The 144179-nt window shown below is 46.6% G+C and overlaps 2 protein-coding genes across 3 annotated transcripts; one reads left to right on the top strand and one right to left on the bottom strand.

Annotated features, from left to right (window-relative positions):
• Positions 1-36629: 36629 nt before the first annotated feature.
• On the top strand, positions 36630-58483 carry LOC146185954 (uncharacterized). Its single transcript, XM_084606881.1, has 4 exons — positions 36630-36731; positions 55388-55579; positions 56523-56810; positions 58085-58483. Exons 2-4 carry the CDS (start codon positions 55427-55429, stop codon positions 58340-58342), a joined length of 699 nt encoding a protein of 232 aa, XP_084463007.1. The 5' UTR covers positions 36630-36731; positions 55388-55426; the 3' UTR covers positions 58343-58483.
• A 3107-nt stretch (positions 58484-61590) lies between these two features.
• edl (ETS-domain lacking) lies at positions 61591-74978 on the bottom strand. Of its 2 annotated transcripts, none has more exons than XM_084606877.1 (3): positions 68432-68843; positions 64691-64874; positions 61591-62771 (listed from the first exon to the last, which is right to left on the bottom strand). In XM_084606877.1, exons 1-3 carry the CDS (start codon positions 68468-68470, stop codon positions 62557-62559), a joined length of 438 nt encoding a protein of 145 aa, XP_084463003.1. In that variant the 5' UTR covers positions 68471-68843; the 3' UTR covers positions 61591-62556. The 2 variants fall into 2 exon arrangements, with proteins under 2 accessions (XP_084463003.1, XP_084463004.1); XM_084606878.1 differs by lacking the exon at positions 68432-68843 and adding an exon at positions 74748-74978 and having other exon boundaries at positions 61594-62771.
• Positions 74979-144179: the final 69201 nt, after the last annotated feature.

Below are 144179 nucleotides of genomic sequence, written 5' to 3'. Positions count from 1 at the left end.
GCGTGGTACACCAAAAAATGATGCGGTTTTAGTAAGAGACGATAAATTGTTTAGACATACGTACTGCTGGCGGTTTTTAAGTCAAGGATTCGTCATGTATTGAGCGCAATACCACCTATGACATATGATTCTAACATTTTTTTCCCCTTTTATTCTAACTTTGGGCGCTGAAAAATTCGCACCGAAATATTCGCACTGATAAGACGCCTAAATTACACGGTCAAGTGGCCTTAAGCGCACGATTAGTCCATGCATTGTGCAAGGGCCTCTTCACATGAAGCGCCCGCGACTTCCGCCATCGATCGCTATTATCATCTCGCGGGGAAAACCGCTAGAGGACGCTGAAGTTTCACTTTCGACGCTGCTCGCCTTTCGCATACTGCGGATTTTTTTTTTTTCTTCCTGCGGCTGCTATCTTGCAGCCGCTGCTTGAGCCAGCGTCGCCAGCCAAGTAAGGCGCAAGCACGCGGAATAGCACGTGAGTTGTGTGTTTGGCTGTGGAAGCGTGTCTGGTCGGCAGTTCGCGCGCTGATAGCGCCCCCCAGTGTCGTTGGCCGGCGTGGACCGGGCTTTGTTAGCACTCTGAGAGCCGTTTTAAAAATAGAGGTGCCCAGTGGTGACAATCATGGTATCTCTTGGGATACTTGCGGACAAGGCGAGCTGTCCGCTCGCTGTACTTCCTGTAAAAGAAAAAAAAAAAAAAAAGAAAGCACAGAGAGACGAAGCTGTGGCGAGAGAATAGGAGCTTGGATAAGTGGAACAGGAGTCACGCGACAGTTAACGGGCCCCGAGCAAGTCATTGTTTCATAGTAAACCTACTTATAAGCTTGTGAGGAGGCGCGCACTGCGGATACCTGGGTAGGCTCGCGTGCTTTTCGATGTGTAAGACGCAGGATCCATTTTTCGTAAGCCTAAGACGGAGTTGTGCCTCAGAAGCAGCAATAGCACACCTGGTTCAATATTTCGAGTTTCCGTCGTCTTCAGAATTGTTGTTCGTTTCCCTGACCTCGAGACATCTGGGGTGGAATAATATAGTGATTCCAAAGTCTATCCCATTCCCTCAGTGATGACGGCAAAATTGCGCATGAGGTGACGACTAACTTAATTATGGCATCGTGCGGCGTCCTGCAATGCAACCTTATTGTGCACAGATTCAAATTCTAAGCGGCCAACGACAGAGAAGGCGATGGATTGGAATAGTTTTCGGATGGAATATAATCATTATATTATTCCACCACTTATAGGTAGAAACACCAAACGGGGTGTAATTAGTTCGACTTCCGGTTCCGCGTTTCCATCAATCAGATGAGAGCGAACAAGGAAAAAATGACACTTCTGTAAACGACGCAAACTCGGATCCCGGCCTTCCTTAGGCTTCACCAGAGGAATGACATCCCAGATAAACGTTAACAAAATCCGGCTAAATCACGATGCTGACTGTCTGTGGCACTGCGCCATTTACAGACACACTTTCGAGAGGTGGGGCAGAGCGGGACCCCTCACGTTACCTGGATATCTGCTCATGTACGGGGAATGGCAGGTCTACGGGAAAAAAATATCTCGGCGTTGCAATACCCAATCAGATAGCGTTTCTGCAAGCAGAGCGAACATATTTTTACAGGACTGCGCGTTTTTCAGTAAAAGTGTTTACTTGGGTTAGAGGAGGACGATGATTGCGCAAAATATACATGTTTTCTAGAACTTGATCACATCCTATAAGCATTTTTTTTTATTTAAAAAATGATTAGGAGGGAGAAAACGCTACCAACAGCCAACCCGTGGCACGCGTTTTAGCTGCTACCTGCATTTCCGTCAAGATCCACAATTAACGGAGCGTCATGAAACACTGAAGATGTCCTAGATTACAAGCGAGGTCACACCTTCTTAGACCTGAAACAAATTAAATAATTGACTCCAGCATTACTTACAATTAGCGCGAAGTTTATGGTGTCTGAATGTAAAATCTCTGAAAATCAAGGCAGGGAAATAGGTACCTGTAAAATTAAGACAATGCGCAGCAAGTATAGATTGACTAAGCACTACTTAATGGTTAAGCAGTGCTTTCTGGTAGATTAACGAGCTGTGCGCGTTACATCTCATACCAACATAGTGAAGGTGTTCTTTCATCAAATGCACAACTTAAGCTAGACCTACCTTCTCTCTTTCTTCCCCTTTCATCACTTCCCCATCTCTGCCTAACGAACATGCATCCGCATCAAGTTGCTTCTTGGGCAATGAAAATCACGTAATTTCTTCGGTAGTCTACATTTTTATATAGACAAGCGGCTAACATTGCAGGAACCATTTTTAATGGCGTGCTAGAAAGGACCGCCTTACTCCATTAAGTTTGATACTACGATATATATTTTCTCACTTTATAGGTATGGTTACACTTTCCACTATTCTGGCGACATTTAATTGTTCCACCGTTAATTAAACGCAAGAATTTATGGAACAGCTCTGCGCCCTAGCAAGCAGATTTCTGCCACCACGCACGCAAGCACTCGCAATAGTCGTACAATCTACTCGCCAAAATTATTTCAGGGCACTGTAATGTCATCCTCAGCTTTGGAAGTCTTCCTAAGACTATATAGGTCTGCACGCCACTGAGGTTGAGTCTGGTTCGTAAGAGAAATAGAGGTTGTTAATACCACTTCCTCAGCTTAAAATAACACAAATGTCGAGATACTTCGGCTTTGCATAGGAAGTTATTATAAATGTACTGTAGTAGTAAATCAGTGCCGCTTAAAGAGGCCTATCTCTGTGAGTGACTGCTTGGAAACCTATTATTATTACAAGGTATGGCAGTGTTCGTCTCAACTGTTCTTTCTAGGGCACTGCACGGGCTTGGTTGGGCCAGCCCGATAGCTCAGGGCGGGACATGAGCTGCTTCGCCAGCCCTGGGCCGGGCCTCGGCCTGAAGTTGCGGGCCTGAGTTGCCTGAGCCGAATTAGGGCTTAAAGTTGAAGACCGGAGTCACCTTGGTTAGGCCTGTACATAGAGGGCCGATTGTCTGGCTTTTAATTCACTGAATGAAGTACACTTCGGGCCCTAGCAGCGACGTGGGTTAAATAAAACTATGGTGCCCGCTGAGTTCTTGTTTGTGTACCTATTTATTTAATTATTACCCCACCGCGGTGGTTCAGTAGTTAAGGCGTTCAACAACTGAGTCGGGATACCCGGGTTTGATCCTGGCCGCGGCTGCCGCGTTTCAATTGAAGCGGAGAGTGTGGCACACGTGTACTGTGCGGTATACTATGCGGTGTACTGACTATACTCACTACACTGATTTACTGACTATAGTATACTGACTTCATAGTCCAGTATCTCTCTTTTATCCTTCACTGTTATATCCACCCACCATTTTCCCCACTGCAGGGTAGCAAGCCGGTTTCTTCTTCCGGTTAACCTCCCTGCCTTTCTTCCCCATAAACCTTCTTCCTCCTCATTCGAAATTATCGAGTCTTCCACCACGACATCCCTCATAGCCTGAGTTGCCTTCGGACGCACGCGAGTCATATTGTTTTCATCTCTGTTTAAAGGCAACCAGTTCGGTCATGAAGCCTAGTCGTGAAATCGCGTTAATTAAAGAAAAATCTCATTGAACTTGATGTGAGGATGATTTAGTATTTGGATTTCATAGGCAGCAAAATATAGCTGTAAAAAATTATGAGGTACAGCGAAGTAGTTTATTATGCCCGTATGGAACCTTTCTCATTTATCTCGTGTAACCTTCCAGTCCCTTTATGTCACATCCGCGCATCTACGAAATCGCTCTTCAAAAAGTGGACCGGTCGAACACCCCTCATTATCACTTCCTTTTCAGTCAGTGAAAAATAAATAAATAAATAAATAAACTTATTCAAGCGTTAGTGCTATTTGAGTTTCTTTCTCGGCCAGTTCTTTACCTGTGTAATATAGGAGTCGACCTAAACACTGTGAGCTGTTTACCTCCTGCGTTACAGTGAGGACGGGACTGGAACAGACCTAAGCTGAGTCTCAATCCGAGCTATGCAGGCCGGGCCGGACCAGGCTCAAAGGCGAAAATTTAACGGGACTGGGGGGGGGGGGGGTGGGGGAGGGGGGGGTATATTGGTTGTTCCCGCTAAGTTTCGATTTTCATTGAGCACGTGTATTATTGTAATGGTGCAAGTTTGATTAATAAGCAGGATTTCATCACACCGACGAAATGTCGCGCTAGGCGTGCTATGTCTTGGTAGATGTGACAGTTTCCACATCCCGTGGAAAGTGTGATATTAGTGTCCCGTGGAAAGTGTCAATATTACACCAGTGACATCCGTGGATGTCACTGGTGTAATATTGTACATCAGTCTCTTTTGTAACTCAAATAAGCGTTTCCGAGGCACCGTAGTAAAAAGCCGCTCGCCAAAGCTGAATGAATGGACGTTTATCCGAGGGTTTTCCTCGCACGTGAGACAATCATACTAGTTGTTTCTTAAGGCGTTGAAATACCGCTCCCTCGCGTGTACTAGCGCGCATCCTCAGTGATGTGTCGAAATATGATGCAACTCTCGAAGAAGTCGCAACAGTTTCCGCCCTGCCCCAAGGCACGTGCTGATAACGTCATGAAGTAAACGCTATCTTGCCGAAAGCGTTGCCTGCGCAGCGACACGATATCGATTGCATGTGTCAGCTTTGAGTCAAACTAAACTAAGCGCATCTTGACTCTGTAGAACAGGATCTGCATCACCGATTTCGCCGAATCGCTCCCCTCTCATCCTAGCCTGGCCCGCAGATTGTAACGTGCTTCTTCAACGAGGGCAAGCGCCTCATCCTCACGTTACTTCCTTTTTGATAACAGCTGTTGCAATAGGCAACTTGACTTTTCATGCTACAGAGCGTTTTGAAAATGGACATCGGCTTTACAGTTAAAATTCTTCTTTTTTTTTTGTTCAGTTTTCCTCTGAGTGATTGACAAAAATATTCTGCAGTGGGGGAAAAAAAATGTATGAAGGCGAAATACGCACCGTGTCCAAGGAACTCATGGAGCTGTTTGTCGAGCATGCATATTGTTCATTGGAGCCTGCGTCGTCCTGCAGGACATTACAGCAGAAGGGGGGGCTATGTATGATAAGTGTGGCATCAAAATTGTTTTCAGTACAAACGCATCCTAAGCAAAAACATATGGCATTGTTACGACCGTGCATTATCCGCACTTGCGCGCTCTATTGTTCGCCTGTGGGCATGGATAAGTGTTGTGGATATGTGGTGATGGTCCAATGGCTCTAAGTGAGCCTGTTTCCAGGAATCCTGTTTTGTAAGCCTGTTTTGCTTTGTGGACACCCTGCAAATGCCAAATTGACCCTGTCAAGAGAACGTCTGGAAAAACACAAAGAAACGTCCCCCTGCGGGAAATGCAGGAAGTGCTTTCTTTCTTTTGTTCACCCTTCCAGTCGAGAAGCCCTATCGTCCAGTGAGGAATGCCTACTTTCCAAAGGAGACGACAGAGTGACATGTCCGCTGACGTGCAGGACAAGAAAGGAGCATGACGCATACAGCCATTAAGTGATTTCCCAGGAATGCAGGAAAGATTTGCAATTGTCGAAAACGGACAATGCTGGGAGCGTATGCGGCGCCCACGTGCACTTGGGTTTCTGAGAAGTAAACCCACTTGTCAGAACCAGCCTGTGGTTTCTTTGCTGAAGAATAGAAGTGTACCTCCTCTCCTCGCCGTTCCCAAGCTTTTCCCGCCAACAAGTGACCAGGCTCAACGAAACAATGCCGGGCCAGTCAGTGCTTCAGACCATCAGTGCAGTGATGTGTTCGATTGGATGCCGATATCTGAGGGGCGTGCCCTGGATTTGGTTGGTCAGCATCTTCAGAGAGGGGCTGGACATGGGGGGTTTTAAGGACAATGCAGAGCACGAAATGTCGCTCTGGGCCCTGGGTAAACGGCTCATCCAGTCGCTTCTCGCTATGAACTCTTAACGCTTGCCATTTTGCTGATGTACCCTTCTTTTTCATGTAAATAATCTTGTAAATAAGTTTCTCAAAGTGCCATTAAACCTGCTTGTACATATTTCACCAACTTCGAAGATTCAGTCCTTCTTCAACCCCGAGTCTCTGCACGCTACCAAGTGAAGGCCGGGTCGACATAGCCCCAGCGTCACGACAACTGGTGTCTAGCGTTGGGATCTGAATCTACAAGCCACAACATCTGATGACTGGAGGTGGGATCTGGATCTACAAGCTACAACATCTGGTGATTCGAGGTGGATCAGAATCTACAAGCCACATCTTGTGATCGGAGGTGGCATCTCAAGCAACAAGCAGGCGCAACAATCGGCCAATAAGAGAGCAGCTCGGAACATCGATCGCATGTGTGGGTGAGTGCTTGGCTTTTCTTCTGATGTGGACCAGGTTCTAGAACAGGGTTAGATTTTAGAACTGGTAAAAAGAGTGTGGAAACGCCTTTAGGTTTGGTAGTTTGCACAGTTGTTTTGGAAGTAGCCGACACTCGGAGCGATCATGGACCTACAAAAGCTGCAGAAACCGGAACTGTTGCAATTGTGTGAGGAATTGGGAATTGATACAAGTGGTTTGGCACGAAAACCTTTGATTATAAAGGCAATCACAGATTTGGGAGCCGATGATGAGGAGCTCAGTGAAGCATGGAACCTCATCGGTCAAAAAAAGGAACAGCTCAGACAGCAGAAAGAGCGGGAAAAAGAGGAAAAGGAGCGGGAAAAAGAGGAAAAGGAGCGCGAACGTGAGTGGGAAAAAGAGGAAAAGAAGCGTGAAAGAGAAGAAAAAAAAGCTGGACCAAGAAATTGAGCTCCGGAAATTAGAACTAGAGTTGAGCAAGAGGTCGGGCAATTGTCCCCAGCTAGCGGTACCTCTTCTCAACAAGGAGGCAGATTTCAAGATGTCAAAGTACATGCAGCCATATGTGATATCAGGGGATATCGGTCTGTATTTGGCTAACTTTGAGCGAACCTGCGAAAAACTGTCCTTCCAGCGAGACACGTGGTCTCAGAGATTATTGACGGTTCTGCCCTGCGAGGCAGCGGAGGTTGTCGCGCGGCTAAGCAAGGAGGACGCGGACAACTACGAGAAGGTCAAAGCTTGCCTTCTGAGAAAGTATAGGCTTAGCGCCGAGGCGTTCAGACAACGTTTTCGGAAAGCTACTAAGTCCAGGGACGAGAGTTACCCTGAATTCCTGTACAATTTAAGAGTTAATTTGGGCGAGTGGCTAAAGAGCACTGATTCCTACAGTGATAGGGACGCTGTAGTCGAGCGAATTCTTTTGGAGCAGTTTTATAACTGCCTCCCAGAAAAAGAAAGAAATTGGTTACAGGACCGAGGCGAAATTAAGTCGGCAACTGAAGCTGCCGAACTTATTGAGGAGTATGCTTCGCGCCGACAATTCAGCAACCCAGCAGTGGATAGGCCCCGCAATCCCAAGTTGAGAGTGAATAACCGTCAGGAAAGGCACTTTGCTAGAGTTGGAAACGAAGAAATGAAGGTTTCTTCAGGCAAATTCCCTAGAAAGGACGGCAGTGAGAAAAGTGAGGAAGTGACCAACGCGCAGAACACAAAGAATAAGTTTGAGGCTAGGAGGCCGCTCACATGCTTTAGGTGTAATGAGCAGGGTCACATTGCCGTCAACTGCCGGAAAGAAAAGATTGCTTTCTCGTACGTCAGTGACTGCGATGAAAATATGCACCTTTTGGAACCTTACATGCATGACCTAGTAGTCAACGGGAAGCCTTGCAAGGTACTGCGCGATTCGGCCGCAACGATGGATGTTGTCCATCCGGCGTATGTGTCGCCTTCCGACTATACAGGACAGTGTGCATGGATCCGCCAGGTAGTGGAGGAACAGAGTGTGTGCTTGCCAATCGCGAACGTGGTCATCGAGGGCCCTTTCGGCGAGTTAACAACCGAGGCTGCCGTTTCAGAAAAGCTGCCTAAGTGCTATCCGTATTTGTTTTCCAACAAATCGGACATGCTACTGCGAAAGAGGGGCATCCTTTTCGGAGACAGAGTTGTGCAAGCCTTAACACGTGCAAAGGCGCGAGAACTAGCTACACTGCTCATTCCAGAAAAAGCCACAGTGGAGGAAACGGCAGTTAAAACAGTGGTCGAAGCGGAAGATAGCAGGTCAGAAAACTTTGAGAGCGAGGCATCTCAGATAAGTCAACTAGAAAGTGAGCTTGATAAGACACGGAATGAGGACGTTCTAGAGAGTAACCTCTTGCCGCCGGTGTCTAGTAATCTCACGAGACTTCTAAGTGGAACCCGAGAGGACTTAGCTATGGAGCAAGCCGTGGTAAATCTAACGTTAAACCTTCCCGAGGAGATGGGGGACAACTTGATTTGCCTCAGCGGAAAAGGAAGCAACGCTCAGGAGCTTCTCAGAAAGACGGAGCAGAGAGGAGAACTAAAGAAATCCCAGCTGTCCGATCTGGGCGAAATAATAAGAGTTTGAGGCCTGCTTCGTGGACAGGCCAGGCAGAACTGATTTGACTGAGCACGATATTGAGCTGACTTCAGACGTGCCAGTGCGATCAAGGTGCTACCGATTTTCTCCAAGGCAAAGAGAAATTCTGGATAGGGAAGTAACTCGCATGCTGGAATTGGGAGTAATAAAACCCTCGGAAAGCGATTATGCTTCGCCTATGATCTTAGTAGAAGCTCCAGGTAAAGACCCTAGGCCTGTGGTAGACTACCGAAAGCTAAATTCCCTCACCAGGGATCAAGTGTATCCTATTCCGAATATTGAGGAGAGAGTAGAACAGGTCAGTAGAGCGGCATATGTGACTACGCTGGACCTTACTCGAGGATACTGGCTCACTGAACGCGCCAGCAGATACGCGGCTTTCGTCACTCCGACGGGCAGCTACCAGCCAACAATGATGAGTTTCGGGCTCAAAAATGCTCCATTTTGTTTTTCCCGACTCATGGATAGGGTTTTAAATGGGTGTGAAACATTCGCGGTGCCTTATTTAGATGACATTGCGGTTTTTTCCGACTCATGGGCGGACCATATGGTACATCTAAGAGCTGTACTGAGCCTTTTGCGTCAAGCTGGACTAACCGTAAAGGCCGAGAAATGTTGCCTGGCAAGGGCGACCGTGGACTACTTGGGTCACAATGTAGGTCAAGGTTTCAGGAAACCCAGCGAGATTAAGATTTCTGCGGTAGCAGACTACCCGCGGCCGAGCACGAAGACGGAAATTCGAGCATTCCTAGGTCTGACTGGATACTACAATCACTACATCCCTAACTATTCAGCTTTGGCCAGCCCTCTGACCGACGCTCTCCGCAGGACAGAACCGACAAATGTAGTCTGGGACGAACAAAAGGAAGCCTCCTTCGTAAACCTGAAGGCTGTGCTGATTAGCAGTCCGGTATTGCGAGCTCCAGACTATGACCGAGAATTCACTGTCCAGTGTGATGCCAGTGATCGAGGGCTAGGTGCTGTTCTCTGCCAGAGAGATGACGACGGTAATGAGCACCCCGTGCTCTACTTGAGCAGAAAACTGAGTTCTAGAGAGAGGGCTTATTGCGCGTCAGAGAAAGAGTGCGCTTGCATTGTATGGGCCATTCAAAAATTGAAGTGCTATCTTGGAGGGGCCAAATTCACCGTAGAGACGGACCATTGTCCCCTGGCTTGGCTGCAAACTGCGACATCGAAGAACAGTCGCCTTCTTAGGTGGAGCTTGATTTTACAGCAGTACAATTTTGAAATAAGATACAAAAAGGGGAAGTTAAATGGGAATGCGGACGCGCTTAGCCGCTGTTTCTAAGCAGTCCGAGATGTTCCTCACCATGTATCCAAATTGATAATCAGGTTTTATTTTTTTTTTCTCGTGCGCTTGTATATGTGTGACTATGTAAAGCAGCACGTTTGGTTTTCTAGGAATACGTGGGTCCTGAACGTCTTGAGAGTGGGCTTTTCTCGAACAACAATGGCAGTTTTCTTTTAACCTGGTCTCTTCAGACGGGGGCCAAGTGCTTGTTTAGACATGTGGTTGAGTTTCAGAGACAGCTCAAGCAATTTGGCCTACAACAATCAAGACAACGCGACAAGCAACAGCGAGCTTCAAGCGTTCACGTGCAGGCCATTAAGTCGTCTCTTCATGCAGCAGCTGCGACTGCTGCCCTCCGAGACTCTTCTGGCGGGGGAGGAGGCTGTTACGACCGTGCATTATCCGCACTTGCGCGCTCTATTGTTCGCCTGTGGGCATGGATAAGTGTTGTGGATATGTGGTGATGGTCCAATGGCTCTAAGTGAGCCTGTTTCCAGGAATCCTGTTTTGTAAGCCTGTTTTGCTTTGTGGACACCCTGCAAATGCCAAATTGACCCTGTCAAGAGAACGTCTGGAAAAACACAAAGAAACGTCCCCCTGCGGGAAATGCAGGAAGTGCTTTCTTTCTTTTGTTCACCCTTCCAGTCGAGAAGCCCTATCGTCCAGTGAGGAATGCCTACTTTCCAAAGGAGACGACAGAGTGACATGTCCGCTGACGTGCAGGACAAGAAAGGAGCATGACGCATACAGCCATTAAGTGATTTCCCAGGAATGCAGGAAAGATTTGCAATTGTCGAAAACGGACAATGCTGGGAGCGTATGCGGCGCCCACGTGCACTTGGGTTTCTGAGAAGTAAACCCACTTGTCAGAACCAGCCTGTGGTTTCTTTGCTGAAGAATAGAAATGTACCTCCTCTCCTCGCCGTTCCCAAGCTTTTCCCGCCAACAAGTGACCAGGCTCAACGAAACAATGCCGGGCCAGTCAGTGCTTCAGACCATCAGTGCAGTGATGTGTTCGATTGGATGCCGATATCTGAGGGGCGTGCCCTGGATTTGGTTGGTCAGCATCTTCAGAGAGGGGCTGGGCATAGGGGGTTTTAAGGACGATGCAGAACACGAAATGTCGCTCTGGGCCCTGGGTAAACGGCTCATCCAGTCGCTTCTCGCTATGAACTCTTAACGCTTGCCATTTTGCTGATGTACCCTTCTTTTTCATGTAAATAATCTTGTAAATAAGTTTCTCAAAGTGCCATTAAACCTGCTTGTACATATTTCACCAACTTCGAAGATTCAGTCCTTCTTCAACCCCGAGTCTCTGCACGCTACCAAGTGAAGGCCGGGTCGACATAGCCCCAGCGTCACGACAGCATCAAAAAGCTCAGTTACAATGTTCCACGCATTTTTTAAAGAGAGTTGTTACCTGAGAGAGTAAGGCGGTTACTTTCAGAAAATATGAAGCGAGAATCTCTGATGCAATTGACTTTTTCCTCCGACGTAGGTCGTCTGTGTAATATTCCTTGCCTCTAAGCACGGAAGGCGTACACGCCTGTTCGGTGCGTGCGTGTGCGTGCGTGCGCGAGCGCGCGCGCGTGTGTGTGTGTGTGTGTGTGTGTGTGTGTGTGTGTGTGTGTGTGTGTGTGTGTGTGTGTGTGTGTGTGTGTGTGTGTGTGTGTGTGTGTGTGTGTGTGTGTGTGTGTGTGTGTGTGTGTGTGTGTGTGTGTGTGTGTGTGTGTGTGTGTGTGTGTGTGTGTGTGTGTGTGTGTGCGTGCGCCTGCGCGAAGTGTCTAAACGTTATAAAGAAATATCCGCCATACACAGGCACCATGTGCTTCCTACGTGTTGTCACTTGATAAAGTAAACGACTTTTGTTTTTCTTTATTGTATCAACAGGGTTTTCTCGTTTACTTTTTGGTGCTGATAAGAACTGAGACAAATACAGCTTGAACCAGTGAGCGCAATTAGAAAACCCACTTCTACCTGCAGATTTTACTAATGCCTCGACTGGATATATTTTTGGTGGTTTTCCTGTTTACGAAATACGTAGTGAATGTTTTCCAAACAACGCCCCAACTTTACATAGGAAGAAAAGATCCACCAGATGAGGCACAGGAGCAGTACAAACATGGACCTGTACATTTCTGTTTCAGAGTGCGCGCGGATGACCCATTGACGAGCTATTAAATCTCCAGGTTACACATAGCAAAGGACCTAAATTCAGATACCGCTGCCACGCAAATTGGATATGAGACAATGGTTTGTTCTCAACTTTCATCAGACGTCTGAGTAACGCCACATGCCCTCCCACCTTTACAGTGACCGGCACTCACTTGGCCTCCGTTGGGGCTTAATCTTTATTTTCTTTTTCTGCTCTACTACTGGTTACAGATAGCTAGATGGGCAGTTCCAAGTTCCTTGGTAAGCGCACATGGCATATAGGTAGGTATAAGGCACCAACGGCCTGAAGGGGTGGTTGCGCAGAATGGTCTTGCTGCCTCCTTAGCTAAAAAATGTAATCTGTGTCACGTGTCGCCAAGTGTGCACACGAAAGTGCATGGGTTAGCCGGACAACGCCTAATCCCTGCAGTGAAGAAGTACCGGGGAGCTAAACACACTATTCAATCGTACGAGCGCACAAGTGACACAACGAAGCCGTGGTTGCATGCGGCGTTCTTGATCTCCCTAAGAGGTCATAAGGGCCAGCCAATGTCAGTTATGTTATTTGGACTCTCAATATGGTCCTAGATTCCGCAGAGGCACGCTTGAATGTTTTTTTTTTTTTTTTTTTTTTTTGTAGTGTGTTTCTCGCAAGCAAACGAGCGGTCTAGGTACAGTGAAGGCCGTAATGTTACTACGCGAAATCCGGCGATGAATCTCTTGCCAAGACTTGCGTAGAAAGGAATACGAAGCATTCCAAGATAGCACACGCCGAAAATGCGCTCTATGAATCAAGCAAGCATCGACGTGTTGTGTGTGGAACACGTGGCAAAGCTGAAAATTGCGAAGCTTGCTTCATAACAGTCTTCGCCGTACATGAGCGTACACGCCAGTTGGTAAAAGAAAATGACTCTATGACATCACTTTCAAAGCTGCTTGCAGACAGATTACAACAAAGCATGGGTTGCGCAGACTACAAGAGACGAGGTTTGCGCAACCTTAATAACTTGTTCAAGTAATAGCCATTGGAAACGATTTTATTCATTTTTGTATGTACAAATAAATAGTAGTAAATAGCTTGCCTTAACACGCTCAAAAAAATTAAATACAGCGCATGACACGACAACAATTTCACAGAGGACGGCTTGAACATTTCCTTGCTTAAAAAAAATGTCCCTTAAGAAACTATAGAAAACGGACTAATTGAACAGCAACCTCTGTGGCTGAAGTTAAAAGTTCGAGGTTGCCTAACTGTACAAACTCCAGGGTCGATTTGAAGCGTCCGCACAAGACGTAGATAAAAAGTCATAAACTTGCATATACACAACTGCGCATTTCCACCTTGTACAATGTCGTATAGCACTCAGATCTTGAACGGCATTTGGTGACTGTCTTCGGGCCGGTGATTTCTCACGTTCACCTACACTCGTCGACAGATCGATTGAAAGGAAATCCAGTCTGACGCGCCAGTGCTCTGCGTGGTCGCACGATGCGGATATACGAGACTTCTCTTTCTTGCTCTGGGAGCGACTTACAGCACCTTTCGTCAAACTTCAAGGCTGAGATGCAGAACACATCTCTGGCAGGAACATTCGTCAGCGGAATTAACGGCTCTCTTTAGTCGGTGTTATGGTGACGTGCAGGATCGGCATTACCTTGGCTTCTTTCCTTGTCCTGTTAATTTCTTCATGATGTCATCGTTCAACTTTGAGGAACTCTTGGTCGATGCCACCGAGTAACTGGACGCCGACGAGTCGCAGCGGCTCGCGGACGAATGCTTGCGGTCCTTGAATTTGTCGTCCATGTTAAAGCCGGGCGAACAGGAGAGGCTGCTGTTTCCGGAGCGGCTGTGGAGGCTTCCGCAAGGCGACGAGTTCTTGGGACTGCCCGATGCCTGGTACAGGTTGTAGTCCTTCTTAACGATGGGAATCATGAACGCCATCTCGCCTGGATGGTAGCCTTCAGCGACGGAGTACAGCTACGGTGCTCTGTTGTGCTCGCGGACAGTGCGACGAATCGACAATGAAGGATGCGTCGCCCGGACTCGCCCGTTATAAAGGCGCGAGATAGTCGGCTGGCTGACTGGTCGCGCGCGCTCGCCAACCCCGCGCGACACACGAAACCGGAGGCGTCGTTGGAGGAGACATCACGTGGTCCTCAGGGTCGGCCGCAGTCTGGTTGCGGGTCGTGTTACTTATCTCGTGCTGGTGTGTCGCGAATGAATTTCTTTCTTTTGGTGGTCTCTTGTTTCATGGGAGCAGGAAACCGCGTGTACGTTCTCGTCAAGATCGGTTTTTGCCGCGTGGCGCCGGAGGATGGGCTGCGGGCGTGGCAATGACGTTCGCCCCACCGGGCAACCGCCGGCAGGGCGTCGATCCGCGCCGCGTACACGCGTTCACTTGCTGCACTGGGCGCGGCATTGTTTGTAAACGGAGAGCCGCGGCATTCGGTGCGTTGTTGAGTGTTTCGAACGTCTTGCGCAAGCTCTTACGCACCGTTCAGGCGTGCATGCCTGCACACTACTCCTTGAAAAGTACCTACGATATTTCACAATTGGAGAGCCGCGATAGGCATCGCCGACGTTTTTTCGTCGAAGAACAACTTTGACTTTAGAACAACCTTTTCCGAAGCCAGTAGTGAAGCCGCATAAAAGGCGGCGCCAAATTATTCGCGCTCGCTGGCTGACTATTTCGAGCGCTTAACCACCTACTGCAAAAGGAATGGTTAAGGAAATAGGGGGAGATGAATACAGCATTGTAGGCTTTGGAAATTTGTTCCATGTATGCCCTGGTTAAGGGCGGCGAATATTCCAAAAACTTAATGAATAACAAATCAGATGTACGTCCTCCTGTGGTTTGTGCCACGCCAAATGACACACTTCCTTTTGACCATCTGAGGTTTCCTTGAAAAGCGGGGTCTGCTATGTCACTGCAGTAAATGCTGTCCTAGCTTATTTTGACGAAAAAAAAACAACTTATTACGTTGTGTCTGCCATCATGAGTTCGCGGGTGATACTACATCATAATGAGTTTGTTCAGACAACTGGGAGGCACTTCGGGTCCAGATATTAGCGACATGAGAGTTTTGTTTATAGAAATTAAATATAGAAGTTAGAATAAGTTCATAGGGTCTTTAATAGATTAGGGGATTATATTTTCCGACAAAGGGCATTACACATATTTGCCTATAGAAGGTACTCTCGTGACATCCGCAAAGGGCTACAGCGGCATGGCGCGGTATTCATTATTTACATTGGCCGCTCGCGCGAACGTCGCTGCTAGCCGCAGCGTTCAACTCTTGATCTGTGAACCCCGCGCGTCTTTCGAGTATCGTCGCAGCCAATTTCTGTCCGAATTATAAAGGCATATGGCTGAGTCGTGAACTGCGGGAAACAAAACGGCGGACGGTAAAAAGGTTCTACGTTTTCAATACTTGCAGCCTTACGACTGCGGATACGCCAGAGGGATGTGCGACGTGCAGAATTACTGCCGTGATTAGAATTCGCCAGTATCGATGCCTGTCTTACGCTTGGCCTAAGTTTTGCGAAGTTTGGAGACGCACACTAATCTATGAATGCGTGCAAATATCTGCCGACGGCCGATTCAGTTTTGGGCCGAGTGCCGTTTTGGGCGCGGTGAGTAATCCTTGGCGTGCCTGTAAGCTTGGCTATCTCAAATTCTCATCTCTGCCTATATACTTAGTGACGTGTTACTAATGGATCTTGTGGAACCGCTGCACATTACTTTGCTACAAGCCTGTACATTCCTGGGCATTTGCAATCGAAGCAGCGCCGTGGCAGCGCAAGCGCATGACTGCATTTTCCCGAATGTTATACTGCTAAAAAAAGCAGCTAAGACGCTTCACTTTCCCGCTGAAATTGTGTCTGTGAAGCTTCGGTAGTTCGCAGACGCCCTCAGCTGGGAATGTAAGAGCTACCGCGGCGCCAGTTCTTTTAGAACTGGGCGCAAATAATCAAGCGCGCTTTACTCCACGATGCATCTTGCGTCGTCAACTTGTATGGAACTATAAGTGCTATATTTGTTGCGTGCAAAGTGGCTGGCCAGTTTTTCTGTCGAGCTGCGGCTGAAGGGCCGCTGAAATACACCGCTGCGTAGGCTGCGTGATAGCGTTCCGCATAAAGTGAACGTTTACGCATTTAACAACACGCAAGAGTGTGACGTATCGCTAATATGTAGGGCTGCTTCTTTACGGCGAACTTGACGCTGCGCGAGCCGCGCAACGACGCCTAAACGTGGCACGTTAGCCGCGACGACACTCCCGCCATCTAGTATAACGCGCGCTCAGTGAATACCTCCTATTTTATTCAGAAGGTGCAGCAACCGATAAAAATGTTTCAGACCAATAAGTATGTCGAGGGCATCAAAAATAAAATTATTGCCTTTGAAAAAAAAAAATAAAAAGCATTTTGCGGTATACTAACCACAAAAGCGTGGAACATCGGCTTTCGAATTTTCTGTTAGACTTATTTATGGTGTGAGCAGTGAATTACTTTTCTTAAGTTGAGCATCTGCACCGTACTCCAATGCTGCTTAGTGCTATTATAGCTCTGGGCTACAATGCATGCTGCCGACTGTGTCAAGGAGAGACATGTACCACGCTGCGTTCCAAGTTGATTCGTCTGATGTTTGCGTGTTCGAAGGATTACTTGACTTGTTCATATATGTGTCTACTTTTGACATTTTTTGCTTAGCCGTGTAGGAAAAAGTCCAGAAGTCCAGCATGTGCACTTAGTTGTGGTGAACGCTTCTTTTTTAACAATTTCTTTTGGCATCTACAGACCACGACGGTCTAGATGATCATCGCAACGCATGCGCATGTGAATGGGTGATTTAGGCTGATATTTGGCTTTTGTATAGTCTCTAAATCCTCTTTGTTGTTTACGAGCACTTCACACTTGGCGCAGCGCTGCCGCATGCACTTTTGGCAGGTAAGGACGCATTGAAACTTCGTCCTGCCAAAGAATTTAAATCTATTTTGATGTCTCTCTGCCTACCCCTGCATTGCAGTGAATGGATCCGGCACGTGGTAGCTCTCAGTGATACATATGGATGCAAGTGTACCGTATTGGGAAATCATAAACGAAATATAGGAAGAGAAGAGAGCTGCCAAGACGAATCCTTAGCCTGACCAGAATTTCGACAACAAACAAGATGGCGGCGTGCAAAGGAGTTGCCTCTGGTCTGGTTCTATTGTTGCCCGTTTGAGTCGCTAGTATAATAAAGCAGTTTAAAAAAGGGCACTGTTACAGTAAGTCAAATACTGTTGTGAGTGTTTTTTTTTTATGCATATAAACTTTTTTGCCTTAAGTCAAACAAAGTTTGTACTTTTGTGTATATGAGCTTTTGTGCCTTTAGAATCTCTGTGGCGAGACTACACATTCAGCCAACATAAGCGTCTTCCGTGACCGCACTCCGACCTGAGCACGCACTTTGACAAGTCCGTTTAGCTGTGGTATATAGTGCCCTTTTCACAAGTGACACTCGCAGTGAATACCCTTATTTTTGCGCGCTTTACAGGGTATTAGAGAAAGTAGAAGCCTTTTTTTTTTTTTCGTATCGGTATTTATAAACATTGCCACGCGCGTTCAGCGTGGTCTCTTTATCGCAAGGGTGTTCTCCCCGGCAACAAAGTCCACGGAGATGCGTCGTGCATGCAGTGATAACCTGCATGCCGCAGTAGAAGCCACTGTGCACATAGCTAGGGAGGCTGCAAGGCCTGTCCTGAAGAGGCCGTATAACCCGATTACGGCATCCTTATAGCTCCTGGTTAGCGACTTGGCAGGCTCGCAGGGACAGCCACAAAATGTCGTGATATAATTATCAACCCGAGTCAACCGAGGTGAGTGGCGCGCGCCTCGCGTCCAGACGGCGTCGTGGGAAAGCTGTGCACCCTTTGCGATAAGACTTGGCATCGGAGAGCCGGATTGAAGCGGTTCCTTTACGGCGCTTCTGAAGGCTCAGTCCTTGCATGCAGCGAAGACTGATTTCGCGGCTGGAAGGAGTTGCGAAAGCATGGTGGCGCGCCTGCGAACTGCAAGCGCGGGAAAAACTGGCGTAGCCACGGTTCGTCCTGTTCTAAAGGGAACAAACTCAACGGAAGGGGTCACACAGGCCTTGGAGTGCCCTTCTAGAGTTTTCTTTCAAAAACGGCATTGAAGGCAAGATGGAGTTACTGCGTGTGGTATTGTCGTTAAAATAACGTTAATTTCTTCTGCATCATCAACTTAACAAACTACACAAATTGCATCTTAGTTGGTGCAGAAAAAAAAAGTAACCAACGCCATTCCCTCCCCCCCCCCTCTTGTTTTTGTTATTATTATTATTATTATTATTATTATTATTATTATTATTATTATTATTATTATTATTATTATTATTATTATTATTATTATTATTATTATTATTATTATTATTATTATTATTATTATTATTATTATTATTATATTGTGCAATGCGCAAAAGCCGACTCGATGAGCTTCCAGATGCGCGTTTTTTTTTAAAGCTCGGTATAGGGAGTCACATTGCCCGCTAAGTAAATTTAAAAGTTACTCCAATTGGGTTTTGACGGTCTTCAATATTGCAACAATTGCCTCAAAAACTTAAAAAAAGTTTAGTAGTTAATTTTAGGTAATTGTGTGATTATTAAGCTCCGTATGCAGCCATGACACGCACTTCCGTGCTTGTTGTGGCTGCAATGACTGCTTCTTCTGCAGCCATGTACCTCTTGTTTTACGGTCAGTTCAAAACATAAAACAATAATTATTAAAATCACGATCCTTCTACCCCCTCTGAAGCTCTTTTATAAAACTATAACCACAGTAATATACATCGACAACCAAACAGCCGTGTACATATCCACGGGTACTATTTCGACCAGCCATTTTCCATTTTAACAAATGGCCGGAAACAGTAAAATATACGTCCATTGTTTTACTTTTTAATGATGCTCAGAACATTGACTTCTATGTTTTATGGTCTTCTTTTTTCATTGCTTTCGAGAATAACAAGTATTTTGTTTTGAGTATCTCTTCCCCTGACCAACAGGATGTTTTATAGCACGTGCGTTTACACTAGTTCGAAAAGCGCCTGCAATGTTTAAATAACTAATAAATAAATAGATCGTGGTTTATAATATAGTACAAGACCATCAGCTGAGCGTGTGCTCTGTGTCAATGAAGTATGAAGGTGGCGGCCAGCTGGTTTTGCCTTTTGTCGAATGTTAAAGTACATTTTAAGCGGGAAAGTAATATCTGCCACAACTTCATGACATCATTGTTATCAATGAGGAGCAAATAAAGTCATCGCCGTGGATGTAAGCATGACTATATTTAGCCTTTGGGAGAGGATTAATGCACACACTGAAGAATAGAAAGGGACGGGGTATGCACTAGCTTTCATCTGTTCTATTGGCTGTCACGCCAACAAATATATACGAAAACGAAGGCATACGCATTAGCAAAATCACGTCAAACACAGCAGTAAATAACATAACACATTCAAAATACTTGATCTCTTCCAACTCACTTCTTCTCCCTTTTCCTAATATCAAATCACGTCCACTACATACTGTTTTTATCTCATTCGATCGCGGCTCGCACGCTGTGCAGCTTGCGCAATGTTCTGCTCATTCTTTCCCTTCATTTCTTAACGCCCGCAATGTTATCCCCTGCCCAGTCATTAACATAACGTCTAGACTGGGCAGTGTAGTACCTACCACGTTAGCGTTAAAGTTAGCGCACGTCCTGCGTGCGTGCGTGCGTGCGTGCGTGCGTGCGTGCGTGCGTGCGTGCGTGTGTGTGTGTGTGTGTGTGTGTGTGTGTGTGTGTGTGTGTGTGTGTGTGTGTGTGTGTGTGTGTGTGTGTGTGTGTGTGTGTGTGTGTGTGTGTGTGTGTGTGTGTGTGTGTGTGTGTGTGTGTGTGTGTGTGTGTGTGTGTGTGTGTGTGTGTGTGTGTGTGTGTGTGTGTGTGTGTGTGTGTGTGTGTGTGTGTGTGTGCGCGCGCGTGGCAAAAGCTATGCACCTTTTCGTCGCCCAAGTGCCAGTTTTATTTAAGGATATATCCTTTGTCAAAACCAGAAAGCGAGTTTGCGAGCTGCAACAGAGCTGTATTCATTCGTCACTCTGTCCTCGCGCGGCGGGTCCGCCTAATGCATTAACGTGTTCCCTACAGATATCTCACAACTTGAGTGACTTAACGAACGATATCGTTAAAGATCAACTGCAAATATTTTTTTCCGCTGTGTAAAAGGAGCGTTTTCTCGTAGTTTTCACCGACTGCCTCTCCCATGATTGAGAGGAAATGTAAGCTTGAAATAGTTAACGGCGTAGCACGTCGGCAGGTGCGATTACTCTTCAACTGTGACATATAACTCGCAAAGCGATTGCTTTCCACAAGACGCTTCCTAAGCTTCTACTTTCATCGGGCTCCATTACTCGGCTTAACCAGTTGTGACGGTGACGGCAGTGAAATGAAGAATGATGCAGAAGAGTACGCGCCCACGAAGAGACGCTGGCATGGCAAGAATGTAGGAGAAGCATTGCGTTCGAGTGCCCCTCGAGCGTGCATAAAACCGTTTACTAGAGAGGGGAGCCCCATGAGCTGGAGCCAAAACGCAATGACAGACTTGATTCAGAATTCCCGAATGCGCGCGCAGACTTCCACAATAGGCGACATTAAAAGCCGTACATTTGTAACCGGTGTTCTATGCGACAATGAGTGACACCCCACGGAAGCTTTAGAGAGCGTAGAATTTGACTTGTTAAATCTCTTTCGGGGCCCGGATGAAGGGAAATCGGTGCCCGGATGTTCGCTTTCGGTGTTGGTCCAACGCCCCTTTCAAGTCTCCGACAACGGGATCTAAAAACATTTCATGCTTAAAAGAAAATATAGCATTTGTAATTGAAACGAATGCTTCAGGCATCGTTCGCAAAAATTACATTTTTTCGAACCCGAAACTTAGAGCCGGAAATGATGTATAAAGGGGTGCAATCGGATCCTCGAGCGTTGCAGTTGTGGCATTCTGGATGCTTTCTGCTGCTTGTAAAAACGTCTTCGGGTAGGCACGCGCGTTATATTGCAGTATTTCAATCTAATTAATATATACATAACGCGCCGAATCGCCGACACGGACTGTAATTAGTTTTGCCTTTTGTTTTATATACTTCAGAAGCGCATGCGATACGTGCATTTGTACGCCGTGCGCGACCCTCGACTGCTGTATAGCATTTCGGCATGGTAATCGGCGAGGAAATGAAAGTTTTACCATTTTATAACAAACCTAGGACCTCCAAGCCATGTTTCAGCCTCCAGCTCAGTACTGCACGCAGTGCGAAATACGTTCACCTTCGAGGAGAGCTCGTGAATGCCCGTTTCTACATGATATCCGGCAATATTGCCCACTGCAGCTGTGAGACAGGCCGCCAGGTACCCGCGTCGTCTTCTACAGAGATTTTAAAATGGTTGTAAAAACAAAACTACGATTCTCGCTATCATAAAAAACTTGTTACGATTAGCTTTAGGACTCACCAATCTTACTAACAGGCGGTGTAGCCCAAAGGAAACTTTCATTGAAAGGCCTTTAAGTATGTCGCCAACCTAGCCATTTACTCCGTTTTACTTTGTGCTATGAAATTCAGCACACTGTATTTTTCTCAGCGGTACCTTTGTCGCCAAACGGACGCTAAATTTTCGTGAATCACCCAATGAATAAACCACAATAATATGCACTTGCCAGACTCACGCGCACGACCAAACAATGGGGTGGTTCTGGTCAGAAAACATTGCATGATACAGATGATTACTATATAAGCCTGTTAAGGCGAAGATCACAGAGAGGCTGTAATGCAGTCCGTCAGTACAATCGAACGCCCATGCACGACAGCAACAAAGCAATTCTTACGCTCTACGTAACGTTAGACGACGATGTAGACCTATAGTTGCGCTGTTGCATCAAGGGGCATTCTTATTGTTGAAACAGGTTTTCTTTTTTTCGTTGTAACATGCGCGGCTCATTGTTGCATGCCATCTGATTAAGCAAACATTGTCCCCTTCCTGTGTAAGGTGTCGCCCGCGGCGTTTCTGAATACTGAGCCAGTGGAGATGCCTGGCAACGTATTGTGGCCATAATCGTACTCGCTGCCAATGTACATGATGTGTGACCCAAATTCACAAACACTTTCCTGCCGATGGTTCTTATACGTACTGGTCTCAAGCCATTCTCAAGCCCTGTTCTCAAGCCATTCCCAATAGCCGGTGAAACGACAAGGAGGGCCTCATTCAATGACGAAGAGATCTTTCAGACGAAACCTTCGTTTATCGTGTCCCAATTTTACAAAGTCGTTCACACTGTGGTTGGTCCATCATACGATGAACTGGACATCTGTCGGTTAATGAAAGCACCGGCCAATCACGACCTATTCTTAGTTGCGTAATACTTTTTTACTCGACAGAGTATGTCGTTCGGTCACAAAGGCGTCACCGTCACCGCAACCCAAAATTGAAAAAAACTCCCAATAATAATAATAATAATAATATTATTATTATTATTATTATTATTATTATTATTATTATTATTATTATTATTATTATTATTATTAATAATAATAATAATAATAATAATAATAATAATAATAATAATAATAATAATAATAATAATAATAATAATAATAATCAATCAATCAATCAATCAATCAATCTTTATTTAATGTGCGCAGGAACAACCATGTGGTCTTTGTGCTGCAGCACAAAAAAAAAATGAAAAAGCACAAACATGTTTACACACACAGAGAGAACACAAAAAAAAAATAATAATACATGAAATGAAACTGAGACGAAAAGTATCACGGAAATTAAGCAAACAATGAGTATCATCACTTATATACACAGTGAGAGAATTTTTTAGCACACCAGGAAATAAAGACAAAAAAAAAAAAAAGAACGGTAGGTAGAAGAAGAAAAAAAAAAAAACAGATGACTGACATTGATTATAGTAATATAGAAATATACATAAAATAAACAACCATTCCAGGCGCGACAAGTGCATGGTACTTAAAACACAGGCTAGAAATACAGAATAATACAATAAAGAAGTAAAATTGAACAAGGGACAGTAAGATTCGAATATAAAGTTTAAAGTTGAAATATAAGCAAGAAACGGATAAAAAGTAGTTCAAGATACAGACAGCATTGAACAGGAGAAAAAGCAAAAAGTGAAGTAAATACAATTTAAGGCTAGAAAGTGGGAGTTATATGTGATAAAGTACTATTTAGAATACAACGCTACGAACATCCAATGTAAATGAACAGAGCGAGTTTTGGAAGATGTCAAGGTGAGGACAAAAAGAGTTAAATAACCACTGCATCCTGTCCAGAGGGGAGTGGGAATGAAGAGGAGAAACCTGAAATGGTCTGAATTCCCTCATGCTCTTTCGCGGAACGCGCAGTAGGATGTACTCTAAGAGCTGAGGGCACATAATGTGGCCATGAAGGAGTTTGTACAGAAATATGATATCAAGTCTGATACGACGGTAGTGAAGGGAAGGAAGATTCAGTTGGGCGCTCCTGGTGGAGCGAGAGGGGGAAGTTGCGAAAGGAAAGCGATAATGAAATATCCGTAAAAATTTTTTTTGTACTCTGTCAACCTTGTCCAAGTTCGATTTGCAAGTGCCATTCCAAACAACCGACGCATACTCCAAGACCGGGAGGCATATGGACAGGTACAGTTTTAGGAACGGAAGTGGAGTATGGAACTCTCTCGAAAGTCTGCAAACGAATCCGAGTGTGCGCATAGCCCGCTGAGCAATGCGTTTAGTGTGAGAGGAGAAGCTGATGGTGCGGTCAAAAAGTACACCAAGGTCATTAATTTCATCAACCCTATCCAACAGCACAGAATTGACAGAATAATGGTAGAGAAAGCTATGTGTTTTACGAGTAAAGGACACAACCCTAGTTTTGGAAGAATTGAGGGTAAGTCGATTCATCGCACACCAATCAGAAAAAGCAGATATGTCCGATTGCAACAACACGCAATCTTGAAAAGAATGTATTACCTTGAATATTTTTATATCATCAGCATAAAGAAGAAACGAGGAGTTCTTTATCGCCGAGGAAACATCATTAATAAAAACGGAGAAGAGAAGCGGGCCTAGTACTGAACCTTGAGGAACTCCACTCGTTGCAGGGTAAACGAAAGAAGTCTGTCCATTGACACTGACAAAGCAGAAGCGATCAAGGAGATAGTTGCGTAGGAGGGCTACGAGAGAGACTTCAACGCCAGAGAGTAGAAGTTTTTCAAGAAGTAGTGAGTGAGTAACAACGTCGAAAGCTTTGCTCATATCACAGTACACAGTGTCAACCTGACCCCTCTGAAGGACTGCTGCAGAGGCATACGTCATAAACGTGACTAGGTTGGTGGAAGTAGAGCGACCCGACATGAAGCCATGTTGATTCGGTACTATGATATGTTTGAGATGGAAGGAAAGTACGCTGTGCAAAGCTAATTCGAAAAGCTTAGAGGTTGCACATAGAAGAGAAATCGGACGATAATTGGAAACATCAGTTTTGTTTCCAGACTTGAAGACAGGAAACACGCGTGCCATTTTCCACACGCGAGGAAAGGCAGCATTTTTTAAACAGTTATTAAATATGGCAGTCAGTACTGGTACGAAGATATAACTGAAGGCTTTTATTATGGCAGCTGGAATGCCATCAGGTCCAGGAGACAAAGATGGTCTCAGACGCTTAAGACTCTCAGTTATCAACTCCTCGTCAAAGAGAATGGAATTAGATAGTGCACCAGATGGGAGGCAAACGGAATCACAATGTGGATGTTTGTAAACGGAGGAAAAATGTTGTGCAAAACTGTCGGCAACATCCCGAATTTCCGAACCCTGAGAGTCAACTAAGCTGATACTTAAATCTGATTTAATGGAACGCTTGCGAACGTAACGCCTGAACTGACTAGGACGATTTGAGGCATACCTCTCTAAAGACTCAAGATAGGAGTCGTAGTCCCGCTTGTATAAGCGTTTGCAAAGAGAACGCACACGGCGAAACTCATCTGCCCAATTGTGAAACCCAGGGCGTTTCGCTTTACGATGGGCCCGTTCCTTGAGCTTTAACGCCGTTATTAGTTCCCTTGAAAACCAGGAAGGGAACTTCCTACGCGTAGGAGTATGCAAAGGTATGTACCGACGCATACCATCAAGAACTATTTCTGTAAAGCGACTGACTTGTCCATCTGAATCATTAATGTCATTTAAAAGGGACCAGTCGACGGAAGAGAAGAAATTGAAAAGACCGACATAATCACCACGTGCATACGCGAAACGGGGCGAATTCCCCACCCGATCTGAGTTAGTAGAAGGTGAGGCAGAGACAGCAGTAGTAACTAGAAGCGGAGGGTGAAATTTGTCACAGCGAGTCAGCGGTATGTCCGAACTCGAGACTCGAACACTTTCAAAATTCGATAGACAGATGTCAAGAATATTACCGCAACAGTTTTCAATGAAATTGTGTTGCTGCAAAGAGTTAAAGGCTATGAAATCAAGTAGAGCGTTACACTTACTTAATATTTAATGATTGTTGTGAGAAGAAATAAGTGAGTTCCAGTTGATACCAGGAGTATTAAAATCACCTAAAATAAGAAGTTTGTGTTTGCTATGACGGGTTATAACATGTTCGATTGAGAGCAGAACATCATCATAGGCTGAAGGAGGTAGATTCGGAGGAATGTAGAAAGCTGCAAGTAAAAGTTTTTCATGTCGATTTAAAGTGAGCTCGAGCCACACACATTCTTCAACAGTTTCCAGATCGGAACGTCGAACACACTTCACAAAACTGTCAATAGCAATGAGCACTCCACCTCCTCTTGATTTGGGACCTGTTTCAGGGCGGTCGCTACGAAAAACAGAGTAATTATTTGGAAAGAAATCATTGGAAGGAATATCACTTGACAGCCAGGTTTCGGTAACCACAACAGCGGTATAACAAGAGGACAAGACGCTAGAAAAAAATTCTGATCCCTTAGTCCGAAGACCTCGGGCGTTTTGATAATAGATATCCAAATTAGGGGCCACTGCAATTTTGCGTCAGTTCAGAGGGATGAAGCATATCGTCGTAAAGCTTCCCACGAAAGTCCTTGTATATGCAACCCATCGGCCACATCGAAGGCTCAACAAGCTTACTGTAGGATTCTTCATCAACTTCAATATGGAAGGACGAGTAGGAGTCGTACCTTGTTTTCAGCTGCCGGCAGGAAATGGGAGTAATATTCACTGATTTTAGATGGTTGGTAAGGTCTACCGATGTAGTATCGGGACTGAGTTTAGAGACGAAAATAGTCTTCGGACGCTTCTTTTGGTAAATGGCAACGTTCAGGACAGATGAGCTCGATGCGCCAGTAATGGCTCGACTTCGGTGCTTCTTCATCTCACTGGGTAAGTCAACCGCACGGCGAGGAGCAGAGGCAGAAGATGAAGAGGGAATATCTCCAGGAGTCATCCCTCGGTGAAGAGCGGCGGAGTAGTCCACAGATGGCTGCTCCTCACGGGTAGGATTGCACACGGAGACAACGAGAGGACGCTCGACGAGAGGACGCTCACACTGCGAAGCAGCGCACCGCACAAGCTCCTGGCGTAGGCCGCGAACATCGGCACGTAAAGAGGCGATAACCTCGGCTTGTTGTACGAAAGCCCGCGAGTTCTCTACACGAAGGCGCTCGTTCTCTTCCCGTAGCTGGGCAACCTCATCGCTCAGAAAAGAGATTCCCTCAAGCGCGTCGAGGAGGAGAGCCCGTAGCGAGGCAAACTCACCGCCATGTTCGCCGGTCGCGGCTGAAGGGGGAAAACCGGTCGGGTGGCTGGGCAGGAGCGGGGCACCAGGGGCTCTAGCACCACCGTCGCTAAGACTAACACCGTCAGACGACGACGACGCACACAAATTACACAAGAATGGCCGAGAGCCGGACTTCAGAAGTTGCAGCTCGTCATCCGCCCAGGTGACGCACTTCGTGTGAACACGTTTCGCACAGTCGGCACATCGTAAAAACTGCTGCTTGCCAAAAAACGGGCGGGAGCACAGCGCACATGCGTCCTTACTGGGCGCCATCTTGGAAAATAATAATAATATATATAATATATTAATATATAATAATAATAATAATAATATATTATTATTATTATTATTATTATTATTATTATTATTATTATTATTATTATTATTATTATTATTATTATTATTATTATTATTATTATTATTATTATTATTATTATTATTATTATTATTATTATTATTATTATTAATCATCATCAGCCGGACTATACCCACTGCAGGGCGAAGGCCTCTTCCATATTCCTCCAATTATCCCGGTCTGTGCTAGCTGCATCCATTTGACCTCTGCGAACTTCTTAACCTCATCCGCCCACCTAACTTTCTGCCGCCCCTACTACGCTTTCCTTCCCTTGGAATCCAGTTTGTTACCATAAGCGACCATCAGTTATCCTCTCTTCGCACTACATGTCCTGCCCATGCCCACTTCTTGATTTCCACTAGAATCAGTACCTTGAATTATTTATCTGACGCACTCTGCACGCTTCCTATCTATCCTTCCATTTTTCGTTCCATAGCCCTCTGGCTGGTCCTCAACTTAAGTAGAACTCTCTTGGTTAGCCTCCACGTTTCAGCCCCATAGGTGAGTACAGGTAAGATGCAACTGTTGCATACCTTCCACTTGAGCGATACTGGTAAGCTGCTAGTCATAATTTGCGAGTGCTTGTCAAATTCCCTCCATCCCAATCTTATTCTCCTTGTTATTTCCTTTTCATGGTCTGGATCTGCGGTTACTACCTGTCCTAAATAGACATATTCGCCTACTACTTCCAGTGCTTCGCTACCTAACGTAAACTGCTGTTTCTTCCCAATCGAGGCTGTTGAACATTACCTTAGTCTTCTGCATATTGATTTTCAAGCCTACCTTTCTACTTTTCCGGTCTAGGTCATCAATCATTATTTGCGGTTTATCCTCTGAGTTACTTAGGAAGGCAATGTCATCACTAAATCGCAGATTACTGAGGTATTCTCCATCTACCCTTATCCCTAACTGCTCCCATTCCAAGTCTCTGAATACTTCCTCTAAGCAAGCTGTGAATAGTACTGGGGAGATCGTGTCTCCTTGCCTAACACCTGTCTTTGTAGAAATTTTATTTTCTTTGTGCAGAACTATGGTTGCTTGGCAGTCACTATACAGCTTTTGTCAAACGTGTAGAGCCTATGGGGTCTACTTCTGTGCCGTGTAGTGGGGCTGATTTATCATTATTGGAGGCCCTTCCCATTGGAGAGGGTTGTACAAAAAATATTCTTACTATCAAGAGATTAGGAACACCGGAAATGCATTACAGGCTTCACAAAGTGGGTCAGAAGCAAACCCCTTGGGCTCTACACTTTTGACAAAGACTGTAAATCTTCCATCACTTTCACGCACAGCTCGTCACCCTGATTTCGCAATGCCTTCATGACCACCGAGGTTTCCACTGAGTCAAATGCTTTTTTCGTAATCAATGAATGCCATGCTATGGAATGCTCCCAAAAATAGGCAATTCAAAAATAAATTGGTTGCCGTTGGAGCTCGAACACAGCCGCGTCTGAACGATAGGCGGACACGCACCGCATAAACCAAGAAGGGATTGTTTTCTTTATTGTCTGCTTAGACAATACCATACAAATACAAATCAGTATGTACAATGCACCGGCGCAACAAAATCATACATGGGTATATTAAAATTTCCTCAGGAGTGCCAGCTTATCAAGAAGGCTCTCCAACTCAGTGAGGTCACTGTGACCTCATTACATTTCACTAATGAATGAAACACTTTCAGTGAAGCCATCACGCGCCGACCGAACAGTGACATCTGCATGACCAACAACCATCCGCGTCTTCCACAAACTGTGAAGGTCCAGGAGCTACAAACCCATCAAATGGTATACCTTAATGACATTCAAATGAAAGGTTTCGAATCCTTCACTGGGTTGCGGGAAAGTATTTTTTTGAGACTACGCTGTAAAATATAAAAAAAAAAATTAGAGATAGCCTCCCAACAAGCAATGAAGGCATGTTCAACTGTACCGTGTTTTTTACACGACGAACAGTTAGTCACCCGCGGTACGAAGATTTCTGTTCAAGCCATTCGTTAAGAGGAAAGTGTTAGGATGTAGCTGTAAGAAATTTTTTTAACAGTAGACCTTACAGGCAGCTTTTTTGAATCATTGCACTGCATCATTTCTATGGGGCTCCGCACTGTCCCATCCTATACAAAGGTATAGGCATCATGTTGTCGACTATAAGTCTGCGTAGAAGGTTTTCTGTGCTACAGAGACCAAATTCTGCAATAAAAAAAAAAATACATTAGCACAACATTCTTAAAGACGCAATTTCTCAATAATATCCAGTCATTTTCAACTCCTAACACTGAATCTAGATATGACCAATTCCGGGAGTGCTTTTTCCACTCTTGCCTTAATCTCGGCACGCAGAAATTCATTCGTTTTATCACGCAGGAAGAAAAAGAGCGATGCGATCTGCCTTATAAACAAATGATATAACCAAAGCTCACCGTCTCGAAATCAGCGAAACAAATTTTTGCGACTACTTCATTCCCGACTGGAAATCCAGATAAAGACAGCGAACACAGGATGCATCTCTTTGACGTTTACATGAGACATGGGCATGACTTCTGAAATATACCAAACTTTGGCGTTAACAAAACATTGTAGGCAGCATCTTGCGCGATCCGTTGACACAATACGGATTTGCCACGCCTTCATTTTATTTTTCATCGCCTCAGTCTGTTCGTTTCAAAGGTGCTTCGAAATTAATCGCGATAGTGCTGAATTGACAGATAGAGTGCAGATACTGTAGTCCACTGCATACCAGCGAAATTTGCGATTGTCATGACCCAGCCTCCATGCCATATGCACTTACTTCTTTTCAAATTTTATCTGAGCTCCCGTGTACTTTACAATAAGTTTTACCAAGGTGAACAGCCTCGAGAACGCTTTCCCTGTGATCACAAAAGATCGCGATGTCGTCTATATCAACCACCATTTTAACTTTTGCGGCATGCAGCTTAAAACCACACATGTTTGCATCTCGAATGACTACCATACGAAAAGGTACAAGATATAAGGAGAAAAAGCAGCGGAGACGTCGGACACCCTTGACTTAAAGATGAATGAACTGGTACTTTGTAGCTAAGAGATTTGTTAATGACGATCTGCACTGAACACTCTTCATACGTCATTTTAACACGCTCTAAAATAATGTTCCTAACATTGTAGTATTACATTACATAGGAAAGCACCTCATGAAGAACCCTGTCAAATGCCTTCGCAAGTTCGTGTTGCATGTCCACCAGACCTTAGGGGCATCCCAGCATTCTAGTACGTTCCTTACAATGCAGGTATTCGTAAATACTGTGCGACCATTAATGCCGCGCGTTTGAAGCGGCCAACTAGCTCCTTATATAAAGCTTTGTAATATTCCAGTTAGGACTTTCATCTATATGAGCCAACTGACTAGCTTATCCCATTCCTCTGGTTTAGGAATCAAGACTGTGTGCGACGTGCTAAGTGAAGGCGGTACCTTCTTTATTTCGTACATTTCAGCCAGTATTTTTTGGAGTATACAGGCAAGCTGTCAACCGAATTTTTTGTAAAAAGCAACACCTAGATAGTCCGGCCATGGCGAATTGCCTGATGGCAGCTCTTCTATCGCCCTTTTAACCTTGTACACTTATTGGTGTCTGAAAGCATTTATGACGTTGTCATCCAGTCTGCTGTCCAGAGAATTCATTGCCAAAACCAAGCCTCAAGTGTGTTATATTGTCGAACAATTCACTATAGTGCTCAACAAATGCACTATCGATCAAGAAATTCATGTAACTTCGTTTTGAAAATGCGTCGGCCTAATTTAATTACTTGAAACAAGCCGCTTTTCATCGCTAATTTTCCTAAACTTGGCACCTGCACCCATTCATAAGCGCTCACATCAGGCGTGTATAACGGCAGCTTTGTATCTCTTAATCTCAATTAGTTCAATTTTATTTTTATTTTTTTTTTATTAACGTATTCAACCGATTCGTCAAGACCAGAGCTTGACACCGTACGCGTAGCAATAATTCTAGTCTACGTTTTAGCATTCTCTGTTTTCACTGCTCGTCATGCTGTCGAGTACTGCCCCTTTCAACTGTGAGCAGGTTTACCTGGGTCCTAAATCTCTCACAAACGGCCATATAATTCTCATGTTTATTGGTCCGGAACTCTGTTATATTTAGCTTAACACTTGCTACAAAGAGCTTGTTATTAAGAAGTTTTTCATTGATTCAATTTGAAACGCGTTTCTTTAAGTTCGTTACCCAGAGTGAAGATAATCAATTCTATGACCTAAAAATGATATAGGTGCCATAGGTCACGGAGGTTCGTTGGTGCCAAAAACGTTAGATGGGCATCTAGTGAGCGCGTTGTGGTCAGTGTAACGTACTGACGTGTGTCTGTTTGGGATGTGCACCGATGTTACAGTAATAATAAGTTTAACAATGTAAATAATTTAAGCGATGAGATCAAAAGAAGAACTCGAGGAATTAAACGGCTGTGTTAAAGGCGTTATCACATCTACTTTTAAGGCGGTACTTAAATGTTCCTTTTTTTGTTTTGTTGTTCTCGGTTGCGTAGCGCACCTACAACTGTCGTTGCGAAGTCCTGCAAGCGTGTTCGTAGGCAGCGACGAACACCGCACTTTTGGCAACGTTCCTTACAAGAGAAAGCGAGTCTTCGACGCGCACGATAAGCGAAGCAAAGTTCCGAGAAAGCACTGCGCGCGTCCCCAACGTCGCTTCCTTATCAGTTAATGAAACGTTACCCGAGCCGCCGCAGCGGTCGTCGTCCGGCGCAGTACTTTTCCACTGGTGAGAGGAGGATATTGCCAAAGGCCGTTTAGGTGCAATTGCGCCATATCTACAACTCCAGGTCGAAGTGCAAGCTGATGAAATGGGGATTGTATTTCGGGGAGGAAATCAAGGACTTGTCTTGTGCAATGTGATACCAGCAGAAGCTTACCGGATTTCTCTTCGAAGGACACGTAGAAGGAACGGGACAGTGTTATAATCGTTTGCTCGGCGACCCCAGTAAAATGATGTGCTTCGATTAAAGGAAGTGCATAAATGCCAATTGGAAATACGCCGGTCGCTTAGCATTTTACATGTGAGAAACAGCGGAAGGCACAAACAACTAAACCACCTTTTTCGGTGGCGCACCGCACACGGTAGAAACTTCAGGAGTGGTGGTTTATTAAACGGAAGCGCAGTGACTGCTTCACTCACCTCCGACACCGCGCCACAACGCAAAAGGTGATGGAGAGGCCAGCAACATCCACAGGTGGTGTTACACATGGTGCTGAGCGTAGGTCAGTTAGTCTCGCACTCCTTTTCACAAATAACGCGCTAGTAGTTCCGAGTTCATGATAGACCCTATAATAGGACGATAAACTTTCAGGCGAAGCTTGCAAGGCTGTCCGACGCGAGATATTTTTCCATCAGACCAGCAGACATGCGGGATGACAGCGACGTGGTTTTCAGCAGTAGGATTTGCTACTTGTTGGCAGGCTATTTCGGGGCCCTTACACTATATCACGTAAAAGGAGTTGCCGGCTCAGAAAGACCCCGTCTCACTGGGTCAAAGTTATTGCGTTGCTCTCGATTTGTGGATGATTTTCTTCTCCTGGTGTCCAAAAACTTGATGGAGTTATGCCGCAGGTCCAATATATTTTTATTCAAGGCGATCGTTTCCTGGTGTTAACTAGTGAAGTGTCTTAAAAAAACTATCAGATTTCTAGACCTCAGACTCACGTCTATGGTAACTCACACTTGCTTGGCGTACTAGCCACTTCCGTTCACGTCAAAACATTCTAATCTGCTCGAACGTGCCGTAGGCACGTCGTGCCACACCAACGTATTAAACAAATCTCATCACTCTTAGCTAGAAAGTTTCAACAACCAAATTCACCGTCTCGTAAAGGCTAGTTACACCAAGCCGCTGCTTGTCACTGTCGCAGACTCCGGTATAGGTCGCCGCACACTTCTAATTGTGGCAGAAAAAAAAAAGAAAAAAAAAAGAAGAAAATTAAGTGGGGATTAGCTTTAGCTAATTCCGGTAGGCTGCGAAAGCAATAATAGCATGGCTACGCTATAGTTCAGCTCGTAGTGTAGCCAATTGTGGTGTACCATGTTGACCGTACGATTAACGCAGGACACACATTGGAGTCTAGTATTGTTTAGATTTATTGTTTATACCTATGAAGACACCTCGGTGATCACTGAGGTAGTGAGACTTTGTCTCCACACGAGTATAGTCACATAGCCATCAGACTGTAGAGGGAGACCTTCTGGTCTTTAAGGCTCGCTCGACACGTTCTACACACCACAGCACTTCTCGTAGTCTCCTCGTGCCATTCTGGATAAGCTAGGTGAATAGTAGGATACATGAGCTCGCTTGCCGGAGTCAAGGAGTCTTTATGCCATAGGCGATCACACACTGAGCACACACTTCCGAAGGGGTTATCGGTGAATCATCAATGAAATTCATGCGTAGCCGAGTCAAATTCACTAACTCTTCTCGCATACTCTGAACGTCGTTGCTCTTCCATGTCCCCCGCTGACACAGTGAAACCAGCCTTCACAAGTGACGTTTCCCGTCTCTTTTCAAACGTACAGCTCGTTATTGCGACGTCTCCTCTGCACGCCGTTTCCTCCGGGTCTCGTTATACTTAACGCCCACAACTCGTTATACTCGCCCACAACTTGAATACGCATCTTCCATTTGGTCACCCCACCAACATTACTTAATTCATTCCCTAGAGCGCGTACAAAATCGTGCCGCTCGTTTCATTTCTCGCAACTATTGCCGACATTCCAGTATAACTAACATTAAGGCGTCGTTATCCCTTCCATCCTTAGAATCTCGCAGAACAATAGCACTTATCTGTCTCTTCCATAAAATTGTTTATAGCCATCATTCCTTCACACTACCTCTCACAAAACCGGCCCGCACATCTCACCGATTGCATAATCACCTCAGTTTTAAACGCCTTTCGGGAAGAACCACTGCATTCAACTCATCAGCCCTGCCCCGTGCCATCATTTATTGGAATAGTCTTCCTGATAACATTGTTCACATTTCAGATTATGTTATTTTCAAAGAAAAAATAAGCAACATTTTGTTCTGAAGTGTGCTGTTACTGAAGTGTGTTCTATAGTGTGCTTTTCAAATTTTGTTCTCTTTTCTTGTGTTTGCCATTGTATAATGTTAACGTTTTGAACATAACGATGTTAAAATAACCATCTCCTACATGCTTCTGTTTCGCACCCCAGTTATGTACCCCCCCCCCCCCCTCACATAATACTCCAATCGGAGCCCGTGAGGTATTTGAATAAATAAATAAAATAACTTGTCGAGCAGCACAACCAACACGCTCCTTTTCAAGCCGTTGTTGCCGTTCTTATTCTTTTTCCTGAATGCGTCGTTGCCGCCTTGTTGCGTTCCAACGTTCGTGACTGCTGCGTGAACACGTCGACAAAGTGTGTTCACTGTTCAAAGCGCACATTACAGTGTCGTTTTCCTCCTCTTCCTCTCACAGCAGGACCTCCACTCGGTAGCAGCGCGGCTACAGCTGCAGCGCGCAGTGCCTGCCGACCTCCACCACCACCCAAGACTCGACTTGGTAGCCCATCTCTCGCAACTGGTATGACGTCACAGTGACGTCATCATCTCATTCGCGGCTCGCCGTGCCTACCCACCGCCGCCGCCATCCGACGACTCGACTTGGTAGCCCATCTCTCGCAGCTGGTATGACGTTACAGCCATCACGAGCCTTCCGACCGTGGCTACGCGAAGGGCTGAAAATGAGAGTAGTATTGCTTTCGCAATAAAAAAGAAACAAATTGGTGCTGGCGCCAGCATCCGATACGTCTGTCTGGCAAAGAAATCGTTTACCTTTGTTACCACCAAAGTAGACCGATCTGATCTGAAGTTCCGGGCAGTGGAGCAAGCAACGGAACCTGCACGTTTTGAAAATCAAGTTGTTGGGAGTTGGCTATGTGGGCGTCAAACTCGGTCTTCTATACAAGCTTTGAAAGAGCGCTTCAAAATCTGTCAGAAGGGCTGTTTTTAGATAGGCGTTGATTTTATGTCTGTGCACCAATATACTGCTAAAACCGTGATCTCTATAACCCTGTCTTCTAAATCGGCCCAATGCATCTCACAGATACTTACTCATCAATACTCATATTGAATACTCGCGGTTGCTGCATTAATGGCAGGGGTCGGATAAAAAAACGTGTAGATCGAGGTTGCCCAACCTGCATCGGCGACGCGTCTATACATGAGTACGCACAAAGACAAGATATGTCCGTCTCGGGCGAGAAGGGCGACGTAGTCTTGAGGACGTCTTTGACGCGACGGTTCGGCAAAGACTTCAGCTTCTGTGTTTCGTTCTTGTTCTTTTCTGTCACGTACGTGTCGCGACAGCCGATGTCTGTGCTTCAGTACAAAAAAAAAAGAAAAGTCGTGCTCTTTTCTCTTTTTTACGATGTGTTCACAATAGCTGATCAGTTGTGCCATCTGGCATATCAATCTTAGAATTAAATCTGGAACTAAATACTTAAATTTCGGAGAAGAACAATTCTTTAGGAGTCACCGAAATATATTATTCTCTAGTTCCTGGCTGTTACGAAATGCTCATATGCTACTGGAATATTGTTTACATCTGTGATTATATTACCACTCCGTGCATCGCAATGGGCTTTCGTTGGTGGTATTTTTTTTTTCACTTTGAATTAATGCAGATACCTGCAAAGAATCACGGGCAACGGGCTGATCAGCAACGCTGGGACCCTCAATGAACGTACATGTATTCGTTTTTTTGTTTGTTTGTTTTTTTAACCCAGGAAATAAATAACGGAGAGGTGATTGCATTCTTTACGTGACAGGACAAGAAATATATAAAATTGGAATCTGGCGTATCTGCAGTTTGCTCTTTTTGAGGATTCTCCCATTTCTTCTACCTTGTGTAAGAAGAAGATATAGGCACGTACTGACCATTGGCAGTATCCGCCCACATTCGCCTCACAAGTACCGCGAGCATTTCCCGCTACCGGCAGGAGTTACTAACCGGCTGTGCAAATAGGCTATCATCACGAAGTTATTGCAACAAGAGTTGCATTTACTACTACGCACGCTAAGGGGAAGTACGGGCCCGTCCCTTTTCTCAATGAACAGAAGGGGCGCGGCACTTCTAGATAGCGCGCGTTTCTCCACCGTGTGGAAATCGCGGCGCCGGTCATCTCCTACATGCTTCTGTTTCGCACCCCAGTTATGTACCCCCCCCCCTCACATAATACTCCAATCGGAGCCCGTGAGGTATTTGAATAAATAAATAAAATAACTTGTCGAGCAGCACAACCAACACGCTCCTTTTCAAGCCGTTGTTGCCGTTCTTATTCTTTTTCCTGAATGCGTCGTTGCCGCCTTGTTGCGTTCCAACGTTCGTGACTGCTGCGTGAACACGTCGACAAAGTGTGTTCACTGTTCAAAGCGCACATTACAGTGTCGTTTTCCTCCTCTTCCTCTCACAGCAGGACCTCCACTCGGTAGCAGCGCGGCTACAGCTGCAGCGCGCAGTGCCTGCCGACCTCCACCACCACCCAAGACTCGACTTGGTAGCCCATCTCTCGCAACTGGTATGACGTCACAGTGACGTCATCATCTCATTCGCGGCTCGCCGTGCCTACCCACCGCCGCCGCCATCCGACGACTCGACTTGGTAGCCCATCTCTCGCAGCTGGTATGACGTTACAGCCATCACGAGCCTTCCGACCGTGGCTACGCGAAGGGCTGAAAATGAGAGTAGTATTGCTTTCGCAATAAAAAAGAAACAAATTGGTGCTGGCGCCAGCATCCGATACGTCTGTCTGGCAAAGAAATCGTTTACCTTTGTTACCACCAAAGTAGACCGATCTGATCTGAAGTTCCGGGCAGTGGAGCAAGCAACGGAACCTGCACGTTTTGAAAATCAAGTTGTTGGGAGTTGGCTATGTGGGCGTCAAACTCGGTCTTCTATACAAGCTTTGAAAGAGCGCTTCAAAATCTGTCAGAAGGGCTGTTTTTAGATAGGCGTTGATTTTATGTCTGTGCACCAATATACTGCTAAAACCGTGATCTCTATAACCCTGTCTTCTAAATCGGCCCAATGCATCTCACAGATACTTACTCATCAATACTCATATTGAATACTCGCGGTTGCTGCATTAATGGCAGGGGTCGGATAAAAAAACGTGTAGATCGAGGTTGCCCAACCTGCATCGGCGACGCGTCTATACATGAGTACGCACAAAGACAAGATATGTCCGTCTCGGGCGAGAAGGGCGACGTAGTCTTGAGGACGTCTTTGACGCGACGGTTCGGCAAAGACTTCAGCTTCTGTGTTTCGTTCTTGTTCTTTTCTGTCACGTACGTGTCGCGACAGCCGATGTCTGTGCTTCAGTACAAAAAAAAAAGAAAAGTCGTGCTCTTTTCTCTTTTTTACGATGTGTTCACAATAGCTGATCAGTTGTGCCATCTGGCATATCAATCTTAGAATTAAATCTGGAACTAAATACTTAAATTTCGGAGAAGAACAATTCTTTAGGAGTCACCGAAATATATTATTCTCTAGTTCCTGGCTGTTACGAAATGCTCATATGCTACTGGAATATTGTTTACATCTGTGATTATATTACCACTCCGTGCATCGCAATGGGCTTTCGTTGGTGGTATTTTTTTTTTCACTTTGAATTAATGCAGATACCTGCAAAGAATCACGGGCAACGGGCTGATCAGCAACGCTGGGACCCTCAATGAACGTACATGTATTCGTTTTTTTGTTTGTTTGTTTTTTTAACCCAGGAAATAAATAACGGAGAGGTGATTGCATTCTTTACGTGACAGGACAAGAAATATATAAAATTGGAATCTGGCGTATCTGCAGTTTGCTCTTTTTGAGGATTCTCCCATTTCTTCTACCTTGTGTAAGAAGAAGATATAGGCACGTACTGACCATTGGCAGTATCCGCCCACATTCGCCTCACAAGTACCGCGAGCATTTCCCGCTACCGGCAGGAGTTACTAACCGGCTGTGCAAATAGGCTATCATCACGAAGTTATTGCAACAAGAGTTGCATTTACTACTACGCACGCTAAGGGGAAGTACGGGCCCGTCCCTTTTCTCAATGAACAGAAGGGGCGCGGCACTTCTAGATAGCGCGCGTTTCTCCACCGTGTGGAAATCGCGGCGCCGGTCGCCACTAGCTGAACGAAATAAATAATGCAAAAATAAAACAGAGCTCGGCGTCCTTGTCCGACTGTCGCGCCACTGACTTCCGCGCTAGTCCGTCGGCCCCCATTATCATGTCGCGCAATGAGCGTACGCATATGGATCTAGTCGTGGATGACCTTGTCTACAGTCTGCAGTCGTACTGATACGGGAGTCGTTATCGGTTTAGAAGGGGAGGGGGCTCGCTTTTTTAGACTGCCGACGTATTCCTCTACCACCCTAGTGCATTCATTTTTCTATTTTTTTTTCTTCTCCGCAATCGTCAGTCGTCCGGTTCAAAACGGTGTAGGCGCAGATATAGAGCAGCCGAGGCAACCATAATATCTGTTCCTTAAACGACGACCTAGTCATCGATTCGAAGCTCTCACTACAAGAATATCTCTTATGTCAGCTGCTATAGGAACCTGGTCTGGTATTATTAATGCAGACGTCGGTGCGAATAAGGGAGATGACGTCCTCATTAGAAGGCAAGTAAAATAATTGCGATGTATAGAATAAAATAGGGAGGGGGACCAATTACTTTAGTAGTCACTAATTTTTTTTTTTTTCCGCTGCTGAAAGAAAGAACGAGGACATTGGAGTCGTTCGAGCTCAGGGTAGGCAAAACGATTTGCTGGATTGGGAAAGTTGAGAACGTTGTTCGCAGTGATGGAGAGTGCAGTTCTTTTTGTGTTACAGCAAGGGCGCATGGTTCATAACTTATGCGGGACTAAATATGACACAGAATCAAATTCAACACAAAAATATGCAGCACAAGATATCAAAATTAATGCTCTCGTTGGCTGCAGAGGTTTTAATCATTGTGTTTATATATTTATATATATATATATATATATATATATATATATATATATATATATATATATATATATATATATATATATATATATATATATATATATATATATATATATATATATATATAACACAATGATTAAAACCTCTGCAGCCAACGAGAGCATTAATATATATATATATATATATATATATATAGCATAAAACGCTAGTGCAATGTAGGCAGAGCTAGGACACTAAAGAACGAGAATATGCATGGAGCATCGCTTTTGGGCACGCCAGAGAATGGCACAGCGTAGCATAACGTGGCATAGCATAGCATAACGTAACAAAGGAAAGCATAACCCAGCGCAGTATAGCATATATATAGTATACACAATTATGGTAAGCTGTTGTAGTTGTTCCACGATGTCATTTCTCGATGTGAACCGAGTCTCGCTCATGGAATGAATTGAGCTAAAATAGCTGTTCGTGGGCTGCGCCTCTCTCATTCAAATGATGACTACATTAGAAGCTTCATTATTCCTCTCATCGATACGCAGAGAGAGAGAGAGAAAACTTTATTTCAAAAAGAAAAAGAAAAGAGAAAGAAAAAAAATGCACCGAGACCAAGCGAATGGAAATTCACTCGGCGACGCGCTGACAGAAATGGTGCACTTACGTACGTGCGTCATGAAGCGATAAGGAAGAGGCGACGTGCAGTCGCAGGCATGCTGGGCTCGCAGGAAGTTTTTCTTGGCAAAATGCAAAAAGAAAAGCGTTTGGTGCGCTTTGTCAGGGCGGAGACGTCTGCTTGCTTTTCATTGTTCTAAACACGACAGGGATATGTTTTGAATTCGTCATTACCTTTAAAACCGATATAGTCAGCAAATGTATATCAACAGTGTCAGCTTTCGGTTCGTAACTTCGCATACCACTCGTAATATCGTCCGGGATGTTACGTGCTGTAGCCGCAAGTTTCTTCAAATAGACCCGAAATTCCTACTTCTGGCCTTCCTGCCCTCAACAGCTTTAGTCCTCCGTTAATTAAAAAAAAAAATAAGAACAAGAGCGGAGGTTGATTATTAAACGTTCCTTGAGAACAGGTAAAAATTCTGCTTTCGCCAAATTCGCCCTTAAAATTATCCCAGAAAGTGAGTGCACCTATTATTATTATTATTATTATTATTATTATTATTATTATTATTATTATTATTATTATTATTATTATTATTATTATTATTATTATTATTATTATTATTATTATTATTATTATTATTATTATTATTATTTGTGTAATTTGTGTGCGTCGTCGTCGTCTGACGGTGTTAGTCTTAGCGACGGTGGTGCTAGAGTCCCTGGTGCCCCGCTCCTGCCCAGCCACCCGACCGGTTTTCCCCCTTCAGCCGCGACCGGCGAACATGGCGGTAAGTTTGCCTCGCTACGGGCTCTCCTCCTCGACGCGCTTGAGGGAATCTCTTTTCTGAGCGATGAGGTTGCCCAGCTACGGGAAGAGAACGAGCGCCTTCGTGTAGAAAACTCGCGGGCTTTCGTACAACAAGCCGAGGTTATCGCCTCTTTACGTGCCAATGTTCGCGGCCTACGCCAGGAGCTTGTGCGGTGCGCTGCTTCGCAGTGTGAGCGTCCTCTCGTCGAGCGTCCTCTCGTTGTCTCCGTGGGCAATCCTACCCGTGAGGAGCAGCCATCTGTGGACTACTCCGCCGCTCTTCATCGAGGGATGACTCCTGGAGATATTCCCTGTTCATCTTCTGCCTCTGCTCCTCGCCGTGCGGTTGACTTACCCAGTGAGATGAAGAAGCACCGAAGTCGAGCCATTACTGGCGCATCGAGCTCATCTGTCCTGAACGTTGCCATTTACCAAAAGAAGCGTCCGAAGACTATTTTCGTCTCTAAACTCAGTCCCGATACTACATCGGTAGACCTTACCAACCATCTAAAATCAGTGAATATTACTCCCATTTCCTGCCGGCAGCTGAAAACAAGGTACGACTCCTACTCGTCCTTCCATATTGAAGTTGATGAAGAATCCTACAGTAAGCTTGTTGAGCCTTCGATGTGGCCGATGGGTTGCATATACAAGGACTTTCGTGGGAAGCTTTACGACGATATGCTTCATCTCTCTGAACTGACGCAAAATTGCAGTGGCCCCTAATTTGGATATCTATTATCAAAACGCCCGAGGTCTTCGGACTAAGGGATCAGAATTTTTTTCTAGCGTCTTGTCCTCTTGTTATACCGCTGTTGTGGTTACCGAAACCTGGCTGTCAAGTGATATTCCTTCCAATGATTTCTTTCCAAATAATTACTCTGTTTTTCGTAGCGACCGCCCTGAAACAGGTCCCAAATCAAGAGGAGGTGGAGTGCTCATTGCTATTGACAGTTTTGTGAAGTGTGTTCGACGTTCCGATCTGGAAACTGTTGAAGAATGTGTGTGGCTCGAGCTCACTTTAAATCGACATGAAAAACTTTTACTTGCAGCTTTCTACATTCCTCCGAATCTACCTCCTTCAGCCTATTGATGTTCTGCTCTCAATCGAACATGTTATAACCCGTCATAGCAAACACAAACTTCTTATTTTAGGTGATTTTAATACTCCTGGTATCAACTGGAACTCACTTATTTCTTCTCACAACAATCATTACATATTAAGTAAGTGTAACTCTCTACTTGATTTCATAGCCTTTAACTCTTTGCAGCAACACAATTTCATTGAAAACTGTTGCGGTAATATTCTTGACATCTGTCTATCGAATTTTGAAAGTGTTCGAGTCTCGAGTTCGGACATACCGCTGACTCGCTGTGACAAATTTCACCCCCCGCTTCTAGTTACTACTGCTGTCTCTGCCTCACCTTCTACTAACTCAGATCGGGTGGGGAATTCGCCCCGTTTCGCGTATGCACGTGGTGATTATGTCGGTCTTTTCAATTTCTTCTCTTCCGTCGACTGGTCCCTTTTAAATGACATTAATGATTCAGATGGACAAGTCAGTCGCTTTACAGAAATAGTTCTTGATGGTATGCGTCGGTACATACCTTTGCATACTCCTACGCGTAGGAAGTTCCCTTCCTGGTTTTCAAGGGAACTAATAACGGCGTTAAAGCTCAAGGAACGGGCCCATCGTAAAGCGAAACGCCCTGGGTTTCACAATTGGGCAGATGAGTTTCGCCGTGTGCGTTCTCTTTGCAAACGCTTATACAAGCGGGACTACGACTCCTATCTTGAGTCTTTAGAGAGGTATGCCTCAAATCGTCCTAGTCAGTTCTGGCGTTACGTTCGCAAGCGTTCCATTAAATCAGATTTAAGTATCAGCTTAGTTGACTCTCAGGGTTCGGAAATTCGGGATGTTGCCGACAGTTTTGCACAACATTTTTCCTCCGTTTACAAACATCCACATTGTGATTCCGTTTGCCTCCCACCTGGTGCACTATCTAATTCCATTCTCTTTGACGAGGAGTTGATAACTGAGAGTCTTAAGCGTCTGAGACCATCTTTGTCTCCTGGACCTGATGGCGTTCCAGCTGCCATAATAAAAGCCTTCAGTTATATCTTCGTACCAGTACTGACTGCCATATTTAATAACTGTTTAAAAAATGCTGCCTTTCCTCGCGTGTGGAAAATGGCACGCGTGTTTCCTGTCTTCAAGTCTGGAAACAAAACTGATGTTTCCAATTATCGTCCGATTTCTCTTCTATGTGCAACCTCTAAGCTTTTCGAATTAGCTTTGCACAGCGTACTTTCCTTCCATCTCAAACATATCATAGTACCGAATCAACATGGCTTCATGTCGGGTCGCTCTACTTCCACCAACCTAGTCACGTTTATGACGTATGCCTCTGCAGCAGTCCTTCAGAGGGGTCAGGTTGACACTGTGTACTGTGATATGAGCAAAGCTTTCGACGTTGTTACTCACTCACTACTTCTTGAAAAACTTCTACTCTCTGGCGTTGAAGTCTCTCTCGTAGCCCTCCTACGCAACTATCTCCTTGATCGCTTCTGCTTTGTCAGTGTCAATGGACAGACTTCTTTCGTTTACCCTGCAACGAGTGGAGTTCCTCAAGGTTCAGTACTAGGCCCGCTTCTCTTCTCCGTTTTTATTAATGATGTTTTCTCGGCGATAAAGAACTCCTCGTTTCTTCTTTATGCTGATGATATAAAAATATTCAAGGTAATACATTCTTTTCAAGATTGCGTGTTGTTGCAATCGGACATATCTGCTTTTTCTGATTGGTGTGCGATGAATCGACTTACCCTCAATTCTTCCAAAACTAGGGTTGTGTCCTTTACTCGTAAAACACATAGCTTTCTCTACCATTATTCTGTCAATTCTGTGCTGTTGGATAGGGTTGATGAAATTAATGACCTTGGTGTACTTTTTGACCGCACCCTCAGCTTCTCCTCTCACACTAAACGCATTGCTCAGCGGGCTATGCGCACACTCGGATTCGTTTGCAGACTTTCGAGAGAGTTCCATACTCCACTTCCGTTCCTAAAACTGTACCTGTCCATATGCCTCCCGGTCTTGGAGTATGCGTCGGTTGTTTGGAATGGCACTTGCAAATCGAACTTGGACAAGGTTGACAGAGTACAAAAAAAATTTTTACGGATATTTCATTATCGCTTTCCTTTTGCAACTTCCCCCTCTCGCTCCACCAGGAGCGCCCAACTGAATCTTCCTTCCCTTCACTGCCGTCGTATCAGACTTGATATCATATTTCTGTACAAACTCCTTCATGGCCACATTATGTGCCCTCAGCTCTTAGAGTACATCCTACTGCGCGTTCCGCGAAAGAGCATGAGGGAATTCAGACCATTTCAGGTTTCTCCTCTTCATTCCCACTCCCCTCTGGACAGGATGCAGTGGTTATTTAACTCTTTTTGTCCTCACCTTGACATCTTCCAAAACTCGCTCTGTTCATTTACATTGGATGTTCGTAGCGTTGTATTCTAAATAGTACTTTATCACATATAACTCCCACTTTCTAGCCTTAATTTGTATTTACTTCACTTTTTGCTTTTTCTCCTGTTCAATGCTGTCTGTATCTTGAACTACTTTTTATCCGTTTCTTGCTTATATTTCAACTTTAAACTTTATATTCGAATCTTACTGTCCCTTGTTCAATTTTACTTCTTTATTGTATTATTCTGTATTTCTAGCCTGTGTTTTAAGTACCATGCACTTGTTGCGCCTGGAATGGTTGTTTATTTTATGTATATTTCTATATTACTATAATCAATGTCAGTCATCTGTTTTTTTTTTTTTCCTCTCTACCTACCGTTCTTTTTTTTTTTTTCTTTATTTCCTGGTGTGCTAAAAAATTCTCTCACTGTGTATATAAGTGATGATACTCATTGTTTGCTTAATTTCCGTGATACTTTTCGTCTCAGTTTCATTTCATGTATTATTTATTTCTTTTTTTTTTGTGTTCTCTCTGTGTGTGTAAACATGTTTGTGCTTTTTCATTTTTTTTTTTGTGCTGCAGCACAAAGACCACATGGTTGTTCCTGCGCACATTAAATAAAGATTGATTGATTGATTGATTTATTATTATTATTATTATTATTATTATTATTATTATTATTATTATTATTATTATTATTATTATTATTATTATTATTATTATTATTATTATTATTATTATTATTATTATTATTATTATTATTATTATTATTATTATTATTATTATTATTATTATTTTATACTCAAGGTAATACATTCTTTCAAGATCGCTTGTCTTTGCAATCGGACATATCTGCTTTCTCTAATTGGTGCACGAAGAATGGGCTTACTTTGAATTCTTAAAAAACTAGGGTTCTCTCATTTACTCGTAAAATGCGAAGCTTTCTCTACCCTTATTTTGTGCATTCTGTGCTACAGGGTTGATGCAATTATTGGCTTTGGTGTATTTTTTGGGCGTACCCTCAGCTTCTCCCCTCCTACTAAACGCTTTGCTCTGCGGTCCGTGCGCCCTCGGTTTCATCTGCAGGCTTTCGAGAGAATTCCGCGCCCCATGCACTTCAGGTCTTAAAGCCGTAAATATCCATATATATGCTTGCCGCTTTTGGCGTAAGCGACTGTTATTTGGAATGACACTTGCCAATCGAACTCGTACAAGGTTGACAAAGTACAGCAAACGTTTTCACGGATATTTCAATATCGCTTTCCTTGCGCAACTCCTGCTCTCGCTCCACAGAGAGTACCCCACCGCATCTTCTTCTCTTAACTGCCGTCGCGTCAGGGAAGATTGACATATTCTGTGCCCTCAACTCATAGAGTACATTCCACTGCACGTTCTGCGAAAGAGAATAATAGAATTCAGACTGTTTCAAACTTCTACGTTTCTGCATTGCCACGCCCCATCTGGACAGAATACAGAGGTTGTTAAATTCTTTTTGTCCTCACATTGACATATTTCGAAACTCACTCTCTTCATTTATGTTGGATGTTCGTGGCGTTGCTAGCGTTGTATTCTAAACATTATTTTATCCCATATAACTTCCACTTTCTAGCATATTGACACACCGCTGCCCATCTTCTAGTGCCACCAAGTGGCCGAATGTCGGCGCGTGGCTGTGCGTCGTCCTCGTCTGTCTCGAGTTTCGCTTGATTAAAAAAGAAGGCAGCTCGGTTGTTCTTCTGTTTGCTGCGTGTGTTGGTGACAATATATATTGTATTTACTTCAATTTTGCTCTCCTGTTCAATGCTGTCTGTACCTTTAACTGCCTTTATCCGTTTCGTACTTATATTTTAACTTTGAAATTTTATATTTTAATCTGTCTGTCTCGCGTTCAATCGTATTTCTTTATTCTATTTCACTGTATTTTTAGCTTGTGCTTTCAGTACCATGCATTTGCTGCGACTGTTCTTTGTTCTTTTTCTCTATCGTTGTGTGCGTGCGTGTGTGTGTGTGTGTGTGTGTGTGTGTGTGTGTGTGTGTGTGTGTGTGTGTGTGTGTGTGTGTGTGTGTGTGTGTGTGTGTGTGTGTGTGTGTGTGTGTGTGTGTGTGTGTGTGTGTGTTTGTGTGCGTGCGTGCGTGCGTGCGTGCGTGCGTGCGTGCGTGCGTGTGTGTGTGTGTGTGTGTGTGTGTGTGTGTGTGTGTGTGTGTGTGTGTGTGTGTGTGTGTGTGTGTGTGTGTGTGTGTGTGTGTGTGTGTGTGTGTGTGTGTGTGTGTGTGTGTGTGTGTGTGTGTGTGTGTGTGTGTGTGTGTGTGTGTGTGTCCTACAAGACATGCTATTCACTGATTTCATTCTCTCCGTGCCTCATTCACTCATATAACTTCATTTCATGTGTTATTTGTTTCTTCTTTTGTCTTCTATCTTTGTGTATGTAAATCTTGCATGTGCATTTTGTGTTGTTATTTCTGCTGCAGCGCAAATACCATATAGTTGTTGCTGCGCACATTAAATAAAAATTGATTGATTGATTATTATTATTATCATTATTACTATTATAATTTATTAATATTTATAAATTCCCTCTTTCTTAGATATGTTGATAATAATTTTATTCACTTCGTCTTTCATAGCGTGAAAGCAGCAAAAGGATGCTGATTGTTTGATTATCTTACGAGGCGTTTGATGAAACTAATTTAGGGATGGTTTTATTTTTTCGTTATTTAGTCGGGCAGCAAAGCAAGACTTGCCTGCATTAAAAAAATAATGGCGGCAAAGGTGTGGATTTAAACACCGCTCACTCTGAGCAGAAGTAGCTGAAAAAAATTCGAGAACGGTACATTGGACCATTTAAGTGCAATGAGGTGAAAGCATAGCTTTCACTTTGTCGTTCCTCGGCGCGCTTTCGTTGTAGTGCTCATTCAAGTGTGGGGTCGCTCCTATCACGCGGCGTTTTCATAGCCACGTGACCTTTCGACACAAGCCGGAAGCGCCAGAAGGGCCTGAAGCGGATTCGACGCCCACAAACTTTTATAGGTTTTTTTTTTTTTTTTTTTTTTTTTTTTTTTTCAACGCGCCACCGCTCTCTCCTCTCGACATTATCGCTCCGCTACAGTAGTTCACTGTAGCTCTGCCGCCCTTTCCCATGACATCATGTGGTTGCTAGGAGGCTCCATGACGTCAGCGGCGGCGGTCTCCATGACAACCTCGTTGGCATGACGCGTGGCTTAGAACGCGCTCGACTGGTGACCGGAGGGGTAAGAGTTGATTCCCGATGAAGGATGATTCTTTTCTTAAAGGTTAAACATAACCCCGCTGTCATTTGATTGACAGTCTGTGTGTGAAACTCTCTGCAGATGGATGCACTCATGGATGCACACTCATGAGCCTATGGAAATATTTACCTTAAAAATTGCGCCGGACATTCACCTGTGCGTGATCTCATGGTAATGAAACGCAGGCTGGAGAACATTTTATCGCAATGAGTGTTTTAAACAAGCGTTTTTATTTGCTTATTTATGCATGTTAATAGCCCTAACGACACTAATGACTGCGGATATCTAGTCTTTGTCAAAGTTTAGCGACCAGGGGCTCTGCTTCTAGGTCGTGTATACTGGTGCTCCTTTTCGTGGAAGTCCTCCCCATTGGAGAGGGTAGGACAAATATTCTTGTCACCTTCACGGAATTTGGAACACTGAGAATACAATACTGGCCACATGGTGTGGGTCAGAATCAAACCCCCTAGGCTGTAAACTTTTGACAAAGACCGTACATGGAGGGGGGTTATGAATGACTTTATTTGTCTTGGTGCCCTAAACTTGGGGGATCAGTTTAGTTGACGCGCGTACTTCGGCATAACTAAGTATTTGACTTTCATCGCTCCCGCATCTTCCCTCTGAGAGGAAAGGAAAGGTACTCCTTTTTTCCATTTTGCCATCTATCAAGCGTGCCAGGTGGCTCTTGGCATCGGTGGCAGGTAGTAGAGGGCTAGAGGCTACAGAACGACGACACGCATCCACAGTGGCAGGTTGCTTTTCTTTTGTAAGTGACAGGTGGTAAAAGCTTCAGAATCGGGACTTTTTTTTTTTTTTTTATCGGTGAGCTTCTTATCTCTAACGCAAAGAAAACGAAAACACATTGGATCCAGGCCGCTGTCTTACGCCTTCTAAAACAGGAACGATAATCAAGCACAGCATCAAAGGAAAACGCGCCTTTTTAGTGCACTCCTTCCTCGCGGGAATTATCTATAGCCGAAAGTAATTGAGGGATTGCCTCGTGCTTTGTCACTCCTCTGACAGTACGCTAGACCGCCTAGTGGTGGATATGTGCCACGTATGTGAAGGCACAAAAGAGTCTAAAAATCTGAAGGCCGCCTGGAAAGAACATGGTCCCCTGTCGTAGTTAGACGCCATTTGAGCAGAGGTGAACAATCACAGCCACGATTCATGAGCAACGTTAAAGAAAGAAATACAGAATCGGCGCTCAGCGATGGCAAGAAACGAGACGAGGAAGAAGAACAAGAAGAGGTTATGTTCGCCTTGATGGTGGCTGCATACGCCTTTTCTTCCGGTGCTATCGCCGGCGTTCCGTACAGTCATCTGAACTACATAGACGAACAGTGGCTGCTCGATCCAGCAAGCGTGTTGGTTCCTGACTTTCGGCTGCGTGCCCTGCGTCCCGCCAGTGCTGACGGCCGACCTATGCTCTTCAGCTGCTCAGCGGCTACGGCTATCGGCGACACGGCGGAGAACATTTCCTGGGACGCCTCATCGGTCAGGGGCAGCGGAGTGGTCTCGGTCGACTCGCGAACGGGTTTCTTCGGTACCGTGGTGGTTTCAGATTCCCTGCTCGCCATAGTTACGCCCCCGGGAGCTCGAAACGCGAGCATCGCCTGTACCATCAGTCTGCCCAGTGGACCACAGGTTGTGCTCAAGGTACTCAATCGTTTTATTCATCCCCAAAGGAGTGAGACGTCGCTCTGCTGAATATTAGACCGCGTCGCCACGGGCAACTCGCATGCGCATTAAAATGCCTTTAGCATTTCATTCAAGCTAAAGAAAATAATGATATCAAAAATATTAATGACTGATAATGAGGATTTGTGAATTTTTAGGTTCCCGGGCAGCAGTGTGGATAGTGAGGCACACCGTGTAGGGTTAAGCTCCACGGTAGTTAATTTTGTGCCTCATACCCCGTCTTGCCTCCAGGTTATTCGGTTATTCTCGTCGCACGTGTTCTGAATTACGTTTATCGATACGCTGTTGTCATGTTTGTAGCTACGACGGCGGGCTCAGCAGCTGATCGCAGTAGTCGCGACGGGCGCCAGCTTGAAGGAATGTCCGTTTGAAGTGACAAGCGCTGACTTCATGACATAAGCGAAGTACCCTCCTGCGAATTCTCGCGAATGTACAGCCCATTCACTTCAACGAAGCTTTCACCTTTGAACAGCTACGCTATCCTCAATGGGACGAAATTTCGTCCGCATGCTGCTCGGACTGCGTATGCAACGCGGTTACATGATGGCGACCAAGTGTATACGTTGTCCTTCAGTGTAAATCTACCTGGCTAACTAAAATACAAGAGCGACAGCGACCATAGCCAACAGCTTCGAGAGTACCGGCAACGGCAAGGTATCTACATTTTGGAGCCGGTTGCTCTCGTTTTTGAGAGCATCTGGAATAGCACGTCGGCGAATTGATGAGGTTGGTCACTTGGCGTACATAGTCCGCGGACGTACGCACTTCGCGGGACCCACTGTGACATGACGAGAGTGTAACGTGTGGTTTGAATGTTTACGTATCGGAGGAAAGCCACTTTGATGCTTTAGCTTCACTGTCAGTTACCGTCAGTTGTCGAAATGTCTCCATTATTCGTGTTATTTAGTTATTTACCGTGTTTTCGCAAGAGCTGTCCGTTCAATTTCGCATTTTAAGAGCTCATTCTATTTACTGTGTTAAAACAAAATGTAGAAATAAGTTTTGATAGTTACACACCGGGAGGAAGATTGTATGGTTGTAAAAAAAGGAAGCTGTTTTCAGATATAATTGCGTAACAGACATTAAATTGAATGTTCAAACTTTTCTCCCTTAAATTTTGGAAGTACCCAAACGATGTCGCTTGTGTACATGTTGGCACGGAGTTAAACAACATGTTTAAGCGCAAAATGGAGCGCACTACTTTTTGCTCTTCTGAAAGTTCTTTGTCGAGCAGCCGACGGGCAAAGAAACAAAACTCCCGCGCTTCGAGTCGGCCGTTGCGGAAAGGAATCGCGTGGTGGCGCCACTGAACCAGCGAGGACCGCTGACGCTGATCAGCTTCGCCTGAAAATGCACCTTTGCTGCAATGCACGCGTGAGCAGCAGTGAAAAACAATTGTAGGCAAGCGCGTAGAGACCGCGCGAATCGTTGCGGTTACCGTTCACGCGCATAGAAAGCTCACCTGACGGAAGTGCACGGGTGAGCATGCAAGCACGTTGGGCGGAGCAGCCTATTCATTTTTGGAAAATAGTGGCTGAACCGCCAGGAAGCACTGGCATGCAGTTCTGCCTATTGCCGTGGTCTCTCAACTTTTGCACACGACTTAAGAGACGAACACAGATTGAAGAAAAGTCGAAGATTGTTTCAGTCCGCCTATCATAGTGCACTGTTTTTTTTTTTTTTTGCTTTTTTTTTTTTTTGTATTGAACAACTGGTCGTTTCTCTTTGTCGGCGAAATTCAAAAAGTGCTGGCGTGTCATGCGGTGCCAGTGCTATAGGTAAAGGAACCCCAGGGTGGTCGAAATTAACCCGAAGCCTCCACTGCGGCTTCCGTCAGCCCGTGTGGAGCCTGGAAGCTTTAAAGTGCGCTCGTAAAAAAAAACATTATAGGTGTTCAACGCTGCTGAACCGAACGTGGAGCGAAAGCTTTGGCTGCGGGCTACCGAGCGTTGCATCGACGACAACCAGCGTTCCGTTGAACGCGTCAAAGTTCAGCGGCGTTCTATGTAGAACCCACTTTCGTGCTGTTATGAACGCGTCTGCGGGGAATAGGGGTAACGTGAATTCAAATAGCATGGCAGGCTGATTCTGATGTCACCCTCCCACATTACAGGAGGGCCCCGAGTTGGAACTCTTTCACGCACCCAGGCACTGGCGAAATGCTCAAGGTTAACTTAGTGTATATATAGCTTTCGCTACAAAATAGAAGTTGACCTTTAAAGTTACAGTAGACTGTTGCAAGCACACACAGAGGTCGTTCTCTACAGAACAATTAAAGCTAAGCAAAAAGTACCGAAATGCGCGTGCGTTGCCCCCATCAAACGATTTCGCGGGTCGAATGCGTGACGGTCCATAAAGAGTTCAGCTTCCGAGACTACGTGGCACTGCCATTCATTCCAAACGGTAACAGTCCGTCATTTGAAAGCCAGGACTTTCTTCGCCCATTAGTGATGTGAGCAGAGGCTGTGCAGTATTAACTTTAAACGAGCACGCATTTGCCATAGACGCACAAAACCCGAGGAAATGGTGTTGCAGCCATTCCGAACAAAATGATTATAGGCGCGCGCACATTGTGCTATTCGATGCCACTGCGCGTAAAGAACCTATACATTATTCTGGGTTATTCCACTATGGCGTCTCTCTTAGCCCGCGCGTGCTTTGAGACGTAAAAGCTAATTACAAATGTACAAATTACTAATTTACTAGGCTCGCGCTATACCGCGCAACTCGCCAGATGCAGCAAGAAGAAGCGAAAAAGCCGTTTTTTAAACATTTACCCTTCACCCTCACATATAAAGCAAGACTGTAACGTCATCACCCAGGGGACCAATCAGAAACGGGCGCCAAACTCCACGTGGCCTCATAAAAAATAAAAAAAAATCAATAATTTGCACGGTGCATTGCACGAGATAAGGGACGACTCTTGTGGATTAATAATGCGTTACGGAGGATTAGGTTAGATTACGGTGGGTTTATATTGATCAAGATGAATTAAGGGTGTTTTCTGGTCGACTGCGTCGAATTAAGAGTGAATTGAGTCGGATTACGTTTGATTAGTGGGATAGTGGTGAAGAGTATATTATGTTGGGTTAAGCTGGATTGCGATGGGTTTAAGGTGGATTGCAGTATATCATTTCGGATTGGGGTGAACAAGCTGAATTATGGTGGGTCGTGATTACTGGGGGTAGACGGTTATGGATTGGTGGGTGGATTAGAAAGCTTAATGTCTTCACGTCCACATCGTGCAAATCATATGACCCTTCGTAGCTTCTGCCTTCCCCGTCCGGCGTAACAGCGGTTGGTGCTCCCCAGTTGTTATTTAAAAAATGGACGCTGCTTGTTCGACTGCGGGTCACTGTGGTTCAGGCTGTTGAATTGATATCTAAGCAAACGGCAGTCGAAAGTTAAAACATCGAGAGCCATTTTACTTCATTTAACGATATTTATTGCTTTAGGGCATCAAGGGAGTATGTAATGTCTGACAAGATGATTAAATTAATGAAAAAAATATATTTCCTGGTTTTATGAAGTCAAGGAGGGAGCTATGATGTGGTTCCTGCGTCCAGGCAATGTATGTAGCAGGATTTGTCGCTGAAAGACCTGCTTCCGCCAGGTGTCGGATTCTCTTAGGTTTCAGTGCTGGGCAATGCCACAGCAAGAGGTGAATTTCAGCTTCACTATTTTCGGGCTTGCATATCAGACACTCGGGGGGTCCGAGTGACGGCAGTAGTAAGGCCAACCCCGACCAAGATCCTCCGAAGGGCAACCTCCTCTGCACAGGTGAGACAGTAGGGAGGAAGAGGGCTACCTCACATGGAGGGATAAGAAGACGTGTGCGGCACCGGAGGTGTTCCTTTAAAATGAGAGTATAGTATCATCCAAATTAAGAAGACGAGGCAATGATGAGCCTCGGGTCATTTGCCGGGTCGCTAAATCTGCATAGCTTTGAGAAGGCAGTATGTCCCATTGGAGCGACTTAATACGTTTAGACTGCGGGGTGCTTGCCGCGAGCTGGTGGATGTCCTGACATAGAAGAAGCTGACACGTCGGAGCAACCGTACTGCTTGAAGGATGTCAGTACGGATGAGAATATGCATGGGCCGCAGGAGACACAGTTGTGATGGCCACAGAGCATAGTGGCTCTTGAACTGCAACGAGATCAACACAAAATTATATAAGTTGTTCCGTAAATTGAAACGTGGAGGTGTTTTTAAGGCCAGGTCTGCACGGATAGTAGACTGCTGTTCTTGTTTCGCTATCTTGGGTGCTTGCATTCAAGTAAACAACAATGGACCCTTGAGGCAGGTGAGCCTCTTGCTCTTCAAATTTCTGGCGACGCGACGATGCCGAGTTGGCAAACGTTTGTCTAATTATCTGTTGGCTTGGTTTCGCTGAGCTGTACAAATTTCCAGGGAGAGAGAGTAGTAATTTGTTCACAGGAAGGAAAAGGCGCAGTATCTGTCACACTTGCTCTGTGGACACCTGAACCGCGCCGTAAGGGAAGGGATGACGGTGGGAGTGAAAGTAGAAAGAAAGAAAGGGGAGCCGTAGTGGATGTTGCAGATGACATTTTCCAAAAAACAGGCACCAGAAGCAGAGCTGTCATTGGCGGCTGAAGAATGGAGTGTGAAGTTGCATAAGCCTCCAATGTTCGCGTGAAGTGCGATAGCCTGGCCATTTCGTACTCTTGCATGCTGACGCCTTTCTGAATTCCCGGCGGGCTTTTTTTCCCTTCATAAGTTTTATCTCGCCTCAGAAACGTTGTGATTATGCTGGTATAGACACTGCTAGAGAAGTCCTGGAGTTGGACGACGATCATGTACGGTTCTGCTTGCACGGCTGGCGTGTGCAGACACAGCCTAGGTCGGTTCTTCGAATGAAAAGAAGTGTTCGGCAAACTACGCGCTCACCTTCGATGAAGCAACGCGATGCAATCACGCAGTCAAGGAAACATGTTGGCTCCCAAACTGATTTTAGGAGGAGTGCATGCTCCTTGCGGTTGCTGTTGGCTCATGTGCGGCGGTGCCGGTAGTTTATGAAATTCGGCAGTTCGTCAGTTTTTCACGCACATAAGCCTACTCGTAAGCATAATCACATAATGCTGACTTATCTGATAGTCGGCGGATACATACAAGGCACAATAATTCACAAAGCAATAAATTTCAGATAACAGGAGTTCATCCTGTTGTCTGATATGGAAGAGAAGAATGTGCTGACAGCTGGAATGTAATCGTCGCACTCCTGGCGAGCTACAGGTGCCGACAGTGAGTAAAATTGGAGGACAAACATGAAAAGGGCGGGGAGCAGATGAGAAAAATTGTCCATTTACTGTCGGGAGCGAGAGTGGTGCATGAGTGTACCACTCAAGTTTGGGCTAGACTTCAATGGAACTCTGGAAGTGCATGATGTCAGGATAACCAAGGAGGTGACCGCTGAAATTTGGACTCTTTTTTATCCTTTTAGGAGCAATACATGCTACAGGCAGCATGCCTAAAAAATAAATTACCCCTCTCCTCCGCGACTACCTGGAGTCTGCCTCTGATGTCACACACACACACACACACACACACACACACACACACACACACACACACACACACACACACACACACACACACACACACACACACACACACACACACACACACACACACACACACACACACACACACACACACACACACACACACACACACACACACACACACACACACACACACACACACACACACACACACACACACACACACACACACACACACACACACACACACACACACACACACACACACACACACACACACACACACACACACACACACACACACACACACACACACACACACACACACACACACACACACACACACACACACACACGCACGCACGCACGCACGCACACGCACGCACGCACGCACACACACGCGCACACACACACACACACACACACACACACACTGTGCGTTGATTTGTTGGTTTGTGGGGTTTAACGTCCCAAAGCGACTCAAGCTATGAGAAACGCCGTAGTGGAGAACTTCGGAAATTTCGACCACCTAGGGTTCTTTAACGTGCACTGACATCGCACAGCACACGGGCGCCTTGCTTTTAGCCTCCATCGAAAAGCGGCCGCCGAGGCCGATATTCGATCCCGTGTCCTTGGGAACAGTATACTCGAGCGCCGTAACCGCTGCGCCACCCCGGCGGGGCGTGTGTGTGTGTGATATATATAAATGTGAAATATGGCGCCCGTCACTTTCATGTGCTTTCTTCACGTGTTGCGCCATTTTACTTCAGCGAGATATATGAGTGCCCCATCACTGAACCGAGGTTATAGTGCTCTATATACCGAGGTCGCCGCGCAGTCCGCCTTGGCCTACCCTCAACTGGAGGTGCATGCCGAGATGGATCGAGAGTGCCGCCAGCGCCACTGCCAGACCCAAGGGGCCGCCTGCAGGTTCTCTTACCAGAGCCAGGCCTCTCTGTGCTCGTGCCCAGACGGCAAGGCTGCCTACGACCGCTTCTACGACATCTGCCACAAGGGGAAAACACTGCATGTGCGTCGACGGGGATTTCGCTCTTTTCCGAGTCTCGCTACAGACAAGTTCCTGTTCATTCGCTGAACATAGTTGCACTTTATTGGCACCTATACTTTCCTCGGAAATTAATAGCTCGCTATGCATTGGAACAGACGCTTAATGATAACTGTCTGATAAAGAAAAAGAAAAAAAAAAACGGGCCCTCATCTGTGCATAAACACAGGCGCCGAACTTCGTGTATGTCTAAATCAGCGATATTATTTGGTGGTTGCGCTGTCGGGAGCGTCCATAGTGTAAAGAATTTCGCCACCTCTATTGGTTGGCGCATACAGCGTCATGTGTTTGGTGCAGCATCGTGTGTTAATTGCAGATAGGTTTTCACATGCCAAAGACTATGTATGCATAGTAGGTCATGAGGGGCACCAGAGTGGTCACATTTTCATTAATTCATTTCGTTTCTATCGCGTGGGTGTCTTTATGCTGCAACAAATTTTATATTTCTTGCAAGCTCGACGCTGGCGGTCGTATTCGTCTCATATATTTTCACTGAGTCTTCGCAGTGGATAACTGAGTCGATACATGGGCATGTTAAGGAGTGCGCGAAGGTACGAATCGGGGTATGCGCCTTCAGGCCTTCGGTCCCTCCAAAACTTGGAGAAGACGTATACGACTTCAGAAAGCGTCGCGAGCTCAACATCTCACCTTTAAACGTAAACTAAGCGCACAGTGGCATCTTAACATGGTGGGGGTGGCAGATGAGGAATAGAGTTCTGAGCAATAAGAAATGTAGCCGAGCGTGGCAAGGATTTGAATGGAAATGTGATGGGAAATTCGCTGGCATAGGGTGGACACAGAGTAATTCAGGAAAGCTCGTGTCTGGGAGTCGTCCCAGCTGGGCTAAAACTGTAACGCATGTGCCCGCCTCCGAAGACCGCGCCCGCATCGTTGTCCCGCTGTGCAGGAGCGCTGCCTTTTCTCGGAGCTGTGCTCAACGACGGACGCCAATTCGCGGTGTGTGAACGGCACGTGCCAGTGTCCCGAGGGAATGCAGTCCCTTGGTCTGGGCCCCTGCCAGCGATGGGGCTCGTACGGCGAGTCATGCGACGCGATGGTTGGCTGCGCTGGGCCCGGCCTCGTGTGCGGCCCCGAAGCGGTGTGCGACTGCGACCAGGGTCGCGTCCGCGTCAACGACTCCTGTCTCGTCGGCCCCGAAGAGGAGGAGGGCGACGTCCCGCTAAGTGCGGTACAGGTAGGCGTGCACCGCCGACGCGGCGGCGTTTATCTGACGCTGGCCATGGCGCTCCTCCTGGGGAATCTAGGCCGACTTTACCGAACGGGCTAGGATGTCTAGGTTCCCTGCTATACGATAAGCAGCACTCAGGGAGGGTTAGCCTTGACGCCAAGATTATGAGATGGTGCGAGAGGGACAAAAGTAATGATTTAAACAGGCCGCCCACTAGCCCTCAACTCGACAGCTGCGTCGTGTGCATAAACTATTTCACCCTATCTGTACGCTTTGATCCCTATTTTACCACTTCGGAGGACGCAGGATGGCATGCTGCTGTCATCCTGCGTCATACGCACAAGCCAGTGTCTTTACTCTCTTCCCGCGTGCCTGAACTCGTGTACTTTGGCTGGCTTGGCTTGTGGGTTTAACATCCCAAAGCTACTCAGGCTATGAGAGAAGACCAACTGGTGTTCCTTAACGTGCACTGACATTACACAGCACACGGGAGCCTTGCTTTTCGCCTCCATCGAAAAGCGGCCGCCGCGACCTGGATTCGATCCCGCATTCTTGGGCATAGTAGTCGGGCATCTTAACCACTGCACTACCGCTCATGTACTTTACGTTACGTAACCAGTGGACGCCCGCCTGAGTGACTATAACTTTGCCATGTTAAGACAACCCCGGGTATTCATCAAGCTCACGTACAACTGTGGGCGATTTATTACTTCCTTACCCTTGTCCTTTCTCCCTATCACTTTCCCCTTTGATTTCCTCTAGCTCTTAATTAGCTGCCCTTCTCCTCCGGCTGGTCTCAGTTCAGGTTTCAGGATACAATAGCAGGTGCCGTAAATTGCAAAAACCTTTTCCATTCTATTTATTTATTTATTTATTTATTTATTTATTTATTTATTTATTTATTTATTTATTAAATAACCGCTAACTACTACTAGGTTCGTTTCGTTTTCCGGAGGAGAAAGAATGGTAACAATGTGGGAAAAAGGGCATGTAGTAAGCGACAACCTTGAAGCTTTGGTCAGTAAAAGAATGAAAAACCCTTTCATGCAAGCACGCGACTGTGCCGATAGCGAGTGCGTTAAGACTGGTGCAGGTCACGGAAAGGATTTAGCATTTGCTAAGTTGCCATACTATTAATTGGCAGGACCATGTGATCAGTTGCTGCGCCCATCCGTATGCATGCCTGGGTAGCAGCTGCGCGACTGCGAATTCTCTTCCCTCCTCCAGGCCTGACGGGGGTCCCCGCTGCTTGCATGCATGTGTTCTATTTCCTCGCGCAGAGAATGAACGTCGTATCTGTGGTGGTGATCGTGGTCGCGAGCGTACTGCTAGCGCTGATCACCCTGTGCGGCTCGCTTCGCCAGCGGCCTGCCGAAGGCTCCGAGGGAAGCGTCGCCGCGTCAGTCGCCTCCTACAAGTTTCCAGCATCGGCAGACGCCGGGAGCGAGAACATGTCCACCAGATACTGTGTCATTGAACAGCCCTGCTTGTCGAAGGCCCGCAAAAGCTCCGAACACGAGACGAGTTTCGCTTGGTAACCGTGGGTTCAATCCCTCACGCACGATGATTGTGTCATGTACTGTCGTTCTCGCGATTTTCACTTGCGAGAACGTAATAAAATGTGTTATTGATTTGTCTCCCATGTTTTCCTTCACTCAGCGGCACTTTGTCATTCATAGAAATGTACGCAGGCTTCATGCTCTGCGTACTGCGTAATTATGTGTATCCAATTATTTGACATAGGCTTAAATTGCAAGCTTGTCAAAAGCGCAATTAATGAATTCTACTTTTTTTTAATATCTACTTAAACCCCAGGTTTAATGTTAGGCGAAATGTTATTTCTGGTTATCGTGTTATCGGTGGCGACACTGACGAGTAATATTCTCGAAATGACTTCATTTGCCTCAAACAGGCAGAACAAAATTAAACCAAACAGCGCTATAGAACCGTTTTACAGAAATAAAAGTGGCTAAATTTTGTAACGTAGAAACTGCTCTCCTTTCAACGCTTATTCGTTTGTGATAGGCATGGATAATAGCCCTGCATGGGCAACTTGCGGGTGCGAGAGACTATAGGCCACATTCTTTGTGAGTGCCCCATATACTGTGCGGAAAATCAGTGTCTCTGCCGTGCGGTGGAGCGTGTAGATGGATGCCCACTGATTGAAATCACAATTCTAGGTCACTGGCCGCGGCGATCGTCGGCGGTGAAGGCCTAGCTCCCAGGCACTGCTCCGCTTCATGAAAACCGCGGGCCTGATCGATAGGCTGTGATTTCGCTCTGATGTTACGTTGTATGACTGTGACGTGCTGTGACGTGATATTGCTGTGATGCGATGTCACATGATATGACTGTGATGTGACTATACTGACTTTACCCATCCCTCTCTTACCCATCACTTTTATATCTCCTCACCCCCGTCCCTCAGTGCAAGGTAGCAAACCGGTTCCTTCTTCCGGTTAACCTCCCTGCCTTTCCTCCTGCTCTTCTCCTTCATTTTCTATAGGCATTCTCATGCTCGGAGGCACACTCTCCTTTTAACATTCAGCTACTGGCTGTGCAGCTAACGTCGATTTCCGCCTTATTAAAATGATCATAGGAATTAGGCTAACGTGTAACTGAAAGAGTTCAAGGCGCACCACATCAGCTTTAGAAGGCTGAAGCGGCGAAAATATTTCCTCCTGTTCTGGGTCCTTCATTGGCGCTTACGTGAGCTACTCCTACGACGCAACTCCTTCAACTTCACACAACTTCAGCTTCACAAAACGCACTAGCTATACTTCGTGTCACAAGATTTTTGCAGCACTAGGAAAGGATCAGGATAACGCGCACTACAATAGGCAACTGTGTTCCTACGCCTCTATAGGGGAGAAAACCTGGGCCAGGGGGCGCTGCGCCGCTCTGTGCGTCAGCGCCCTCCATGGAGACCCCGTCAAAATCTACGCGCAGCCCGGCCGCGTCGTCTGCTAGCCGCCGCATAGAAAAGCATGTTGTCGTCTGCTCCGCGCTGCTCTCCAGCACGTGTTTGCGCGCGCGCGCTCGGTTGTTTCTCTCCTCCTCCGGCCGCATTGTGGCCACCGTCGCGCTCTAACAATGAGGGGGGAAGAAGAAAGAAAGAAAAGAACTAGAAGGAAAATAATGACGGCGCACTTTTTTCGCGAAGCTTGTGTGGAAACGGTAATGGGATGGTTGTGGGCCTTTCTTTCTTTTTTTTTTTTTTGGGGGGGGGGGGGGGGGGCGGGGGATATCTCGTACCGTTCGTGTGTCGTACTTCTCTAACTGGCGGTGCTGAAGCAGCCATCGTGGAACCGGGTCAGCCTCAAGAAACAGATATTCGTCATTAATGCGATCACTTTACGTCAATCATCCTATCCTCATACGCGATCCTGCTTCGGGAGCTCAAAACTGCGCGTTCGCTATAGGAGATAACTGAACTAGGAATTGCGCAGCGTAGCAGTGGAATTAAGAAGACAAAGATTTCCGTGGAGAGTTGTCCCCGTCTGCATGGAAAGTCGTCAGACATTTCCTCGCTGTTCGTTTCGTGGAGAGGAAACTGCCGCAAAAATGGCATGCCTCGGCTTCTGGGGAATGACCCAGGTCGTTAAGAAACCCCTCATCGTTAACGGTAGCTAGGTCATTGATTTCGGATGGCAGCGCCGCAGCAGTGAACTTCCCCTGGCCGGTGTCGGCAGGAACCAAAGGGTAAGGCGGCATGCTTTGTGCCTTTGTAGGGAACGCATCCTAAACGCGCCGAAAACAGGCCCCACGGCGCCGGCAGCACTGCCTAAAACGTTTGTCCCCAAAGAGCTGAATAGGCCCCTTTCAAGTGACCAGTTACAAAGGGAAAGGAAGGAGCACTCGAAGGCTGGACCCTTCATTCTGTGAACATGGACAGAGGCATCAAGAGGTGCCGCCTCAAGTCCTTCAAGATACCTGTCGTTTGCCTCCCGCCTTCAAGCAGCGAATTCGCGTTCTTTTTTTTTTATGTATGTCTGAGCCTGCCAACAAGCGCTCTTTGAAAACAATGTCTGGCGATCAATTAATCATAATTTCTTGCTTTCAAAAGCACCGATAAAAAACATGCCTCCAGCCAGCCTCTATGTCAGCCGGGGCACAGAAAAAAGCAAAATTAAGAAATCCCACTGGCAAAGAGCGCCGGCTTTGCGCGCGAGAACGCGCCACCAACCCCCCTCGTCCTCACTCTCCTTCTCCCGCTCCGCGTGCACGCGCGGCTGAACGTAGCACGCGCTCCCGAGCGAGCGGGCTGCGCAGACTCCGCAGAAAGCCACGCGCAGCGCGGGCGCGGATGCGCGTAGGTTTTGTAGTTCCTCTCCGCTCCGCTGGAAACCAAGCGCTGGCGTCGCGGAGCAAACTCCAGCTTTGGTTCCCTATGGCCCCCCAAATTGGCGGGGTGTCAGTAGGAGCACAGCGAGAGGTACTTAGGAGCACAATTGCAAGAGCTCCTCTGCCTTTCGCAGTGCTGCAGATATCTTGCGAGATGAACTATAGTGCTTGAGGACCAAAGGATTTGTCGTCATTCTTGTCGGTGCTGTAATCGAATCAGGCAAGTAGTATGTATGTAACGCAGTATGTAACGGCCAGAAATCGCCTACTAGGCTATCTATATAGTACCGTAAGATGTCTCCCCTCGGCCTGAGAACGCACTTGAGGATGTGCTCTCGTAACGCAGTTACACCAACTAAATGAAAGTGATGCGGGGAGATTAAGGGCTAGAGTTTTTTTGGGGGGAAAAATATAGAGTTCATGCTCAAAATACCATGAAAAACATATATTGTTCTCCAGCGGCAGCTCTTCCGTTCGCTCCCAACTGAGATTATAACTGCATTGCGCTTCTAGCGGTTATTGGTCGGTGCCTGTTAATACAAACCACGGAAGCTGTTGATGTTGGCCAGTGCTCGTACGCTTCTGTTCATATGAGGAACTCAACGCTCTCTCCAGGCTTTGGAAAACTTTTACTGCGATTAATGAGGCACTGTGTTGTCGTGCAACACCACAGATAGCAGCGTAGTGAGGAGCGACCACAATATTTTAAGTGTACAGATATGTCAACTACGAAGAGTCACTTGTGAACTAATAGCGAGGCTTTCATCCGTTCATCAAAAAAAAAAAAAAAAGAAAGAAAACGTATTTCGAACTATTTACATGGTTCCCGCGCAGGCATCAAATTTCACCTTCGTTAAGGCCCATCGCTTTAGTGGTCACAGTTTCTCATATTCGATAACACAAAGTGATCGCAAGCATGGTGAACGACGCAATTCGCCGCAATGTTATCCTCGATTAAACTAAAATGTGATGATGAGCAAAGATGCTGGCACCGCGCAGTCATTTGCGAACATGCGTATGCATTTTTTTGTTTCTATTTACACGCACTTCCACAAGCTCCGATGCACCACGGTCGCAGTAGCGCCGCTGGGAAGTAATGACTAGGAGTCTTCAAGAGGGTCACGGGGCATTACAAAGGCCCCGTCACAAAAGTGTCAATTCACATGATGATTTGGCAATGACGTCACTCGTTTGGAAAGCGAAGCGAGTAGAAAGCCAGTGCTGCGGTCCTCTTTCTCCGGCCGCTCATTTTCTTGGCTGTGTACATCTGCGCTTAAGACATACGAAGCCAACGCCGAGTCCACGGTAGAACAGTGTCCCAGCTGGCGTCGGGCACAGATTTGTGCCGCGGGCGACAGCAATTGCGGTTAGCGGCCTGGGTCAGACGCATAGGCGAGTCAGGAGCACTTCAGTTGTAGAGCACATTACTGAGCCTAAGCTGGAAGTCCTTGTAGAGCAGTTTTCCCCCGAGGGGCACACGCTGCACAAACATCTCCATGCTCATTAGGCACAGCGCCTTGCCGTTCATGAGGAAGCGGTCGGTGGAGACGGCGGGCAGCCGGTGCTGATTCATCACATGCACGAGCCACACGGCCACGTCATCCCGGCTCCATTGGCGAGGATCTGTAAAGCGGCAGAACAATATCAGGAATAATTAACGGCGTCCTGCTACAACACTGACCTCAAAGAAAAATAAAGGACAGTTTTATAAATCTTGTTTCCATCGTTAAAATCAGTTCTGATTACGATGTCTCTCTGAATGTGTCGACAACAAACGAATTTATTGCAGATAAGATCGTATTTCCAACCTTTCCTTTCCCTCCTTATAAATTCATCATGTCACGAATGAAGAGTACTCAGCGTTTACCCCTCGGAAGTGAGCAGCGGTGTGTGCCTCGGATCCAGGAAAAAATAAATTGAAGCCTGAGGAGTGAAGAAACCGGTTTGACTGGACTGTTAAGGGGGGAAGTCGTCAACACTTTCCTGTGCTATGATAACAGCCCAGCTCACCAATATGGCAGCACCCTTCAACCCTTTGTAAAATCATGTATACATTGAGGTAATACACTGTGATTGGCTAGTTGGTTCATAATGAGCGAATGAGTAAAACTGCGCGAAAAAAAAAAAAAAAAACGGAACGTAAGAAACACACAGGCAGAAACACACAGGTTTGTGCCTGTGTGTTTCTTACGTCCCATTTTTTGTCGCGCAGTTTTGCTCGTTCGCTTATACATTGAGGGTCGGCCTTTAATGATATGACACAATAGCATTAACTCTGGCGGATACTCGTTCGCTCTTATCAATTTTGCTACTCGCTGAATCATTAACCCCTTAACGTGTCCATCTTTTATCTCACACATATCCATTAGCCCAGTATTAAGCTGCCCAACTTTGTTTTGAAAACTGCGCTAGCCGGTTCTTCCGCTCTTCCGATACTCGTCTCGCCATCTGCCGTCTCAAAGTGGAACGCGGCTAGCGGCGCTAAAAATATGAAGGATGGTTCGCAAGAAGGAGCTGTTTTCAGCAACAGATAGAGGGCGCCACCAAGTGGATAACTGTTATCGTGACCAGCTTAAGTTGGTCAGTGAAGTTGTCTCCAACTCCTGACCAATTTTAGGCTGTTCCCTGTGGTCGGCTTATGAATACATCATCGCTACAACGGTACAGTGCTCTGGAGCTTTAGATCCTTCGATGACGGATAATATGCGGCGTACGGCTCCAAACGAAAGTACGAAAGTACAACCACGCCCGCGCGTCATCGTCAGCAGTATAAATCTAATGCATCAGTTTAAAGGGAAACTCCGGAGGTTTTTCGACATTCGCATATTCTGATAAAAATTTTACTATAGGTTTTCTCTCCGCCTTGATGCATTCTACCAAATTTGGGCGCCGTGCGATAATTCATTCGCATGCAACGTGATTTTGAAATGGGCAGTTTTCGCGGCCTCAGTTCAGATAATTTCTGCGGGCAACACTGCGTTTGTGACGTCACAAACATTATATTCGCATTGCTGCCCACTCCCAGCGCGATCGTGACATATTGAGGCCTGTATTAGGCTGTCTCCGGCATTTTATATACTGAGTCATGGCTTCCAGCCTTTCTTTCCACCATCTAACGCGCGTGCTGGTGTTTTTCCAACACTCTATGCGGCGTCATCGTTTCTTCAACTGATACGTCATTTCTGGCCATGGAACCAGTTCCCGTTTCGCTTTGCTGTTCTTTTATTTTAAAAATAGTTCTACTTGCAATTCGGAAAAACGGTTTTTTGTGTCGGGGTCAGGACACCCATTTTCCCACTCCCAACCCATTTTTCAAACATACGACATTCTACAGCGTCGAACAAAATGTGGGTACTAGCTCAAATGCGTCTGTCATGGTAGCTTCTTACCTCGATGCTTACATGTTACACATTACATAATCGCATAACTTGTTTAAAGCATTACGCCAAATTAATTAGAACAAGGGTCTCGGAAAAATAGCAATAAAACAGGTACGATCACAATCAGTGCCCTGCATAGAAAGCACAGTGCGAGCGGCTCACCTTTGGGCAGTGCCCCGGTGTCCTTTCGGTTGTGGGGCGCCTCGTTGCGAAGAATGGGTGGTTGCCAGCGGACGGTGAGCGCGTACAGGCCTCGGTAGGCGGACGCCGGCAGAGACGACTGCTCGGGGGAGCTGCACCCGGCCGGCCCAAACCATGTGTTGGGACTCATCCCCTGGTACGACTCCTGCGCAAAGGCGAAAAATGACGGTGAAAAGTGAGATCTGCCCTCGTTGTGTTTTGTATATCGGGCAAATCGGGTATCACATTCAAGAGAGTCCCCCCCACCTCTCCATCCAACTGTTGCTCAATAGCAGCAACAACGAAAAATCAATCGTACGACATTACGACCTTGTTTCTCTTCATACAGCAACAAAACGCGAATTTATAGCGATAAGAATTGAACCTTAAGAATGTTACCTTCACTCGATCCAAATTCGAAACATCAGGACAGGTCTCCGAGACCGTCGTTTGTAAGGGAATTGCGGAGCTGCTTCACCTCAGGAATCCGGGGAAAAAAAAAAAAAAAATCTTGTCTGCCAATTATGGCCACACTTGCTTCATTTTTTTTTTTTTTTTTTTTTTACATTTTCTTGCTCGTAAGGACTGAGTGTTCCGTGAAAGTAGCGTCTTAGCAGTTGGAACGCGGTGCAGTATTGATATAGGCTAACGTCACATCCTCCTCAGTGATCCTCTAATGTTGAAGTGTTTTCAGTCGAGTTCATTTTTTTCTTTTGTTATGTCAGAACAGCAGCTAATTGATGTGTGAAGGGGTTGCTGAATCGTGAAGGGACGACTGTGCATTTACAGGGTAGCAAATTCCTTCTTTTAAAAATGTATCCGATATGTACAATGACCGTCGTTAGCGAAGAGCTCCACATTAATTTCACAATCTGGGGGCGTTTGGCGCTCAACGCAATAAACATATTTTAAGGTCAAAGCCTTTATGCCTCATCGTTGTCGTGGACAAAATATGTCCCGCTTTATTGGTCGAGACGGGATGACGCCATGGAGGTTTCGACCAATCACAGAGCACCACCACAGTATGCGCGAATGCGTGCCTTATATGGACATATGCCAATCAAACATCGATTACTAATTAATGACTATTTAATTAATGATAGTAATTCATGACTAATTAATGAGAATATTTAATAACTAATTAATGATCTACACTTAGACGTTTCTAGACGTTGTGTAGACAGTGTTTTCGCCTTTCACTGCTTTGGTCGCTAAAGTCCGTCGTAAATTTTCTCTCTGTCTCTCACCGCAGAGATTCTAAGTACTGCCTGCCATTACTGTCACTGCGTTTCCTTAAAGACCGAGCTCCCCAAGTTTTAATATCTTGCTGGTAGTATAATCATCCCATGCCCCCGAGCTCGGCAACGGAATACCACTTCTCATCAGTTATACAGTGGCCGATCCAAGCGCTGACTCTGAAATTCCTTTATTTGCCAACCCTCATAAGTCGGCAGGCTTCGTGCACCACAGGCAGCGACGTTTAAAAATATCGGCAGCACCTTATACGACAGGTATTGGTGTCGCATTTGTCATGTTATATTATAGTTTGACGTCCTAAAGTGGCATCCAAAGGAGCGCCCTAGTCGACGGGCCCGGTAATCTAGACCACCTGGAGTTCTATAACATGCACTGACATGATATAGTACACGGGAGTTTTATTTTGCGTCTACTAAAACATGGCCGTCGCGGCCGGAATCAGCTCCGATTTTTCTGGCGCAGCCACAGTGGCGAGATGTCGGCTATTCCGCTAGTAGGGGGATACGGAAGTTAGACTCAAAGTGCGTAGGTTTCTCGAGTACAGCGCTTTCCCAACTGGGTGCCTCAAATCTGAGGAAAAGTCCAGGAAACAGTTCAAAATACAAAAAGGGCTTGCAACTTCCAAGGGATCCGACTCATGTAGGAAATGAATACCCAGCAGTTCCAGCAAAACTGATCAAACATGTGCGATTGGCGGGTATCCTCTATCATGCGGTTGTTTCCGCGTTTGCCAGAAAGGCTATATGAGTATATAGATATCGGCAGTACGCCCGCTGCACCTTTTGACGCATCCTTGGTTGTAGGGTTCGCGACAGATCACATTTAAATTTAACTAATAATAATAATAAACAAACATCACAGAGTCTGTTTTGCATGCACGAGTCTTCACATGTGGGATTGGCGTGGGAGAATTATTCAGTAGTGTCCACCAAAAATCTTCTTTGCACTTATCTCTTCCTCTTAGTCTCCTTGCGCGTTTCACGTATCGACAAGTCCTATGCGTCCTCATTAACGAGTGGCAGTTTCTGCACTATTTTTTATCTTGACCTAGAGCCACTCGCTACTGTGATGACGTTTGAAGCTATCACGTCTTTCGTTAGAGAACCTGTAGCAACTGTTTGTGTCAGTGTGTGCACAAAGCCTGTAGCGCGTAGGTGCACAGACCGCGTGCTTATCGGCGATGGAATTGGCGAACCAAGGCAATCGTGTCTCAGTATCGTTCGCTACAACTGTGGTGCTTCCGGGGATAAGAACAAAGAGAGCACTTTCAACAGCGATTAGATTTTCACTTAGTAGGTATGCCATGCAGGGCAGAGGGCAAAAACGGAGTTAGGGCGCGAATAGCCGCTTGCTTTCAACATTTGTACGCTGCTAATTGCTGATGTTAATTAAAGTAACCTTCCATCAGTTTATGCATTTCTTTTTCTGCGGAAGAAATTTATAGCCTTTGCTTGGTGTTATCGTGCTTGCTCAATGACAAGTATTATATACACTAGTCAGCCCCTAATTGGCTGCGCCGGTGATAAGTGATGGAATCCACAATTGTGCGTAGGCACGAGAGAGGTAGGGGAGACTAGATAGTTTTCCTGCCTTGTAGGCTACTCAAGTTGTCACACTGGTTATCTCGTAAACTCGAGCCTTTTGATAATAAGTCATGTCGCCCAACGTCGTGCCAAGACAACGAACTCCATCGACAACGAGTGTTCGCGCGGTACGCCGAACGTTTCTGGTCATTAAACAAAACAACAAGCTCTAGTGTTCTGAGGGAACTCGAATCATTGATGCAGTGGCAACGAAGGCAGCAAAGGCCCTCTAGGCTCTGGGTACAAATATTTGGTGGGTACTAAGGGAAGCCCGTTACCATCAAAGCCTTTTGCCCTGCTTGATTGAGTTCCGGCTGTGATCAGTTTGTGACTGTGATCAGGCTGTGATCAGCTACTATTTACAAAAATACAAAGAGAAGAAAAGAATGCTGCAAATATAGGGTAGCACAAATGAGTCTCCCGTACAGAGGGCAAGCAGAGGCGCGCGCTTCTTGTCAGCTCCGGCAGTTATCGCTTGGCGCGTGATGAATGACTTCCGGCGGCAGGGGTGTTTATGCGGAAGCTGATAGAGGTAGCATGTAATAATAATATCGGTCGTCTTTTTCCTGCGCTCTTGGGTGCACGCTTCCCGTGGCCGCTGCTCGTCGATACGATACCTCAGCAGTTCCGTCCTTCTCCGGAGTGCGGTTATAAACGAAGCATTTATCACTGATGCGGGCTTATTGCGCCCTGTAGATCATTGCGTGATGCGAGGTTTCCGCTGTTTTTCGCACGTCTGTCTCAATTATGACTATCGAAACGAGGGAAGCGCCACACTTTGTGTTTATCGCGACGAGCTCCAACTCTAGTCACTTCGTATACGGTTAGATCTTGAAAAGAGAAGGCGGTGTGGCAGAATGCAGGTTGCAGTGAATTCACTTACCGGCATCGCGCACTGCTTGTGAACTTGAACGTCATACATCCTCACAGAGTTTTTGATGGTTGTCCCCGGACCGTTGGTTCGGGAAGAACAGACAGGATAGATGGAACGGACTTTCTTGCAGGTGATCTATTTGAACGGGCCGCTATCTTCGCCGTAAGCAAAGGTTTGTCTCGATCCGACGCATCCAGGATGGTACCGGGCTGTCCGAGGATGCGCGGTGATCCACTGAATAAAGGGGTGGAAAATGGGCCGTCGCCGTCCTCCTCGCGAGCACCGATGCACCAGTAACCGCTTTCGCGTGTCGCCGACCCCGTATCGCGGAGCTCCAAGCGACTGCTCCTCAGCCAACCACGGGTCCAAAGACTACTGCCGGTCTGCGATGTTGCCGTTGAGGGCTGCTGCCATGCTTCACCCGTCTTTCCTCCTCCTCCTCCTCGTCGCATTTCCTTCCCCCCTGACTGCCCTGTTTCCTCCTTGGCTCGTTTCATTTCTTCTCTTTCGTCCTGGCGCCCCTCTCTCCACACCACCACCATAGGTGCGCACTTCCTTTTTTCTGCTCCCCCCCCCCCCCCCCCCCCCTTTTTTTTTTTATTCGCGGGCTCTCGCAGTCTAGAGCCGCGGGGCCGCGGTCGGTTTCCGCCCGGGGCAGCTGGCGCGTCGCCGCTCCTGGCAGCAGAGGCGGCAGCCTGCGTCCGGGCCACCTGTCCACGTCACGTGGCTTCAGCAGCCGCCGCCACAGCGAGGAACAGCTGTCGCCGGAGACGCGCGCGCTCTTCTCGCCGGCAGGACACGAGGGAAGGGAAGAGGGGGATGCCGTGCGAGCCGCATCCTCCTCTTCTGGTGTTCTCTACAGTGTTGCTGCACCACTTCCGTCTTCGTCCCCCGCCATTTCTTTTGTTGTCTGTGCGCGCGCTCCTCGAACAGCTCCGCACGCGCCGACCTCTTTCTTCTTGAGATGGGCCTCTCCTCGTCTCGCGGGTAGATTCGGTCGAGTCGACTGTTTCTTTTGCTCCTGAGACGTCTCTTCTTTTTCTCTCTGCGCCACCTTCCGTCCAATTCTTGCGGCCGCGACGGCCCGCCTCGTTTCATCCCTGGATGGCTGCAGGGTTCTCTTCCTGCTTCCTTGGTGGCCGGTTTTCCGCGACCGAATGTGGAACGGCCGGCGACCCACATTTGTGGGCCACACTTGGCTGCGTATAATAGCTGCTCCGGCCGTAGTGGCGTCTGTGAGCAGGTTTGGTGCCTTTCTGCCACGCGTTGCATACGAAAGCAAGCTACAGTGCTGCGTTCTTTTGCTCAGTGAGGCAAACTCTAGTCCCGATCGCTCAGTGAACTGCGTAACGAGCTGCGTTTCTGTCCTGTACCATTCAGGAGGTGTCAGCCCCGAAGTAACTGCGCATTTTTTATTATAAAAAAAAAGGGGAGGGGGGGAGGGGGGGGGGGGACCACAATCTCTCCCTAAGCGTGCGACAATCAAACTCAGCAAGTGCACTCACTCGATCGCTTTCCTATTAGCGTTTACGTCCGAATCGCTCCAAAATATTACCATTGCACTCTAGTAATGTGGAGGAGGACGAAGAAAATCAATGAATCACTAATTTAGATCTTCTTCGAGTCAGACCACCTTCCCTCAAACTTCCACCGATTCCACTGCAACCAGCAGATGCTCGTTTCCATTCCCGCAGTTTCCTTTCTGCACAGCATCCGCTGTTCCGACGATAAACGATGTCGACTCCACCGGGACAGTCGGCACAACTGCTACAGCGACTTATCTATGACGCGGAACAAATGTAAACTGAACTTGGAGCCGTTGTCGCATCCTATGACAATCGCTGAGATCGTTGCAATAGAGAGTTTATCGTTTTCGGAAAGCTTGACGGCAAACTGACGATGGATCCGAGTCATTCGGCAATTCGCCTGAAGAGGCTGGGTAGCCACCATAGCTGTGGTGTATAGGGAGCTTGCATGAAGCGATGCAAGCTGGGTAATCCGCCATATTGTTGTTGACAGCGGACAGCGCAGCCGCGCTGAACTGACCGAGTGCCTTGTCGTTTCTCGCGGTCCACCGAGCAAGAAGAGGGCTTTGTCGGGCTGGTTGGTTCATGTTGAACGAAAGGAAGAAACAGCTCAAACAGACGGTACGTGTAGAAAGGCGAGACAGACACATGAGTTCATGTGTCTGTCTCGCCTTTCTACACATCCGGTCTGTTTGAGCTGTTTCTTCCTTTCGTCCACCGAGCAAACACGAGGCTGTTCGTGCGCTGCCCTACTTGCGTGCAAGCCGTCGGCAGATTCCCGAGGAACTTATGCGTCGACGCTGTGCCCGAAAAATCGGACGGGCTATGAAGAAATGCAAAGCAATGCGGCGTGGACCTCTTCAAGCTACGCGCAGACGACTGACTGCAATGGGCGCCGATGTCGCGTCTGTTGGCCCGTGCGAGCTATTCGCGTCAACGTCGCTAGAGGGATCCTTTGCCTTCTCGCACTCGTGCAGACGTACGCGCAGATCCCATCGCATCAGTCACCCTCTTCAAGTTTTGCGCCCACGTGCCCGTACCACTGTTTTCTCTAATTCATTTTTTTGCCGAGTAGCAGCTGACTGGAACGGCCTTCCCCACGATATCGCTGCCATCACCTGCCCTGAAACATTCATGGCTGCATTGAACACCTGTACTTCATAAAAACCCACCCCTTATGTAACACCCCGCAAGGGGCCTTTAGGGAAATAAAGTGATGTGATGTGATGTGAACCGTGAAGAACCTGCAGTCTCCTGTCCGATCGCGCCAGCATCGTCTGCGCGCATTACGCGACCATGTAGACGAGGCTGTGTGGCAGTGCCGAACTGAGTCGTCGGTTGCCAACGGCAACAACTTGTGGATTACCCAGACGGCATCGCTTCATGCAAGCTCCTTATACTACCAATGAGCTCAATTAATAGAGCTGCGGCTTTGCTCAGAAGAAGAATCTAACTCTTACGACTGTACGCCTGCCTTTTCAAAGTGTAGGATCGAGTCCGGCAGAGTGGGGAGATGTAATCATGGCACCCTTGTCCATGTTATTTTACTTCACAATCGTTCATGGCTGTGTTATTCGTTTCTCTCTCCACGTATGTTATCTGGTGCTATGTCGTTATTTCACTAAGGTTCTGGGGAATACAACGCATTCGAAATCGGCCTTCACCGTCCTGTTCATCGTTAAAATAAAGCGCTAGTAGATTCGTTTGTTTACATGACTGACCTCTTAACTCTCGCCGACTTTTTGTAATGCTAAAATAGGTAAAAAAGATTGTGTGGTATACTTAGAATCCGCCTATCACAACATAGCTTAGGCTACCCCCAACGTACAAAGCCCCGCTTTATCCAACCTGTATCAACGTCCCTGTATGGCCTAGGTGTAGCGTGGCTGACTCGGCATGCATGAACACTGGAAAGACGATACTTCTTCCACCTTTCAACGTAAAAGGAGCAACCCGGCTCCTCGAAATTTTCTGTTATCATCTGGTTTCGTTAAAGCGCGCAAACTATCGAAGAGTCAGTGATCGGCCATGTCAGCTGCCAGCTACCACTTGCCAGCACCATGCCCGTGATTTTTCTCTCAACGACGACTACGTCGTCGATGTCAGATTTTCTGAGCAACATTACCGTTCACGTAATCGCATTAAAATTCACACATTCATCGATTGTACATTCTCCCTTTATAAGACGTTTGCCTCGTTACGTTTTATCGGCGTAAATTTTAGGTCAGAAATACGCGTGGTGATACTGAAACGCCTCGTAAAAACATCGCATCGCAGTAAACAAGCGTTTCCAGCTTCCGGTCGTACACTCTAAAATGTTCGTTTTCTCCACAGGCTGCTTCCGCGCGCGTACAAGGCCCACTGCGCAAGCAGCCGGTGCCGTTGTAACGGATGCAGCTTGCTAGCGCGGAGGAACGTTACACCAACGCTTCGGAGATCGGAAAGGAAATAACAAAACAGTGAACAAACGCGGCTTTCCCGGCGTCGCGACAGCGCGTCGCCATGGCCAAACAGTTATGAGCGGAAAGCGAAACCGAAGAGGAGGGCAGGGGAGAGGAGGGGACACCCCACTGGGCCCGCATGCAGTGCCTGCTGAGCGAATTGGACAAACTGCCAGCGGTAATGTCGCGCGCATTTATCGGCCGTTGCATGGTGCGCTGGAGGAAAAGAGAAAGAAAACAAGTACAAAGAAAAAAGGAGACACGGTGGAAGTCCGAACGGAAGCATCATCTCCGGCGCTTCATTTCCGGCGATCAAAAGGGCTCTTCCGGTGGGCTGCGGCGTGTCCGCCGCGTTTGTGTTATACCGCGGTGACGGTTACACAGCGCGTGTACACGCTAACGATGCATATAGCGGCTTCTGGTGAAGCTCCTCGTTCGATGTGGTCGGCCTCTGCAGTGCAGCTTGCGTTTCCGTTTAACGGCTTGCATTTTCTGTGAGGACCCACACCCGTCCGTGTAAAGAGTGCAGGCCGTTTTAGTTACTACCCACGAGTAGAGTCCCCTCAAAAGCCTCATTAGCGTTATTTCATCGGCTGTTTCAAAAGTAAGCAGATTTCATTTGAAATATTTTGATGGATTACAGGTTTGAGTGTTTAATTGCCAACGTCACGCTACGACTGGAGGCCAGGAGTTCGGCAATATACATTGAAGTGTCCGGCTGGCATTTTCTCTACTGAGGTCCGGCCACGGTCGCAAAAGGCCGTCGCCTGATACGGCGTACCGGGTCGTGTTAAACATAAGAGAGAAGGGGGGTGGGGCTGAAAGGTTGCCTGCTTACTTTGCATCATTACGTTAAGCAACAGCAATAGCTACACCTAGAGCACCTACCCCCCCCCCCCCCCCCCCAGCCTAAAATCCACCTGGACACCAGGTTAAAAGTTGCGGTGTAGAAACAGATGTGGGAGTTTCTAGTGAAAAAAGCTAAACTTCGTCTCACAAGATGTTTGCAGCACTGCGAAAGGCAGAGGCACTCCGGTCCAATCAGAATCACGCGCACTACAATAGGCAATTGTGCTCCTACGGGCCTCCCCCCCCCCCCCCCCCCTTCCGATATGCAAGGGTGAGAGCAGGAGCACAATTCTCTATTATAGTGCGCAGGGGCGAGAGGCACTTAGGAGCACAATTGCAAGGGCTCCTTGCCTTTCGCAGTGCTGCAGATATCTTATGAGACGAAATATAGTAGTCGGGACCCACATTGTTCAGGTAGCTGTGGTTCTGCGTTAACGGGAGCTTTTGGTGTGCCATCAAATAAAATTGCAACCATTCGAGACCCATAAAAACGATAAAAAATCCTCTGTTCGCGGAATGCAAACTAAACCCGTGGTTCGCAATCGCGGTGTTGATGGAACACAATTAAGTCACACTAGTTTCTCTTTCGAAAGTATCAAGTACCAATCATCCGCTGCACTCCTGAACAAGATTTTCCAACTTGTGGTTAAACCAGATCGTATTATTAACCAAGCGTCCTGTGTGACCGATTAGGCTGAGGAGGCGCCTGGCCAAGCCCACCATATAACAGTTATTTTAGCCTGTTCATGCTGATCAAACAAACGTGCATGTTTCGCGGCAATGACGAATTATTTCCTTGAAATTTCTATTTTGGCTGCTGTTTCCGCTGACAATGGTCCATAGCCAAAGGGATTTCGTGACAGGCTGGTTTTCATCGCTGATCCTTTATTCATTCCTAAAATCGCGAAAACCTGTTCCGTGCAGGCTTCAAGCAAATAAGGCAGCGATACGAAATGCTTTGTGCGGCGCTTGTCTGACTGTATTTAATTATGCTAATGAACAGTAACCCGACAAGCTGGCCACTACTGATCAGCGAGATTTAAAGCAATGCTGTGGCCGGTTTGTACCGATTTCTCTGTAGTTATGCGCTGTACCCCTTTCGAACGCGAGTTTTGCGCAGCGGAGTTCCGGTAAAGTACAGTCTTGATCAAAAGTCTTCGTTCTAAATAGTCTGCTTTTGAGTCATACAGTGCATTACCTGTTTAAACCTGAAAAACGGGGGGCCTTGTAGACGAACCTTTGGACAAAGGTTCTTCTCGTCTTGCGGAAGTTTGGATTTTGACTCGTGCCTTAATGCTCCATTACACGGCCAAAAGGCGGGGCTTGTGGCTTGATAAGTTTTGACCGGGGTGTGCATACTGCGTGTTCGACAAGCTGGAAGCATGCCTGTATCATTTCTTTTGGCACGTCAAGAGTGCATTCCTCTCAGCTCACGGTAGCGCGAAGATAGATAACTCCCGTTCACGTTAAAACCACACTGGCAGTCCTCCCAAACTGGTAATTACTTACGTTATGGACCATGTCCGTGCGTGCGCAGTCAGCAGCCGGCGCTTGGAGAACTTGCTCCAGCTTGACTATGGAAGAAGCTGGGAAGTCAATTAGGAATTTCGACTTGGGTTGAATACGCGTCTGCCCTCAAAGGACGGCGAGTCGAGCAGCAGCTGTCACTCCGGCCTCAAGGGGAAATCTCAGCGATTTCCGCCGAGAAAGAAAAGGCCTGCGTCGCGGTCTCCTTTCTCGAAATCACGTGACAGTCACTTCCTATAAGCCGCAGCGCAGTTCTTGCACAATGCGGCCGTGGCAATGCAGCAGTACGTCAGGGGGGCAGAGGAAAGCGCTCGCTTGTCCTTTACGTTCACAGCTCGTTCTCTGTTGGTCGTCTCCCGCGCCTCTACCCTTAACAGCGGGGAGTTTGCTTAGATGCACGGTGCGGAACGCGTTCCTCGGTCGAGGTCTTGCGCCCTTCGTTGCTAACGAGGTCAGGCAGGGTAGACGTCGAGTGCGGCTGCAAACTCCGTCCAGAGGATCCGGACGACCGGAACTTGGCTGGTATCCGCTGTACGACGCCGTCACGCTGACACGAAGAGAACTGGAGGTGTATCAGTCTTCAGGGGACGGATATCTATCGTAATCAACGTGCGCGATGGAACACCACGGGGAGAGGTGCGGTGTACGTCTCGATCCTCGGAGCGCCCGACGGGCTTCAGCCGGGATCGTATAAGCAACACCGTGGCCCCGGGGAGGAGAGCGGATGGGCGGAGAAGGACGGGCCAGGGGGCCGTGGCCTAGGAGCCAAGCCCGTGCGAAGCCATGGGACAAGTTCGTCCGTGCGTGCGTCTGTAGAGCATCCGGGGCTGGAGAAAAAGTAAAAAGATGATTTTTGTCACGGGGGGATGGCGAGCCTGCGGGGGAGCTAGTTTGAGAGGTATAGGTGATGCCTCAGAATAGTCCGGGGGCGAAGCCGGTGCTGCGCGCAGAAAGGAAAAGTGCTTCCTCGGTGCTACGAAAGAGAAGATAAAAAGAGGGGAAGAGTACATGAGGGGGAAAGGGGAGAACCGCTCATACGTGTGAGCGAAATGGCAGGAATGGTACAAAAGTGCGCCAAAAATATGAGGGAGAGGCGGAAAAGGCTGCAAGAAGAGGAAGAAGACGTGAAGGGAGGGGTCCTCCCCACATCCGGTGCATGCGCCTTCCGTCAGCTTTGTTCGCCAGAGGGTGCACGGTGGGGCCACGCGTCCTCATCCAGGTGCGTTTGTGCTCGCAAAGCAAGAATTGCCAAATTTTTGGGAGGGGAAGCTCCGCGAGGCGGTGCTACCGGCGACCGCCCTCCTTCTTTTCCGGCTCGTCTTCTACTGCAGCGAAAAAGAGGAGGCTTGCAGGAGGGGGCCCGTTTATTCCCTGTATATCCCTCGCGCCGTTCCTGATGCCCCCTCTGGCGTGTTTTATTCCCGCTTTGTGTTCGCACCCCGGTCCCTTTTTCTGTGCAGGTAGTGTCCCATTCGGCCTGTTTTCTGTTGTATGTGAGTGTGTGTACGAAAAAGAAAATGCTTTGGAGGGAGGAAGACGTTGTTGAGCGTCGGCATGCACCACCCTTACTTCTAGTTCTAGTTCAATGGCGACTTCCCATTGCGTTGGCTCGCTGGAGATAGTCTACAAGGCCTGAACGTTAAGTTTTCAGTACAGTTGCGTGTTAAATGACTGCCGTGCTGTTTATCACAGGCAAAAGTACCAGCTTCCTAAGCGCGTTCTGCAGGAGCGGGCAAGTTAGAGGGGTTATAATTTTGAACCATGTAATCACTAGCGTCACAATAGTAGTTGCCTCATTTCCGCACCCTATTGCCTCGTTTACAGAAACCCGCCAGGAGCGGGCTGTGGTGACCAAAGCTACTCCTACTCAAAGATTGCATGTGTACATGAATTCGATCTTGCCGGAGCTGCGGTGCAGAAAGTACTCGTCAGATCAAACATGCGCTCCTTAGTACAGTGCGCGCCGCGGCGTGTTCACGATTGTGTTTATGCGGAAGCGTCAAGTCGGCGCCGAAGGTCATGCGCCCGCGAGCGCAGGTATGCGAGCATTTGTATACACGTGCTTGTACCTTGGCTGAGAATAAACTTCGTTGGGGGTTTCAAAAGCTCATGTACCGAATATTTCTTGTCTCCTGCTGGTAGGCGGATAACAAAGGCGACGATTCACGATTCGACTCATTGAAACCATCAGTCACAGCTGCCATGACTTACCAAGCTCCGCATTTCGACGCTGTAAATGTTAAGTGGTCTTCATACATATATATGGATCGAATCCTATATTGAAGGGAACAGTGTCTAAAATGTCGAAAACAGCCAAACTGCGACGAAAAGAGCAAAACTGTGAAAGCATTGGTAGGTGCATAAGCCAGCCGAATATTTCGTTTTTGCGGCAGAAACTGCGGTGTAAGGAGTGAAGCTCGTGAGGCCTTCTACGTTTTGAAGATACAGCTGACAGCGTGCTATCAATGCTGAAGCCAGCAACACAGCCAATCATCCTGCCCCTTCAAAAATGCTAAAACCTTCCAGCGTGACAGAAAAGGGCACCTTACGGCTGTCTCTCGTTCGAAGAGCAAATATAAGCGAAACACTTTTGTATTAACCGGGTGCTCTATAAAATATGGTAACGAAGATCAAGCTTGCACGTTGAATTGCACATACCGAAGCAGCAGTGCGCCACAAGTTCGGTGCAACTTCTGAGCCGGTCACGAAAATCGACCTTGGGTAACCTGTTCGCGTGAACCTTGGGGAAATTTACCGCAAGACTCGTTAAATGCGACCAGCACCGGAATAGTTCAACAAAGCTACGGTGCTATATACCTGAAACCACTATATGCCATTTCCGGCAAGCTCATGTTTTCAGCCCGCTGTGCTGGCAAGACCATTGCCGCTTCACCAATTTTAGTTCGCCGAAGCATGGGCCTGTCTTTGTGGCAGGAACCTCCTTCGATCTCTAAACAGTCCTGATACCGACGTTCTCAGCTGCTCAAATTCATGGCAGCAGGTAGGAGAGCACATGCAATCTGTACAGCATTATTTCCGAGCATAGAGACGTATTCATGCCGCAGGTAGGATTTTTCAAGATTCCGCCCGCTCACCTGTACATGAAGCAGGGAGCGATTCCCAAGTTTTTCAAGTCCATACCTCTTTCGTAAGCGATGAAAGACAAAGTCGCGGATGCGATGAAAAATCATCGTGCTGCCACCTGCGATCAAATTGTGCGAAGCCGATTACTTCAGTCATGAAAAAGAATATTAGACGGATCGGCCAGGATCTGCAGCGATTACAAGCTATAAATGTCAAAGCAGCGTGCGTAATGGAACAGTATCCGCTGCACACAACACAAGGTCGCTGCACAAGGTCGACAACGTTTCATGCTGCGTTGCACGAAGTATACGGGCTCACCACTCTACACGTTCGTTGCGCCCTTACAGTCATATTCCGTTGGACGAATATGCAAGAAACTGGCAGTCATTAACATTTTCTGCGATACGGGAGGGGTGCAAGGAGGCCAATCTTCTCTTTAGTCCCAGACCCCCAGTGTACCTTCAGTTATTAACACACATCGGGGACTGTTTTGCTACAACTGTCAGCCGTTCGAAGTTTTGTCAATTCAGCGCAAAGTGATGAAGATTCTAAGGGCCTTACCAGGCGTCAAGATTTCTCTTTATAATTTGCCCAACGAAATTGCAGTGGCCATGGTGAATGCCACTCACTGCACACCGAGACTGCTCATTGTGCCTCTGCATCGTGCTACCCCATTCGTAAGTTTGTGACGTGGTTTCAGTGGGAGTGGTGGCGAAAAATATTTATCAGGCTGTACAAGGAACAGGAGGTATGTTTGGATCAGCTCGTAAGAGAGCAGCTTAACTAGAATAGCTAAGCAGGCGCGTTGGTGATATATAGTTATAAATAAAATAGCGCGAAACACGCAGACGAAAGAATAGAAAAGCATCTTTCGTCTGCGTGTTTCGTGCTGTTTTATTTATATCTACCACTTTCATTGCTGAGAAGAGTGTCTCACAGCAGGTGCATCGTAACGCAAATAACATGGAAAGAACACAAAGGAAGCTGTGCGTCTCTCATAGCCTGAGTTGCTTTGGGACGTTAAACCCCACAAACCAACCAACAAAGGAAGCTGTCTTTAGAGATATGAGGAAGGGGATACGGATGCCTAACAGCCGCGAGCCGCACTTTGGCCACTCCTGATCACAACATTTAACGCGATCTCATTAAACATGATTTTACGCCGAAAATCCGGCGTTTACTTCGGCATTGTGAGCGAAGAATCCCGGGCATGGAGCTGGCGGGCAGTAGCTGGCTGCTAACATGACCGAGAACTGATTATTCGGTGGTTTATGCTACTTAACGAGACCACATGATATCAGAAAGTTGGGAGGCGCTGCCAACTCTGGCTACGCGTTTAAAGATGATATAGCAATCAACCTTCCCATGCTCATCTGGCATGCCGAGTCCGACATGCCACGCCTAAGCCACACAGGCATGCTTGCTTAAAAAGCGTGGCTTTATATTTCGTGTGGTGTAGGCTATGCTATCGCGTCATACCCGTACTAAGGCAGAGCTTAACTGTCCCTCATAATTTTGCTCTCGAAGAGATAACGTATATCCTGCATTCATTCTGTTCGTTTTCATTTTATACTGCGGCCGTATGCTCACCTGCATTATAGTTACACGCACACTTGAGTTTCTGGAAAGAGGTAATTGCCGTCTGGCTGCAGGTCTGCGCTTCCGGCATTCGCACGCAGCTTATCCATTTGCTATATAGGCGTGAACCCGGTTGTGCCGCTGCTGGCTTTGATATTGCGGCACGGAATACCACGCGAACTGTCCCGTTGCAATGAGCTCGCCGTGTAGAGCCACTCTCCAGGCTCCCGATTTAGGTGCTTCATAAAATCGTTAAAGGGGTCGAATGTTCACAAAAATGTTCACAAAGGAAGTAAAAGCACACACAGAAAGAGCGCATGGCGATTCCGTCATATGCGCGGCGCGTGCACCCGTGGCGCAAACAGCCGAGGATGCTGCTCACATGCACCTGCCGGAAGCTCACCATTTGCTGGGGCCTTCCTGCCAGCAACGGCGTCGAGTTTGCCTAACTTGTTTCAGACACGTACTCCGCCATGCCAGGCGCGCATGTTTTGCACATTCGTCATGCCTCTGTTTCTGTCGCTGGTTGTTTTCTTCGGTGAGAACAGAAATGCGTGTGCGTGGCAGTGGGTAAAAAGATTCACGGTGGTATTTCTGGACTCGATTTCGTTTTGAATGAGATCTCTGGGTGTAGCCACAATGGTGGCTGTTACTCGACTGCGGGCGCCGCAGCAGAAAAGAACACAAAATCACGAGCACGAAAGTACAAAGCACCTCCTATTCGATGCTATCCTGCGCTGCACATACGGCGTTGAAATTGCTTCCCTGTGCTACCAAAAACTGTTGCCGTCAGCATCTTGAGCCGCTATGAACGCGAGACCGCATCCTGAACCATATTACAGGCTTGCGTTTGGCTGATAGCCCTTTGCCTATATATAGCTGCTCTCGACGTAATTCAGTCAACTTAACCACTTCACATGGGGGTTCGTCATAGTTCGCAAGCTCATGTCTGTAAGCTGAGGCATGTGGCACGAAAAAGCACTGCATTCGAGGCAAGAACTGCTCGTTCCTCCCGTGTGTTAGGGCGCTGCGGTCGACACAGCAAACTTTACCGCGGGTTTCCTATAGGAACAACATGCTTGCGGTGGTGTCACGAGAGGCAGAATTCGTTCCTTACCAGAGCATCCTTTCGTCTCTTTAGGATCAAGTTACGCGCGAACCTCTGTCGGAGACCGGTAGCGCAAGTGTCAGATCACCGGGGCGGCGCCCGGTTGCCACATGCCAGAGATAAGTAAGATGCGATCGGCATTTTCGCGGTTCCGATGATTTTTGCCACTGGAACCGCAGTGCGCGCCATCTTTCCGAGTCGTTTGGTTTCACTTAACCTAGCGAGTAGACTTCACGAAGTGTGTATCATTAGCAAGTCAGCACTATCTTTTTCATATATAGCCAAATGCTAGAGCTTGAGGTAATTTCATAAGTCCTGCACCAACGCAAAACTCGGTGAGGTATATTTACAGTCATTTATGTTCGGCTTCAAGTCAGTCCTATTTTTTTCTATTGTTTTTGGCAAAAATTGATGGGCTGCGCGCTGTCATCGCTTTCTCGAGGACAGAAAACTTGAACCAGGGCTTTAATGACAGCAAGAACGGCAGAAATGTGGAAAGTGTCGATTGTGGTGTCGATATACATTGTCGATATCCATGAGTCAGGTTTTAAGCTGGGCAACATGAACTATTTTGATAGGCACTGTCACTTTCAGAGACACGGAGAATTGCTGCTACAGACAAACCAATTTCCGCGCGATTCACGTCAACGTGCAAGCGCTAGCAACCTTTCATCTGTCCTCTCCGTTTGTAGTTAGAATCGCTCTTACCTCCTACGTCTGTTTAACATTCGTACGGCAATGGCAGCTTTGCTCAAAGAGCAATTTAAAGCCCTTCTTCCTCGCCTTTCTTTTTCTCAGGGGGGTCAAAGGACCACGCTCGTAAGTCAAGCAGGCGTTCGTAAGGCCTGCAGCGCGCTTACCATCTGCCACCTTGTGACCCCCCGTCGGCGGTGCGGGTCAGGAAGGCCCCTCGCGAGCAAAACGTGCCGCTCCTCGCAACGAAGGCAGTCGCGAGAGATGCTCCCAGGACCCCAGGGGTAATTACTTAGCGCGGTCGACACACAACAGCTCGCGAATTGCTGGTGACCCGTTGTTACAGGTCGCTTCTTTGTGGACCGGCGACCCTTTCTCACTCTTTCTATCCCCTCCCCTCCTTCTACTTCAACGGATTGTATTTGCATGCCATACTCATAAGATGCGCTGGCACCGCATTGAAAGCTACCCCCATAAAAAGGCGTTTGTTTGGTGTTCCCCCCGTCATTTTATTGGTTTTCTTTCCCGCATCCCCGTCGCATTGAGAAGTGCACGGGAGCCCGAAGCTGCGTCACACGTGTGCATTCGGTCGCGGAGTCCACAGCGAAGGGCGCAGGGTTAAACGACGGCAAAGCGGTGTCACGCGGTGCGTTGAACCCGGGAGCCCCAATCGAACCCTTTTGCGGCGATGGGAGAGATGGTGTGCCCCCTTATGTCCTACGCCTTTTTCCTGATCCTTAAAGGTCGTACCTGGAAGGAGCTGAAAGAGCTTGGGAGAAGGAAGAGAAGCCGCTAGACAAAACAACGCCATACTTCCTCCTCGCATCGACCTGGTTCTCATGGGAGCAGAAGTTGTGTTGACCTTTCTGTGTCATCTGCGCACTTGCGCCACGGGCAACACATATGTTGGGGCGATGCCTGCGCGGAAAGGGTACGACCTTTAAATGTTGCCGACGTGTAGGGCACTGACACCTGATTCCCGCCCCGAGAAGGGACCTCTTTGAAACTCCCCATAACTTAGCCTTACAGTTCTTGCACTTTATGGAGCCTAGCATAATGATATTTATCTCTCCGTTGATCTGAAATTTATTCCTGTCACTTGATACCTTGAGTCTCCTTCAAAAAAGAAAAAAAAAGCGTGCAGCAAGTATGACGGCTGAGTTGCCTTTCCACGCCACTCCAGAGCTCTAAATTTGCATATCTAATCTGCACACATACTCATTCAGTGGCGTCTTATTACAGGTGTATTGAAGGAAAACGATAGGGAATGATGCCGCACGCGTGCACGTCCGCTGGTACTAAATTTTATTTCATTATTTTCAGGCTACACAAGCACGCACACTGATTTGTGGGCTCGCTTGTCTCCGATTTGATCGCCTACTATGCAAGATAAAAGAGTTGGCGATAATTTCAACAGTGAATTGAGTTGCTCTTCCCACCACGTTGAACAAGTTTTGGGAATATTGTCATGAAGATCAACCCAGTAGAAAGGTACATTAATTTTCTAGTTGAAACTTCGCGCCGCCTGCATTTTACGCTGGAAATCCAAAGGTTCGGTGAAATCGTAGTTTAATGACATTTTACCGCCTCGTTGTACACGCACATCTCAGGGATTCGGAGCAAGATTCCGTGGCCTGGGGATGAGCGACGGCACCATCAGACTCTTTCGCTTGCAACCGTGAACGAGCCATCACATTGCCGTTGCCTCGCATTTTTTTTTAACGATATTTATTGCCTCAGGACATCAGTAGGGTATGAGGCGAAGGATGAGTAAATGAATAAATGAATTCTTTTCTCTTCTTCTTTTTTTTTTTTCTGTTCCTCGCATGTTTGCCTTCTGTCACAGGCGGGCGTACCGAAGGAGGGTTCAACGGCAGCAATGTGGTACCGGGAGGGCCACTGAAGGGTGCCTCGACCCCGGCCGAGAGCTCCGTTACCCCTCCGGGTCGTTAGCTCCTTCTTTCTCGAACCTTTTGCATTACCGGGATGTCGTATCTGGAAGGAGCTGAACTATACTGGGAGCGAGGTGAAAGAAACGCCAGACAGAACAATGTCATTCTTCTGTCCCTCCCGTAACCATGTTCTCGTGGGAGCTGAAGTTTCGCTGTCCTCTGGACGTCATTTGTGCGTGCCTTTCCGGTGTAAGGAGTGGCGATTCGTATGCAAAGATATGCATGTACGCTGCATCTCTTAAAAACGTTTGCAGGAGCCGAACACTACTGTCGTCGGTGTCCTGGCGCGCTCAGCAATGCTTTTTAAACTTATTTAATTTAGTTTATTTTGTTATTGTCGTTAACCCTCGTTTGAGGGTCGTCACTGGGAAGATATATAATACAACAGACAAAACTTATAATTTGTAATTTAAAGTTATGACAAGTTATGTAATCTGAAGTCAATGACAATATATCAATGGAGAGTTCGAATTTATGCGCATACGGTTGTTCGACAACTTTAACTGGCAAATAATTCCAAATTTCAATCACATCAGGGTTAAAAAGTAATAATGAAAAACATCGACCTACATATGTCATAAGGCTTGATCTATCTGGTGTGGTTTGCTCTCGAGCTCTGTTTTCCCGGAAACTGAGCATATATATCTTTTTATTTTTGTCTTTAAATACACTTGAAGTATCTGAACGAAAAACTGCAATCTGCATCTGAATTTTGCCTTAGATTTACGAGTAACTCGAGTCCACACGAATTTAGTACTAATTTCCTTCACTGACTCCATTCTTCTGCACCTTGACGAAATAGAACGAGCGGGCATTTTTTGAATTTGTTTTAATTTATCTTTTGAAACATTTTTTTTTTTTTTTTTTTTTTTTTTTTTGTGGTGGGGTGGGGGTTCCATATCTTGGAGTACGCCTGTGTTCTCGACATGTATGCCTGTCTTGGAGTCACAAGTAAAGTCCAGCCCATGGCCTGCTTCGAGTTTGTTCATTGTATAAACCAACCTAACCAATATGTTGAAGGCTAATAGTTTATTTTTATAAAGGAATAGCCTGGAGACGTCGTCTGATTAACGCGAGCTCATTTAGAGCCGTTGAGGTGATTTCATCCATTTGTGCACTCCATCTGAGGTCATGGCTAGTTAGTAAACCAAGACGTTTATGTTGAGTCACTACAGGGAGCAGTACATTGTCGTTAAAGTATTGGAAGGTCTATTTATTCTTCTTTCTGGTTATTGTAATTACAGCAGATGGCTTGTGTTCTGCCTGATAAGCAGTTGTTAATCCACTTAACTATTAGTCCGTGACCTAATGTTAGTTCAAGCGTATTAATTAGTTTTCGTGCGTAACCCGGTCAAATGTCTTCAAAAAGTCTACTAGGATTAGATATGTTTGTTTCTTACTGTCTATGCTTTGGGATAAGTTGTGTGTACTAATTCTAGCAGCTGTGTTACCGCTGAAAGGGCCTGGCGGAAGCCATGTTGAAGTGGGGATAATATGTTGTCGGTTTGGTTTGTCTTAGGATTCAACGTCCCAAAGCGACACAGGCTTTGAGAGACGCCGTAGTGAAGGGCTCAGATAATTTCGTCCACCAGCTGGTGTTTAACATGCATTGACATCGCACAGTACAGGGGCGCCTTGATTTTCGCCCCCATCGGAAAGCGGCTGACGCGGCTGGGATTCAATATATTGCGTCCTTGGGTTCAGTCGGTAGCCGGTAAAAACGGAGGCAACAATTATTGAGTGAATTCGATACCTTAAAACTCTCTTCTTTTGATGCTGGATCATCATCATGTCTTTGGTGATTGAGGCAGTTCCAAATTTTTCTAGGGTGTTTCTTATGACATTATTGAGGGTTTTAATGATGTAGCGCTGTTTGACAGCCTTCATTTTGGTATTTCATATTTTATGTTTTGCATTGCTGTAAGTTTGTTCCTGGCTTGCGCGCCAAATTTTATCTTCAGTGTTTTATTGTGGAGTGATTAACATTGCGCTTAGCATGTATGATATCACGGGTAATCCAAGGGTTGCGTCTTTTTGGTTTTTCTTTTTATATGAAGAAATTTGTGAATATAATGTGACACGATTGCTTTAAAGGTGTTCTATAATGAATCTATCGTGAAAGTTCGCTGAATGAGTCGTACTTGGAGAGAAGATGATCCAGGATAGCAGCGTCATCAGGTTTAGTGAAATCTTGGATAGGATAGATCTTTCTGAGTTTTATTAAGAGGAAAGCAGTCGCTCAGAAATATCAGGTCAAGTATGCCATGTGAAAATCTTAGTACACGTGCTGGTTGGTTAACAGTGTGAGTGAGATTAAACTGTAGCATAATATCTAAAAGAGTATCTGAAGAAAGGGAGCGATGCTGCAATTTCTGTGGCCCACTTGATATCTGGAAGGTTAAATTCATGGAGCAAGATTAATCTAGCTCTCCTGGAAGATGATGTTGCATGTAACTATGTAATGATGCATGAAATTCTGCTGCGAAGGGTGATAACACAGATATTTAATTCCAACCTTGACCTAGGTTGGGCTTTGTTTCCGTTGGAGTCAATCCGTTGGAGTCAATCCAACACAGCCTATATTACAACAAAACACGAAATAAATATCAGTTTGGAAAAGACTGCCTTCACGCATTCAATATTAGGAAGTATAGTGAATGGTATTTTGTTCTTCTTAAATATGGCTACCCCGCACCACCACGAGTTTTTCTGTCTTTACGAAATATATATATACAGCGCTATTCAGGGGTGCAACCTCAACGTCCATGATATCGGACGTGAGCCTCGTTTCGGTCAAGACCATAAGATCTGGTTTGATCCCAATCAACAAGCATTCTACTCAATCATATTTCTTTGGGATGCTACATGCATTCTAGTTAGCAAATGTTATTTCGTTTTTTTTTTTTTTCTGATGACGGCGTGAGCGTAATGTTATTGTTTCGGTTTGCCTGATTTTTTTGGTGAGTCAATAAGACTGAGTTTGGTTTCCATTGGCCTTATGAAGTTCTTTTTCTTATTGCAAACAAAATTTAGCCTATGGCGTTCAGCTCATTGAACACAAGAGCAACTTTGTCTCCGTTGTCTTGTACTCCTTCGAAAATTCCCTCAATTTGTTCCTAATTTCAGATGCGTGGACAGAATTATCTTCACTGACAGAATATTTTGATCCATTTATCTTGAAAAAGTTTCTTGGTATTCTTTATTTGTCACGATAGTTAAGCGATTTCAGAATAACCGGTAGTGTACCATCTACTGATGTTCAGATTCAGAAGTGGTAGCGATCTACCTTGTACCAATCTTGGCGACTGTCAATCGGTATACTTATGGGTGTTGACGGTTGTAGAGGATTATGTTGAGGTAACGGCGTCAGTACTAAGTAGCGCAGTGACGATCACCAAAGACGCGTGGGTTGGCGAACTGCGCGCATGCTTGAAGTGTTACATCACGAGTATATTATTTAGCGCAAAACGAGAAGGACCATGAAAAGCGTTTTGTGCAGTGCGCTATGAATGTCGTCTACTAGATTATTCAGTCTTGTGGCAAAGTACATCGGCCAGCCTGGGCGTTGCGTGAACTACTGTCTCAGGGAGCATGCAAAAGATGTGGAAAATAAGGAGTCGTTTTGTATAATGCTGAGATGGACTTCCTATTGCGTCTACTCTGATTGTATGCGCCAATCCAAGTTCCTTGATAGGTTGCACCTGCGCAGGCTTGATATATATTTATATGCCTCCCTCTCATTCAATAAATCAGTTGTCAGTAGCGCCCGTGTTCGTCCTCTCTTTCTGTCGTTTTGCGCTAAATATTATACTCTTGATGTCAGAACACCAACTAGCCAGCATTTAACTCTTTTGAAGTATTTTTTGAACGTGCACGCAGCATTTCACTGCTTATATAGGAGCGCCTGCAACGCGTCCGTGTTTACGTCTGTAATATATGTGATGGGGCATCTTCCGTCAACACTCTTTAGTCGATAACTTAATTTGGGAGAGACGTGCACTGCGCTAAACAGTCTTCTGGCGTTTTGCAGCGCTAACCGGAAAAACCGCGATTAGGCTTGATTTTAAGTAGCGTTCTGCACATGCATAATTTAAAGAAAGCGATCCCATATGCCCATATGTCCGATATTGTACGGGCAATATATCCCGCAGCGTCCGAATGTCACCTCCGCTATCATCACAGCTTCGGTAGAACTGCAATGGACTGTTGAAATACAGAATATATAGTTTTTTTTTTCTTCTTCTTTCTATGTAGTCAGGAATGGGCCGCATTGCCGTGTGCTATTGTAAGCATACTGTAAGTGTCATACAGAAGTTACAACGACTGGGTTGCCACTATGCCTTACCTGTGTAGCTCCGTGCTCCTTATCGTAGGAGATAAAACGCGTTGTAAAAGTCAAACTCAAATTCGTCGCAATCTGCAACCACAGCTACCGGGCACTCTCCTCTTTACTTCCAATAACCTTTCCTGCACGAACTGCGGCCACCCGCTAAACGCAAGCTATCAGGGGGGGAGGGGGGGGGGGGCATGAAGTCTGTTCGTTACTGCGCGTTTGGTTTATCCCTGATGTTGATCTACAACTAAATGACCCTTGATGTTGAACTATGTGAAACGCAAAGCTGGAAGATACACACAAAAAACAAACAAAAGAAAATGAACACGGCGTCTAGATTTCCGTCTTCGCTTCCTCGGAAGAACAAGGGCTGGCTATTGTTCGCACACCTGCGCCGCAACATTTGCGTCAGCGGCGCTTGCCCCCGGCGACATTTGGGATGATTTCCATCTGCACCGTCGGCTCCGAAAAGGAAACCGGGAGCAGCGATGCACGCGTGCAGGACCGACTGCCCTTTGCCACGCGGGAGCAGCGCCGTTTCCGTTTTATTAAAATAGCCCCGAGGCGAAGACGGCTGAGACGACGGAAGCGGAAACAGAGAGAAGAACCCGGCCGCCCCGTTTCCGGCCTGTTCCTCCACTTCTCTTTTGCGCTCCTCTGTTCGCCTATTCTTGCTTCGCTGGTACACTCGATTTGATATTAGCAGAGTCTACTCTCAGTTCTCTTTCTACAGTGATTATAGTGAGTTATAGCTAGCTCTAGCTTTTACGAGGTGTACGTTGTGCTGCTGTTCGTTGATCGAAGCGCAGCTGTCTTTGCGGCATTTTTAGCTCCTAATCGCGATGTGATAATCGAAAAGCGATATATCAACGATTCCTTGCTTGGAACCCCGTCGAATTATTGCGCAAAACGTCCTTGCGTATTGCCTGGCGTTCAGTACGTAAATTCATTCCCTCTTAGTCTTTTCTTCTTGGCATCGTGTCAGCGTAGCTGATACCGGCACCGTGGTCGAGCCTGTTGCGAACGGCGTCGCTGAGTTGACGTAGGGATTGTAGTCTAAGCCTCATATGCGTGAGGAGCAGCGTTTGATTCCAAGTGCTACCTGGTGTCTACTCGTTTTATGATATGCACACGTACTACCCTGCGTGGTGCCCGGATTACGCAGGATGAAATGCCTAGAGAAACTGTCAGTCTTCGAACTCACCTTGCCTAGACGACACTGCTCCTTGGGCAAGAATGACCTTATGCCATTAAGGTACATCACGTTATTCATCATCATCGCCGTTGGTAAAGAAAAAATAATTGAATTATACAACAAAGGCTCGATCAGGTTTCATGTCACAGTGGCCGTGGCAAATGAATTCGGTATGCAGTGAGGTGTCTTGCGCGCTTCCAATGAATAATGAAAACATATGCATAAGAGCTGCACGTTTTCGATCAAAACAGTGCGAAACAGGTGCTGTGATCTAGTTCTTAATCTATGCTGCTTAATTTCTTGCTTTTTGTAAAGTTTCCAGTAATAAAATTGCCTGTATCTTCAGGTCGGCTCGATTGGCGATAAGGATAAAATAAGAGAAAAAAAAATACGGGGGTAGCTTAGAACTTTCTAAGAATGGGAAGGCGAAAGCCCCCTCCGCCATGGCGTAGTTCCTCGGTCGTCTCCGCCTAATTTAGGGACTGGTGCGTCGTCACACATAACAATATAAAATGAAGCTCTGCGACTATACGCGGCGAAGTATGCATGCGGGCAAGCGCGCTACGAGTGTGCTACCGCCGTTTCCACAACATTCTGTTTGCGATGACGTTGATATTTCCCTCTATGGTGTAGCTTCCCATCCCCCCGCCTCCCGCGTTTCAGTGACGTTTCTCTCTTCTTCTCCTGCGTCTACCCTGCACTTTCTCTCGGCACCCTCCGGTGTCGTCACTGACATTTCCCTGCGTTCACTCAAAATGAGGGGGAAAAGAATAGGAAAGTAACTATTAAGTATGCAGGGCGCAAGAGCGGAGAAATAGAGCGTTAAATAACGGGTAGAAAACACAGAAGGCAAACAATTAGAGGGTCTCTGAGATTCCTTTTAAGATAACAATGGTGAAAGTCTACACTTCCTCTGCTACCATTTGCCTCTCATCGTTAGCCTCAGTTGCGGTCATTTCAAGCCGTCGTTTGAAATATCGGTCATTCCGTAGTCATGGTGAGTCATGCCTAGTCATTGTTATGATTATCACTTATCGCTAAGCATTTTTACTCGTGTCCGATCAGTTGCGGTCATTTTAGGTCGTAGTTTGACATATTGGCCATTTTAGTCACTCCTCGTAGTCTCAAGTTGTCGCGTTTTGGGAATGCGACTTCATTTGCACAAAAATGTGCAGGCTCTGAACCAAGCATTTTCTGCAAGTTACACGGTCACCCATCTTGTTCGCCGTGTAGTCAGACGGCACTGCGGCCTCCATGATGTTCAGGCCGGTCGTTTGTTCAAGCCCTCGCACTCAATAAAATCCTTTATTGTGTTCCATGTCTCCCTCTTACGCAAACCGATATAGACAAATTGGAATATGCTCGACACACCCTCTACAAAGTGGCTCTCCAACTCCCAATACAAACTTCTATACAGCATCTCTACGATATCGGCTTATTTCTCCCTATACGCTCGCTCCTTAATCTTCACCGTGATCGTCAACTTGCTCGCCTATCCTCCACACAGCAAGGCAGGTGTATCCTTTCCTAGGCTCAAATCAATCTCATGCCCATTGCACTTCATGTCCCTGGTCACCAATACGTCTCCAACCTTCGTATGGCACCAATTCCTCGCAATATGTTCCCAATCCTTCACTCTGGGCGAAGGCAGGCCTAGGCTGCCCTACACATTCCGCCCCTGTAGTCACAAGCGTTCATCGACGCCTCCATACGCGGGTCTCTTGGTGCTGCAGCCCAAATTATACATTCCCATTTTTCACCCAACCCTCTCCATTCTACCAGTGGTCCATACTTAGACCCACCAGACAGTACTACCTTGGAGGTTCTCTAGATTGTGCATGTTGTCCAGGAATTCACTCTTCTCCCGACCCAACAATACTTTGTGTTACACTGACTGCCAAGCCGTCATCCTTGCCTTTCGAAAGAGAGCCGCAATTGTACGCTCTGGCCTAGATATTGCGCTTTTTGATGTGAAACCTCGTACAGCCACAGTAAGGTGGGTACCTGGGCATTTAGGGACTGCTGTAAATGATCTGCGTAATCAGCTCGTCCTCTAAACTATTTAGCGGGCTCCAGCGAGCCTCGATCCAGTCCATCGTTGTGTGACGAGGGTCTTCTGATTGGGAAAGACATATCGCAATCCTACCTGGAATTCAAGCAGGAGCTCGCCATTCTCCCTGCCCACACCCCCGTCTCTCCGTTACCCCTGCTCATACCCTTCGAGAAATTAAAAAAAAAAAATCCCACTCATTTCACCAAGATTGTACCTGTACCATTTCTGCTCTGATCCGTCATGCCCCAACTGCTTTGAGCTTTACGCGGATCTTGCACGCTGCCTCTTCTGCGGCCCTGTCGCCGTTCAATCTCTTTTCTACTCCCTCCCTCATCCCCAGTCCTCTCTTGGCGTACCTGGTCCGGCTTCTCGTGAAGACCTCTGCCTCCTATGGCAGGCGAACCTCATTTTAAGGCGAAAGCCTTTAATGCCTCATTCTCACGGCCGCGTTCGGTGTTCTGTCCCCCTATAGCTGTCAGTCATCCTGACAGCTACGCCGGGCAGCGTATTTGGGTTTGCTCGGTACGGTGGCTCCGCAAGGGACAAAGTAACAGAAGAGACGAAGAAAACGGGCTGTTCCGACTAGTATCTACCGCCCCCAGGAGCCGAGCAGCCTAGCGATTAGCGGCGCATGCGTTTTCAATCGGCGTCACGTTGGACGCGGCACTAGCTTGAGAGAGCCTATATACTACTACTACTACTACTACTACTACTACTACTACTACTACTACTACTACTACTACTACTACTACTACTACTACTACTACTACTACTACTACTACTACTACTAATAATAATAATAATAATAATAATAATAATAATAATACACAGTAATATTTATCTGCTAATTATTATTATTAATATTATTATTATTATCATCATTAGTAGTAGTAGTAGTAGTAGTAGTAGTAGTATAGAGGAAGACTCGTTTCACGAAGTTGGCACTGATTGTCTAGTTAACGGCCGAATTAACTGGCTAAATATCATCTTCACGGTTTTAATTAATAATAATAATAATAATAATAATAATAATAATAATAATAATAATAATAATAATAATAATAATAATAATAATTGCTTCACAGGAAGGAAAGGGCGCAGTATCTGTCACACTTGTGTCTGTGGACACCTTCATCCCTTGGTGTCCACAAACACAAGTGTGACAGATACTGCGCCTTTCCCTTCCTGTGAACCAATATAATATTATTATCATTAATAATTAAAACTGTGAAGATAATATTTAGACAGTTATTTTGGCCGTTACCTACAGACAATTCAGTGCCAACTTAGTGAAACGAGTCTTCCTCTATACTACTACTACTACTACTACTACCACTACTACTACTACTACTACTACTACTACTACTACTACTACTACTAATAATAATAATAATAATAATAATAATAATAATAGCAATAGTAGTAATAGTAGTAGTAGTAGTAGTAGTAGTAGTAGTAGTAGTAGTAGTAGTAGTAGTAGTAGTAGTAGTAGTAGTAGTAGTATAGGCTTTTTCAAGCTAGTGCCGCGTCCAACATGACGCCTATTGAAAAAGCATGCGCCGCTAATCGCTAGGCTGCTCGGCTCCTGGGGGCGGTAGATGCTAGTCGGAACAGCCCGTTTTCTTCGTCTCTTCTGTTGCTTTGTCCCTTGCGGAGCCACCGTACCGAGCAAACCCAAATACGCCGCCGGGCACCTGAGAAATAATAATAATAATAATAATAATAATAATAATAATAATAATAATAATAATAATAATAATAATAATAATAATAATATATTGTTCTCGTTATCTAGCTTCATGCCCGTGCGGTTGCTATGGAGACCGCCGCCACTAGATAGTGGTAGATAGTGACCGATAAGGATAGTGGTAGTTAGCGATAGTGACAATAATGATTATAATGACAGATATGCTTGACTATGGCATCATCACCTGGTGACGTCACGGCTGGTCATGGCGCCACCAAGTGATTCACGCATAAACGAAGCTGACCCCGCCGGGCGTCCTATCCAGGCGTCAGTGCAGCGCCTTTCATTTAGCTTCTTCGAAAGCCCCACCACATAGCATACAGAAGCAGACGCAGTGCAGCAGTCATCAGCAGCGTTTCAGGTTGGTTTACAAGAAAGAGAAGGCGCAGTATCTGTTATAATTCTCCGCTGACACCTTGACCGGGTGGTGGTAACAACTTTTATTGCCACGAAATGAAAGGAATTATTTCGGGCTGGGGCGAGTCTAGGGTGGCCTCCAGTCGGGAGCGACCTCTTGAGCTCGCGTGACGAGGGCCAGTTGCGTAGTTTTTCTTGGGCTGGCCAACAGCTTGCATTCCTCCGCTGAGGGAGCTGGCAAGAGTGTCTTTGGAGGGGGATTGCTGGCGCATTCCCACAGTATATGGTCTTGAGTGGCCTGCGTCCCGTCACCGCAGTGCCGGCATGCAGGGTTGAATTCTCCGTTCGTAATTAACGATAGTCGGTAGGGTCTAAGAATGGCCTTTGTTTGTAGGCGTCTGAGTGTCGTGGCTTGCGCCCGGTCGAGGTCGGGGTGAGGGGCGGGGCACGTGCATCTTAGCTCGCTATAAAAGTTTATTACCTCCGCGTATATGCGCGGTGCCTCGACAGGCGCGTCCGTTCCCGATAGATCTCCCGTCTCCCGTTACTGCGCCTTTCCCTTCCTATAAATCAATCAATCCTTACGACTTGGTCAAGGTGTCTCTTGCTGGAGCGCCAGCAAGAGACACCTTGACCAAGTCGTAAGGATTGATTGATTTATAGGAAGGGAAAAGCGCAGTAACTGTCTCACTTGTTCTCTGTGGACACCTCAACCGCGCCGTAAGGGAAGGGAGGAAGGTGGGAGTGAAAGTGGAAAGAGAGAAAGAGGTTCCATAGTGGAGGGCTACGCAGTAATTTCGACCACCTGGGGATCTTTAACGTGCGCTGACATCGCACAGCACACGGACGCGTTATTATTACTCTTTTCAAGAACATTTTTTCGGCCTTGTGTTCTGTGGACGAAGCCTCACAGTCACCGGGGAAGAATCTAAATTGGAAAGGGTGGATCAGGAAGCAATCTTTTTTTTTGATAATTCAATAGGCTGCGCCTTACTCCTTGGAGCTTTTTGAAAGAAATGTAACCAAGAACACGGGTGCAGTGTGTGGTAAGTTACTGTAAATTTGTAAAAGTAATTGAACATCTTATACTCGATGTGATGGCATCCATCCTGGTGTCGATGCAGGCGCATTCTTGCTGGGGCCCTGGTATTTACATACACTGGTGAATGAATCTACGGGGCAAGTTAGCAAAAAGCGATTACAAGATTGGTGACGGAAAGGCAGAAAGTTGACGTAAGTGTAGAAATAAAAATTTATGTCGGATTAATAACAAAATTTAAGATGTGAGAAAAAAAAATTGCCACGACACCGTTTCAAAGGGGGCTCCCTTATAAACTGTCCGTCCATGGCACATGCTTCATGAAGAGCAGCGTCCATTTCAGTTTCCACACTCGAGGCTGTTACGGCTTAGGAACGTACTCCTTGTCGACGATAGTTTCAATAGATCGTGGACATCTCTTCATGCAAGGAATTCAAAATACCGTGTAGCCATCTACTAAATAGTATATAAAAATGAAGATCACCCGACTTGTTTTTGGTTTTGCTTTAACGGCTTCAAGTCCATTGCATCTCGGACAGTTGATCCCATAGACACCGTGGTTGACCCCTAGCCACCCTTCCCGATTCGCAATACGCGCGTTCTAGCCTGCGGTTGGGCAACAGACTGACAGCGCCATCGCGTGTGCCGTCGAGCAATGGCCATCGCGTCGCAGGGCTGCCGCGTCTTTCGAACAAGCCAACTCGACAAACTACGCCAGTATTTCGGCGAACTCTGCATCACAAATGTTCTCTATAATTCCAGAAAGGTTAAAATTACGGCGGCTTTGCAAAAACATGCACTTAATCGCCTCTACCGGCAGTATTATTGCTGACACGTCCTGAGTCGGTTCATCGATTTGCGACCGGCACAGCGAAGGCAACTGGCGCTCAAGCATATTCATTGGCGATCACGCAGCCTTACAAAGTTGTTCGTCCACTGAGCACCTGAAAGAGTTTTGTATTCCCAAGCACTATCGCTAATGCGTTCGCTTCGGCAGGGCTGACTGTATATAGAATGAACTGTATTTCCGAAAAGTTACTACTACCAGTCTTGTGGGAAATGGAAACATGCTCAAGTAAAAGAAAATCTAGTCGTTCTCGTTAGGAGTATCGCCGGGAAACAAAAAGTGTCCGTCATACTGTGATATTTTCCCACTTGCCAGTGGTGGCAGAGGGAGATGCAAAATCCTCTCTCGTCGCTTGTATAAGATATGTAGGCGAGAAGGAGGCTGCCATGAGATGAGCCTGAAAGTGAAAATGACTACCTCGAATGAATGGGCAAAAATTACCCGTCCCGTGCCACCTGTCACGCTGCCACGATTGGAAGGCGTCAAGTGTAAGAGAAATGCTTCTCACCCCTTGTGGGGAGAGGAGGGAGAGGCCGGTAGGTAGCTGTTACAGGAAGAACCAAGAGTATGGCTACCAAGGGTGGAGGAGGTTTAGCTGCGGGTGGAGCAGCAAGCAGCCTTTGGGCGGTTGCTATGGGAAGAGCCCGGTGTGTGGCTATCGTGCAAGGTGGAGGACCGACCATCCAACGCCAATCAGCTTTCTCTCATTGATGCGCCAGGACGGAAACTTTCACTCTTCAAATGAGAGCTTTTACGCACTCTCTTGTATTTAGTTGCAAAATACAAGTAAACCTCTAATTCAGGTCGGATTTCACCCAGAAGCTCATAAGCTCATGATGCTGATCGCGTGCACGGCGTTGACGAAATCAGCGTGATGGCAGTCACGTGCAGCAGTGTAAGCAGTTGTCTCGCCAGGTCGACAGAATGTGTTTGCTACTGGGCAGGCCGGAGTTTTGGAGCTATTTAGCTTTAGGGTGTACGCCTCAATGCGTTGGTCAAGCTGCGCAATTTTCAATTACAGGGCACGGTTGGGCCTATGCGACTTCCAGCGTGCTTAAATTGAATTTCGGGCCTACCACAGGTGCAGGAGGTGTTTGTCTGGTGTTGTTTCGTTTATTTCTTCTGGGGTCTCATCAGTGTGGTGGGTAATATCCTCTCAGAAGGGTAGATACTTGGGCTTGTTGGTACATGATCGAAGGGAACAAAATGTAGCGCACCAAGACAAGGACAGAGAAAGAAGACACACACAGCGCTATGTGTGTCTTCTTTCTCTGTCCTTGTCTTGGTGCGCTACATTTTGTTCCCTTCGAATATCCTCTTGAAGAGCGGGAACCCACTCGTTCAGGTTCTCGAGTGTGGATGGTGCTGTTTGGTCTCGGAAAGTGCGGAATCTGTCCCAGTCAGTGAGGAGAGTTTTATGCTGTTTCCTTCGGTAAGATTCAGAGGTAAAGGTAGTAGGTATAAGGTAGTGATCACTGCCGAGGTTTTCCTCTGTATCGTTCTACTGTTCTACATGTATGTTTCGGCAGAAAGTAAGGTCGGGGGTTGTATCTACTGAGACACTGTTACCCAACTGGGTCGGGGTATTCGGGTCAGTAACCAGCGTGAAGCCCAGCTGTTGTAAATGTAGCCATAAATATCTGCCCTTGGCGCTGTCCTTGCGATAGTGCGAGGCTGTGTGGGGTACGTTAAAATCTCCTGCTATAATCAACCCGCGCTGCTGTGCAAGTTTAAGAGTATTTGAGAAGAGCGAGCCAAATTTGTGTTGTCGTTCTCGTGGAGAGCTATATAAATTTAAGATGAAAATGCTTGGATTGCCCCGTTTTTGTGGCAATAGCTCTATCAGAACATGGTCTATGTCAACGCCTTCGATTGTACGTTGGATCGCTGTAAGATTACGTAAAGCTAGCCCACCAACAATGGGGATAGGTATGTGATAATATGCAAGGGCAGTTAGGACCTGCTCGCACTTGGAACTTACTGCGGTACCTTCTTGACCCAGCCAACTCCAAATCTACCCAATTAGACAGCCTGGCAACCCTAATGCACAAGTACCCGGGAACCGACGGAGATCTCCTCCGAGACCTACAAACAATATACATAAGCTCCCAATCCCGGCCTCGGCGGCCGCTTTTCATCGGAGGCAAAAAGCAAGGCGCTCGTGTGCTGTGCGATGTCAATGCACGTTAACGAACCTCAGATGGTCGAGATTTCCGGAGTCCTCCACTTCGGCGTTTCTCATAGCCTAAGTCGCTTTGAGACGTTAAACCCCACAAAACCAAACCAAACCATAAGCTCCCATCACTCGGTCACCCTTCCAACGTATATATGCGGGGCCTGCAAATCCCCTTGACGCCACCATCACCGAGGCCGAAGTACACTTCTCCATAACACAGCTTCGCGTAAACCCTGCCCTCGGTGCGAACGGTGTTACCAACAAATCTCTACGAAACTTGGATGATGTGTCAATTGCAGCACTAACAAATTACATGAATGAATGTTGGGTGGAAAGCCGAATTCCTGCATCATGGAAGCATGCGAAGGTAACATTCATACCTAAACCGGGCAAACGGCTAGCCCCTGAAAATCTCAGGCCCATCTCCTTAACAACATGTATAGGAAAACTAATGGAGCTTGTTATCCTCAATCGCTTCCACACCTATGTCGAGGACCGCCATCTCCTACCACCCACAATGTTGGGCTTCCGTTCTCGACTCTCGGCGCAATATGTCATACTGCAACTTTCACACCACATAATACAACCGCCCATGTCTATAGCACCACAGCTATCCTAGGTCTAGGCTTAGCCAAGACATTCGGTAATCTGGCACATATGTAGCTATACTTAACAACCTCCACGCAATAAATCCCGGTCCGAGGACCTTCAACTATACGTAAGGGATTTTCTCGCAGGTCGAATAGCCGAACTAAATTTTGGAACCCTCAAATCTGATACTATATCGCTTGGCAGCCGCTGCACCCCACAAGGGTCCGTGCTGTACCCCTTCCTCTTTAACTTGTCCATCTTATCACTCCCGGACGAACTGAACCGTATACCGAATCTTACCCATACGTTATACGCCAACGACATAACGTTGTGGGCCACATCAGGAAATGACGCAGAAATAGAAAAAACCCTACAACTAGCAGTGGCCACCGTTACCGAATGCGTAGAGAGGGCGGGTCTATCCTGCTCCCCACCAAATTCAGAACTTCTGCTCATGCCTGGTAAAGCAGGCACAGCGGGCCATACCCAAATCCTGGTGCACGTTAAGGGACAACTTATACCGGAGGTGTCCGTCATACGGGTTCTTGAAATTTACACCCAGAACAACGGCCGAAAGACGGAATACCTCAATCGCCTCAAGGCTATAGCGTCTCTCAGACAGTGCGTCTCATACGTCGAGTCGCTAACCGGTATTCGGGTATGAAGGAAACTGATCTCGATCGTCTTCCTGGTCCAGGCATTTGTCATTAGTAGAATTACCTGCACGCTACCCTACCTCTTAACGTAGCAGAAACACAACGTGCTGATTGCATGATCAGACGGGCGTTCAAGTCCGCAATTGGTCTCTCCATAAACACCTTCACGAAGCGCTTCCATGCCCTCGGAGTCCACAACACTCTTAGTGAGCTGGTAAAGGCCCACCTCACCTCTCAATACGAACGGCTAACCCACACACCGACCGGACGCTTTATCCTTGACGCTCTATCAATCGGTTACCCCGCAACAAGACAGGACAAAGTATTACTTCCAATAAGCCTGTGAACTCGCTTGAAAATACTACCTCTCCCGAAGAATATGCACCCTGAATTTCATTCAGACCGGCGAGTATAAAGAGCCAAAGTCCTACACAAGTAATACCAGTCCAATCAGGACGTGGTCTATATGTCGATGCAGCCGAACACGCGGACCGTAATGCATTCACGATTGTGACTGTAAATTATTATGATCAACAACTCAGGGCTGGTTAGGTCATTACTAACGACCCGGAGGAAGCGGAGGAGGCTGCGATCGCCCTCGCGATAAGCTCAACCTCAGCCCTTCATATAATTAGCGACTCGAAAACCGCAATAAGAAATTACAGCAAAGGTAGGATATCCCCTATAGCACTCAAATTGCTGCTTGCCTCTCAAACAACTCACTGTTCAATAAAGCTAATCTGGACACCAGTACATTCCTCCCTTCCTGGTGATGAGGCTGCCCACAATTTCGCCCGAGGACTCGTCAGCCGGGCGACGGGACAACCCCTCATGAGGTCGGCGAGGGACCGTAAGGTTTCCTATCAAGAAATTACACTACACTTCCGTCAAACAGGTACCCTATGTCCTCCGGGACACAAATATCTCACAAAGGCACATGAGGTCAGCTGGCGAAAATTACAGACACATTCCTTCAAAATCCAGTCACCTACGCCCATGCATACCCTGCATTATACACACCGTACTGTAACTTGTGCCACCAGAGGGCCAACTTACACCACATACTATGGGCATGCCCACGAGACCCCCCTCCGCGAGATCTGCAGCTCTCCACCTGCGAGCAGTGGGAGGCCGCTATGCTCAGCTTGGACCCGGTAATCCAACTGCGGGCCATCGAGCGTGCAACCCAGGTTGCCAGAGCTGAAGGGCTCCTGGCCACCTAGCGCGGAAGCTCCTGCCTACCTGACTTCCTCAAATAATAAATGTTTATCCTCCTCCTCCTGGAGCCTGGAGCTATTTAATAAGTTCATAGTAGTGCTTCAAGTTATGATCTTCATGTGGCGCTACCAACCGACAATTTCAGTACTTTTGCTTGGATATTTAACAAACAAATGTAGGAAAATGAGGGGCTCGTAATGAGATACATACGAAGGTCGCCGACAGCCATTGAGATTAAGGAAAGCACCGAGGATTTTTTGAGCTGCTGATCAATGTAGAATAATAATGCGGTATCATGAAGACAATTAATCAAAAAGTGAGAATAAATTAGCAACCCATGCATTCGGTACGATTGGAACACACGTCATCCTATTTTCGCATCCGGTGGTCTGTCAACTGAGCTGCAGCGACGGCTGTCCAACCTTCTGCTTTCTTAGGTACTATACCTGTCCTTGAAAGCATTCACTAGCGCCACCTTCGTACATAGCATCGGAACTAGAACGTCCAGCCACGGCTTGTCTCGAGGGAGAGCGCGCTTCTCGTGCTCACCCTCGAGACCGGCCGTGGTCCAGCATTACGAAGAATGTCTGGCGCCCTCAACCTCACCTAACCCACCCCCTTCCCCTCTAGGCCTCAGGTCATCCTCATGAATAAAGGTTTGTGAATGAATGAATGAATGAATGAATGAATGAATGAATGAATGAATGAATGAATGTTTTGTGCGCTCCATGGAGTGTGGCCACCGGCGTAGTACACCGCAGCTCGTAGTGCGCCCGTCCTCCGGCAGGCGGCGCGACCCTGCTTGGGACCTTCGTGAGCAGGCTGATAGAGCCGCGCGGATTTGAGCAGCACACGGGCATGGTGCGAGCGCTCGCACTGAAAGTTCGCATTGTGCGGGTTGTAACAACAGCTACTGTGCCACACGCCTGAAAGCGGTCTTAATTAACATATATATATATATATATACACCCCGCACCTCCACCAAGTGAAAGGGGGTGTTTACTGTCCTTTAACAGGGATAATAGCCCTCTCCAAGTTGCACAAAGAACCACACAAGAGCACAGCCAGCCTAGGCCTTCCACAAGCGAGCTCGAGCAGCGCAGCGGCACTTTGTCGACCTTATCCTCGTCTTCGTGGTATTCTCGCCTACTTCATCCTTACCCCGCCGGGGTGGCGCAGTGGTTACGGCGCTCGACTACTGTTCCCAAGGACGCGGGATCAAATCCCGGCCTCGGCGGCAGCTTTTCGATGGAGGCGAAAAGCAAGGCGCCCGTGTGCTGTGCGATGCCAGTGCACGTTAAAGAACCCCAGGTGGTCGAAATTTCCGGAGTCCTCCACTACGGCGTCTCTCATAGCCTGAGTTGCTTTGGGACGTTAAACCCTACAAACCAACCAACCAACCAACTTCATCCTTGTCTTCGTATATCCTCGTGTAGTTCACTACAATATATATATATATATATATATATATATATATATATATATATATATATATATATATATATATATATATATATATATATATATATATATATATATATGTATATATATGTATATATATGTATATATATATAATATGCGACTCATTCGAGATATTTATAGCGCGACAAAGAACACAAGGGACAGGCAGAACGGGACAAGCGCTTCCCGTTAATATAAACGAGCTGCCTTTTGGCGGCCGCTTTCTAGTTTCTGAAGCCTTCGAAAGGAATCAAGAAATTTCGTGGCGACCGCATCGTTAGCCAAGAACGTACGTCCGGCGGCACGTTTTGTAGCTCATTACCATTGTAATCTGCCGTCCAGGTTTTGAAGTGAAAGCTTCACTACGCCAGGTTTTCAAGCCGTCAGCATGGAAGCAAATTTGGCTTTGAAAAATTTTGATGATCAAAAACAAACAGTTGCCATAAGTTCCGGTTTAGGTGTCCACAGAACAATTGTGGCAGATACGGCTTCTTTCCTTATTACAAAATTACGAAAAGACCGCGGATTGAAAAGGCTGTGTTAAAGAGGCTATCGCTGCAAAACTCATAGCTTTCAATCTGTCATTGGGTTCAAGCCATGCTTAAACCCTATAATTTTGAAGCGATATCTTCAATAAGCGAAATAAATCCAAAGTCACCGTGTGCTTCCGATGACCTTCAAAAATCTTCGAGGTCAAGTTGGAACTTAAGCTACAACTGCTTGGGTAGCTATGTTGGGTAGCTCTCCGTTTCGCCTTCATCGAAACTCAGCCGCCGGCAGAGCGTAAAAAGCGGCGCATATCAGCAGGCGAAGAGAGCAGCGGAGCCGTCCGAACAGAGAGGAATGGCTTGTCAAATGGTGATGCCAGACTGCCGATCATAATAGACGGAGCATAACCGCCGAGATGTGGCCTATGCAGGAGTTCAGCCAACGGTAACCAACAGAAGAGGATCTGACTCTTACTGCTAAACCTAGATGACCACAACAAACTCAGCCAGGGAAACGTACCTCTCGCTACGTATATCCTGGAAAAGCTGAGCTAAGCTACTGTCAATGTTTTTTTTTTTTTTGCTAACTCGTTCGGTTACGACGAAATCGTAAACACAACTATTGATTGGGGACGGCAAACCTCGAACATAGACACTTAATGCTTATGCATTTATAATGTCCGCCACCTGGGGATCTTTAACGTGCACTCCGTGACATCGCGCAGCACACGGACGCATTTGCGTTTTTCCATCGAACATGGCTGCAGCGGTTGGTTCGTTGTTGTTGTGCTGTAGGAAGAAGGAAAATGCCTGCTACTGGCTCTGTAGCTGAGCCACCTCCGCTGCCTCGTGCGGACATAAGAGGAATATATATTTATTTTTATTTATTTATAGGAAGGGAAAGGCGCGGTAACTGTCTCACTTGTTTTTCTGTGGACACCGCAACCGCGCCGTAAGGGAAGGAAGGAAGATGGGAGTGAAAGTGGAAAGAGAATATAGAGAAGAAAAATCGGACATAAGAGGAAACATAGAAGAAAGGAAAAAGAAGAGGGAGAGAAAGACGCGTGACGCAACAACAGCCGTCGTCCACCACCGAAGCAGTGGCGGGTGCAATGACGGCCTGCAACAGATAAAATTCGGTGGCTGGCTAGCCCCCGCCGCAAGCGGCGTTGACCTACCGTCCCAGCCCCGTAGGGCCAGTAACTGCCACCCTTCAACATCTCGCATGCGAGTGCTGATGTTAAAACTGATTTATTTATAGGAAGAGAAAGGCGCAGTAACTGTCTCACTTGTTTTTCTGTGGACACCGCAACCGCGCCGTAAGGGAAGGGAGGAAGATGGGAGTGAAAGTGGAAAGAGAGAAAGAGGAGCCGTAGTTGAGGGCTTCGGAATAATTTCGACCACCTGGGGATCTTTAACGTGCGCTGACATCGCACAGCACACGACGCCTCTTCGTTTCGCCTCCATCGAAACGCAGCCGCCGAGGTCGGGTTCGAACCCGGGTACTCCGGCACAGTAGTCGGGCGTCTTACCACTGCACTGCTGATGTGATGATGCGGTAGACACCTGCACCGCGTCGTAAGGAAGGAAGTAATGTTGGAGTGAAAGAAAAAAAAATGACGATTACGGTACTTTCTAATGCGAAATTTGAGCGCAGCTCGTCAGCTGTTTCAGCTTTTCTATAGATTTAGGCAACTAATTCGAGCAAGACATATATGTACAATTACAGACAACTGGTTACGAGGGACAATGGCGACGGCGACGGCGACGACGACGCGAAACCCAGGAACAGGCGCCAAAGAGCTTAATGCTGGAACGATGCCATTCGAGACATATTTTGAAAAGCGGTTTTTTTTTTTTTTTTTTTTTTTACCGTGGTGAACTAGGTGTATATAAGCAAGCTACATCAAAATATGATGCTTTTCGCTGTGAGTGTGTGAATTCTCGGTTACTGCACATGTTACCTGCAGTTCGGTGTGGGCGCTCGCATTATTCATGAATTATCTTTGCAGTGTGCACCATTTGTGGTCGCGTCTTCCGCTTGAGCTGTGAAGCGTGCCTTTCATAATTGTTTCACACGAATGTAAAGGCGAAGTGTCGGTCACTTGTTTCTGCGGACACCTGAATCGCGCCGGAAGGGGAGGAAGGAAGGTGAGAGTGAAAGTCCACTTGAGCTCTGAAGTGTGCCTTTCAAAGTTGGTTCACATGAATGGAAAGGCGCAGTATCTGTCACACTTGTTTCTGTGGACACCTGAATCGCGCCGTAAGGGGAGGAAGGAAGGTGAGAGTGAAAGTCCACTTGAGCTGTGAAGCGTGCCTTTCATAATTGGTTCACATGAAAGGAAAGGCGCAGTATCTGTCTCACTCGTTTTCTGTGGACACAGCAACCGCGCCGTAAGGGAAGGAAGGAAGGTGGGAGTGAAAGTGGAGCTGATTACGAGGGACAACGCCGACGCCGCCGCGAAACCCAGGAACGGGCGCCAAAGAGCTGCGCTCTAAAAAGAGGTTGCATCGTGGAGGGCTGCGGAATAATGAAAAGCACCTGGGGACCTATAACGCGCACTGACATCGCATAGCACACGGACGATTTTGCGTTTCGCCTGCATCGAAACGCGGCCGCTGCGGTCAGGGTACAATAGTTCACTGTAGTCGGTGCTCGAACCCGGCCATCACGGCAGACCATCACGGCTGATACTGTCGCAAGGGGGACTGCGGCGGTTAGACTACAGGTGGAAAAGGCTGAAAACAAGTACATCAGTATCATCATCAACAACACCCGTCCGACAGATATTGCCACTAATACAGTTGGGAATTTCTCCGACATATGGTGCCGCACGTGTGCGCGCGCGCTCCGCTGAGGACGCGCCCATCGAGGCACTCAAAAGTCCCTTTAAGCACCCTAGCGCTTCGCGCGCTTGCCTGGGCTGTGCAGAAATAGTTACGTTCATCGCTAATCATTTTGTGTCATCATTTCGGAAAACGTCAGTATACTGGTCGTTATATTCCTGAATCAGTTTATGCCATCGGCATAAGCAGCGTTAGTGACATCAACGGATAGCTTCAATGATCTGACGCTCGATATTCGTCGCTGCATCGGCGTCGCGTCTTTTTTTTTTTTTTTCATATTTCTTTAAGCACGTGCTTCAGTGTTAATGACTTTGGCTATCCCTTCGCAATATTGTTAAATACTATTTTAAATTCTGATTTAGCATCCTTACATCCCCGCCCTGTTATTTGACTATCAATCCCCCAAACGCTTCTTGCTAACGTCTGCTGCAAATTTCCCGTTTGCTTTGTTATCTCTAAACCACACGTCCTCAGGGCGAGCGACTGCCGCACATGGAACAGGTCTTATTTTTTATTGTTGTTGTTGTTAAAAGTCTTTATATGGCTTCGCGTTCTAACAAACCGTGATCGAAAAAAAAAAAAAAAAGAAAGAGGAGATCGCCACATATTAAGTTGTCTTAGTACACTTCTTTCATAATTTGCTTTTTCTAGTTTTCGTATATATATGTATAGAATCGGCTTCTTCTTCATTCACCCCGCCGCGGTGGTGCAGTGGCCAGCAGTTTGGGCACTCGACTGCTATGCCCAATGATGCGGGATCGTATCCCGGCCGTAGTCGCTTTTCGATGGAGGCGAAAAGCAAGGCGCGTATGCGCTGCGCGATGTCAGTGCCCGTTAACGAACCCCAGGTTGTCGAAATTTTCGGAACTTTCCACTGCGGCATCTCATAGCCTGAGTAGCTTTAGGACGTTAAGCCCAATAAACCTAAGACCTACACCTAAACCATCTTTTTATGTTTTGTGCCTTTCACCTTTTCTTTCGTAAATGTTCTTTATCGCTTACGAATGGGAGCGTCATTTGGAAGCGGTCGAAAAAAAAAAAAAAACATTCATCTGGTGTGGCCAATATTTAAAAAAAAATAGACAGCAGTGGTTAACGCCGTTAAATCAAGTTCGACGATCGAATGCTGTTTCGCTTGGCTGTGATAATGCCACGTTTTCAGCTGACGTCATCGCACGCCCGTCATGTGATCTCTGACGTTACTGAGAATGAATCGCCTTTCAAGATCAAAGGTCAAGGTCAAAGAAAGGTCAAAGTCAGGCTCAAGTGGTCAGTTATAGTCATGTGGACCAGCTTTCCGCAGCGTAACACATCGGGTGTGACTTGTCGCTGGAAAGTTTGGCGCACTTGGCTCAGCTTCAACGTCAGCAGGACCGAACTAAGCGGTTCCCGAGTTTGTACCTGAAGAAGCATCAGTACTAATTTAAAAGCAGTTTCTTGCTTCTTTTATCGCTCTATGTGTTGGACTTCTATGCAAAAAAAAAATCGATCCTGCATCTGTGTAACTTTTTTGTCAGGTGGTTTTACGTCTATCATATCATAGTTTGCACCTTGGACACAGCTAACTTATAGTCGCTGCCCTTTCGCGGTGGCTCAGTGGTTAAGGTGCTCGACTACTCAACCCAAGGACGCGGGATAGAATCCTGGTCAAGCAGCCGCTTTTCGATGCGAGGCGAAAAGCAAAAAGTCCGTGTACTGTGCGATGTTAGTGCACGTCAAAGAACCCTAGGTGGTCGAAATTTCCGAGGACCCTTCCACTTCGGCGTCCCTCAAAGCGTGACTCACTTTGGGACGTTAAACCCTACTACGACCGGTTATATTAAGGCGAGAGCCTTTAATGACTCATCGTTGCCCGTCCGTCGGCAAAACCTGTCACACTATAGCTGCCAATCATTCAGATTTAGCCACTCCGGACTCTCCCATCTTTTGTTGCTGTTGTTGTGGCTGTAGGAAGAAGGAAAAGAAATGCGCGGGCCTACTACTGGCTCTGTAGCTGAGCCACCTGCGCTGCCTCGTGCGGACAGGAGAGAGAAAGTGGTTTGTGGTTTGTGGTGTTTAACGTCCCAAAGCGACTCAGGCTATGAGAGACGCCGTAGTGGAGGACTGCGGAAATTTCGACCACCTGGGGTTCTTTAACGTGCACTGAAGAAGAAAGAAAAATAAGAGGGAGAGAAAGACGCGCGCCGGCCGTAACAGCCGTCGTCCACCACCAAAGCGGTGGCGGGTGCAATGACGGCCTACAACAGATAAAAATTCGGTTGCAGGCTAGTCCCCGCCGCAAGCGGCGTTGACCTATCAGTCCCAGCTCCGTAGGGCCAGGAACAGCCACCCTTCACCACCTCACCGCCCCGCCCCTTTCTGCGACTGGAAAAAGGATAAGAAAATGCACGGGCCTGCTACTGGCTGCAGCGGAGCCAATCCGCTGCCTCGTGCGGACAGATGAGAAAATAGAGAAGAAAGGAAAAAGAAGAGAGCGAGAATGAGAAAGAGAGAAAGACGCACGTCGCAACAGCTGTCGTCCGCCACCGAAGCGGTGGCGGGTGCAATAACGGCCTACAACAGGTACAAACCTTGTCTCCTATCCCTTACGATGCGGGTCAGATGTCCGTACAACAAATGCGACAACAGATGCTGCACCTTTCCTTTCCTGCGATCTAATTGCAAACACCTGCAGAGATCGAATCCACTTCAGGCACTTCCACCGCGCTTAATGGCTCTCACCTCACCGCACTTTAGTGGCCCAAAGCGACGTTACTAGATTACTTGTCCAAAGTGCCCCCTCCAATTTTTGCTCCAAGAAAAGCTGGTCGTGAACCCTACAAACCAAATTAAACAACTTTATTCACCGGGATCAAGTCGCCACAATCTGCACACACTCGGAATCTGGAGAACGCTGAATGCTGTTTATTGGCATACGTCCACTCTGTGGGAACTTTCGCAACTGTTGATATTAGAATTGTGGTATTGTTGCAGTGTTGATAGCGGTGGCAACAGTAGTAGTGGAAGCATTACAGAATCGTTCGTGTTACTAAACTTTCCAACCAACTCAAAAAGAAAGTGCGCCAGAAGAATTATTTTACCACCTGATAGCATGGGAAAGTGCAACATTTAACCACCCCTTTAGCTTCATAATCAACGAGCTCTGTATAAAAGATTTCAGTCTGTGGGTCTGTACGTCTCGTTCGCACTTTTACGCTCGCTTCCAGTAACGTGAGCGGAAAAAGCGGCACTGAGCTGCCAGCTGCACTCAGACCTGTAGCGGCGTCTTTTCCTAACTGCTAAGCGCGTGCTATGAGTGCGTCTTAATTCTTCCCACACTCTCCTCCAGACGCAAATTTCGGCGATCGAGTTTCGTCGTCCCCTTCCGACCTAAACGAGGAGACCGTGCTCTTCCGAGGCCTCGTCCTCTCGTGCAGGGTCTCCGTGCTGACGGTCGTTAGTAGTGCTCGGGTCATTAGCTGAAAGCGCGCCCATCGTCGTCGCTCCCCCATCGTTACCCTTCCTCAACTTGTGTCTTGCGTCCTACGCCTCCGCTCGACCACGAGCCCCGGCGTTGTTTACGACGTCGAGACCAAAGGACGCCCTCGCACGCCCGTGTCCCGGATCGTGCAGCCATTCAGGCGGTCACGGATCGCATGGACGCCCGAACTGAGCGGGACAAAGCCAGCTCCTCTTCAAGGCTGGGTTGGGCAAAGAGCGGGCGGAAGAGAGCAAGGAAGGGGTTCCGCTCGCGGGGACGTCAGTGCGCCGCTTCATTTGTTTCTTGGCGTTGGCCTTTTTCTAGGAGGAAGCGGGAGTCTTCTCTTTTCCCCTTCGGTTCAAGCATCCCACACTCTCTACCTTCATTTGCGCATACTGACCTCCACCCTTTGTGCGCACACGCACACAGGGACACACTTTATTTTCTTTTTTGTGAAGTTTTTAATGGGTTCGTTCCGTGACATGTCTGCCTGCTGTAACTGAAAATCTACTTGTCTTCTTCCGCTGTGAAGAGGTGTTGCAAGACGCAATGCTTGCTGCTTCTCTGGTAGAAGGCGCACCGGGTGTGTGGTCAATTACGCTCTGTTTTTGGAAAACTATTTTTCCTTCGTTGTCTTCCAAAATAGTAAAAGTAGTGCTAGACAAGCAAATGATGAGGAAATGATACTACTGCGGCCATCCAATCACCCTAGTTGAATATTAAAGTTAGGGAATAAATGGGTTAAAAATTTTAACGAAATTATGAGCAATAAACGAAAATTCTCTAGGGTGCATGTTGCTTAGGCCCCGTTCTCGCGAACAGTGGCATGCAGAAATTCACTTTTAAGTTGTAACCGGGGTGTACTTATAAGCGAGTGCTACTTGTCGTAACGAGTCGTTACTGCTCAGCGAAAGTTTAGGTCACTTGGTTCATGTGCTGCCTGGAAAATATTTGCCATAACGGCGCGCGCATAACAGCAGCAGTACGTGCTTGAGCGTAAGTGTACCAGGTACAGCCCCCCTGAAGAGTATTCAGCCCGAACGGTTTGCTTCTTAACCCTGCAACGTGCCTGCTTCTGCATCGATCTTCAGTAATCACAATCTCTTCAAAGCTCTAAAGACCTCGCGTCCTCAATCCTTCCAAGCTTTGGACTGTCATATATGCCAGGGGCGCCCGCTAAACAAGTTAAAATATATCCATTTGGCTGTGTACCCTTCAGGGGGACTCTATGGTGCGGGTTACTGGCTTCTTTAGCGTTATGGCATCGTAACTGCAAAATGAAGCCGTAACATTCACACTATCGTACTTGAAAAAATTCGATTTAACCTATTCGAAGCAAGTACTTCCACAGAAATGCATATTGTTTCGTGAGGCGACGAGATCACTGTGCTCCCTGTAATTTGTTCCTGCTCTCCCCATGGAAATGCCTCAACGTGCACGTGCCGCAACGTATACAACAAAACTCTTATACTCTGCTGGACGCTTAATTTTTGTGTTAAATACCCTCCACTACGGTGTCTCTGATAGTCTGAGCCGCTTTGGGACGTTAAACCCCACAATCCAAACCAAACCAAACCAAATAATGTTTACTAACAACAACAACTACTACTACTACTACTACTACTACTACTACTACTACTACTACTACTACTACTACTACTACTACTACTACTACTACTACTACTACTACCACTCGCCACCGAAATTCGCTGCGTCCTTTTTGTTTTCCCCCATTTTCTGGAACTTTCTTTTGAACACCACACAAGCGGTTCGCCCTGCGTGTCTAGCACGTGACCTTTCCCACTAAATGGTTCGCGGACGTTGACGTCAGGAACTAAACTGATCGAAACAGCGTCTGGTGAGAGCCGAGCGAGAGCTCTCGAACTCCGAGCTTTTTTCTTCTGTTTGTTTTCCTGGCGGCAGGAAGAGAGAAGAATCGTTTACATTTCGCTATCGCTTGCAAATAACGGGATGAGCGGGGAAAAAGAAACGCTGCCAGAGAGAGGGAAATGAATGAGGAGTGAAAGTGGAAGGAGGGAATGACGGGATCGGGTTCCCTCGCGGCCCATCGAGCGATTTGCTCTTCCCTTCCGCGTCTCTCTTCGTCTCCCCTTCGTCCCCTCTTCGCATGCATGGCGCGACGGTGTCCGGGTCAACTACGCGTGCATGCGACCGTAGGTGGCATTAATCGAGATGAAATGAGCAATACATCCCAGTTATAGTCCATTTCCGTTATTTTCGGTGTTCTTAGCCCCAGAAGCGCCATGACCTTTCTTGAATAGAAGGTATACAGAGTCATCGTACTCGGCAATATATAAAATTTTGTTTTATATAGAATACCGAATGCGAAGAATATTTATATTACATGGACTTTTGTTAAATTGGTGTAATATCTATCACTTCTCTCTTACGATACTCTTACTTTGAATAATATGACACGGAATCAAATAAATGAAAATTAATGAATGGTTGAATTTATATTCAACAGAATAATGAATTCTATGCAGTTTGTTGATAAATAAAATGGTGAAGGATTGGAAAGTAAGCCTTTTGCGCTTGGCTTGTGCTGGCTTGTTGGGTACCTAAGCCTATAGCTTTGAACGTGACGTGGACGTGGAGTGCTAGCATTGGACGTGGTCAGTGTTGCCACATGCAAGGCGAAGGGGCGAATTCTTTAGATATTGCGTAATTGTAGTTTCGCACCAACAAGTGAAATTATCGGGTAAGGCGATGATTTTTTTTTAAATAAAACTGGCCTGTATAGGCGTAATTACACGGTTATTTGCAAGCGAGTTTTTTTTTTCCTGCGCTTGTCGGTGCCCTGTTTATCTTTTTTTTTTTTTTTCATAGGCATTTCAGTGAACCAGCATGGCAGGATGTAACAAAGGTTTGGTTTGGTTTGTAGTGTTTAACGTCTCAAAGCGACTCAGGCTATGAGAGACGCCGTAGTGGAGGACTCCGGAAATTTCGATCACCTGGGGCTCTTTAACGGGCGCTGACACCGTACAGCACACGGACGCCACGGGATACAACAAAGAACACTTATAGTAAATTCCGGGCTCTGACATTTGGCATTACTCGGTCGTCGATGTATATGGACACGTCGCCTATAATATAGATTTATTTGGGCTTGATCGTGTATAGTGAATCACACGTGCCGCTCGGCAAATCGATAGTGCATGCGTTTTTCGCTTCGCGTAACGTTTTCTGCCTGTATTCATAAAATGCCGAAAGTTGGGCGAGTTGGTTAACATTCATGATGGAAAATAGCGCGAAAGTACACGAAGGACGGAAGGAAGTAGCGCTTGTCCGTGTCTTACTTCCTTCCGTCCTTCGTGTACTTTCGCGCTATTTTCCATCATGAATGTATTCATAAAACCTACATTATTACCGTTAATGGTAAGCCGGCGCCGGAATTATCGGCTCGGAAATGACTGATAAATAGCAGTTCTTCTTATTGCAAAACGAAAACAACGCGTAGACGCAAAGAAACAGGGGAAAAAAATCTCGCAGGGCGATTTGCTGATTACAAACCGTACGTGCGCAGTCTCGAACCAAGCGCAATGCGTGGTACAGGACGACCAAACAATAAATAGCGAATCGCACTTTTTCTTTTATATATATTTTTTTCATCTTCGTTCCATCGACGCTTTCTCCTCTCCCTCTGGACCGTCTGGCCGAAAAGCGTCCGCGGCGCTCCTTCGCCCCTTCAGCCGCGGCCCCGCGCGTCTACCGACGTCACCGAAGGGGCCGCAACCGTTCTGCTCTCGCGCCAGCGTCGCGAGCGTCATCGCTGACGTCAAGGCCGGGGCGGTCGACGGCAGCGGGCGCGAATTCGGCCCGCGTTCCCGAAAAAGAGGGCACGGCAAGGGCCCTGATCGCCGCTTTGTGGCCCCCGGTGTCGTGCGTGTTTGTGAGCGCTGGCTCGCTTATTACCGCCAAGGCACGGCATCTGGCTCAGGGTCGGGCCCTGTCCCACATATCGAGCGTCCACTGGCCCTAGCTTGGTGCACGCGATGTGAAGGCGTCCACCTTGCTTTGAGCACTGCGATGCGCGAATCCCCTGCCATTTAATAAAACACGAAATGCCTTCCAGTTGCTGTTCTCTGCGGGCATCCACCGAGTGCTGAAGAAAGCCGGTGGCACCCAGAATAGAGTGGCTCGAAAATTCCATCGCACATGCCTTGTAGAATAAGTAACAAAAAAGTATTGAAAGCGCGCAGGCTGCTCATGAGAAAATACAGGATGCGAGAAGGCCTTCATTTGACATATCCATTTGTTTAGATAAATGAAAACCCAAGGGAAATGAACGTTTGTTTATTGCTATCTATATGTATTTTCGATTTTATTCTGGGCGCCTCCAAAACGAGGCTCCAGGTCAGAAAATATGCACTTAACTCTGACAATATAGAGGTCACTTGCTGGCGAGCTCAGCTACGCTCTTGTGTGCCGATATAACAACGAAAGGAGACGCGGTCAGAAAATACTCCGAGAAATAATGTGTGTGCTCTTGTTTTGGACAAATAAAAATTAAGAGAACTCTCCCACTTAATTTGGCACTCGTACAAGAAAGTTTTGCAAGCTCAAATGTAAACCACGGATAGTGGCCTTGAGCCTCCTCAGCACATTGGCGCTTCTCACTAAGTCGACAAGGGCTACGAAGCCAAGGACTAGTCGCAATAAGGATCAGCGCCGGTCCTTGGAACTGCATGGTTTGCTCCGTCGCTCGGGCTATTCACCAGACAGTTAGGCCTATGCTGTTTTTGGAGTAGTTGATTTTCCCTCTGGATCTTATAGAGGGAAATATGTTGATGTAGATAGTTTTAGGATGCTTAACGTCTTGCAGGTACGATATTGCTCAATCACATTACTCGTGGACACTTCCGGAAAGGTTAACTACTTATTAACAATTAATAAATCAAACAGACAGATACAACCAAGAAGAAAACATCTTTACAAATGACTGACTCGTAGTTTTACCTGACGAAACCAGCCCTTGGTTCCACCAAAACAACTTCTTTTAAAACCTATGTCCTCGCCCTCGGTGGGAACAGCAACCAATAGGGAAAATTTACAGTCACCCAATAAATCATTAGGGAAAGGGAAACATTACCAATTACGAATTGGGAAAAGTAGAACACTGCCAATGAAGGATAAGGGAAAGAAGGCAATACATCTCCAATAACACTGTACAAGCGTATACACTTTCCACTATCGATATGTCAGAGTATTCTGCCCTTCTACCAGAAACTTGGCGATCACTCAAGCCCAACGTGGGAACTTCACTGGAGTTATACCGTAGAATATATGTCAGGAGCGCTGTTACATGATTGTTGTACGCTAGCGTTCTAGAAGAGCCGCTAAGTGGCACTGCGGAAATATCTGCTGCCAGCAATACGGAGAGGGAGCAGCGGAACAAACAGGTGGCTCCCATGCAGGGCCATGACAAACGCACTTCTTGTGAAGAACCCAGTCTGATGTTCTAAAATAGAATTCGCCTGCGCTAGAAGGATAAGCAGCGTACTTGATTACGAGGAACCCCCTTTTTTTTTTTTTTTTTGAGAAGCATCACAAAGCGCCCGCGGCAAACAGGCAGGTTTCAAGCTCGAGAAATCTTGTGCAAGATTATCTCCGTAATCGCATCCCTTATTAACGCATGCGTGTGATATCTTGTGATGCAAATTTCATTTAAAGCTCTCACAGTCGAATAGGCGACTTTACGAGCCAAAGCATGCTCTTCGTGCTGGCCACTAGTATACAGTGAAGGATGTCCCGCTTTCTTTATTGGTGTCCGCTGCAACCAGGTTGACACCATGGAAGAGACGCCATGAAAGCTGTCCAAATGCCCAACCAGTCTGTTTAGTTGCATTTTTCAGTTTCAGCCTTCATAAACAGAAAAAGCAGCCTCGTTACAACAGTTTACTTAAACAGGAGTGAACATGCTTCTCATCCGTGCATGCATTTTTTTCCGATACGAGTGAAGGGATCGTATGTCAAGTATGGAAGTTCTAAAATGAATGCCGAGATAGATATGACGCAGATCCTTAGAGAAAGACAGATTTATGCATATAAGGCGAATAACGACCGTGTAAAGATTGAGACCAGCGTAAAGACGCAGACAGAGAGAGGAGCACACAACACAACGCTGATGTTGTGTACAGAGAGAGGAGCACAGCCAGAGAAAGGAGCACACAACACAACGCTGATGTTGTGTTGTGTACTCCTCTCTCTGCCTGCGTCTTTCCGCTGGTTTCAATCTATACCAATATGTACCAACTGGCCCAGCTCTCCACTTATACTGAACGACCGTGTACCGATCGACTCAGCATGAAGGAAAACCAAGGCGAGCAAAAAGAATTTTTGTATTTAATTTATGGTGTTCCTGGCAAATTTATAGGGTAAGCATTCGATTGGTGAACGATAACTGAACTGAAAGCAGAAGAAACAACCACTTGCCGCTGGTGGGACCTGAACCCACGACCTCCTAATTTGTTATAACTTTGGAGCACTTTTCCTCTAAGCGTCTGATTTAATTAACATCCTTTCAAGCTCATTTATATTTGAAAATAAATTTGGCTATCGACCACGCGTGCTAAGAATCCACCTAACATATATGCACGCGTGCGTAGTGCATAACGGTGGGGGGAAAATGTCGTCGGCTGTCGCCGCAAAGCGCTAATCCCGACGGCGAGCAGGCGTATGTGGTGCATACATTTGATAACAGCTCAGGTTTACCACGGTAAATGAATTCTAAGGTTGCGTTTACATTACGCTCGGCAAACTCGGAAGGCAGTCGCAAAGTTAAAGTTACCACGCGGACAACATGAACAACTGGGACTGCCAAAGTTTCCTGTCGGTCATTACTTCCTCAGTGTCTCTGAGTGTATATCCTGTGCGAGTATAATTGCGGCGAAGAGACCGGCGCACACGGAGTTGCCGATGCAGGTCACATTGCTCAGAGGCTGCGTGCCCCTGACTTCAAGCTATGACCTGGTCTTGAGCGTCTGGCGGCCTTGTTCGCTGCTGCTCCATGAGACCCGGAAGATTTGGCTCAAAAGAATCGGGACAGGGGCGTGTGCAGGTTGGCTAAACAGCATATACATGCTTTGCGATGAAATATGATATAGAACGATGATAATATATATATATATATATATATATATATATATATATATATATATATATATATATATTTTATCGTTTTGTACGCAAAGAAAAAACAATGAATATTAATATAAAATGCGACCGAGTTGTCAGTAGCAGATTGTCCTAAATGTTGGCTATCGAAAAGAAAAAGCAACAAGTGCTAATGGTTTTCAAGTATTATGTCCTCTACAATGTGCACTAACCGATTCCTTTGAACTGTCCCCCCCCTCCCCCCCCCCCCTCCGCCCCTCCTACTTTTCTTCTATATGGTGCATTAACAACTAGGTCAACCTGGGTCGGCTATGCTTAAAATTGCTCGTTTCCTCGACACTAGCTGCTCTCACATGATTTCTTCATTGACAGATATTGAGTCCTATATTGGGATATTGGGCACACGCCACTGCAAAAAATCACCGCTGATCGAAGACTTGTTGAGACGATGGCAAACTTTTTAGGTGTTGAGTGTTGTTTCCAGTTTTTATTATTATTATTATTATTATTATTATTATTATTATTATTATTATTATTATTATTATTATTATTATTATTATTATTATTATTATTATTATTATTATTATTATTATTATTATTATTATTATTATTATTATTTATGGGTTAAATGAAGCTGAGCGCCAGGGCACGTGCCACTTCTGCAGCAACTATAAAACGAGTGGATATCTGACGCGACCAGGCCTCGGACAAAGTATACCTTCCCCAAACCATACCGATGCGATGCTGCCTTTGTGTGGCGCCCTGTTCTTTTTTGTTTTTTTGAAGAGACTACCAGGGAACGCTGACGTACTCACTGGCATACACTGACGTGGCAGAGATCATCACCATAACCCCATCCACCCCCGCTGTCGATATCATATTTTTGTCTTCATATCGGGAAGACGATCACTATCGTGGCCCTTGTTCTTAACGTAGATGTCCCCGGACGGCCGACTGCTCGTCTCCTGCAGACGCATTCGTCTGCGGTTGATGGCGGATTTGATCTTTCACGGAGCACGCTAGTTCGTGCGTGCACAGTTCCGCGCATGAATGAGCAGCGTCGTTCTCCCACGGCGGGTACACGCTGCGGAGCGATCAGCGGGTTTGGAGGACGAAGAGATGTGCAGGAGCCTGGAATTGTCTGGCACGGACGGCTGAGTCGCTCTCGCCTTCTCTCAGCCTGAGCTTGTTTTCTTTGGCAGAGCCGCCGCCGCGGCCCCCGTCGGAGACGTGCTGTTCGGTGCGTGCGCAAAGCCTGGGGATCCCGCGGCGCGCCCTCTTCTCCGCCGAGCTAATGGCAGCCTCTTCACTAATAGGACACGTGCGCGTGGCATGTCAGCATCTTACCGCGCCTTCTACGGCCCGCCGATAAATGCGTGCAGGGTTACTCAAGCCGCAGGCGACGTCGGCCAGTCAGGAAATCCCTTGGTTGTCCCGCAGCACTCAGCACACCGCGTTATACTGGGTGTTTTGTTTTGTTTTTGTTTTAACGTTTAGAGATCTTTGTTTAAAAAAACCAGAGGATAATACATGGTGCTCTCTGTCCACATGGACTGTACAGTGAAGCGGGAATTGTCAACATTACACAGCTCAACTATTATAAGGTTAATTAAATAAATATAACTGATCATTTTTTTATTCTGGAAACTTGAAGGCCGTCAACAACGGAGTTGAGCTCATATTTAAATTTTTTTATGTCGGCGTTGGAATTTGGAGTTTTGAACAGCGAACGTCAAAGATACGCAGTAGATAGCTCGTTGAGTTGCAATCCCTGCATGGCAGATTTGAAATCAGATTAACTGCTTGTACAGGGTCATCCACTTCTAGCTATAACACGGGCACTGCTTTGAAAGCAACACTGCGTCTGATGCAGGCGCATATCAGTGCAAAGCGACGCAAGCACAGAAGGACCCGGACATGCTTCTTCACATGGCCTACCTCTTAGCTTTATTGCTGTGCTGGATCGGATACAATGGTGCTTTCAAAGCAGTGACCATGTTATGCTAGACGTGGACATCAAAAGAACCTCAAGCAGCGTCTACAACTGCTCATTAGAATATGCAGCGACACCACTTGCAATTGTTACGCACGAAAAAGCTAATTTGGCGAGCATGCAAATGCGTATTTTTGACGTTCGATAGTTCAACCCGTTTTGAAGATCAAGGAAGTTTAAATACTTTGCTCACCTTCGATATCTAAGGCCGCCTATTTCGCAATTCTTACTTTACAAAACCGCGCCAAACTTGCACGACTAAAATTACTCCAGTTATTACACAATGCACTAAACATAGATAGCTCGTTGTATATATCCTTAGATGAATGCAGACCTTCCCGCCATAAACACCCACAAACTGTCAAAGAATATTATTTCCGTACCGAGTGTTTTAGATATTCATTTTTTCCATGTGCAACTACCGAATGGAACGGTTTGGATCCGCACATCACTAACAGCACATCATTGCAGAAATTTGTAACCCTTCTAGAAGAACTACTACACAATACGTAAACCATTTCGAACCATATAACAAGTCAATTACAATACTCTACATGAAAGCTATTGTATTACTACATTATTTACCTTGTTAAACTGCAGTATTACCTAGATTTGCTGTGTATGCCATTGTTTATCACCTGCTAACTGTTTTTTTTTCTATATTCATGTATTTGTAACCTTTGTGTCGCCATTATTGTAGTAATTGTTCAATTATATGCCCATTTTGTAAAAATTCCAATGGGGATTGACAGTATCTGAAATAAATAAATAAAATATGATCTTGCCCCCTAAAATGGTTCGTGGTTTGTGGGGTTTAACGTCCCAAAGCGACTCAGGCTATGAGAGACGCCGTAGTGGAGGACTCCGGAAATTTCGACCACCTGGGGTACTTTAACGTGCACTGACATCGCACAGCACACGGGCGCCTTGCTTTTCGCCTCCACCGAAAAGCGGCCGCCGAGGTCGAGATTCGATCCCGTATCCTTGCGAAAAGTAGTCGAGCGCCGTAACCACTGCGCCACCTCGGCGGGGCTCTTGCCCCCTAAGATCAGAATTGAAGTAAAAAAAAAAAATTACATCCATTTAGCTCACTTATCGTCTAATTATTGAAATCTATAACGTACATAATGTCACCTTGTTGTATAATCCGCCTGAGAGACTGCACCAACGCATATGTCACTTTTTATATATTTTGCAAATGATAAGAAAAAAAGGGCCGCTTTATACTCCGGAGCGCATGCTTTCGTAAGTTGTTACCAGATGGGAAGCTATTGGGGAAGCGCAGGCATAATGTGAACCCAGATTGTTTTAATTTGTGGGTCGTCACTGAGACACGGACAGGTTGTACACTCTCAGAACTCAGAACAGGGCACCGCTATCAGCTGTGCTCCGGCAACCGTCTCAATATACTGCGCGGCTTTATCAATGCTGCCGTACAAAATGAATCAAAATCAACCAAAACATCTCGCTCCCAGGCTGCATGTTCTCTTGCTTCGAGTGGCGCATTATCCCAATTCTGCTTAAACGTCGGACGGTTTCCAATTCTGGATGGCTCGGAGAGAGTTACTCAAAAGGTACAGCGGTTAATATCATTGTCGCTAATCCCCGTAGGGATCTAGACGAAGTGATGATATCGAGGGCGGGTTGTCCGGTGCCTCGTTCTTGAAAACAGCGGACGTCTTAAGTTCACGCAGATTAAGAACCAAAGCCTCTTTTTATTTTCATAAAGAACGCATATCATCTATGGACGACAAAAAATTTACTTGATTCTAACTGGAAAACAGGCCTAAAGCTCGCTCCTAAAGCTAGCACGAGCTTTCGGAACAAAGACTGAATTTTTTTGGTACAGTTGGGCCCACGTCCTGAGTTCCGCGGTCCGCGTGTTTGAGACCATTGCGTTACACCATGCTATGGAAACGTACACTTATTAACCCAAGTCCTAACATGAGGCGGTATCTTTTTTTAAACACCATTTTGCCAGAGCGCAAACAGAGCTGTTACCTAGACATGAGTCTGCATCTCATGGAAAGTGCAGAGTACTGAGATTATGACGGGGCGGCGGCAATGTCTTCGCGTCAAGACATGTCGCACATCGGTGCAACGGTTCGCCACTTCTGTTTTTCAGTAGTTAAATGTGTGTTCGTAAGATGTCGCTTTTACCCCGCCGGGGTGGCGCAGTGGTTACGGCGCTCGACTACTGTTCCCAAGGACGCGGGATCGAATCCCGGCCTCGGCGGCCGCTTTTCGATGGAGGCGAAAAGCAAGGCGCCCGTGTGCTGTGCGACGTCAGTGCACGTTAAAGAACCCCAGGTAGTCGAAATCTCCGGAGTCCTCCACTACGGCGTCTCTCATAGCCTGAGTCGCTTTGGGACGTTAAAATCCCACAAACCAAACCAACCAGATGTCGCCGCCAGCTCTATTATATTCCAGAGTTGCTTCTCGGCCAGACGGTAATAATGTGCGTGAACGTCATGGATCGTGGCACTTAAACCTTTTTAACACTAACAAAACCGTTAACCCTTCATAATATTGACCTACCAACTATGATTTAGCATAATGTATTCTTTTGGGCCTCTATACAAACTCATGTTTACCCGTGCAGCATATGTAACGTATTGCGTTTCTTGTTCTTTCCTTTGGCTTTTGTTGCGCAACTAGTGCGTCCGTGCCCCGGGAAACGAGCTCGCCATTTCGTAATTCATCCGATTTGCTCGGAGTGAGCTATCGTGCAGTCTCGCTTTGAAAAGCGCCGTTGCAGACGGACAGCGTGCGTGCGCTCAGCATACACTGCAAAATGCACGATGTTCACGCAGGATTGCACCGTGCGGAGCGAAGCTTGTGAAATGACTCAAGAACTCACTGGATAACTTTACCCCTCGTTTCGCCGTTTCCCAGAAGAAACGTCTGGGCGAAAGGCGCTCGAGAAGCACGTGATCTTGCACTTTGTTCCACGCGAATGTGCTCGGTCCTGTTACCCGACGTTAAAGCTTTTCCGTAACAATTCACATATCAACAATCACAGGTCAATGGCCTTGCCTGTTTGCGTAAGCATCAAGAGGTCCTGGGACGATCCGCGTCGCTGCTTTCTACATTAGTGCACCGACCGGATCTATTGCCCCCAGACCTGCACAAATCCTCGCAAGAAGCAGCTGACCACATAACGGCGACTAGAGCCACAAACTATCCGGTATAATAAGGTTATTTTAATGATTAGGAGGGCACTTAAGACTAGAGCGATAACACGGCTTATGTGCCCACTCTGCTTTAAATACAGTAAAGTGCGTGTATACGAACGAAGAACTGCAAAGACAGCGGCAGACGGTTACCGTTAGCGCTGTCACATGAACCAGTTAAAGGCGGAGCTTAACTTTCCACTCTGTGTCCATCAGACATGGCAGTAATTGAATTACAGTAACGAAATTAATGTAATTTAATTACCTTTTTCGGTAATTTGTAATGTATTGAGTTACTTTTTCAGTTTGGTAATTTAGTAATGTAGTTAATTACTTTTAGTAGTAATTTCGTAGCAAAGTAATTAATTCCTCTCGAAATTACTTTTACTAAAGCGCGCCATCACTCAATCAATAGACAACAAAGTAGAGTGCGCGAAAGCAGGAACGACGTGCTGCAATCCGAAGCCAGCGTAACGGATTGGCAAAAGGAGACAGAATTGAGCAGAACTATAGTCAACTAGAATACTCTGGAGAACACGTTGTTGTTTTGTTTAATAGCTTTACTTAGTTTTTGCATTTATGGAAACTAGAAAGTAATTTCAAAGTAATTGCATTACTTAGTGGAAGTGATTGTAATGTAATTTTATTACTTTTGGGGAGCAGTAATGAGCAATGTAATTTAATTATTTTTCTGCGATATTCAGCAAAGTAATTAGTAATGTAATTTAATTCATTTTCAAAAGTAATTTTGCCATGTATGATGTCCATCCAACTGTTCCCTACGACCGTACGCAGCGGCGGCGGCTTTTCAGTGGAACGAGCTGTGTATGCTTATCGCGCAAAGTGCTGTGCATACGTATCGGTTACTGAGGAATCACAGGAATGCAATTTCTTGCCAAAAAAATATGTGAGGATATTGTCCTGTGACAGGTTGCATTGTCGTGGTGTAGTACGTCCGTGCAATACCTGGTCGCACACGTGCAACCCATTTCTTGGGTCTTTCAATTACTTCACGATTAAAAGTTTGATTGAGAGTTTGCCCTGGAGGCACAAATTTCTTGTGGACGATCCCCCGACTGTCAAAAAAAAAAAAAAAAGCAACAAATGAGCATCGATTTAATTTTCGATTTGCTCATTCTCACTTTCTTCGGACGGAGGGAGTCTGTGGTGTACCGCTCCCGACTTTGGCGTTTTTGTCTCGGGATCGTATTTAAAAATCCACGATTCGTCACCTATTACTACGTGATTGAAAAATTCTGGCTCTCTTTCTAGACCCTCTAGAAGATCAAGGCACTCATCTTTTCTGTTCTGCTCAGTCGTGAGGTTCTTTGGAACCATCTTCGAGCACAATTTCCGCATATCCAAATACTGTGTTAATTTTTTATAAACGGTAAAAGTGTTCAAAATCAGCTCATGACTCATTCTCACCGTGAGTCAACGATCTGCAGTCTCCACAAGAGGCTTCCCTCTTTCCAGATCGCCATCCGTTCTTGAGGTTGAGGGTCGTCCCGCACGAACTTCGTTATCCCCATCTAGGCCTGCTTAAAAGCACTTATGCCATCTGAACACTTGTGTCCTGGATAGAGAATGTTCTCCACAAGCCTTTTACAACTTTTCATGGGTTACAGTAGCGGTTACGCTAAGTATCACAAAAATTTGATGGTGCGACGTTGATCATACTTTTGCCGGTCCATATTCATAATGCTCTTGACAGACACTTCACTTCGGTTGCTCTCAACAATCGTGTAGTGGTAGCAGCAGCAAGTTCAAACTGGGGCTGAGTCATGGGCACAGTCCAGCCTAGCTGCCGTGTGAAGGGTCCGACAGCAGCGTTGTCTATAGTTGTCTGTTCACACACAGTGTTGCCAGTCCCATTACCTATGAAGTCCAGATTTATGTGTCTATGCGTGGCCTATAGAGTGGCATGTCTTGCTCATCGCTCTAAGGTCAGAAAATTCGATTCCTATATCATCCACCCATTTCTAAGGAAAAGCTTGGGTTGGCAGCTCCTGCCATGTCACGTGGTCTGCTGACGTCACACGGTCAGCCAATACGCGGCCATTTCACCTGCCAGCTACCACCTGCCACGGCCATGCCCGTGACTTTTCGCTCACGAAGCCGACAGCGCGGTTTTACCGCACAACAAGTCCTTTAATTACTCGACAAACGCAGATTTATTTCAGGACTCATACAAGCTTTTTTTTATCCGCAAAAGAAAAAAAAAAAAGCTTACGTAATATCTTAACCATCGTTGTTTAATGTTTCTTATTTTTCAAATACACTTTCTCTCTCTCTCTGCGGATATCTGCTGTATTCTTTTATGCTCCTCGTGTAATCGTACGTCACAAGCACAAGCAGAGGCAACAAATGCTTATTAATTGCGGAGTTGGGGGACACGCCCAGATTTAATGTTGTAGCTGTAGTATAAAACATTTGTTTGAGAAAATGGCTTCGACGTGTTGGTCGGGTCCTCAGTCCTGGACAGTACTGCGGTTGCTGAAGCCGCTGCCCGGGCTGTCGCAATCAAGGTCACTTGTACCGCGAGGTCTGAGCTGGACAGGGTCACCTTCCAATCCGCCCACGTTGAGTTTTCTTTACGAGGCAGGATTTTTTTTTCTTTTTCTGCAAGCCGATTCCATAAATATCGATCACTACTTATTTCACAATGCAGTGCTTAGACAGTCAACAATTATACTTGACTGGCAATGCCGATCGTAAGCATAAAATCCGTTTGGCTTTGTCGAAATGTAATATTAAAATCATACGTTGCGAAAAGAAATCCTGTTCTGTTGAAAGGTTCAAAAAGAAGTTATGAATTCATGTGCTCGCACACACACCGAGAGTGTTAGCGATGAGTGCTGGTAAAAATGACGCCTTTCGCGGCAAAAGTGAGGCAGAGCCGCCTCTTCTGATAAAATTTTATCACACTTGCCATTTGATTGGAGGTTCTTTTTAACGGAATTAAATGCTTTACTGCATGCTCGAGAGCTGGCTTTTCGGGATACGCATTTTTCGGGCGGATCAGCTGTGTCGAACTCAGTAGGCTGCGAATGACAGCGAGGCTAGTGTCATTAAATGTGCGTGCCATTAAAATCGTCCGTAACATTACACTTCTCCTGTAAAACAGTTATTACCTTCTGCTCCCATTTTCGAAACTGTGTTCATGAATGTGTTGTGCGGCATTATGAAATCATTTAGCCCATTTAATTTATCTCAATGACTGGATTTGGATGTGCTAAGACCTTCCCTTTTTACCACAAGACTGAGTTGCAATCTTTTCTAATCTTTTTAATTGCTTTTGTAACGACGTATATTTAATTGATTGACATTTTTCCTGCCTCATACTTTCTTTTGTCGTTTGAAAGAGGTCCCAATTTCTCCTCTGACTCATACCTGCTCCTATTTGTAATTTATTTAGCAACCTTTGCTTGATGTACCAAAATTATGTTGATTTTATTTGACTAGTATTTTTCCTGTCCACAATATACACAACGAAACGCGCGCACGTTTTTGTTGTCCCTGGAGATAAATATACGCTTACACATTCTTTTGATTCGCCCTACTTCGTCCCCTGGCAAAACGCAGTCGCTACCAGCAAAAGTGCAAATAAGAAGAACACTTAACGAGAAACTGCAGGAAACCGCAATTAGCCTAACGCACATTGTTCCTCTTCAGAACCAGGTATATGGCGCCGCGATGTCGACATGACGTCGATTTGACGTCTTGCCACGTCATTTGTGGGTGTAGCCGTCGCTCGATATTATTGAGCCGAACGTGTACACGCCGGCGCACGCGGTCTGCATGAAGAAAAGAATGCGCCCTTTGTGAGGGCCCTGCGCCGTCGACGTTAGAGCATGGTACGCGTTGTCCATCGCCTGCGTCAGAGGCTTGTTTCTCCTATGGGCGTTCCCTCCCCATCTTGGTCCCTTCTCCCGGATTTCGGGGAAGCGCTTGGCGTTCTCTGAAACACCATTGACGTTACCCAAGAAGCAGTGCGATCGGTACGAAACACTCCGTGCAGTTGGCCGTCACTGACGTCATTGTGAACGTGCAGTGAGCCCCAGTATATAGCAGATTCGTGCGCGATGCATAGATACCAGAATTTCACGCATTTCTTCTTTAGAAAAGTGTTCATATATCAGGCTATATGTGGTATTTGGGGCTCGAGAATGGCAGGATACCATTGCGATCCTGACGCACGGCCAGCACGGATCTATTTTTGGGAAGGCATGAATAGACATATTGAAATTCAGAAATTTGCTCCTGAAGCTCCTGAAGCTCCCGAGTGGCTCGGAAGATTGGAGCCATTAGTGACCCTAAGAGAATTTTAGCATGACGACGCCACAACCCACCGGATGATTGTTGTATTAATGAATGCTCATTGTACCCTGTAAGTGGTTTTGTGTATTGTGCCGAAGTCAGGCAATAAAGAAAAAAAAAAAGGATATATCTGGAGTACCCTAATAATGAGCTCGCACGTGCAGACTTGATGTGAAGATGCGAATGTGATATGCATGTGTCGCAAGTGTGACGCTGCAGACCTCTGCACCTCGGTCTACGAATGGCTACAGCAGATGTTGCAGTATTGCAGTGTTTTAGATACGAAACACATCCAATACTAAAGTTTAGAGGAAAGCAGGAAATGCTGCATTTTTTTTTGCTCACCCGGCGGTTGCATTTTGATTGGGCCGAAATGAGAGCGCCATGAACTGTTAGCGCACGGTAAAAGCTAACATTTGGTCGAGGTTAATTCGAAGGCCACCGAGAATGCGTCTGTTGCGTTCCACGGGCAGCTACGGGACAGTGCGCATCTTAACCCAAAGCTGACTCGACTGAGAAAATAATTCCTAACCATGCAATCTCGGAGTGGTATACGCAGTAACTACATTTTGCGGCACTTCCTGGACTGGTGACGGCTTTAACCCGCTTTAAAGGGCTCCGTTATATTCGAGGCGAAACTTCTCAACTCGGTTGCTGGGTGGACACTAGAATTTATCGTTACTTTTGCGGAAAAAGGGATGAGAGAGGAAAAGGTAAACGCGAGCACTTGTGAAGCATTGCTTCTGGTGCCTTGGTCGTGCACACATTTCGTTGGCCTGCGCGTCGACGCAGGCAGGACGCCTGCTAGTCTCTGAAGCGGCCAGCTCGCAAGCCCGGAGACACTGCAGCTGGAGCGGCTGTGCATCCGTTGGTGCAGAGGCAAGGTATCTATAGCGGCAGTGCATCGGTTAGCACACACAATATTCCTTCCTCCCTAAACTGTGTCAACGTACCGTACCGTAAATTGGGTCGGTTGGGTGGAAGACGTTCACGTTGGTCTCTTGGCGGAGCTTTGATCTTGCCGGGGCCCGCTTGGTTCCTCGTCGCAGAGTTGCGTTGCGCAGTCGTCTTGCCGGGTCTTACTTCTTTATATATGTTCGGAGTGGCGCGCTGTAGCGGCTGTGCGTCGGTTACCGTACACAACGTGAAGTCGGCATGGACTGTTTGTCATGGAGCTGTCGCTTCCAATGGAGATGTGGTGCTTTAGGCGACATTCTTTGATGGCGTGCGGGAACCTCTTGTTTTGGCTCTGTGACCTGAACATGATTAATCCCGTGCACTCACATGTGCTGCTCCGAAAACCAGTCACGTCCTAGTAAGTTGCAGCCATTTCTTTTCATTACCAGCAGAGGTAGCACATAGTCATTTCACTTAAATCACACATGAACTTGTGCTGACCCGAGGGTGCGAAGTTCCTCTCCCGACCAAGTGCGCAAGTCAAGGGGTTCTTTCGTTAGGTTTGGGGCGTTCGTACGCCATGTTTGGCAGTACGTACCCCCGTTGATTAGATAACATGCGGCGCCCGTATTGACTTCGAATTTAAGGGGCCTTCCCTCCCCCTTTGCGTCAACAAGGAACTTTGGGCAGGCTTAGGGTAGGGTTTCGGTAGGGCCGTGCGTCGATTGACGTGCACAACAGGTACGAATAAAAGGAGCAATGCAAAATTGCTCTGCGTAGTTCAAACCCACAGCTTCGCTTCGTGGACGGGCCTTGGAGGTTGCCGCGGCCCAACAGAGCCGGGACATCGACAGCGGTGCTGCTCATCTCCCTCCCCTTTACCTACCTTCACCTGATCCACCGAAGTGGCTCACATAAATTTCTTGCAGGCCAGCAACGAGGATAGCAGGCGAAGTAAAAGAGAGCACCTCCGCCCCTCGAATACCCACCTTTGAGCGATAAATTTACGCATGAAAGCCACATGCGCTCCTGCTTTTTGGCTAAAGAACTTCAAGAAATCCGTTTTGAGAATAGAGCTAGCGAGTGCAATTTCAACCGACCATGCTAAACGCAGCGAAAGCCTTACAGCAGTAATCCTCACAGTGTTCATATGTTCCTTACTCCATCTACTCGGTACATCTACCTCAGCTCGGAGGGATCTGCTTTCCTTTTTTATTTATTTATTTATTTATTTATTTATTTATTTATTTATTTATTTATTTATTTATTTATTTATTTATTTATTTATTTATTTATTTATTTATTTATTTATTTATTTATTTATTTATTTATTTCAATACCCTCAAGGCCCGAGGGCATTACAGAGGGGAGTGGGTTATATTACAAAAGTATAACATAAAAAGCAGCAACAAAATACATGTCAACATATAAATGACGCTCCCGAGAAAAAAAAAAGAGAGAGAGGTTACATAAAAGGAATAAGCAATTAAACATTCTGAGTACACACCCACACATGAGAAGGAACAACACATAAGTATACAGGGCATAAAGGCAACTTTTGCAAAGGACGAAATGACGCTCAAAAAGCAATAACGCAACAAAGAACATAAGTTTTTTTAAAAAAAGATTGGCTGATCTCAAAATAGCTGAAAGAAAAGAAAAAATGGCTTTGCAACAAATTCATTCTTTGCATGGGAAGTGCAACCAGCGTGTGAGTTTTGGCGTCAACCGTTATATAGTGCATCTAATGGTTCGAGTTAGCGCCAACTGTCCAGAACACTTCGCGCATGCACCAGCTAAAGCTGTCGCGTGCGTCCTCCATCTGAGAGTAAGATCTTTCATTTCCTGTCGGCTTCCAGTTTTGCGGCGGTTATCGAAATGCGATGATATCAACGCCTTCAGGCGGTGCGGTTTCCGTCACTGTAGCATTTACAGCGAAGCTACCGGAAGTCGGACCCCATGTACCCTTGAAACGACAGGCTTTGCCCGTCGCAGTCTTATTTGATGAACTATCGTCTTTAACTGAGATTACGTCTTCTGTGATAAACGGCTGTGGTATACGAACCGCTGCGTACGTGTATGTGCAACAACGCCAGTACTGTGTTCACGGCGTTATAGATAGAATACACGAGAACTCCAAACATTTCACACTTGCGTTTCTGTTCGGCTTATATCTCTTCATATATATATCGGACCACTGCATTGCCAACAAGCTCGCAATATGGGGACGATGATGAGTGTGTGTGTGTGTGCTGCCTGGGATACAGATAGTAAATATTGTGGAAACCGCGTGCACACGTGATGGCAACTGATCGTGACGTTCCCTTCCCCAGTGATGGGGAAGGGAATTGTAGGGATATTGTAGCCGTACGTATGGCTGCGCTTGGGTGAATGTCATTGAGTAATTACTCCCTTATTACAAATCTACCTCGCCTTGGGGGATTCCCCTAAAATATTCGATCAGCACCGTTTCCACTTCGAGTTATTGATCAATTCGCTCTCGCCCTACCATTTGACCTGCTGACCATCCTGGTCAGCTCAAGTGGTAGAGCGACTGCTCCGGAAAGGCGGTGGTCCCAGGTTCGATCCCCGGACCAGAACGAATTTTGCTTTACGAACTTTCTGGGAAAGCTGTATTGCTTTCCTTGTACGTAGCTGTATGGCTGCGCTTGGGTGAATGTCATCATCATCATCATCAGCCCGATTATACCCACTGCAGGGCAAAGGCCTCTTCCATATTTCTCCACTTAACCCGGTTCTGTGCTAGCTGCATCCACTTGACCCCTGCGAACTTCTTAATCTCATCCGCCCACCTAACTTTCTGCCGCCCCCTGCTACGCTTTCCTTCCCTTGGAATCCAGTTTGTTACCCTAAGCGACCATCGGGTATCCTCTCTTCGCACTACATGTCCTGCCCAAGTCCATTTCTTCTTCTTAATTTCTACTAGAATGTCGGTAACTTGAGTTATTTCTCTGACCCACTCTGCACGCTTTCTATCTCTTAATGTTACCCCTACCATTTTTCGTTCCATAGCCCTCTGGGTTGTCCTCAACTTAAGTAGAACTCTCTTGGTTAGCCTCCGCGTTTCAGCCCCATAGGTGAGTACAGGCAAGATGCAACTGTTGTATACTCTCCCCTTGAGCGATACCGGTAAGCTGCTAGTCATAATCTGCGAGTGCTTGCCAAATGCGCTCCATCCCAATCTTATTCTTCTTGTTATTTCCTTTTCATGGTCCGGATCTGCGGTTACTACCTGTCCTAAGTAGACATATTCGCTTACTACTTCCAGTGTTTCGCTACCTAATGTAAACTGCTGTTCCTTCCCGAGGCTGTTGAACATTACCTTAGTCTTCTGCATATTGATTTCCAAGCCTACCTTTCTACTTTTACTGTCTAGGTCATCAATCATTATTTGCAGTTCATCCCCCGAGTTGCTTAGCAAGGCAATGTCATCAGCAAATCGCAGATTACTGAGGTATTCTCCATCTACCCTTATCCCTAACTGCTCCCATTCCAAGTCTCTGAATACTTCCTCTAAACAAGCTGTGAATAGTACTGGGGAGATTGTGTCTCCTTGCCTAACACCTTTGTTTATGGGAATTTTGTTACTTTCTTTATGCAGAACTATGGTTGCTGTGCAGCCATTATATATATATATATCTTCCAGCACTTTCACGTACGGATCGTCTACCCCCTGATTTCGCAATGCCTGCATCACCGCCGAGGTTTCAACTGAGTCAAATGCTTTTTCGTAATCAATGAATGCTATGTATAAGGGCTGGTTATATTCCGAGCATTTTTCTACCACCTGATTGATGGTATGGATATGATCGATAGTATAGTACCGTTTCCGAAACCCTGCTTGATCCTTTGCTTGATTGCAGTCTAAGGTTGTCCTGATTGTATTAGCGATTACCTTAGTAAATACCTTATACGTAACAGACATTAAGCTGATTGGTCTGTAATTTTTAAGGTCCTTAGAGTCCCCTTTCTTGTGAATAAGGATAATGTTTGAATTCTTCCATGTTTCCGGTACCGTCGATGACACCAGGCACTGCGTATACAGAGTGGCCAGTTTTTCTAGCACGATATCCCCCCCGTCCTTTAGCAAATCTGTAGTTATCTGATCCTATCCAGCTGATTTCCCCCTTTTCATTGTTTCTAGTGCTTTCTTGACCTCGTCCTTCGTCACTGGTGGAACGCCTGACTGTTTTTCCCTACCGCCAATCTCCTTACGGTCCTGACTACTTTGGCTACTGTAGATATCTGTATAGAACCCCTCGGCTACTTTGACTATCTTGTCCATATTAGTGACTATGTTGCCCGCCGTGTCCCTTATCGCATACATCTGGTTTTTGCCTATGTCCAATTTCTTCTTTACCGCTTTAAGGCTTCCCCCGTTCTTTACAGCATGCTCAATTTTCTCCATGTTGTACTTTCTTATATCGGCCACCTTGCGCTTATTGATTAGCTTTGATATCTCGGCCAATTCGATCTGGTCTGTTGGATTGGAAGCTTTCATACTCTGGCGTTTCTTAATCAAATCTTTCGTCTCCTTAGACAGCTTACCGGTATCCTCTCTAACTATCGTATACCGCCTACTTCTACCGCGCACTCAGTAATGATATCTCTGAATTGTTCCTTGCCTCTAGGGTAATGTCGCCATCCTCAGTTAGAGCTGAATACCTATTCTGTAGCGAGATCCTGAACGCTTCTTCCCTCCCCCTCACCGCTAGTTCGTTGATGGGTTTCTTTCTTACTAATCTGTTGCGTTCCTTCTTCAGATTTAGGCTAATTCGGGACCTCACCATTCTGTGGTCACTGCATCGCACTTTCCCGATTACCTCTGCATCCTGCACAATGGCGGGGGTTGAACACATTATGAAGTCGATTTCATTTTTAGTCTCTCCGTTAGGACTTTTCCATGTTCATTTCCGGTTCTTCCGTTTGCTGAAGAAGGTATTCATGATTCGTAAGTTATTGCGCTCTGCAAACTCAACTAGGAACTCCCCCCTGCTATTCCTAGAACCAATGCCATAGTCACCTACTGCCTTGTCTCCTGCCTGTTTTCTCCCTACCTTGGCATTGAAGTCGCCCTAGTACAGTATACTGCGTCTTTACTTTTTGCATTGCCGATTCTACATCTTCATAGAAGCTTTCAACTGCCTGGTCATCATAACTACATGTAGGTGCATAGGCCTGTACAACCTTCAGTTTATACCGCTTATTAAGCCTGATTACGATGCCTGCAACCCTCTCATTAATACTATAGAATTCATCTATATTACCCGCTATATACTTATTGACAAGGAAACCTACTCCTAGTTGTCGCCTCTCTGGTAAACCTCGATAACACAGTACATGCCCATCCTTCAGTACAGTATATGCCTCATTCGGCCTCCTAACCTCACTAAGCCCTATGACACCCCATTTCATGCCCTCTAGTTCCTCTAACAGCACTGCTAAACTAGCTTCACTAGCTAGGGTTCTAGCATTAAACGTTGCCAGGGTCAGTTTCCAATGGCGGCCTGTCCAGCGGAGCCAGGCTTTCTTAGCACCCCCTGCTGCGTCACAGGTCTGACCGCCGCCGTGGTCAGTTGTTCCGCAGCCGCTGGTGACTGAGGGCCGGGGTTTTATGGAGCTTATCATAGGAGGTTGTGGCCAATTACTGCACCAGGGTGGCCAACTCCTGTTCTGGTGAGTGATTGTCAATGAGTAATTACTCCCTTATTGCTGCGGGCGGGCGGTCTTTCACATAAGTAGTAGTTATGCTAAGGAGTACGTGTGAGATAACAGAGAAAAAAATTAAGATATTATTGATTAAGCGACTAGCAAGCGCATTTGCACGAACGAGGAAACGGAAGGGGAGCGACAGAGCCATTAAATCTTTCGCATCGTACCCTAAACGCGGAGCTTAAGTGTCCGCCATTTTTTTTTTTTATTGCTGGCGATTATTAGTCCTTCTTGGTGACTTCAATTACGTTGTGGACAAGGACGACCGTTCGAATGGAGTATTTTATGCCGACCGGGCGCTGGCTTTCTCAAGCAGCGTCTTAACCAGTATGTGTTGGAAGGCTGTCGCCTAGCTATTACGCAAAAGGAGGCCGCTTGTGTCATTATACCCGTTTCAAGGAAACAGCCATGCAAGGCTTGATAGATGACATGCTTCGCTCGAGCTGGCAAGCAGGGTGAAGCAATTGCTTTGTGGAGCACGTTTCATTAAGTCGTCATTGTCTAGTAATGTATAGGATTGCGTAAGAAGCTGAGAGTAATGAGGAATTTCAATTGGGACTTGTGGAACGGGAACGCGATGCTGCTGAATGACGGGTAGTTCGTCGTAAAAGTGAAATGCAAATTATAGAAAGACCATAATGAACATTACAAGACTGTTTGGTGATGGGAGTTGTTCAAATAATTCGTGAAACTGACACCAACTACGAAATCGGCTCAGGTTCATTTACTTGAATGCAGACAAGTGAAGTAATTGTGCAAGACGCACAAGAGCTTAATCGAAGAGAAGCTTTGCTTAGATATTGAGTCAGAAACATACGTACTACATCACGAGATGTCCACAAAGCACGTGATGGGAAAAAGAAAAGGCGTTCGCGAAATGTAACAAAACTACATCGATTTGAATATAAAGGTCAAATGGGAGCGACACGCAATTGAATAAAAGGGTTTGTATAGGCTGCTATACGCACTTTCTCGACCTACCTCAACAAGTCAAAAGAAAAAGGGTCCGAAGATGAGTTTTCTTTTCCTTTTTCTTTTTGTTTTTTTTTTTTTTAATGTTGCCACAAATCGGTTTTGATGCGACAGATAGGCTACCAAACGAAATACGTGCGTCTGAAATAAAGGCAGTGATAAACAACGATCTCAAAGCGAAGAAATCATTGGGCTCCAACTGAATAGTTTTGTAGAATTTTCAAAGCTAATTGATACAGTCATGTCAAGAAGTTATTTGCCGAATCTTTCTTGTCTGGTTGTTTACCTCCTTTTTCTGGGGGACGCATACGGTGTTCATTCCAAAGAAAGACAGCTTCGCAAAACTGAGGGCACCTTCAGGTTACTGACCGGTTACGCTTACAACTACAAAAATTGCATGATTGAGTTGTCGTGACGGCTTTAGCGCATATATAGTTACCAACAACATGACTCCACATCAATCATGCGACATCAAAGACAGGTGCATTGTCACCAATATCCGCATCACGCGAAGCATTCTATAGTGTGTTGCGATTCTGATTAACAGGTGGCTATGTTGCAATTATAGTTAGGAAAAGAGCTTAATAAAGTGTCTCACCACATACTTTTCATGACTTTTGAATATCGACGTAAGCGGCGATATTAAAGGGAATTAAATGGACTTTAAAGGGAAAGGGAAACAGTATGGGAAACAATGTTCATAAGTATAACAAAGTCTTAACTAAAAGTAGTGCTTAGATAGGGGCCAGTGGGTTCTGCATCTTGGTTTCAGCTTAAGTGAAGCTCTCCAAGTGCACACATCAGGTGCTGCTCCTTCTCACCACTTTTGTCTACATTTTACTAAGAACCGTTGCGAGAATAATTAGGAGCGATAACATACTTGACTTCATCCTAGATTCATGAGGAATCAATATTTTGCCCTATTCTGAAGAATTAGTTGCGTTTTGTGTCACTGAAAAGAGTGTTCGTAGTGCCATGAGACTGGCGCAAATGTTCCGCAATGTGTTAATTTGTCTAAAGCTGTTGAATTGTGGCATGAAGACTACGTGGTGTGGCCGCCGGAAATCCATGAAAATGTAAAGTTTTCATGCACTCGTTGTGGTTACCTACGATTTGCCTTAGCTCAGTAACAAAATAACGTGCCATAGGAACTCGAGAACCAGAGAACTACAAGGACAGGCGAAAAGATGGGAAGGTACGGATTGTTCAATACCTGCGCGGGCGGCCATTTGCAACTAGTTTGTTTTTTTCTTGCCAAGTTGATGCACACGCTACACTTATTAGGTTGTAGCTGCGCTAATGTAAGGAAGATTCACTGAACTTCGGTTACGTTTTTATAGCAATCGTTAAACAATTGGTCTAGCGGTTCTCTCTCTCTCTCTCTCTCTCTCTCTCTCTCTCACACACACACACACACACACACACACACACACACACACACACACACACACACACACACACACACACACACACACACACACACACACACACACACACACACACACACACACGCACGCACGCACGCACACACACACACACACACACACACACACACACACACACACACACACACACACACACACACACACACACACACACAAGAAACTCTTTTGTACGCTTGTTTGCACCTCTGAACAACAGCATAAATTCGTTCTTAGCGGGTACTGGCGGGAAGACGTTAACGCTTGTAGATTTCTCTGCGCGCGTTTTTAAATGGATTGCTTTAATAAGCGTGTAAACGAAAAAAAAAAAAAGACCATCTACTGCGCATGTAATTGACCCAATGTCTCCGGTAATTTTTGTAAAATACAATGGAGAGTATACGTACTGAAACTAGTGTCCCAGCCGAAGTTAAAACATTCTTCTTCCAACTACATACCAATATCTTGCCAGTAAGGAATTGTCTCCACGAAACGTGTGCTCTTCTGCCATGGACACAAATTCCCCGTTATTTAGAAGGCAGACAGTGCCGAAAATATCTTTCTAGATTGCTGGGCTGCTCGTTGTTTCTGAGACACCCTACAGCGTACTTTTAAAAATTGTATCCCACTTACGCCAAGAGGCATTCAGTTTCTTGATGTTAACGACCAGTCACTTGCGCATGGCCTGTTTTTCTGCTTGACTTGCATGCGATGTGGCATTCAAGATGTAAGAAAAAGAAACAGAGTATGGTGGAAGCTGCCACCACCCTGTTTCAAAGGGGACGCTCTTATGTTCCATCCATCCATCCATCCATCCATCCATCCATCCATCCATCCATCCATCCATCCATCCATCCATCCACCAAACCAAAAACCAAACATCCATCCATCCATCCATCCATCCATCCATCCATCCATCCATCCATCCATCCATCCATCCATCCATCCATCCATCCATCCATCCATCCATCCATCCATCCATCCATCCATCCATCCATCCATCCGTCCATCCCTCCCTCCCTCCTGTGAATAGCCGCCATTTTTACATTCGACAAAGAAATTCCCTAAATGCTTCACCGACCCCTCAAACCACCTGACATTTTAAATGAAATATTGCCGATGTGAACGCAACAACTAGTCTCCAAGAATTTTCTATGGCATTTAAGAGCCATGGTTTCTCGTTCTGTTGCATTAACAGATAAACTGTCTAGTTTCCGAATGGCGCACTTGGCCGATCCGCTTCCTCTCCCTCTCCTGCTCTGCATGATATATCCTCATCGAAAAGCGTTCTGATTCCGCGTTCGATAGGCCAAGCCGGATGCGTATAGTGCTGCTTCGCACAACCGCGCTTGCGCGTTGCCTTTTCGATGGCTGCGCTGGATAAAACCATGCACGTCGGTAGACGTCGTCGTCGGACTTCTCTTCCTGACTCTGGGGCACTCAATGCCACGGTGCCCTCCAGGGCGTCCCGCCAAGGCCAGAGGGCGTGCTGTCGGTGGCACGCACTTCGATCGGGCGCCGCCGCCGGGCGACCTTGCCGCCGTGCTTTCACCGGAGGAGCACGCTGTCTGGCCGGCTGCGCCGCCCCGCCACCTTCAGGGTCGCCCGCGCAGCTGTTTCGTCCACGACGCCGCTGTATACCGAGGATTGATGATTGAGATCGGGCATTCCGCCCGCGTCCGCTGACCTCCGCCGGAAATGACGGCCACGTCGTTGCGACGCCTCGAAAAACCGGGCTGCCGCGAGGAATGAATTGAGAATTGCGTAATGAAACTAATTTCCTTACGTTCCGCAGTACGATGTATGACGTTGCCCTACAGAGGCCGAGGGAAAAGCCTAGAACGAAGGAGGAAGACGGTAGAAGCCGTTTATGCAGAGAACGGTCACTATAGGAGTGGGCCGTGGGACCTACGCACAAGGTACTGAACATACTGAGACAACACCGTGGTACAGTGGAAGATTATTGGGCAGCGTTTGAACGGCACGACTGCCTTGAATGGCTGAGGGAGTTGGAGGTGGGTGTGGGAGGGTGGAAGGGTGCTTTCGTATTCCCCCTCCCCTCCTAAGCATTTCTCGCTCGGCCTCTACGCTTTAAAAAAAATATGTGGGTTAAACCGGGTTTCCTACCCTTTAACTCAAAATTACTCATTTGTGAACTGTGGATGGAGAGTTAATATTGGCATGCACTATAGCACATCGACGGAAGAAGAACTGTCGGACGATTGGTAGAGGAAGAGGAAGAACGAGGTCAGAAGGACGTTTGTTGCCGCGGTCCTGCTTCCATCGATCCCTCTGTAAATCGATCCCTGTGCGTATTAAGCACGTAACAGTTGTGGTGAGAGGTGCTTGGGGTATCGACCACGGAGCGTTCCATCTATCGAAGGAGCCGTAGACTCGCTGGCCTGCCACCAGTGCCATTGGACATGACTGAAGATGGCAATACTGAGCAACTGGGACCATCGACGGCGAACAACTGGTCACACTACCGAGAGCCGCGGATATTTTTTGGAAAACCTGAGGAAGACGTTGACGAGTGGTTGGAACACTACAAAAGGGTGGGCAAATATAATCGCTGGAACGCGGCTACTTAACTGCCACTGCCTTCGACTGGTTCGACAATCACGAGGATTCACTAACTACATGGGCTACCTTTACAAGCGAGATAAAGAAAAATTTTGGGGACGAACCTGCAAAGAAGAAGCGTGCGGAACAGACATTGTTTCACAGGGCGCAAGTACCCGGAGAAACTTCACTGCATACATCGAGGCTATTTTAGAGCTATACAAGCTAGTGAATCCCAGTATGCTTGAAGAAGATAAAGTCGGTCATCTCCTAAAAGGAATAGCGGAAGATGTTTATAATTTCCTGATTAGCAAAGAGAGCCCGAACACCATTGCCGCTATTATAAAACACTGCAGAATATTGAAGCTCTCAGGCTGCGTCGAATCACCCTTAAATTCGGAATACTGGCCAATGTAACATCTGTAGCCAGTGTTGAAGCATGTTCTCCACTTCCAATGGCTGACATGATACGGGAAATTATGCGTGAGGAATTGTCCAGGTCTAGGGACACCATCTGCCGTGAAGAATATCTGCGGCACAGTAGTGCACCGCAGGCAGATGTCGCCGTCCTTTTCACTCCGTGGGTACAACCTAGAGGCGCTTCGGATATGGACGATCGTAGCAACTCTGGTCAAAGTTATGTCCACCAGCCGACGGGGATGAGGCCCGCCTACCCTGGCGACGTGGTTCGTCAGCAGCGAGAGCCTGGCTACAACCAACGTCGCGACTTTGTTAGTCAGGACTCTTATACTGATCGCTGGCGCCCTCAACCTGTGTGTTACAGGTGTGGCATTTCAGGGCACATCGCTAGACATTGCCGCCGCCGTTTCCCTGCCCAAGACTACCGACCCCCCTCGCGAATATTCACGGACGACTGCACACCGAAAAGCAGCGATCCTCGACTATGTCCGCTTGGGACACATACCATTCGACGCATTTGCGGAGTTCATCACCTGCATCTGATCGCAGTGTAACGCCGCCATCCCAGCGCCAGCGGCGGTCACCTTCCCTCCGACGTCGTTCTTCCCTCCGCCTCCGGGAAACTAGGAGGCGCGGCCGATGGAGGTGAGGCCGCCGGCGAGTCGATGACGTCCATACCTCTATCCGTGTTTATGCTAAAGAACAAATTAGAAGTGTTTATTGATGGTGTGCGAACAATGGCTCTTGTGGACACTGGAGCTACAGTATCTGTTAGGAGTTTGAGTTTTAAGAACCGTTTAGGTAGGAAAGTAATGTTTAGTGGTGACCGTGCAGGGGTACTCCATGGTGTCGGTGGTGAACCTTTGGTTCCAGTTGGTTGGTGTGGGTGCTTCAGATTTTACTATTGGTGGTCTAAAGTTTAGAACAGAATTCGCAGTGCTGCCTCGGTCAACGCATGATGTGATTCTGGCGATTGATTTTCTGCAAAAGTGTGGCGCAACTTTAGACTGTCGTACGGGAGAGATTAATTTGAATTCCTCACTACTTTCGGCTCTTGTGGATGATTCGACACCCGAGTTTAGAGCATTTGCGTTGGAAGAAGACACAATTGTACCAGCTTTATCAGCAGGATTCGTGCGGGTTTTCTCTATTCACAATCAACGTGAATCGTTTGAAGCTGTAGTAGAACCAACACTCGCCTGCTCTAAGAAGAATATCCTCGTGCCTCGTTGCGTCGTTCCCGTGACTAGAGGCCGCACTGAGCTGTGGAACGTCAACCACTCTGACGAGCCAGTTGTGTTGCCTCGAGGTCTAAAACTCGCCCGTTTCGAGGAAGGCGTCTCAGATTCCGCCGCGGCGTTAACCAGCTCTGTCACAGAGCAGCACGTGCAACCAGTTATGGAGACCGATGTTCAGGCAATGATTAACAAGTCTCTTTCAACCTCCGAGCGTCGCATTCTAAAGGAACTACACTTCTGAAGCACGTGACAGTATTCGACTTTGCCAAGGACGACTCAACACCGCTGCCTACCAGTCGTATTCATCACACGATCAACACCGGGTCCGCACCTCCGATACGCCAGAAGCCCTATCGAGTCTCAGCAGCTGAACGTAAGGTAATCGATGATCAAGTTCAAGAGATGCTAAAGCACGGAATTATTCGAGAATCTTCTAGTCCTTGGGTAGCTCCATGCAGCTATCCTTGTTAGAAAGAACGATGGCACATGGAGGTTTTGTGTTGACTACCGCCGCCGAAATACAGTAACGAAGAAAGATGCCTACCCACTTCCACGTATAGATGACGCAATAGACTGTCAGCACTCAGCTTCATACTTTTCTTCGATTGACTTGAGATCAGGCTATTGGCAAATTCCATGCACACTGCAGATAAAGAGAAAACAGCATTCGTAACACCAGACGGTCTCTATGAATTCAATGTTATGCCTTTTGGGTTGTGTAACGCGCCTGACACATTCGAGCGGTTCATGGATACGATCCTGCGTGGACTAAAGTGACAAGTTTGTTTGTTATTTGGACGATGTTGTAATTTTTGGCGAGACATTTAGTGAGCACAACAGTCGTCTGGATGTCGTGCTTGATTGCATGGAACGAGCTGGACTTATACTGAATTCGAAGAAGTGTCATTTTGGGGATCGTAAACAATTGTTCTTGGTCACTAAGTTGACAAAGAAGGTGTTTAACGAGATCCCAAGAAAATTGAAGCTGTAAAAAGTTTTAAGGTGCCCCAATCAGTAAAAGAGCTGCAGAGCTTTTTAGGTCTATGCTCGTACTTCCGCCGCTTTATAGCAAGGTTTGCAGATATCGCTTACCCACTCACGTGTCTGCTGCATAAAGATGCACCATTCAATTAGACCAGCGAATGTGACACAGCCTTCCGTCATCTCAAATTTATTTTGACCTCGGGCCCCATCCTAGGCTACTTCTGCCCATCGGCTCCAATTGAAGTACATACTGACGCAAGTGGTATCGGTATCGGCGCTGTACTTATGCAACGTCACGGCCGCGATCAGCACGTCATAGCATATGCCAGCCGCTCGTTGAGTAAGCGCGAAAGAAATTACACGGTTACTGAGCAAGAATGTCTTGCCGTTGTTTTCGCTATACAGTGCTTCCGCTCCTATCTGCACGGGAATGCTTTCACCGTTGTGACCGACCACCATTCACATTGCTGGCGCGAAGACCCCTGTGGGCGGCTCGCTCGATGGGCTTTACGCCTACAAGAGTTTAATTTTACTGTGGTATACACAAATCGGCAATAAACACTCAGATGCTGATTGTCTTTCGCGTTTGCCTCTTCAAACGACTGATGACGACGCAGAAAACATCGATGAATATTTGGCTCCACTTTCACAAACCTTCCCTGACCTTCGAGTCTTCCGAACCGAGCAACGTAAAGACCAAACATTAACCTCTTTGTTTGATTCCGCCAAAGATCCTATGAAAAACACTTTTAGCATTCACGAAGGCGTGCTTTACAAGAAGAATTTCGCCTCTGGGGGAGCACGCATGCTTCATGTCGTTCCGGAAAGCCTACGCATCACAGTTCTACAAATGATGCATGATGACGCCACGTCTGGTCACTTGGGAGTGGCCCATACCGTACACTCCACCGCTCACAACAGCGATTTTACTGGTCGAAGATGCGTTCAACAATCGAGCGATATGTAGCCAGCTGTGTGCAATGCCAGCGCTTTAAGCTGCCGACTTCAACTCCACCGGGCAAACTGCGGCCAGTCACACCTCCAACAACCCCGTTTGAGCAAGTTGGCGTTGACCTTCTTGGACCTTTTCCACGGTCCTCTAAAGGAAACCGATGGATTCTTGTGTGCGTCGATTATTTAACCCGCTATTGTGAGACAGACGCAATACCATCCGCTACTGCGTCTGAAGTCTCTCATTCTTAATTCGATTCGTCATTCTTCGGCACGGCCTCCTGCAATCATCATTAGTGACCGTGGACGTCAATTCACAGCGGACATTGTCGAAGAACTTCGCCTCAGCGCCTGCAGTTTTCGCCACTCCACATCATATTATCCCCAAGCGAACGGTGTAATAGAACGCACTAATCGGATGCTTACCACCATGTTGGCTATGTACGTCGCTGCTGATCATAAGGACTGGGATGGCGTTCTACCGTTCATTACTCATGCTTACAACACAGCGCAACATGAGACAACAGGCTACAGCCCCTTCTACCTTCTCTATGCTCGCTCGCCTCACTGTGGCCTCGACACCATACTGCCATTTTTCATACATGATGAACCTTATCTTGCTGCCATGCTCTCCAGAGCTGAAGAAGCTCGACAGCTTGCCCATGATCGAATTTTATCTATGCAAGAGCGTTCTAAGAACCGCTACGACTCGCGACACCAAGTTTCTTGTGTTCCTGGTGACATTGTGTGGTCGTAGACACCTCTACGTAAGCATGGTCTTTATCAGAAGCTGCTGTCACACTACACTGGACCTGCCCCGCCGGGGTGGTGCAGTAGTAAGACGCCCGACTACTGTGCCGGAGTTCCCGGGTTCGAACCCGACCACGGCGGCTGCGTTTCGATGGAAGCGAAACGAAGTGGCGTCCGTGTGCTGTGCGCTGTCAGCGCGCGTTAAGTTCCCCAGGTGGTCGAAATTACTCCCTAGCCATGCACTACGGCTCCCCTTTCTCTCTTTCCACCTTCACTCCCACCTTCCTCCCTTCCCTTACGGCGCGGTTCAGGTGCCCACAGAGCAAGTGTGACAGATATTGCGCTTTTCCCTTCCCACCAATTTAATTGGTGGGAAGGGAAAGTGGGAACCAATTTAATTAATTTTACTCTGGACCGTTTGTTGTGTTAGAGTGCATCAGTGACTAACTACGTTATAACACGCCTAACTACAAGTGGTCGACGATCACGCGATTCTCAAATGGTGCATGTGGCCTGCTTCAAACGGTTTCATTACAGGTGATCTATTTAACTCGCCCGACGGGATTCGTCTGCGAGGAGGGAAACGTCACGCACAATAGCACATCGACGGAAGAAGATGAACTGTCGGACGATTGGTAGAGGAAGAGGAAGAACGAGGTCAGAGGACGTTTATTGTCGCGGTCCTGCTTCCATCGATCTCTCTGTAAATAAACCCCCCTGTGCGTACTAAGCACGTAACAACATATATAGGTGATAGACCACACGAGAAGGGGACAGTCCACGAGTCCACAAGAAAAGTCACAAAACTCTGGCACCACTGACTGAGTGTATGCATTGACCAGCAATTTCTGTAACGTTCCCCAGTCGCTCAGGTTCCAGCTCATGCATTTACCGTGCTATCACTGAACAAGAAGTAGTTAGTGCGACGCACGTTCTGTGATGTCCAATAACTAAATACGTTCGGTTCTGCGGCACTTTTGGACATTACGGCTCTGCACAGAGCCGGATGTTGTGTTGTTGTTGTTGTGGCTGTAGGAAGAAGGAAAAGAAAATGCACGGGCCTGCTACTGGCTCTGTAGCTAAGCCACCTCTACGGCCTCGTGCGGATAGAAGAGAAAATAGAGAAGGAAGAAAAGGGAGAGGGAAAGAAAGACGCGCGCCGCAACAGCCGTCGTTCACCACCGAAGCGGTGGCGGGTGGCTAGCCGCCGCCGCAAGCGGCAGTGACCTACCTTCCCCAGCCCCATCAACGGAGACTACTCCGGATGGCCTGTATTTCATGGGTGCATGTGCTAGATTGCAGCTTCCCCCCTCCTTTCCCCTTTCTTGAAGCGCGGATGCAGCCCGGTTCTATAGATTTCTCACTAATGCTGAGCTGCTTAGTTTTACACGGACAAAGGAACTGGACAAACGCGCAATACGTTTGTCCAGTTCCTTTGTCCGTGTAAAACTAAGCAGCGCAGCATTTGTGAGAAGATGTTCCAACTAGCTCAATCTCAAGCACTTTTTAACTATAGATTTCCTCGTGCAGGTTTTTTAGACCGCTAACGATCCCAAGAGCTAACGAAGGGTGGTCCTTGGAAAGTGCTGGCGACATGTCTAACGATTGTCAAGTCTCGTTAGCCTAAGGTCGCACAGGTGCTAGTTAGTAGCCGCTGATTGTCGGTGATTGTCGTACGAGAAGAAATTTGATTTTGGTTAAACGGTGTCTGATTAATTGATTGATTTATAAGAAGGGAAAAGCGCGGTAACTGTCTCACAATTGTTTTCTGTGGACACCTCAACCGCGCCGTAAGGGAAGGGAGGAAGGTGGGAGTGAAAGTGGGAAGAGAGAAAGAGGAGCCATATAGTGGAGGGTTACGGAGTGATTTCGACCACCTGAGGATCTTTAACGTGCGCTGACATCGCATAGCACACGGATGCCTCTTCGTTTCGCTTCCATCGAAACGCAGCCGCCGAGGTCGGGTTCGAACCGGGTACTCCGGCACAGTATAGTTGGGCGTCTTACCACTGCACCACCCTGGCGGGGCTAAACGGTGTCTATCGATCCTCTAGTACTTAAATGAGAAGCGGGCGTACAGGTGATCTTTTATTAACTGCACTATCTTACTGACAAAAACTTGTTGTTACGCGGACTGTATATACGCCGTTTGTGACTATTCCTCAAAATCCCATGCTGTTTTGCGCTGCTGTTCGCTATGGCCCGTGAGTGGTCTCGAAAATTGCACATGAATTACGAGCACATACCTTGCAGCTTTGTTACCTAAGGCTGGCCCTGATGGGGCTGGGACAGGTAGGTCACCGCCGCTTGCTGCGGGGGCTAGCCTGCCACTGAATTTTTATCTGTTGTAGGCCGTCATTGCACCCGCCACCGCTTCGGCGGTGGTGGACGACGGCTGTCGTTGCGGCGCGGTCTTTCTCTCACTCTTCTTTTTTCTTTCTTGTATCTTTTCTCTTCTATCCGCACGAGACAGCGGATGTGGCTCAGCTAGAGTCAGTAGCAGGCCCGTGCATTTTCTTTTCTTTCTTCCTACAGCCACAACAACAACTTTGTTATCTATACACTATGGAGATTGCCACTTGCGAGGTTGTTGCTTCCGACAGCAATGAGAAATTAACTGTGACGCACAACTGCGTGCGGGCGATGGAAAGGCTGTGTCACGCCAGCAGTACAGGCTGTATGGTACTCAGCATCAGTTTAGATGCGTCACATGTGCCTTAGAGTATGCAACGTGCGGAAGAACATACATATACGTCAGACGGGAAGGTGCCTGATTAGGGAAGCATTTTCATTCCCCTTCAATTCGACACTATTGCCGAGATTTTTTTTATTTGTTCACCGGAAGGGAAAGGCGCAGTATCTGTCACACTTGATCTGTGGACACCTGAACCGGGCCGTAATGGAAGGGAGGGAGGTGGGAGTGAAAGTGGAAAGAGAGAAAGGGGATCCGTAGTGGAGGGATAGGGGGGTATTTTCGACCACCTGGGGATTTTTAACGTGCCCTGACATCGCACAGCACACGGATGCCACTTCATTTCGCCTCCATCGAAACGCAGCCGCCGTGGTCGGGATCGAGCCCGGGAACTCCGGCACAGTAGTCGGGCGTCTTACCACTCCACCACCCCGGTGGGGCCGAGATTGCAGTTCATGAAAATTATGTTCATTATTTCTTGATGAGACGATGACTCTATGTAATTTACCTAGATAAAGTCGCGTGAGAGCTCCCAGAAGTCTATAAAATAAGAAAGGCTAGTGATAACTTGTGCGTTAACATCACCACTTTGACTTCGCATTACAAAGAATTGACATTTATTGGCAGTTTTGTTGACTAGACATGGCCATATGTTGTAGGACCTACCACTTGACGTGCAGAACAGCGACGTTTAAGAGAGGTTTTTTTTTAGAGCAAACTACATAATAGTTGGCATCTTGTGTGTCCTTTCTTGTCGGTCGTCCGTGTGCGCTGCTGCGTATTAATGAGCAATGAGAAATATTCGTGAAAAGGTTCGTCCTTCTGATGAAGTCTGTTCTACAGCCGAAAGGTTAAAGTTAAATTGGTTCACAGGAAGGGAAAGGCGCAGTAACTGTCACACTTGCTCTGTGGACACCCGAAACGCGCCGTAAGGGAAGGGAGGAAGGTGGGAGTGAAAGTGGAGGTTAATAAATGATTTCAAACATTGTCTCTATATATGTATATATATATATATATATATATATATATATATATATATATATATATATATATATATATATATATATATATATATATATATATATATATATATATATATATATATATATATATATATATATATATATATATATATATATATATATATATATATATATATATATATATATATATATATATATATATTGTAATAGGGCGTTTATTGAAGCTCAGATGGAGAGCTGTGAGGACAGGACCTTGCAACGGCGAGCCCAGCGTACTTCGTCTTCGTCGCACAACGCACAGGTGC

This window comes from Amblyomma maculatum, chromosome 6 (genome assembly GCF_055883805.1).
Source record: "Amblyomma maculatum isolate TAMU_Amacu chromosome 6, ASM5588380v1, whole genome shotgun sequence".
NCBI classification, from domain to species: Eukaryota; Metazoa; Arthropoda; class Arachnida; order Ixodida; family Ixodidae; genus Amblyomma; species Amblyomma maculatum.
The sequence above is the reverse complement of the archived record's forward strand: the minus strand, read 5'-3'. Positions and strand labels throughout refer to the sequence as shown.

Bases quoted from the DNA above. Each gene is read 5' to 3' on its own strand.
- edl (XM_084606877.1), bottom strand. From the start codon at position 68,470: ATGTATGACGTTCAAGTTCACAAGCAGTGCGCGATGCCG. The intron at 64,875-68,431 runs GTAAGTGAATTC...GCCTTTGCGCAG, and splicing joins ACAAGCAGTGCGCGATGCCG to GAGTCGTACCAGGGGATGAG. The intron at 62,772-64,690 runs GTGAGCCGCTCG...GCCGCTTTACAG, and splicing joins CACCGGGGCACTGCCCAAAG to ATCCTCGCCAATGGAGCCGG.
- LOC146185954 (XM_084606881.1), top strand. From the start codon at position 55,427: ATGGATCGAGAGTGCCGCCAGCGCCACTGCCAGACCCAAGGGGCCGCC. The intron at 55,580-56,522 runs GTGCGTCGACGG...CCCGCTGTGCAG, and splicing joins ACAAGGGGAAAACACTGCAT to GAGCGCTGCCTTTTCTCGGA. The intron at 56,811-58,084 runs GTAGGCGTGCAC...TTCCTCGCGCAG, and splicing joins TCCCGCTAAGTGCGGTACAG to AGAATGAACGTCGTATCTGT.